Below are 144,179 nucleotides of genomic sequence, written 5' to 3'. Positions count from 1 at the left end.
TGAGTCAAGCCTAGTCTTAGTGCGAGACGTTTCTCGTTTTCCTTTCACGCAGAGCGCGGCCAACTCACCAAAAGCGACCACACGGCCGTAAATACACTCACCAGTATACGGGCGGTCGATGCGGGCGCTGAGAAACGTCTTGCACCAAGACTAAGTCAAGCCTGGGGCCTCTCCCTCTACCAGCACCTTTTTCTGATATGAATTTTGTGCAGGTATCTTTACAGTGGCCTCTGTTACATCATCTGACGTCAACACACTACAATTTCTAGAGTTTATCTTGAAGTTATTAGCAACTGTAGACTTTGATCAAGTACAAGTAGTTAGATGCGGAAAGAGGTTGTCGTGTGTGTGTGGGGGGGGGGGGGGGGGGGTTGACTTTCATATACGTACTCCGCATACTGCCAACGGCTAAATATAGATATTTGTTAAGGCAGCACGAGATAATTTTGTACCATACCTGGGGGGGGGTCACTTCTGTTTTGTAGTTTCTGTTTGAATGTTTAATAATAAAAAAAGAAGTTTATTACTAGTTTGCCTATTATCCTGTCTGCGTGTAAAATATTTAATAATATATTTTGAATTTTGAAATTACTACACATCTCAATTTTTCTAAACTGAGATCATTAGAAAGACAAATGCACGGGTTCAGGTGAGTGCAGGTCGCAGAAATTACACTATTCATCCGGGGTTTTATACGTATCAGATAATAACCAATCAAGCGGCACTTCTGATGAAATGACGTCGACAGGTGCATTATAGATGTTACTACTTTAAGGGGGGGATTTTCTGACTTTAAATAAACGGCAGTCATGAAAAATGAAACAACAATTCCAATAGTAAATCTCTTAAAAATAAATAATAATGTATATAATAAAACATCTTGGAAACGCTTTGGTGGTGACATTTTTGGTTCGCCAAATGAAAAACGAATTTTTCTTAGGAAGTGTTCCCCTCCTTGAACAAAATACTAACACCCCTATAGTGAAAGTGGTAGCGATGGCAGCCATTTGCCTTCCTTCGCGCACAGTCGACCTAAACATTATATGACACAAACGCTGGAACTAAGTAATCAAGGCGAAATTCCCGGGCCTAAAAACATCATTTCAGCCCACATTGTTATCACACATTTACTGACAATGACTGTTTAATTTTGTTTGCCCCGATGTTTCATCAGAGGATAAAATACCTACAGGAACCATGTTCTAGCCGGCGATAAACGAAAGGATTGAATTTTATGCCGGGAAATATGGCTCGTTCCAGTTCTAGTCAGCGAGATCTGGAACAAGTGAATGATCGAGGAGTTAGTTCCAGCGCTGGCAGTAACAACAACATTCAAGTCTCTTCTACACATCCTCAGGTAAACCAGTAACAATCAGTATATTTTAAGGGATGTTTAGTGGATTTTTTTTATAGATTCAGCTATTCACGGACAGACTCGCTCAAAACATGGCGCTGGCATTTTACCCCGGTCGTTACTTGCCAACGTCAAAAAAATGATCATGGACTTGTTTGTGTGTGTAATGTACGGCAGCCGTAATGTACCAATGCTCCTTGAGCTAGCTGTACACAAAACAAACATAACTGGTGACTGATTAGTGACAAATGTGTAACGGCATACAGTTAGCATTTATTGTAATGTTTAGGCCTGTATAAGTGATAGTTTACTGCATACATTACATTTAATAAAAGGAACACGTTTTCTTGGATCTGTCGAGTTGGTCTTTGAAAAGCAACCGTTTGTTAATGTTTTAAAATGCATGGTTAGATTTAGAAAGATGTTGTATTGTAAGTTGTAACTCAAAGTCAAAGTAGAATACAATGATCTTCACAAATTTTCCTCGAAATTGCATGGTTTTCATTTTACTTTGCGAACTAACACGGTCGGCCATTTATTTATGGGAGTAAAAAATTTGAGTTTGACTTCCATAAAATTAATGGGTGACCGTGTTAGTCGACGAGATTTGCCTTAAATTTCTTCCCCAAGTTGAAATCGACCATTTTAATACACCTATCAATTGTAAGACGCACTGTAGGACCCCCGAGGAGGGTTCGTCAATTCTGCATCATGACTCTCAAAAAAATGACGATGGGTACATCAAAATCCAATAATGCTCAGTCAAAAAAATCTTTAAGAGGTGCGTCGAGGTACGTCATGTTCCGTCAATGTCCATTTCAACATGTATTTTGTTTATTTGGTGGAGAATCAAATAATGAAGCCACCTACTCCTCCCCGCCTTCGTATGATGTTGGTATTTGCAGACATTCCAACCTTTCAATGCCACAATCTGTGAGGTCTCTCTTACGACAAAACTCATCTGTTGATATTTGCTTGATTTAATGTGACCACGATCATGATTGCAATCGTTTATTTTGCAGTGAAACACGAATCCGCTGTCGCTCATCTGTTGAAGTGCAATCAACAAATTTGCGCAACAACTTTGTGCGCAATTTATAACTTGCGCTATGCAGAATAGGCAGTTACAATTGTGTATCGGGCACCAGTTTGCGCAATTTGAAGATTGCGCACCATCGTGTACACACGTGCGCGCTGTGCTTTGAATTGTGGGTATTCGGGCCCCTCTGTTTTCTGTGCGTTTTAACAGCTAGTGCGCTTGGAACCGCTCGTCTCGAAAATCAAGCGGTACAACCTCGAAGACCTCAACTCGTGCATGCACTTCGCTCGCCCCCAGCATCTTGCTCTGGACAGACCAGACTGGCCGCTGGGGCTGAGCGAATGCATGTACTTGCAAAACCGGGAAACTCGTAGGTATAAGGTTGAATTATTGTGTATTCACTGCGCCTGCGTCATTTACAAGAGATTTCATGTGCGTCATTATGTCCGTCCGTGGTGCGTCGTTTTTTCGCGATTGGTAATTCAAAAAATCGTTCGGAGGACCGTCCAAATCTGCAACAAGTGTGTCAATTTTTTTGACTCAGGGTGGGTCTTTGGACACGCAAGTCCGACTCACATTATGGACAGTGGCGCACCCTCCCCGGGGGTTCTGTAGTGCGACTTACAATTGATAGATGTATAATGTTGCAAAGGGGCTCATTCCGTGTCAAATCACCCAATGGGTTAAACCCTACCCTCTTCAAATTTACTCAAATTTGGGTTTTAGGGTAATCATGGCTCAACAAGCTCAAATTTCAGCTCCATCCGATAAACAGTTTTCGCGCTATGGCATGCTCTTTCTCGTTGATTTTGGTAAAATGCGCCTGACCTCCAATATTCAAATGACCATGAATCGGTAACCATTGGGTGTAATTGATTGTCTTTGGAAAGTAAATTGCACAGGGGGCCTAAGCTTTCCAAATCTGCCATTACTTTTTTTTGTAGGAACTTGTTTAGGTTTGATAGCTTTTTGACCTGTACTTTGACCTTGAATTTGACCTTGTGGATCATGTGATCTGGCGATGAACCTCAACGAAAATTTGCCCCCATATGTTTTTTCCACAATATCAACAAATAAAAGATACATGTACACTGTACATGTGCATGTATAACACTTTTGGCTTGCTTTCAAACCCAACTCAAAGTTGCCATACTTGCCTATTCCTATGCAAAGTACATTATGTACACTACATACCTGTTCATATGTCACGCAAGGCTATGCAATACAAGCAAAATCACGTCAACGTAATCCACATAATTACTAATTGTTGTAAAGACAACAACTTAGATATTTGAATAGGTTGATTTTAATAAGATACTAAATTGAATATTTTTGGTTTGGCCCAAAATTATTTTCAAAATTTCTTAGTTCCCTTGTTCTAAACCTGTTTATTAAATGTTTCTCTGTTAATAATAAAAATAGTAATCATTTTGGCATCTTATAATAGCGCACATGTCCGTCACTCAGTGACGCTCCTGGCGCTGTAACATACAGTTTCCTGCAAGATGTGGGACTACATGTACATTTGAATTATGAGACCTAATTCTGATAGCACCATGTAATGTTTTACAAGGTGCTGCGTTTGGCGCAATTTGCTGCTGATCGGACCAGGAACACCAGGGCGAACCCCTTCTTTTTTCGATTAGTGCACTGGGACCAACGGCTTAACGTCCCATCGGAAGGACGAAGCAATGGTGAAGTGTCTTCCTTAAGTGTCAGGCTCAGGACTCGAACCCATACTCTAATAATTTATATAATATTGTTATTATAAATTGAATCTTGAGTATTTTGGCGAGTTGGATCCCAGGGTCTATTTTTAGCGCTGTAAATGTTGTAGAAATGAAGGTCTGGGGCTTTTTGTTGTGGGTCAGGTGTTAAAAGAGTGCCCTCGCACTAAGTTATTTTGAAGCCTGTATTTAGTATTTAGTTGGTTAAAAACCACCAACCCACTTATATAGGGGATACACCCAGACGTTGCAGGTAAGGCATTGTTAGGGTTGACCTTCACACTCTAGTGGAGCTACACATGTGGTGAACAACATGTACATGTACAGCCTACTCGAATCCAGGGAATAAAAAACTACAGTACATGTAGGTACTAGGCAACACAGTGTTGGAGGGTTGTGGCAAAGCGACATGTACATTTGTAGGACCACGCCGGCTGTTTTAGCAGGGTCGTGGCTGTGCGATAAAGAACTTAGCCGAAGGTGAGGTTCTTTATTGCATGGCCACGGCCTTGCCCTTTTCAACTGGTCGTTTAAAACAGATTCACTACTCTTTTATTCCCATTCAGATGCCCTTTTTTTTTTTTTTAAGTGTAATAATGGTGGAAAATCTACAATAAAAACTTGTAAATTTCCAAACTCTGTCATGTTATCAGGTGCACATTCTAAAAACTATTAGAATGAGCACCTGATAACATGGGGTGCACATTCTAATAGTTAAAACTATTAGGATGCGCATTCTAATAGTTAAAACTATTAGAATGAGCACCTGATAACATAAACTATTAGAATGCGCACCTGATAACATGAGGTGCGCATTCTAATAGTTAAAACTATTAGAATGAGCACCTGATATCATGAGGTGCGCATTCTAATAGTTAAAACTATTAGAATGAGCACCTGATATCATAAACTATTAGAATGCGCACCTGATAACATGAGGTGCGCATTCTAATAGTTAAAACTATTAGAATGAGCACCTGATATCATAAACTATTAGAATGCGCACCTGATAACATGAGGTGCGCATTCTAATAGTTAAAACTATTAGAATGAGCACCTGATATCATGAGGTGCGCATTCTAATAGTAAAAACTATTAGAATGCGCACCTGATAACATGAGGTGCACATTCCAATAGTTAAAACTATTAGAATGAGCACCTGATAACATGAGGTGCGCACTCTAATAATTAAAATTATTAGAATGCGCACCTGATAACATTAGGTGCGCATTCTAATATTCATAAATACCTCAGACAGTTTCGCTATTCCTATTGGTGGAGAGCGCGTCACGTGGGGGTGTTTAAATCGTTGATAATGACAAGTGTTTAAAACCAATTGTGAGCTGAGACTCCGTGCTAGTCTTGATGCAAGACGTTTCTTGTTATGGGCGATGCAGGCACTGTTGGTGAGTTGGCCGCGCTGTGTGTGACAGGAAAACCAGCGAATATGCACCAAGTTTTTACGCGCATGCGCATGAACAGAACCGGAAAACACACGCTTATGGACGTCGTATGTACATATGTGCATGTAACATGTACATAGTATAGCCTTCTGAACATACCATGGAGGTGGAAACATACAGAACTCAAGCACTCGGAAACAGATAAGTTTTACAGAGTTTCTTCCTTTATAACGCCTTTTTACCTAAAAGGTATTTATGAGTGGGAATCAAAGTGTGTTGAATCGGTTTTCAACTAGTGGTTTAAACCCGCCAAGGCCTAGTTCTTTATAATTTAACTTGACTTCGTCTCGGTAAAATTATCAAGAACCAGGCCTCGTTGGGATTAAACCACCAGTAAACCTCTTCACCACACATTGATTCCCTTAGTTAAAACTATTAGACTGCGCACCTGATAACATGACAGAATTTACATACTTGTACTCAATGTAAAAATGTACCAGTATGAGTACCAGTATGTTTTTACTTCATTAACGCCTTGCGCATTAAAGTTTTGCACCTCATGCTTACATGTTTAAACATGGCATGTGATGCTCTATTGACCAATCAGAGTGGATAACTGTCGCGGGTATCATAAATGCAGATCGGTCAACCTGTATGGGAGTGGGGATTTTAAGACATCAAGGATATTACTTTGTGAACATTGACTCCTAATGACTATCACTACACTTGTAAGCAAACACGCACACTAAATAAACTTGCATACAAGTTTAACAAAAATGTATGAGTTGGCATGTTTATGAATTGGTGTGCGAGAGTGGGGTCCTTTTTCAAGTTGACCAGCGTTCAATTGTGGCTGTTTAAAAGTTTGGTTTATATTTCACTTCATGTCATTGTATCCATCCTGCTGGGTGTTCAAGGCACAGTGGTAAAATACCATGTGTAGCTGGTTAATACATTTTTTACATGCTAAAACTGAGACTAAAATAATTTTTGTGACAATGGTTTACTCATTTCTCAAAAACTACAGCACCTCAGCAAGTAATATTTTAAGGGAAGCTTTCAATTATCATTGTCTTCAAACTGTTTAAGTTTAATGTAAATCTGTGGACATTGTGTAAAAGGTTACGTGTTCCCAACATGTGTAACACCTTGTGCCAGCATTATGTCATGAATTGAGGTACAGTTGTATTTTTATGTAGCAATGAATGGTAATGTTGCTGGTACATTAGAGTGTTTGTCATTTGGTTCCCCTGTAAAGTTCTAATTTAGAAAATTGTCCATGTGGTCGTACTGGCTACATGTAGTTTAGATTGAAACGCTTGGACCATCCATTTCAAATACGGACCAGTGAAAAAGCTGACAGACCAGTGAAATGACAAGCTAATGTACGGTGTACGTGTAGGTTGTCGTGCTGGCCGGTCACTAACAATGTTCAGGGCAAACCCTGCCAACAGTGTCTGTACACATGATGCATGAATGTAACATGCCTTGAATTACACGCATGCCAGGTACAGAGACAATGGCCTCCATTGCCCCTTTTCTTGGTCTTGGTGCCCCTTCAAAAACATTGTCTTTAAGGTTTTCCCAATGGAAGTGCCCTTAGCAAAAGGAAAATGGCATTTCCCTTTCAAAGATGAAACTCCAGGCCTGATGTTACATACATATTGCAGAACATTTTATTTTGAAGGAACATAAAACTGCTCTGCAATATGAGCTGGTACATAACATATAGCAGTTCCATGAAATGGGCCCTGCTTCATTACACTTGGTACCATGGTAAACAAAAATGTTGACAAGTGGAACAGTTTTCTGATTGAATCAATTCAAGTTGTGCGCCCTTGAGCCCTTTTCACATGGCCAAAATGTAGCCAGGGTCCCTTGCTACAAAATTTACAAGCGTGGATTGTTTATTTTTTATCACCGTGTGTGACTGATTTTGTGGGCTTTCCCACTGCAAAGTGTAACAACCCTTGTGTGACATGAGAGTGATATGACGAATTGGTAATCCTGATCACCTTAGTTGGACAAGATAGCACCAACAATAGCACGCGCTGTATGGGCATTTTCACCTAGGCAACGCTCAATAAACAAGGGTTCCTTTCACAGGATTTTGTACATGTAGCCCACGTCCTTGGTCAAAACTTCCACTACCGTAATATTTTGTCGTAGGTCTGGACCTCCGACAAAATGTAGCAATGTTGGACAAGATTTGACAAGGGACCCTGGACACCTTTCACAAGTGGTGCATTTTGTAAAATCTTACAACCATGCTACTATTTAGCAAGGGACCCTTGCTTAATTGTTCACGTGTGAAAGGGGCTTTGGTATACTGTTTAAGGTTACATTGAAAATTACTTTGTTTCTTGCATGATAAACAGATGCAAATTTAAGTTCTAAACTCTAAAAGAAAAGAATTCAAATCGCAGAGAAATGCACTTACCACAATACCATATTTCTGTTGCAAGAATGTCATTGGTCTTAACAGCGTTTACGCAATGGATGAAAGGGCTGAATATGCAAATTCTGACCTTCTACTTTGTCATGACTTGCAAGATGATGAAATACTAAATGTCAACAATCTTTTAGGAGGGGGTAAATATTTCACAACTTAAGGCCAAGAATGTAGGTCAGCTTCTGCAATGATTACTGGCTCTTCATGAACAGCAGTGCAACATCACAATTACATTACAGGTCTTAAGTTTCATTGGGAAATAGTTTATGTAAAAAATATCTTCCATGTAGCATTTAACAATGCTTTGTTCTTATGTTTAGTAAAATTAATGTACAAATTTAGGAAGTACATGTGAAACAAAAACTCTTACAAGTGTGTGTGGAATACTGAATATGATACGAAGGCCAAGGCCAAGTTTTACCTGAGCATGTGTTGGACAACAAATTAACTTGTAAACTAACTGCACAAACCCAACTTTTTAAAAGTTTTTCTATTCTGGTTTGTTTTTGCTCTGAATATGGGAACATTAATCAGCATTTTAAAATGAATTTAAAAAAAAAAAACTTAATCTGCCAAGTAATATCCTTGAAAATGGTATTTCCCCAAGAATTACTAAAACAAAAAACCAGTAACGGCCATGCTGATAAACATTGGTACTGGTAGAACTTGAATTAATGTTGGCATAAAACATATTGATTAACTTGTGAAGATGCAATACACAGAAGACAAAGTGGATTTCAGAGTGGGTTTAGATGTATCTTACGGCTTTTGACGTCACAAATTTCAGCAAATAAAGCACAGGGATCTAGGTCTACATTAAATGCAATGTACCTGTAAGAAGCCAGTGACTGTTACATGGGCAAGCAAATCAGTAATGCCATGAATGAAGGAATACGTACAGTATACATTACGTACATTTAGTCAGTGTTTGATGTGGGAGAAAAAACCATGCAATCAGGTTGGGACTGAAAACCAAATCCTCATAAAAGGCTCTGCTCTAAGATTGGATTCGAACGAGGGTCCGGTTGGGAAGAAACAAAAAAAAAGGCAACCTAAATTCCTAATGAATGGATGTGTACATGGAGGCTTACTTCAAGATCAGTAGGTTCAAACAGTTACTTGATAAACAGTAACTTTAACATGCATGTGGCCATGACTGGTTCCATGGCTTAAGATTTGAACATAGCTCATTCATTCATGGCTGGCTAGTCACTTATTAAATTTGGTACCACATAGTTTACATCAGGTGTAAAGTGTGATAAAGCCATTTGTTCAAATGTACATATACATGTATTGCATTATCCAGAATAATTAGTCTGCCATGCAACCATCACTTACTGGCATACATGAACATTACATGTACTATATGTTAATTTGCTTTTTTTCAACCTGACAAGACTTGTCATTTGTACAAGAACATTGCTTTCAAATAAATCCTGGCATGCCTGGTTGAGATGAGATGCTGGTTGTACCTACATGTAGTTCATTACCCCATGCCTGGAATTTCACCGTCTTGGCCTTGGTGCCCCTTCAAAAGGTTCCCATAGACTTAAAGATTTTTCAATGGAATTGCCCTTTTTCAAAATGAAATTGGCCTTGCCCTTTTCAAATATGAAATTCCGGGCCTGCTTTATACATCGGGTGTACCGTGCGTGTATTGTGAACTAGAAACAAAAGGGCAATACTAATGGAATATAAGAGTAGGTGACGAGGTCTTGAACAGTCATTTGAAATCGGCTGTGAGGTAGCCTATGGTTACAATCTCGGCGATGACCCTGCAAGGTTCTAAAGTGCCTGTTGTAAGACCTAGTCACCACTCTTTTATTTCCATTCTTTAAAAAAAAAAAAAGTTTAGAACAAATCAAGGCATGTGTATACATGTACATAGCCTTGCACATGTTCAAATCACAACCTTTTGGTAATAGAAATAACAACTTTGAAAAATTTGGGACCTTTTTTCAGTGGTGATCAATTCTAAAGTCATGTGTTGAAGGCACAAACATCCCAAAGAAAAATGTAATGATTTACGTTTGCTCTGTAATATGTAAATTTGATTGCCTCCATGCCCCCTGGTCCTTGTGCTCTTGAAACGCTCCAGTAGAAATTTATAATTTCCACATACATGTACATGTAGGGTGCCTTTTGCCAAGGAAAAAATGCCTTGATGCCCGTGCCCTTTCAACAACAGGCCCGTTTGTCTGTTAGTTTGTTCATGTTAGTATTAAATGTACATTTTGATGTAATAAGCATTTTTTGAGACCTCTGATTCCCAGCTGGTACTTGCATTGCTTTTAAGTGTACATTAGTACGGTGTATGCCTTTAAGGATTTGGGTACCTTTTCAAAATGTCCATAGATTTACACTCAACTTACAGGGTTTGAAGATAATGATAGTGGAAAGCTTCCCTTCAAATATTACTTACCGAGGTGCTGTAGTTTTTTTAGAAATGAGTAAAACAACGTCATGAAAATACGTTTGTAAATGATTAAAATAATTTTCGTCTCATGAGACGAAAATTATTTTCATGACATTGTTTTTACTCATTTCCCCAAAACTACAGCACCTCAGAACACAATATTTTCAGGGAAGCTTTCTTCTATCATTATCTTCAAACTGTGTAAGTTTAGTGTAAATCTGTGGACATTGTGTTTTTTGTCCAACAAAAGTTACATAGACCCTTTAAAGGAAGCAGAATCACCACTTTTAAATACATGTAGGGAATGAGGAGCTTACCATGCACATATTGCTTCAATTTTCTTTACAAACATGTACAGTATTTATTGTCATCATCAGTGTCATCTTACAAGTTTATTTTTTCCAATTCTTTGTTTGCGTGTACATGGTTGATAGTCCGAGTACACCCAGTCAAGCCTGAATGCTTCGTTTTTGAAAGGGCAAGGGCACCAAGGCACTTTCTCCTAGGTAAAGGGCACCCTATGAGGAAATTGTAAATTTTTACTGTATAGCATTTCAAGGGCACCAAGGCAATGACCAAGGGGCAATCGCCTTCGTTGCCTCCATGAAGTATCAGGCCTGCCCAGCTGCTAGTCAGCAAAACCCATGCTGAGCCCCTCTGCTTGCTCTCCCATTGCAAAAACAAGTAGGCAATGGTCAAGTGCATGCATGTTAATGTCCCCACCCCTTTGAGCATCGGTTGATTATGTGGTCATGTTTTTTCTGTTAGTCATTGGTCTTGTACAGTGAATTACGCCATCGGTAGCTCGCCATGTCAGTTTACATCACATGAAAACCTGGGAGGCTAGTGAAATATACTACTACTCAACTAGTCGCATCTCAAATAGTTGTGACTTCGACACTAAGTTGCGACTCATTTTTATTTCCTCAAGATGCATTGCGGCATTTTGTTTGCTGCAGTAAAGTTTGTGCTAAAAGGATTGAAGGATTGTGTCACTGATGTCTGATTGTGTTTTGTAAACTTATGTTCGTAAATAGTCGTGAGCGAAACAATTGATTCACCAATCAGAAAGTCACGACTATTTTTGTAGTACTAGTCGTGGTGGCACGTTTAACCGAGAAGTTGAATAACAGTTGTCGGGACTCGACTAAACAATTAATACTGTAGTTACGACATCGACACTAGTCGATCAGGCTTAGTTTTCACTGTTCTAATTTGGGTTTACTATAAGTGGTTAGGGCTGGATTGAAAACTGGAACTAGAAGCTTAAACAGCGGCTACAGAATGCTCAGAAATATAAAGTTGTTACATTTTTGTAATAGATGCAGTGTGAGGAAACAGAATTTTTTTAACGAGTCTCTTACCTCCTGTTAAAACATGGTAACAATTGTTTTTCCCCCGAAACACTCCAAGCCAAAATTCTGAAAAACGTGAGGTCAAACAAACCATCGCGACAAAGGAATCATGGTGTCATTGGCGCTATTTGATGTGGAAAATGGCACCCTCAGTTGGCCAAAGCTGGAGAACCGTGTTCAAACTCAATTGGGGAAAATCGTCACTGACGTCAAGGGATCATTATAATAGATAAGCTGTTTTTGACTCTCGGCTGAAAAAGTCACACGGAGAGGTGCATTTTTACTTGAATTATTTATTACCAAATGCAAATTTTAAGCGTAAAATGGCTATATATCGGTATAGATTTACAATGTCTACTTGGCCAAAAAAAAGGTAATAGTTAAAATATTGAGATTATCCTGTAGCCGCTGTTTAAATCAAACCATGCGAAAAAGTACGTTCAGTAAAACAGAAATTCAAAATTGTCCGCCAGACTTGTTTGCTTCTTGAGTTTTGAAATACGTGTAAGGCCAAATAAAAAAAAATAGTTGATCGTCCCCGCCCGCATCCTTTTTGGGGGCCGCATCCTTTTTTTTTACTATTTACTATTTTTCGATTTTTGTAAAAAACATAATTAAAAAAAAGTTTTTTTTTTTTTGTTTTTTTTTAATAATCCATCTTTTCAAAAGGACTGGCCTAGGTGCTTTTCCCGAATCTAACTTGATGCTCTCGAACACTTGTAACCATCTGTTTCATAAAACAATATTAGTGAATGCCTACCAGCCAATCGTTTTGACCCAGTTAGTGTTAGTGTTAACACAGGTCCTCATGCAACTAATAGGTATAAATAAGTTTGCGGTTGATTCAAACTGAAGAATTGGTGGCGATGAAATTTTCAGGTGAAGTACTTACACAATTGTTGTACCTACATGTAGGCGTTTCTGTTAAACCCAGTCTTGTGTAGTACTTTACGTAGTTCAATTATTTTTGTGCAGTCTCTTGTTAAAGACATGTGTGTGGCAAAGTAATGTGAAATCACAGAGGCAACAGTACAATTACATGTAGTGTACAGCATACACTTTTGATTACAGTAATGCCCATCGCATGTCATACCAGTTGTATTATGTACGTATAATTAGAATTCACTGGAGGCCAGCTATATTTGCAAGGGTTTAATCTTCAATACGTTATAAACTCATCACACATCTTTTCTACATTGCATTGAGTACACGCTGTACAGAAGGCCTACAGTGTACATCAAGTGTAATTTTTAAGCGAAGCAGTTGTCACTCGTGTCGTGTGCATTAATTTCATTCAGAATGTATTTTATTCACAAGCGTATGCCCGCCGGAGAAAATGAATGCTAATATATGTCAGAGATGTGCCAGTCCACACAGTGTACCCGTTGGCGATATGCCTTCTAAGTTGCTTGGCTTGTTTCAGTATAATATGCAATACAGCAGACATACTTCAGATCTTGTTCTTATGTCGTATCTACTTTATGGCGTCTCCTATGTTGGCATGGTAGTCTACTCAATGCCTCAAATTTCACCCAAACTCTGTTAGACTCATTTACTTGGGGCTATTGGCTTCCCATCTCTCTCTTGTTTCACTGACGGTTTAAACTTGGAGGAATTAACAAATTATTGAAATTTTTGGTTGTGAATTATGTATGAGTGGAGTGTGTTGTCAGTGTAGCTTCCGTGCAGGTCTTCATGATTTATTAAAAAGCACATTGTCAGCCGGAGGCAGAATTGAAAAGAAGGGGGAAAAATTCTCAAATAAGCTTACTCATTGTGGAATATTCCACTCATTAAGCTTCTGTACCTTTATCTTGAAAGTGTTGTAAATTCTTTTTAAAAAATATAAAAAAATTCTCCCCTCTAACTTACTTGAAATAGGAAGGGTTACAAGTATAATTTTTTTTAATTGAATTACCAAGGACAGTTTATAAATCCATTCTGATTGGTCAAGAGGAGATCACATGGCCATTTTTAAACTTGTGATAAACATGTATAAACAGTGAGAAGTGTTTACGTTCGCGCTGAACGCAAGCTTACATTTGCCGCTAATTTTTGTGAAACAAACTCAATATACCTGTTCTAAATGATAAATCTATCAACACGTGTGCGTACGCACAACCAATGAGCAATCTATCAACACGCGTGCGTACGCACAACCAATGAGCAATCTATCAACACGCGTGCGTACGCACAACCAATGAGCAATCTATCAACACGCGTGCGTACGCACAACCAATGAGCAATCTATCACACGCGTGCGTACGCACAACCAATGAGCAATCTATCAACACGCGTGCGTACGCACAACCAATGAGCAATCTATTAACACGCGTGCGTACGCACAACCAATGAGCAATCTATCAACACGCGTGCGTACGCACAACCAATGAGCAATCTATCAACACGCGTGCGTACGCACAACCAATGAGCATTGCTCAAAATTTGATCCTTTGTGAATCAGCAGATCAAGATACTTTGTATGAATCGAATGCAGGCCTCGAAATAACCAACACCACCCTAAACATTGCTGTGGTGCCCTGTGTTTTTTCTGTGGTGCCCTCACCAATAATAAAATAATAATAATATTGAAGTCTTATATAGCGCACGTATCTACCGAACAAGGTACTCAAGGCGCTGAGCATATATACAAACTTTCAGAAAGATAGGTAATTGCAGTGATGAATTTTGAGACCCAATTATTTAGCACCTTATATAAGGGTTTACAAGGTGCTACGGCGCATACAGCAGCCACAGCCAGGAACACCGGGGCGAACCCCTTCTCTTTTCGAAATGTGCACTGGGTTCTTTTACATGCATTACACAACACATGGGACCAACGGCTTTACATCCCATCCGAAGGACGATGCAATCCGATTTAGCTCAAATTTTCACAGGTTTGTTGTTTTAAGCATGTTGAGATACACCAAGTGAGTAAACTGGTCTTTGACAATTACCAATCATGCCAATAGTGTCCAATGTCCCAGTTCCCATAATACCTTGTGCCAGCATTACGTCATGAATTGAGGTACAGTTTGTATTTATATAAGTAGCAATGAATGGTAATGTTGCTGGTACATTGTTTTTGTCATGTGGTTCCCCCATTAAGTTCCAATTTAGAAATTGTCCATGTGGTCCAACTGTCTACTATGTACATGTAGTTCAGATTGAAACGCTTGGATCATCCATTTCAAGTACCAACCAATGAAAAAACTGACAGATCAGTGAAATGACAAGCTACACATGTACGGTGTAATGAAGCTTGTCCTGCTGACAATTGCTTTGACAATAGTGTCCAGTGTCTTTAATTTTATTTGTCTTCAAAATCTAAAACAAGAGTTTTTAAGGCTTTCAAAATAAATCTGGCATCATGGTTTTTCAATGTTTTATTTGGTAGTACAAACATACAAGTGTACTCAGTGAGTCCTATCATTTCGGCCATTTTGTGCACACAGTTTGTAGGAAAGTTCGCCTATCATGAATTATGCATGGAATGAGATCTATGTTCGGTATGCGTTTCTTGGTCAGTGCATTGCTGAACACTGATATGCGGTGTGCACACTTGGAGTATTTAGTGGTGTAGAGCCCAATTGCTGAGATGGATTCAAAAATAATTAAAGGCACTGGACGCTATTGGTAATCACTTACATGGTATCGAGCAATGGAGAGCTGGTGATGTATACAATGTACATGTACACAATGTACTGTACAAAACATTGTGAGAAACTGCCCCACTGAAGTAAAATAGTTTTGAAAAAGGGATAGTTTCTCACTCTCAATTAAAGACTTCAGGCCTGAAGCTGTGCAACAAGGGTGTTTTTTCTTCTTTCATTATTCTCTTGCAACTTCGATGACCAATTGAGCCCAAATTTTCATATGTTTTTTATATTTACACATGTGTTCATATTATGTTGGGATACAGTGGGAATACTGCATAAGTCCAGTGCATTTAAGTATTGAAAAAAAACCAAAACACTCTAACAAAGTCCAACTTACAAATCCTCTTCGGCATATTTAGCGTGGACAAATTTTGCTGACATGCTGAGCAGAAAACGTTCATATTGTGCCATCATTTTATGTGATGAAACATGCGCCTACTGATTGGTACCTGGCACATCTGTTTCTTTTCAAATAATTTGTTCCGGGCCTTTTGAAATTGGAACCTCTCCGATGTGAAATGATGCAAAGTACATGTATGAATTAAATTTATTCATATTCCATATGGATTACTTTTATTGTGTAAGCAAATACATGCGTGACAGATTGTTTTATCCTCTTCATTTTGTACCATACTTTTCAGATGTTCAGACACTTACATGTACCATGTACACATGTGTGCCAGTTTCAGATAAGAACCAGTTCCAGACATACATTGTAGGCCTACATGTACATGTAATTTTGCAGTTTATTAAGCCAAGTATTAGTTAGTTCAAATTTTAATGTTGCATGAAGGGACGCAAGGCTACATAATGAAATAATTGTAGTAGATACGTACATCACTGATAAATTTGTCAAAAGAAATTAGTAGATGCCAGTTGTGATAATTTGAAAAGCTGACGTCCACTTTTGTGCTGTACAAAAATGCAATTTTAAGTACGCCGCGGACGTGAAAGGCAATACTCTCGTCTATTCACATGGACATGTATGCACATGTACATATGTACAAACGGCCCATCCAGTTGAACTAGACGTCTACGTGTATACAGATAGTATTACACATTATGAATGAGGCTCACCTTGGGACAGTCCGCATCCACTGTGTGGTACATGTAGATGCAAACTCCGCAACAACTTACATTTGTTCATTGAGAGTCTTTGCTTCATGTGAGCTTGTGATCCTTTTTTGTGGGGAAAAAAACCTACACAAACAATGGAACTTATTGTACATTGTACACGTCTATAAAATTCCTTCGCGTTTTTTGTACCTCCATGATCATACACAACTTCTTGAAAATTTCTTTTGGAAGTTAACACATTTGTGCATGTGTGTGCATATTCACATTACATGATCATGAAACAGCCATCATGGATCGTTTGATTTTAATACAGTAGGCTTACATGTGACTACATTTACATACATGTACCTCATGTGTTGTAACAAGATTTGAAACCTGTCTGATGAAAAAAAAGTGTCATGGTTATCGTGCAAGTAAACTTGTTGATTGACCCAAAATGGTGATGTACAAGAAAAGAAAGATACCATAAAAGTCTTTCTGTCAAAGTTTCAGTGGAACACATTTTCTACTTGGTGAACAAACCTCCTAGTACTACAAGGTGAAAGTGGGTGTAACGGCAAACTTTGGCCGTATTTCCGGCAGCATTCAAACAAACACCACAGAAATAAATTTCCAAAAAGCGCCTGCAGGTGATCTTGGGAAACTCGTATTTGTCTACATTATTAAATTGATTAATCAAGGGGGACATCAAATGAGCTAGGAGGGACCAGAACGGAGGACCATCTCAAGTTTCAGTTCAAATTGCAAATATCAGATGCTATTAATTTTGTTTTTTACCCATACACCGATGTAAAAACCAAAATTTAGATTCATTATCCCTGATGCAAAGTTAACATCAGTAGAAAGGAGTAAACCCCGCCTTTCTTTCAAGTCAAGGGTTCCAAAATATGGACTTGAGGATCTGTCTTCTAGTATGTATCATGGATACAATAGGCCTTTCTGATCACCTCACCTGACTTATATGTAACCTGCATCTTATTTACATGTCACCAGAAATTTTTAGCCTGCCTATTGAGTGTGGTCTACAATTTTTGTAACGGCCTGTTTTAATTTTGACACCCTGTATCTGTCATTTACGCACGTAGGTGAACAGTTGTGACATCCACTTTGTAAGTTTCCAGCAAATTTTGAAGCCTTTTTACCAAATTCTCGTTAAAATCTTGCATAACATACACCGGGTCTGGCTCATGTACAATGTACGTCCATGTATAGGCCCTACATGTACCATATTCCATTTGTGAATTTCCTTTTTCCTTCCATAATATTAGTCTACATGTTGTAGCATCTAACTTGTATGATATATATTTGGTGTACACATTCATTTTGCCCTTCCTCATGAGTATACAACGTTGTTTTCGAATTCATTTTTAATTGCATTTTTCTGCCAAGTGTCAAGTCAGGTTTTTTACACAAGGATACGTTTACACTATTAAAATGTAGACGTGTGCAAAATTGTTCTATGGCTTAAGGAACAAAACGCACGCACTTATTATGAATTGATATGGCATGTACATATTGCATTGTATTGTACATTCCAATAAAAACATGTACATGTAGTACTAGTACATTAGTGCATCATTAATATGAACATAAAATCATAAATTCAGCCAAAAAAAACACCATGCATGAATTATGTTACTTGTATGCACACTGTGTTGACTGTCGCTTACTGTATTTTGGGGAAAAATAAATTGCCCAGAATAAAATCGGATTGCACCTGTACGTATGTAAAAAGCAATAAAAAAAGGATTCAAACATCAAATTATTAACCAGTTTCTCATTTTTAAGATGTCAATTTGCCAATACTGGAAGTAAACTTCTTTGGTAAATTTTTTGAAATTGTTTGACTTCAGACTGGATTTTGATTTTCAAACATGTTTTATTTTCATTCATGTACGGTAATCATGGACAACCCAAATCAGGCATTTTTAGTTTCAAACTTGCTGAGCTTATGTACATACTGAACATGTCATAAAATTTAAAGCCATGAAGAACAATTGTTGGCTTGAGAATCAATTCATACGCCATGGCTGTTATTCCCAAAAATTACGATGGCAAATTACAGAACACATACATGTAATGGGTAATCTCTACAGTTACAATGTGCTGGTGTCAAGAAGAATGCATAAAATGCTGTAAAAATACTGTTGGCATGATGGGAGCAATTTCTTCAAGTAGTACATGTACATGTACATGTATACATCGATGATCATGAACACGATATGCAATACATACGATACCCTTGGAGTTTGAATGTACAGTACACTTGTGTGATTGTACGTGTACATGTACATGTACATGTAATGTGATGTGGGGCTGTGGCTAGACCTTCCAATTCCATGGACCTTGCATTGCAAGAATTTCTTACACAAACAGTCTGTAGTTTGAAGTTAATGTCATTCATGTTCTTGGTTTGATTACCTATGGCAAAGATCGAAGGTGGAATGTTGTATGCAGTTCAGCTACATGGGAGGGCCAATGGGTTATGGTACTCAAATTATAATTCAAAGAAATGATGCACATCCTTGAACAGTTACAGTTTACCAAGGTATTGCTATTGGCATTGCATACCTTAAGCCCCTTTCACACGAGAGCAATTTAGCAAGGGTCCCTTGCTAAATTGTAGCATGGTTGTAAGATTTTACAAAATGCACCTCGTGTGAAAGGACAATAATTTTTGAGTGTCCAGGGTCCCTTGTCAAATCTTGTCCAACATTGCTACATTTTGTCGCAGGTCCAGACCTACGACAAAATCTTACACTAGCGGAAGTTTTGACCAAGGAAGTGGGCTACATCATCGTGTGAAAGTAACCCTTGTTTATTGAACAACTTTCTAGGTGAAAATGCCCATACAGCGCATGCTATTGTGGGTGCTAGATGTTGTCCAACGGAGGTGATCAGAATTACCAATTCGTCATATCACTCTCATGTCGCACAAGGGTTGTTAGTTTTTAAATTTTGCAGTGGGAAAGCTCACAAAATCAGTCACACACGGTGATAACAAATAAACAATCCACGCTCGTAAATTTTGTAGCAAGGGACCATGGCTACATTTTGGCCGTGTGAAAAGGGCTTAATATACTTCAAGGAGGCAACAGATGGTGATTGCCCCATGCCCCTGGTCTTTGCCTTGGTGCCCTTGAAATGTAGGAGAAATGTACTTCCTAGAAAGTTCCTCATAGGGTGCCCTTTACCAAGGAGGAGATGCCTTGGTGCCCTTGTCCTTTTAAAAATGAAACATACAGGTCTGTGGTCATGGCAAACACATTGGTGTTGAATTTGCTTACAGGCACATTGTCAACATTTGATGTGTATGAGAGCATAGAGCAAGATGAGAGCTACATGTATACAGTAGCCGACCAAACTTTTGTGTGGGAAAATAATACCCGGTGTGGGCCTATGTGTTTCTGCATTTCAGTCATTGAGGCAGAACTTGGCCTCCTTGTAAAATAATTCTGTAGAGTTTTATTGAACAAATACTGTTGTAGAGGTACATGTACATTTAATATGGTATGAAGGTGGATTGGTGATATAGGTTTCCAGATGGGGAAGCCAGACAGATGAACATTACACAGACAATTTCTACACGTTTGTTAAAAGGTACCAATAATTACATGAACCCACCGTGTATATAGATTCCTATACAATTGTACTGTAATTTGTTGAAAGATTCTACCTTTTTGTCTTCTAGCATCCATCCCATGGAGGTTTTTCTCCTAAGGACTCGTAGTGTTTCAAGGCTAGGCCTCTTCTGTTCCAAGATAATGTATTCTTCAATGTGATTAGACAAAGGTTTCCCTGCCATGACTGAAAAGAATCTTGTTCATGTACACAATTTATGTGAAGTTAGAATTCCACACACTTTAAAAAAAAAACAATTGGGGATTAGACGGTGCATAAAATTACATCTTCATCAAACCATTTTTTTAAATCCTTTTTTTGTTTCATGCATAGCTTTGTATGCTAAACATGCAAGCTTGTTTTTGAAAAAAAGGAAAAAGGGCTCACATACATCCACATTAGCCTTGTTTATCGGTTATTCCTTTATAAACTATTGTTTGTACAGTTTTCATGAAGTATGGAAATAAATGTAAGTTTGAATTTAATTTAATTGAATTGTTGGTGGAGCTGTTTGTGTTTATTTCAAACATAATTTGCATCTCCTTGCCACAGTGATTGTTTAATACACACAGTCTAAATGGTAAGAAACTGCTTTAGAATTGCAATGGTCATGGGTTTGAATCCCGACCGAGTAATATGCCTGTGATTTTTTTCACAGAGCTTAGTAAAGTACTGAGTATACAGTGCTTACACACATCGGTGTAAGGGGAAAGTACTGAGTATACAGTGCTTACACACATCGGTGTAAGGGGAAAGTACTGAGTATACAGTGCTAACACACATCGGTGTAAGGGGAAAGTACTGAGTATACAGTGCTAACACACATCGGTGTATATACAGAGCTTGAATTTGGGGTAAAATTCCACAGGGGTTGCTGCTCAAAATGTTTACCGGACCAGAATGTAATGCTCAAGACCAGAGTCTTCAGGAGAAAGTACTTTATACACAGTTTAACCTATAAATTTTTGTTTTGAACAAGCGCTTTAAAATAATTTATCTCATTTGTCTACTGTGTTAGTTTTTTTTGTAGTTTCTTTTACTTTTAAAACCAGATTTTAAGTAAAAAAATAGTTTAACTCGACTTGTCCAGTCATGAGTTTACTGGCCTGAAGCTAAAATCACTGGCCTAGCTGGCCTGTGTTCCAATGTCAAATTTGAGCCCTGATAGGTTACAGGGTTAAACCAAAATTCATAAATACCTCAGACAGTTTCGCTATTGCTATTGGTGGAGAGTGCGTCACGTGGGTGTGTATATAAACCTTTGTTTATGACCAGTAAAAAGTGTTGAAACATGGGCGTGACACGCGAACTTGCACCTGTGCTTTTAAGACAGTTTCTTCAATCCTATTGGTCGAGAGCAAAGGCTGAAACAGTTGTGCCACATCACGCGATATGCGCACAGTATTCCCTTAAAAGGAATGGGCCTAATACCATTTCATAGATGGAGGGGTGTTGTGTTGAAAGAAATCATTGAAAAATTAAAAAATTTGCATTTATTTTACTTTTTGACCATAAGTGTTGATGTTTTTTTACCGAAAAAGTATTTATGAATGGGAATCAAAGTGTAGTGAATCGGTTTTCAACTAGTGGTTTAAACCCGCCGAGGCCTGGTTCTTGATAATTTATCTCAATGTCGTCTGGGTAAAATTATCAAGAACCAGGCCTCGTTGGGTTTAAACCACTAGTTGAAAACCTCTTCACCACACATTGATTCCCTTATTAATATTCTTACAATTTACAAACATTACATGCTTGGGGCCTTTAGCTTGGATTATTGTAGGTGTAAATATGGATGTACATATTATTTCCTTGTGTAGATGGAAAAGATGAGTCAACAATCACATGCATTATACATTGCATTTCATTATGCAAAACCACATGTATAGAGGCATTCATTGAACATGCAGAATGTTCAAGCACCTGTTCGGGAAAAAAACTCACATTATGGACTCAAAATTCATTACCAGATGATGACATCATAGTGGGCGCTCAATTTTTTATCCGATTAAAAAAAACCTGAAATGTATATTCATAAATACCTCAGACAGTTTCGCTATTCCTATTGGTGGAGAGCGCGTCACTTGGGTGTGTATAAACCTTTGTTTATGACCAGTAAAAAGTGTTGAAACATAGGCGTGACACCCGAGCTTGCACCTGTGCTTATAAGACAGTTTCTTCATTCCTATTGGTCGAGAGCATATGCTGAAACAGCGATACGCGTGACACGCACAACATTCCCTTATAAAGAGTTGTTTACCCGAGGGCCTTACCATTTCATAGCTGGAGGGGTGTTGTGTTGAAAGAAATCATTGAACAATTATAATTTTTGCATTTATTTTACCTTTTGACCAAAATGTGTTGATGTTTTTTACACTGACAGGTATTATGAATGGGAATCAAAGTGTGTTGAATCGGTTTTCAACTAGTGGTTTAAACCCGCCGAGGCCTGGTTCTTGATATTTACCTCGACTTCGTCTTGGTAAAATTATTAAGAACCAGGCCTCGGCAAGATTAAACCACTAGTTGAAAACCTCTTCACCACACATTGATTCCCTTATTTTAGCCTTCAAGAAAGACTCTGCTAGGGTTAAAACCTCAGACCAATAACTTTTATTTGCATTTATACCATGGGTATTTGAAACAGCTTATTCTACTCAAATGTTTTTAACACAGTGCACTATGTACATATACATTGTTTTGCATCAGATCGACTGTATACAGTATACCGTATATTCGCACACAGTGTACATAAAAAGTAGCTTAAAATGGTACAGATTGTACATCGTATCCCTTTGGACACTGGACACTATTGGTAATTACTCAAAATAATTATTAGCATAAAACCTTACTTGGTAACGAGTAATGAGGAGAGGTTGATGGAATAAAACATTGTGAGTAACGGCTACCTCTGAAGTGAGGTAGTTTACGAAAAAGAAGTAATTTTTCACAGATTTGATTTTGAGACCTCAGATTTTGAGGTCTCAAAATCAAGCGTTTGAAAGCACACAACTTCGTGTGACAAATGTGTTTTTTCTTTCATTATTATCTCGCAACTTTGACTGCCAATTGAGCTCAAATTTTCACAGGTTTGTTATTTTATGCATACGTTGAGATACACCAAGTGAGAAGACTGGTCTTTGGGAATTACCAATAGTGTCTAGTGTCTTTAAAACCTTCCAAATTGTTTGTACAATTCTCTGGTTCATAGTGTTCAAATTTGTCCTGCTTCTTTAAATTTTTAGCTGTGCAGTGTGTACATGTAGTGCAAACCCATGGATACGGCAAAAATACATGGCCCTTAAGTAAAGGCTACAAAGAATTACAAAGTGTCACTAATAGAGGGTGTTGCTGTTCTGATGATGTCAGGCCAAATTCTTTACCCAACGTGCATGTACTTCATTGGGTTTTCGTTGCGTTTGCAAACAATTTGAAGCACCCAGATGTTGGTGCAACACAATGTGCGTCATTGTCCAAATATATTCTAAATGTTAAAGGAACATTAAAAAATTGATAATTTACCAAACCCCACGTCGGGAATCGATGGAATGAGAATGTTGAACAAACCAACGACGGGCAGATATTAGGCAACATAGTGCAAACATTTACATGTTCATCCCCAAAACAGTCTGAAATTGGCCTGGTTTGGTTCTTTACAGGCCTTCTGCCATTTTTATCCAACAAAATAAAATTGACCCGATGGACGTTATTAGAATTAGTGTTAATATAGACTGTTTTCTCAATGATTTTGGGCACTAAAAATTTGTACAAAATTCCCTGTGAAAACATTGCGACATCCTGCAGAAGCCCCGCTCTCCTTTGGGGATCATAGCGGCCACAAGCGGCTTGTACCAAAATGCCCATAGCAGCGCTTGAAGGGGTTTGACCTACATCACACCAAAGAGGTCAAAGTAAAGGTCATGTCTGGTTATGAATATGAACCAATGTTGATGTAGTATGTCAACATAGATTGTGCAGTACCCCTATTTCTAAACACAAAACTAAATTTCTGTTACACATTATTTTGGATGACATTTTTACTGAAAATGTTCTTTATAAAGAAAATGAACATAATTAGCAATGTCTGCTTGTTAGTGAATGATTATATACAGAAATGATTATCTCTAAAAGATTAATAGCATTTCATGTTGTGTTTTAAATACCCCACTCAAAGTTAAACCTCTGCAAATAAACACGCTAAATTAATGTTGGGAGAAAAGGGGGAATTTGTGATGTGAGGTTCTCTTGCTTTAAAACACTGAAGATATCTGTGTTGTAAATGTGTTAAATTTTTCATCTTTTACAGTCTCAAACAGTTGGAAAAGGTGCTAAAAAGAAAGGCAAGTTGAAGCGATCAGATGGCAGTTTCTCGGATACTAGTTCCAACAGCCTCCTGAGACAGGTAAGAAGGGTTTTAGTTTAAACTTTGTCATGAAAGTTACTGGCATATTATAGAAAACATCATCAAAACATCAATCATCGTACATGTAGGCTACTGCCCGTTGACGCAACAACACTTCTCCTGGGTTATAAGTCTTCCCCTAAAGAAAAACAAATCAAAAAGAATATTGCTTTCACATGGAATGAACAAGTTTTAGGGCTTGCCCTCAACTTTTCAGTCACAAAAATGCATCCAGCTGGAACAGTTTGCCTCATCTTGTGATTAGTTGAAGAAGAAAAAAACCAATAATTTAAAAAAAAAAAAAGTATATTACTGTCGCATGGGATGAACATGTTCTAGGGCTTGCCCCAACTGTTCATTCAGTCACTAGAATGCATCCAGCATGGCCCAGTGGCCTCATCTTGTGGTATATTATTTGAAGAAAAAACCCAACCCAAAACCAAAAACGAAAAAGTAGACATTGCTGTCGCACAGAATGAAAAAGGTCTAGGGCTTGCCCCAACTGTTCAGTCACAAGAATGCATCCAGCTGGACCAGTTAGCTTGACCTTTCACAATACCACCATACATATTCATTATAACGTATCCTTCTGGTATGTTCTGTTGTATGGGACTTGAATTTATGAATAGCCTGCAGACCTATACTTAGGAACTGACAAACTTTTGTCTCCAGTTACTACATGTACATGTATACGAGACTAAACCAGAAGCTGGAGCACACCCCATGTTTGTTCGTACAAAATCAATCCTGGAGTCCTACAAAGCGTTTGGCATTTTTAGGCCAGCACACCACTGATAATGGAGAAAGCCGGTAATGTTACATGCTGGCTTGATTGGGTGGCTTCGATACATACAGGTCTACATATAATACAAACTTGGTGTATGTTGATTTGTTCTTCAACCTTCAACCTTTAAGATAATTTGGGCGATGTTCACAATATCATGAATATATGGCACCACCAAGAGTTTGAAGATGGAGATGCCAAATACACAGTGCATTTAAAGTGTTATTATGACATGATTATTTAACATGTATGCACTAACTTGCACATTGTATTTGAACTCGCAAATAGCTTATATACTCAGCTTATTGACCTTGAATCTCTATTTAGATGTTTTAGATACAATCAAGCGATTTATTTCCCTTCATGTACATTTTGTTCTCCTCTGTATTTTTATGTGTTGGTCTTGTCATCTCCTTCCTCTTTCCTCACCTATTTCTCCCCTTCCGTCTACCTATTTCTCCCCTCCAATCTACCCAACCATTGCCCCTCTCATCTGTCCAAGTCCCCTAGCTCTACCCAATCCCCCCCCCCCCCCATGCCTGCCTACTGATAGACCGCGTTCCCACTGGATCCACAATTGTGAGATCGGGACCCGCAACAAGATTAGTTTCAGGCGTGAAATCGCACTCGCGTTCCCACTTGAGTATGATCGCGCATTGATCCCCCTTTTTGGTAACGAAAGTGGGCCTTTGCGTTCCCACTAGACTTTTGATCGCCCATTAATCCACAAGGGCGATCAGATCCTGCGTTCATCCTACTCCCGAGGAGGATCAAAATTGCACGGTCAGATCCTGATCGCCCTCGCGTTCCCCTTGGAGCTTATTTCTCGTTGATCGCCCTTTGATCGCCTTTTCGGGGTCTTGATCGCCCTTTTCTCGAATAGGGAGATCAATGCGGGGTCCAGTGGGAACTGGGTCTAACTCTCCCCCCATTTTCAGGGACCCTTCATGTTACATTGTATGTACTGTTCATATACAGAGCTGCCAACCTCTCTGATGGTGCAGAAAGTTTCCTGAAAATAAACCAATCTGTCCATGTTCTTTATGAACATTTTGACAATCTCCCTGTAATATGTCTTATGTAATCTACCCCATGGCGAGATGCCAATGTTGGCAGCTCTGCATGTACTAGTGATGATAGAGCAGATTAATAAGCTCAAGGAAATTTGTGCTGCTTTCTAGTTAACATCATGTCACAAGAGCAATGGTCACTTGTGGCAAAGCATGGCATGTACAGCAAAGCATGGAGAAAGTTCGATCAGTTGACTATCGTTGAGTTTTTTATGATTTTTGTTGGGTACCCAGGATGTATTTTACGCATACATTTAGGTAACCACGGAACATTGACTAGTTGTTGACAAAAATGGTCGTCAATGGAACTTACCCATGCTGTACTTGCATGTTGTAGGGAACACGTACACATAATATACACGCAGCATTATGCTATTAAATAATAGCATGCATTACAGATTCAGGCAAGTCAAAAGGAGCACTTTATTTGTCATGTTCGTACTTGTATGTGTAGAACCTTCTTTGTGTAAATCTAAGATGTTTACATTCAAGTTACACTGTACATATGTTATACTTCCACATCCAAGCCAAGTCTCCACCCCGACTTCCATTTTTTCATGCAATACATGTCCATGTAGGACTGTATTTTCTTCATTCAGGCTATAATGTGCATACTTGTTTTAAGAACATACACACATTCAAAAGCAGTTCTAGAAAAGTGTAAAATCCAATATGTTGTTTTCTTTCTTTAAAAATGCTGCAATTAAAAAATGACATTTTGTGACCATTAAACTTTCATATTAAAACTGATCAAATTGCGCCCCTCAATTTACCAATTAATTGGGCTACTTTGTCTAAAGAGGTGGCACAGTTTTTTTTAAATCTGGCTGTAAAATTAACTTTCAACTTAGTGGAGTAATATTGCCATAAATGGTAACCTTAATTGGTGACAGCTATATTGCCATAACTGGTAACCTTAATCTAAAACAAGTAACTCCCATGACTCACGAGTATACAAAACATTTCTTGCTACCTGCTGAAGATGCCTTGACAGTTCAAATTGTAACTTAATTACAATGTGGATGCTGCTACATGGATTTAACAAAAACATCTTGAACAAACACAGACCCTTAACGCCTTGACATGAGCATGAATCCAATTGGAATGGGGGAGCGTGTTGGTCACGGTCACTGTAGGTTCAAAGCGAAGCACCATTTTTAATTACACTCCATTCATTTGGATGTCAATGTTAGCTAGAACCAACATCAGGGTTCACATTGTAATTTCCAGCAGGTGATGTACACCTGTCACTGTCACATATTTATGTGGGTTTCACTTTGGGATCTCTATGAAAAATATGATTAATGTACAGTATGTATTCATGGAGTAGCCTGCATACCAGATGATTATTGTTAGTTTTATGATATCCAAGCTTTAGTGATCCACAGTACAATACAGTAAATGTATCTCAATGGCATTACGTGCATCACTGTGTCAGTGTTGTAGTCGAGACCTAGGAGTCCGAGACCGAGACCGAGACCGAGACCTGGAGGGGGGAGACCGAGACCGAGACCGAGACCGAGACCGAGACCGAGACCGAGAGGTCCGAGACCAAGACCGAGACCTGAAGGTCCGAGACCGAGACCGAGACCGAGACCTCAAGACCACATGTGTATTTACTGTAAATTAAATTACATACATGTAATAAAATTGGACACATAATAATTGAAATGAAAATCTTTTATTGATATAAAACAAACTGAATATGTCTTTTGCTGTTAGCCCCCCCTACCAGCTGATAATTACTGTTAAGCCCTTTGTGTACCTGTTTTACAATAATACTGTACTTGATAACCAGTTGATAACTGTTGATAACACAATAATTATTAACAAACAACTATAATAAATGTGTTCTGTCGGATTCAGGAAACTGATTCAGGAATCTGGTTCCAAAACAGTTGTTTTTTTGTCAGTATAGGTACCAGTCCTTTTCACAGAATGTCTTCATTGCACTTGAGAAACATTAGCATTGACAGCATCTCTGCTGACAAACGGGCACGATGTGGGCACATGATGATCCCTCCCCTGCTGAATATTCTCTCCACAGGGGCAGATGATGCTGGCACTGAGAGCACTTTACATGCCAGCTTGTACAGGGTTGGGAGCTTTTTGGCCATGTCCCGCCAAAACTGTAGGGCACTCGGGACAGATGGAGAGTCGCTGGCCAACTCAAGATACCTCACAAGTTGCCGCCTAGTCGTGTCCTCTTGTGGAGGCCCCCCACTTCTGTGTCTGTGTCGGCTATATTTGGCGAGGAGGCGTGGAACCTTCGCAGGAACTTCCTCTTCCTCTTCACTTGATGTTGAAATGCCATGGGTATGGGGGGTTTCATCTTCAGAAAGAGCGTTAGCATCAGCCTCAGTGATGACCAAATCTAATACAAAACATTTAAATTTCAAAGATTCATTGAGGGTAATAGTTCTAATAGTTTTGGTTTCCCATGGTGCAGTTAGACTGACCTCAACATTGCAAACTTGACTTTTCAACAGCCAATACAAAAATCAATTTTAGTTTAACTTTAAATTACCTTGCAACATTTCTTTCAACTCCTCCCTGGTGTGTCTGAGGGAATGTGCATCTGTGTCAATGAGGACATCAATGTCTACCCAGTGGAGGCTAAACTGTGGATCAAGGACTGTGGACAAGGGGTATACCTTGTCCACAAATGGCTCGTCATGGCTGCCTGGAGAGGGTTCAGTCATCTGGCAATTCAGGAATATTCCCTTAAATCTTCTAAGTAGTGATTCCAAAAGTGCATTGACAAGGGGTTTACAATGTCTGGCACCGTCTCTCTTCTTCTTGAGATGCGAGTTGAGGTCTAGGACGGTTGGGACCACAAGGCTGATCGTAACCATCTGATCACCTGCATCATACACAGCATAAATGAGAAATTGTATGAATAATCAATTATAAACTTTACATCAGTTATAACTTTGGCAAACCCTTATTAAATTCATCATACAATGAGCCCACTACCTGAAAATTAAGAAATTATATACATGTTTTACCCTGGGTTAAATCTGTAGCCTCTCCAAAAGGGGTCAATACATCGCACATCTCGTTCAGCTGGCTCCACTCTCGAGCAGTATACGCTGCCTCTGAGAAACCTGTGCCACACACTTCAACCAATGATCTCAGCTCAAGTGCAAGTATGGCCTTCAGTTGACGAAGGGTTGAATACCAGCGGGTTGTATTGGAAGCTGGAATTGTCCTATTTGTCCCAAAAGCTTTTTCAAACCTTTAAATTAAAGAATAAGAAGAGAGGCATAATAAATCACGTACAAAAACAAGGAAATAAAAAATGAAGAAGATTGATTTAACTGTATACAGATTACAGATGTCATCGTCAAAAAAGAAAAAAGAAAAACAAATGGGTGAATGGTAAAGTTTCTATTGTAAGTGCTATTGACACATGAAAGAACTTAGCCGCCTAGGGAGTGCACAAAATCATATAAAAATTGGAGGATTCAATGTTTTTTTCTTCACATAAACAAGCCAAATCAAGCTGTCTGTACTGCCAATTCAGGGATGTTGGGATATTTTTACTTACTTTTCCTTGAAAACAGTACTACGATGAAGTAAAGTTGACAGCCTTGATGCTTTTGCAATGGCAGTAGCCAAACCCCCCGTCTCTTTTAACCCATTGCCAATCACCAACTGCAGACTATGTGCAAAACAGGACAGTCGCTGCTTTGATGAATTCTCCAAGACGGTGAATACCTGCTCTTCATCTTCTTCCTCAAGGTCATGCCAAACTGCTTCATCCTCGATGTTTTCTCCTTCATCTTCTGCTTCCTCAGTCACATCGGGCGTTGGAAATCGGACCTTGAAAGCTGCCTTCATGTTTGATGCGTTGTCCGTGACAACAAAGTCAATCTTGTTCTCGATTCCATTCTCCTCGATGACATCATCAAATGCTGCAGCAATTCGCTCACCTGTATGCGAACCTTTGGACCTTTGGCAACTGAGCAGGGCCGATGTCAACTTCAAAGATCCAGTGGTGCTAGGGATAATGGTGTGTACTGTCACTCCCAAGAAAGATCACATCACTCTGTCACTCCAAATATCTGTGGTGATGGACACGGATGATGCAGCTCCAAGAAAATCTTTGATCTTTTGCTTTCCTGCCTCGTACATCTGAGGCAACCTCACACTTCCAAGTGTGGACCTGGCCATCGGAGTGTATCTAAATTCAAAACAAAAAGTCAACATGGTAAAATAGTTTAATGGTTTAGGCTATTGTTTTTTTTTTTTTTTTGCAAATGGCTTTAAAAGAAAACCTTTCAGTCAAAACAAACATGCTGCATAGTTTTGAAATACCTTGGCTCTATCACTTTCATGAAGTTTCGAAAGTGGAGGTTCTCAACGATGGACAGTGGCATTGAACTTCCAACAATCAAGTCTTTCATGATGGCATTGTTGATCGTTTTCTGACGCGGATGTTTGATATTGTACACCTGTACAGTCTGGGTGTGGGTGGTGCCTGTTGAAGAACCGGCGCCTGGTGTTAAAAATCCTGTGATGCCCTGCTGCCGGCTTGCTTGAGATTCTTTACCCATCCGTATGTACTCTTCATACCTTTCCGAGAAAAAGATTCAACAATTTATGATAATTTGTTATTTTATTTTCTCAGAAATTTTTTTTTAATTCAGTTAATGTTAGAAATACATGTACTTTTAAAATCTAACTGACAATGATGGTAATCAGATGACAAATTACCAAATCAATGACATGGGCCCAAGGCTATGCCATCAAAAAATACACACAAAAACAAAAACTGCAAAATAAATACTGAAATAGATTAAAAACAAATAAACAAACAAACAGGGCAACAAACTAATGGGCAACATTGAATTATTATTAACATAAGTTGACATCATGATTGAAATTTAGTAATTGATTGGGTTTAAATTGTTTTGATGGTGAATGTGGTACTTGCCCTAAGACTATGGTCATGCATTGTCATGGGGGGGGGTATTCTTGATCATTCATAGTGTAAAAACGTTACATTTTTCATGAACATCATCAGTCTGCATCATATACAAAAGTGAAATTAAGATATGGCTTAATCAATGTCATAATTGACAATTTGCAGTTTACTGAGAATCATGAGCAATGAAATCAATTTAAAATATGTTAATTTGTGTTACTTACTTGGCTTTATGGGCCCGACTTAAATGCCTAGTGAATGCTGAACTAGTTCCTGATCTCTCCGTGATTCGTCTTGTCTTAGAGCAGAAAATACAAACTGCCGAATGCTTCTTGTTGCCTGCTTTGGCGTCCAAGATCTCTTTGTGGTCCTTAAAACCAAATTTGATCACAGCAGAATTGCTGGACATCTTGCGATAATCGGTAAAAAACCCAGCGAAAAGTTTTGTCGTGCTAATCTAGCAAACTTGTACTGTAGGATCAGCTGGTGTGTATCACTGACAGTGGTGGTAATGCTCGTGTTTGCACCATGCGCAATGCAACTGTTTACCTTTCACAACGAGTAGTGTGGGATCAGCTGGTGTGTATCACTGACAGTGGTGGTAATGCTCGTGTTTGCACCATGCGCCATGCAACTGTTTACCTTTCACAACGAGTAGTGTAGGATCAGCTGGTGTGTATCACTGACAGTGGTGGTAATGCTCCTGTTTGCACCATGCGCCATGCAACTGTTTACCTTTCACAACGAGTAGTGTAGGATCAGCTGGTGTGTATCACTGACAGTGGTGGTAATGCTCCTGTTTGCACCATGCGCCATGCAACTGTTTACCTTTCACAACGAGTAGTGTAGGATCAGCTGGTGTGTATCACTGACAGTGGTGGTAATGCTCATGTTTGCACCATGCGCCATGCAACTGCTTACCTTTCACAACGAGTAGTGTAGGATCAGCTGGTGTGTATCACTGACAGTGGTGGTAATGCTCATGTTTGCACCATGCGCCATGCAACTGTTTACCTTTCACAACGAGTAGTGTAGGATCAGCTGGTGTGTATCACTGACAGTGGTGGTAATGCTCATGTTTGCACCATGCGCCATGCAACTGTTTACCTTTCACAACGAGTAGTGTAGGATCAGCTGGTGTGTATCACTGACAGTGGTGGTAATGCTCATGTTTGCACCATGCGCCATGCAACTGCTTACCTTTCACAACGAGTAGTGTAGGATCAGCTGGTGTGTATCACTGACAGTGGTGGTAATGCTCATGTTTGCACCATGCGCCATGCAACTGCTTACCTTTCACAACGAGTAGTGTAGGATCAGCTGGTGTGTATCACTGACAGTGGTGGTAATGCTCATGTTTGCACCATGCGCCATGCAACTGCTTACCTTTCACAACGAGTAGTGTAGGATCAGCTGGTGTGTATCACTGACAGTGGTGGTAATGCTCATGTTTGCGCCATGCGCCACCTTTCACAACGAGTAGTGTAGGATCAGCTGGTGTGTATCACTGACAGTGGTGGTAATGCTCATGTTTGCACCATGCGCCATGCAACTGTTTACCTTTCACAACGAGTAGTGTAGGATCAGCTGGTGTGTATCACTGACAGTGGTGGTAATGCTCATGTTTGCACCATGCGCCATGCAACTGTTTACCTTTCACAACGAGTAGTGTAGGATCAGCTGGTGTGTATCACTGACAGTGGTGGTAATGCTCGTGTTTGCACCATGCGCCATGCAACTGTTTACCTTTCACAACGAGTAGTGTAGGATCAGCTGGTGTGTATCACTGACAGTGGTGGTAATGCTCCTGTTTGCACCATGCGCCATGCAACTGTTTACCTTTCACAACGAGTAGTGTAGGATCAGCTGGTGTGTATCACTGACAGTGGTGGTAATGCTCATGTTTGCACCATGCGCCATGCAACTGTTTACCTTTCACAACGAGTAGTGCGTGTTTTGGTATCGCTCCCAATGTTTATTGAACTCATGATGCGTGAAGCCTATGGCACAAGCACACATGGCACTAACCACAAGCGAGGTTGTCTCTACGTACGTACTGCAAGTTTTCTAAAACTATTCGCTATCTGTTTATCGCGCGTGATAAATGATCGCGACCGAATAAATTTGTAGGCCTATTATTGGGAAATATTTTGCTGGTCTCGATCGAGACCAGCAAAATATCGAGACCGCTGTGAACCGAGACCGAGACCAAGACCGAGACCAGAGGGTGGGGAGATCGAGACCAAGACCGAGACCAGCAAAAAGTGGTCTCGAGACCGGTCTCGAGACCTACAACACTGCACTGTGTACAATGTATACCAGCAAAATGTTTTTTATTGCGCCATTTTTTTGTACATGTAAAGCTCCTGTGCTAGAGGCTGTACAATTATAGGTACAATTACAGTGCATGTGTTTTCAAAATTGGTACCTTTGAGGTATAGATACCTACACCATTTGCATCCTTCTGGTGAGACCAAAAGTCGTTAACAGTTCGTCCAGTTTGTTGTGTAAAAATGCACGTAGAAGAACCCAGTGCAGTTATAGAAAAGAGAAGGGTTTGGAATTGGTTTCATACATGTACATGTACTTCAAAAACATACATTAGCTCCAAAGTATCTTGCAGTAAAATACTGATCTGTTGAAGCACCTTGAGCGTCACTGAATGACAGATATGAACGCCATTATTATAAGAAGCCACTAATATTTTTATTTAATTTTATTTCATAACGGACATGTACATACAATTGTTTTGTACAGTATACACGGTACGTAAACAATTTATTATCAAAATGATGTTCTTTTCTTCCATTGTGAAAGGCTACTTTTTGATCACAGTGAGCGGAATAGAGGTTTGACCATTTTTTCATCTTTAAATTAAGTAGAATAGCAGACAAGTTTGTTCCTTGAAATTCTTATTCTGCTTTTCTGATTTAGGAAGACAACTCAAGGATATTTTTGACTCATTTCACACCATATGCTCAAGTTTTTTGGAGAAAAAAGTGGTTTTTTGTTGTTGTTTTTTTGCTTTTTATTTGAATGTCACAATTGCTCTAACTTTACTAAATGTCAGTTTTACCTACATGTCAACATGTTTAGTACATTGTGTAAAAACCATTTGAATCTGAGAAGAGTAAACGTGTGTATTTACATCTGAGTGTCAGATAACGTACCCTCAGATGGTGTAATCTAATTCGGGATTCTTTCTCAACGATACGGTGTACATAAAAAACGCAACCATCTTCGAAATGAGATTTTCACATGTGACAGAAGTTTTAAAGATTTCTTCACCTTTGGTTACATAGAATTAAAACAGTCGCACAGTTAAATAAACTAAGGTTTACTTTGCCTTTAAACTAAATTGACAAAATTGACAAATTCTTTGACACAAATATACGTACATGTACATGTACATGTACACTTAACATGTATGTACATGTACTTAGTGATATAGTGTTTTTTTTTAAGAAACCGGTTTTTAATAGATCGTTATTAAAACTTAAAAAGGGTGTTGTTTCCTTTTTGAAAAGTATACAGCAGTGGTTTGATACTTGATGGATATTCATTTACAAAATAACACACAGTAACATTTGCTCTAGCCATCTGGCTCTCTACTTTCAACGCGACTGTTGTAATTACTTGGAAATGAACATGAAACTATAGCATACTGCACGTCATTGAGCAATTTTTCTTCTTCACACATCAATAGTTTCTTGAAAGTCTTGGGATTTTTTTGGTTTCAAAGTGTGTGCTTTTCTTGATATTATTGCATAAAAGAGTTGCTGACTGCAAAGGTGTCTGTTTCAATGCATACTTCACGTTTCAGCCTGGATTTTACCAACTTGTGGCCGTGGTGATCCACAATGTTTGGTTTTGAAAATAGTTGCGATTAGTGTCAAATTTCCAACTGATTGAAGCGTGAAGAGTCGGGTAGTGAATTTGACTAGTCAGCCAGGCCTATATGTATAGTACCCATGTATGCAAAACATGCACATGAAGATTAAAGGCACTGGACACTAGTGGTAATTACTAGAACATTTGTTAGCATAAAAACTTACTTGGTAACAAGCAATGGAGAGCTGTTGATGGTATAAAACGTTGTGAAAACGGGCTCCCTCTGAAGTAATGTAGTGTTCGTTATTCATTATTCTCTTGCAAATCCCATGACCAATTGAGTCCAAATTTTTACAGATTTGTTATTGTATGCACGTTGAGATACACCAAGTGAGAATACTGGTCTTTGACAAAACCAATTGTGTCCAGTGCCAAGGTACATTATAGTGTAAACTTTGACATGGACGCAGAAATAATGGCAGCCAAGTACATGGAGAGGCGTCCTTGTCTGTCCACCATTTAAAAAAAAAACATTTGTGTGAAATCAAACCATTATCGTTGATAACAGTGGCAGCTGTTTTTTCGTACAATTGTATGGACAGTACAATATGTACTTGGACATGTTTTATTTATTGTGTTTTTCTATTATTATTTTTATTAATAATGAAGAGTCATGAAACATGTGTACACTGGATGCATTAAGGGACATGGCCCAAGACTGCATGACTTTTCCAATCAACATTGTTCCGAGTCTGAATCACAGACGTTTAACTGCATGTACGTGTACATGTAACGACATGTTTTCTAAATTAAAAAACTAAATTAAAACCTATTGGGGTTTGATGAGAATGTGTACACTATTAAATTATGTGGATTCTAATTTACCTCGTCGGTTACTTAATCCAAATCCAGCGACGGTTCTTGTTATTTTAACCTAGTGATTGATGGTTTGTGTGAAGAGAGACGATGTGGAAATTTCATTTTGGTATTATGACGTGTGCGCTTTGTGGAACTTTCATAAAATGGGAGCATTATGTTCCCAGCTACAAACAGGGCCCAATTTCATGGAGCTGCTTAGCGGCCGATTTTGTGCTTACCGCGCGATTTCCATTTTCAACAGCACGCGAAAAGGCGTGCTAACCTCCTGGTGCTACTGCACGAAAATGAACAACGTAAAATTACAAATCAATGGTTAACGTGCAATATGGCTGCCTAGTTTTTCTGCTGACATGTGAAATATGCTTGCACCTTAGCTTTTATTTTGCTACAGATAGCTAAAACTTTTGCTTACAATTAAGCAACGCTATGAAATTGGGCCCAGATGATTTACTCTCAAAACTTATGGCAATAGAAACTTGTGTTAGAAGCCTTACAAGCAGCTTTCGATAGTATAAAGCATTTTGAGAAACAATTCATTTCAAAATATTGTCAGTAACGCTTCTCAGATTGTGTGTATTAAGAGATTATTTTCCTGCATGGGCATAATATTCTCTCCGGATTTTCTGCGATATCTCCAGAACACTCTCACCTTTTGAAATGAAATTTTCACATGTTAGTTTTATTTACACAAATATCTACACATTACAGCTTTAAAACAATCAAATGGTTCCACAAACCATAAATACTTTGCCCATTAAGACATGTACATTAGAAAGTTACTGAAAATGACTGAAGTTACAATGTTGTTTCTAAAATTTATGTACGCAGTGGTAGGGCTTACAATGCGCATGTCGACTACTGTAATGTTCAGAATGTTATGTCGACAGCGAGCTCTACTGTTGTACTCTGGGAGGTTTATTTATACAAGGATTAGAGCAATTTTTGAAGAATATTTAACCGGCAAATTTGTCACACTTCAATTTAGAAACCAACCGTGACAAGTAATCAGGTGGGTGTGGGGAATGACATAAAACTACACGTATCACCGATCTCATTTCAGTTCTTTACTGGCCTACACACTAAGCATGAAAATACGTGCCGCGCTACATGGTACAATGTACAAAAGCCCAGTTCACACTTCCTGAATGTGAATGCCATACATATTTTGTTGTCACAAACTCACAACTCACAATTTGTGCCCACCTCCTGCGAAACCTTCCCTGTGGAAATAGCTATCTGACGTCAAAATTGGCTTCGCATTCGCAGAAAGTATGAACCGGGCTTTACACTATATATCCGGCGCTATAGGGTGATTGCATGCTCAACTCAATGGTCTCGTGCCTGAAATGGTTGAATATCCCAACCCTTATTTGAATGTACAATGTAGCGAGCGCATTGGACATTTAAGGGCACCACACTACAAATTACCATTCTTTCCAACATGGACATATTTTGTGCAAATTTTGCTTTTGATTTTGTGTGCAGTCTGCTATGATGGTGATAATGTCGTAATGGAAAATGCTTGGGCAAATCATAATTCTTTTCGGGGTAGTAATCAATTGTTATTTTATTTTTTTAAAACTATATTATTTGCGACTTATTATAATCCAAAATTACGGTATGCCCTTGAACGAAACATGCTGGTACAGGAGGCAATCTAAATTACGTGATGGATTTTGTTATAATAGGTGGATGGTACATGTACGATATACATTATAGTGCATGTCCATGTAGGAGCCAATGCTGGTTTAGTCTGTGTGATTTCTTGTTGTAAGTTTCACCAAAAATATCATCGTGAACAAAAATATGCTGGTACAAGAATGCAACTACTTGATGGATATGTTGGGAGTGGATGGTACACATACGTAACTAAACACATTCGTTGCTGCAAATCTTGACCTCCATATGTCATCCAATAGGGGTTACGGACAGGTACATGTTTATTTAATTTGTGTTAGAGTACGTGTTTAGGGCCTTTTCTCAACCATAGCACATTTTCATAGTGCTGCTAAGCAGACCTTTTTGGTCAACAAATTTTTGTAGGCGTGATAGTTCACAGAGGCAACAAAGGCGATTACCTGGTCATTGCTGTAAAATGCTGAAGTAGAAATTTACAATTAATCTTAGGGTGCCCTCTACCAAGGAGAAAACTCCTTGGTCAGGTTGGTGCCCTTGCCCTTTTGAAAGTAAAGCATTTACAGTAGGCCTGGGCGAATTTTTCGAATATCCGGTTAATGGCGAATAGGTTTTCCTATCCGTAACCGCGAATGCCTTTTTTTTCTTAACCGGATATCCGCATAGGGCGCGAATAGCTATTTATAAACCGGATAGTTCTGTAATTACAGCCAAGTAACCGGATATTCTTTGATATCCGAATATCCGCGGACGTCGGGCGACAACTGATATGAATGTTTTGTCTGAATCTTTATGAAACTTCTATTTAGACAGCATAAAACAGCATAAATTAAGTATTTAACTATGCTCACCTCCGTGAAGAGTTCAAACAATGACATATCTGACGTAATTTGTTCAAAGATTACAAAAGTTTTCCTTCACGTAGAGTCAATCACGATTAAAAGAAAAAGCAAATCGCCATCTTTAAATTAGATCCGGTCATTTTTATGAATGAACCGAGTGACACTGTCTAAAACTAATATCAATCCGCCCATAAGATCTCATTCACAAACGAACAGCGCCCTCTAGCAGAAAAAAAAAATATATATATATATATATATGGTTCAAATCCCGCTCTAGTCAATTTTTCTTTGTTCAATCCAAAATCATTTAAAAATGTACCCAGTCAGTTTCCCTTGTGGTTTATTATTTGATATCTGATATAAAAAGTCGCATCCCCTTAAGGTGATCCCCTGTCTGCCGCTTCCCAGGTTGTATCGTTACCCGGGTGTGATCCCTGGCTACATGACAGTTTGCGGTTTAATGGCTTCTGACAGGCACCCCCGAACAAAGATATTGACAAAATGTACACCAACATAGGGCTAGATAGCTCAGTTGGTAGAGCGCCGGCACGTTAAACCGGAGGTCGTTGGTTCAAATCCCGCTCTAGTCAATTTTTCTTTGTTCAATCCAAAATCATTTAAAAATGTACCCAGTCAGTTTCCCTTGTGGTTTATTATTTGATATATTATATATATATATATTTTTTAAACAGCGCCCTCTAGCGGCGAAAAAACTATTCAAATATCCGGTTAATTTCGGATAGTTGGCCAGCGGTATCCGAATAACAAAATTTCACTATTCGCCCAGCACTACTTTACAGGCCTGTCTCTGTAAAAGTCTGCAGAGGCCGCATATAACATGGTATTTTTGGCTGGTAACCTTATTCTGGTTAGCATTCTTTTCATGTGCTTATAACTACCTTTTCTGTTCTAGCAGCTGTAGAAATGTATGGTTGGGCCCTCTGTGTTGCTGCGGGCTTGTTACCTCACAAATGAAATTTGAATTTTGTGTTTAAAAATACCGTGACATTTTTGCCTTTTCTCAGAAAGTACATGAACAATGTACACTGGGGTGGATTTCACAAAGGTAGTCCTAACTTAGGACTAGTCCTAGGCAATGCTAAAAGATAGGACCAGTCCTAAGTTAGGATGAGTTACTGGTCCTAACTTAGGACCAGTCCTATCTCTTAGCATTGCCTGGGACTAATCCTAAGTTAGGACTACCTTTGTGAAATCCACCCCTGTACTGTTTTCAGCTGAAATTTTCATGGTGACTTTTGTTTTATCTTTTTTTTTACAAATGTATAAATAAGCAGTACAATGACAACTCAAATGATGACCTTCCCTTTATGAACACATTTTAGTATTAGGTTTTATTCATCTTCCATGGCAAACTAGTTTTAAAATAAAAGATACATTGGTGCGTAGCCCATCGGGTAAAACAAAACAACAATCTTTTTTTTCTTTCTTTTATTTCTTCTTCAGTGTCTGGTTTTTAATACATGTTTGTAGAAACTTTACCATCTCCTTTTCTACTTTAAATGATATTGTAAATCGTGTGTACACGTACTTCATATCACTTGAACACACATTCCTATTTTTGCATCCCTGGGCTGTGGAGACTTCTTTTGTTTTTTCCATTGTCACTGTACTTATTATCATCCCATAGACTTCGCACACAGAATTCCTTATGGAGCATCCCTGTAATAGAATTCCCTTGGGGAGACCTATTGTTCCTATGGACCTTTTGCATTGACGTCATACCAGCCGCCATCTTAGAGTAAAATCGAGGATGGAACAATGGAAAATGCACAGATTTGTACGTGCTGTGTGCACAGGATTTGCCAATGAGCAACCTCACTTTGACCTCTAGGCGAGGGTGCTCTTCTCAAATGACATCATTATGCATAAAGGTCTATATAATTATTGTCTTCGGTCTCTATTCAAATATTAAAACGGTGTTTAGAAACATGTGTACAAAATGTTCTTTGTTGTTGTTTTATGGTTGTTGTTTTTTGTTTGTTTTAAAGTTTGATTGTAACACACTCAGAATTATTATTGAGAGTGCTTAGGAATGACGTAAAAACATACATTGTACATCGTACATGTACTTCGGTAACGTAAATACAACTGTACTATACGCATCATACGTTTTGCATACTATACATGCGTACAACCACGCGTATTGCACTGTGAACAAGAGGTTTGGTTTAATTGCTTCATTCTTTAATAACATGATTCGTTACCAATATATCCTCTGTTTACTTTTACTTTTTACTTATGTACTTACTTTGGTCATGAGTTGTTTTCCAGACATGAAATTTTGATCAGCCATACGATGTGTTTCTTCTTATAAGTTACTTAAAGACAATGGACACTATTGGTAATTGTCAAAGACAAGCCTTCACAGTTGGTGTATCTCAACATATGCATAAAATAACAAACTTGTGAACAATGTAGCTCAATCGGTCATCGAACTTGCGAGATAATAATGAAAGAAAAAAACTATGGCACTTCAGAGGGAGCCGTTTCGCACAATGTTTTATACCATCAACCTCTCCCCATTACTCGTCACCAAAACAGGTTTTATGCTGATAATTTTTTTGAGAACTTATTTGTAGCTTTGTAGCACTGCAAAATCACTATAATTATAGTGATTTTTTTACATTTTTAAAGCATAACCAGATCTATTTGATACCCTCAGGCCATTTTGATTAATCTACTTAATTTTCCTTCTTTGATTCTTTGGGGTATGAAAACTCGAAGAGTACGTACTTTGACATTTTCACCGGTTGCAGTGTTACCCTTTACCAACCTTTATATGTCAGTCAAACCAAGAATTCTTAACTCAAAGCGTCTTGATTCAATTAAATTTCACATTATTGCTTTACCATTATGCGTGGATGTACTTTGTTCTGTTTGCCATGCCAATAATAAAAATCAGGGAGTGTGCTCATTCATAATTGTTTAAAACAAGTACTGTTAATGTATTCTTTGTATTTCAGATGTAATCATAGTTTTTGTGTATGTTTTTTAAGAGCTAATTTGTCTGTTAAATGTAAAAATTCGGCAAATATTTGGTTGGAGCAGTGTAAAGGAATAACAATGTGGTACACATCTGTACACTACAGTTAGTGGATTGGGTTTATTTGCAGCCATTTTTGATGACTTGCATTATAATGTGCATACTTTTTTTGTACTTTTGTTTTCAAATGATGTCCTTTGAACTAACATGACTAAGACGGCTGCAAGAACATGTTTAAGAGCTTAAAAACATGTTAAACAAACAAATGCATTGGCATTGGTTATTTCTTGTCTTTAAAACATGTACATCAAAGTACATCATACATACTTGAATACAGTAGTGTAAAGATAAGTGCTTTTCAAATGTTTTATGGTACTCACAAAATTTTCATACTTGTTTTTTTTTTTTTTTACTACTTTTCAAACACATAAAGATGTTCAGATCTTCAAAGTTTGATAAATGACGAAATTGATAGGAAAGGAACTTGAGATGTCATACACATTTACAACATGTGTTATTTGGCTAGACAAGACAGTGAGTGTCGTACATGTATGTACTTGGGGCATTTTTGTGCTCATGTGATGTTAAGTATGCATCCATGCGTACTCACACTGTACAAATGTGTGACACACACCCGTAGCCTGCGGTAATTGAACATGAAGCGCGACCACAGTGGGGACCAGTCACAGCTTGTCCCGTGAGTATCATCAAGAAGACTCCAAGATGCTGTCATGACTCCACTACACAATGTCACTCAGCCCACAGGCACAGGTGTGGCTGCATAATTTGTATGCAAATTTCTCATGAATTATTTGCGCGGTTTCGACACGGCAGGCCTGGTCCCGTCTCGAGAAAGTCTTCACATTGGGGCTCGCAAGCAACGCCCTCTGAACGTGTTCCACAAAACCACAATCAAACGAGACAATTTTCGCTGCATGTATTATTTATTGATGAAAAGAAACCAATGAGGAGACAACCCTACATGTGCGTGTACATGTACGTTTACATGGTGTTAGCCCCAGTTTGACCACACATGAACACCCATGCGTGTTTAGCCTTGTGGCTATTATGAAAATAGTAATTGGACAACTATAGTGCATAAAGAACAAAATTTACATTTCTGGCCGGACACACTACATTGCCTATACAAATAGAGCACAATTTTAGATACACTACACCTTTACAAAAGTGCTGCAAACATGAAGTGCTTATTATAGGTACCTTTTTTATCTTCACTAAAACGTTGGCTTTTTATTTTTGCGATCCAATTGATGTGCACGCGACCATATGAGTGAATATTAGTGATATTCTTCCGCCATGCATGAAGGTAACTGCTCTTTTTTTATTTCTAGGCAACAAATGTACCACTTCAGTTCATTGCAACATTTATTTTCATTTTTTACAAAATTACTTGAGGATTAAATAAGCAAAATTCTACAGTTTATGGCAGGATGCATAGCCGTGAAGATGCAATGTAATTTTTGAAGGTACGGACATTCTGTTTACTTGGTTATCATGATGACAGTCCTCAACTATACACACACACACAAATGAAATCAATCTGTGAAACTTTCATGGAAGTAGGTGATTACATTGTACATGTATGAGAAGCTAAAAATACTGCAACTTGGCCTTGCTTTGGTGTACATTTGTAGGTCCAATTATTCATAATGACAAGTTTTTTTAAACTTGATTTTACCTATAGGCATGCATACTGTAGATCATCTATTCACTACAACCATATTTTTCACTGTATACACGTATGAGTTACATGTACAACCTGTTAAATTTTTCTACCGAGAGTGGAGCAATTTGATGAAGAGAATACCTAAGTTGTTCTGGTTCGCTGGTCCATATTGTATAAGTCTAGTCTAGGTTTCCAGATGACCAAGCATGCAAATATGTTGAACCATGTACATTAGGATGGAGCCATTGTGGAACTAAGTTCGCAATGGTTACAAAATGCAATAGAAAGGTGGGCCAGAAATTGTTATGCTATTGTATGAATAATTTAAAGGAACATTACAGACTTGGGTTTTGCACACAAAACAGTTGCTAAGAACTTTATGTAATCTGCCATATACATAAACTGACTAACCTGTAGATGTTTGAGATTAACCGGCCATCTGGGTTACGAGAAAATAGTGAAAAACCGATTACACATTTTGCATTGCATCAATGCCAAAATAAAAGTGAATAAAACGCTCAGTGAGCGATAAACTCCAAACGCAAAGTTAGATTATTTATTTTTCTTCAAAAATGACATTTCAGACAGAAATATTTCATGGGATGTTTTCAACTATCATCATCACTAGACCGTGTAAATTTTATATAAATCTGTGATCTTCACGATTTTTGTTTCTTATCGATTCTGTAACATTCCTTTAAAGGTAAACTATATCAGGCTTGGAATTTCATCTTTGAGAGGGCAAGGTCGTTTTCAGTGTGCAAAGGGCTCTTCCATTGGAAAATCTTAAAGTTTATGAGGAAATTGTGAAGGGGAACCAAGGCCAAGCCCAGGGGCAATGGAGGACAAATTGGCCTCTGTGAGTTCTGCATGTAATTCCAGGCCTGCTATGTAGAGAATCACTCTTTTAGTGCCAAGGTCCTAAGTACATGAACTTAAAACCTATGTAGAATATATTTTATGTATTCCAAAAGCACCATTATCAGACCTATGATCTATGGTATGCAACTCAAAAAGTGTCATCAAACGCACAATGTAACGTATACATTTGTACATATACACTTGCGACCCATAGGCAACACAAAACAGTACGATTAATTTTGTTTTGTGCAAAGCAACTTATTTGAAAAAACTCTTTCCAAACTTTATGAAGCTGGGCATCTCATGAAGTGGTCTCTGAAAGAGTTAAACTTAGAATGAATTTTGCATCTCATTGTTCATGTACCTGAATGAATCAATCATAAGCTCAAAAAGAAGATGTGGTATCCACAAAATGGGTCCACAGTGAAACCTTTATTTGGTAAGGCAACACATGTATTGGAAAGATATATTTATTGTGAATTACCAATATTGTCACACATTCAAAACAACAAGGGTGGCTGCTCTAAATTCTGACACCGCTGTGTTCTGACAACCCCATGTTCCGAAAACCTATTTTTCGACAACCCTATAAGTCCCAAAACCCTGTGATTTCTCGCTATGTTCTCGCTATCGATACATGTAGGGCTTAGACCTAATAGGGTTAGAGTTAGAGTAATGATTAGCATAGGAAAAATACACTTAGGTTGTCAGGACATAGGAGTTTGAAAATAGAAATAGAAGATTAGAAGTACATACATGTGTACATTGTAGTATACAATGTTCTTCTGTCTTTTGGTAAACAACATTATACTACAAGTAAATTTAGTATTTAAATTAGTTTCAGATTGGATGTGATGTCGTAGCAGTCGAGACATGTACTATACTGTAATGTCATCATATCACGCAGGGTCAAATTTTTAACAGAACAACGGCCTGAAGATTTGCAAAGTATGATGTTTGGAACTTTGACACAACAGTAACTGCTTTTCAGGGCCTCTTAAGATGGTACACACAGCTGTACCTGTAAGCATATCTTTTTTTAAAGTTGCTTCCTTATGGTCCACACCATGCAAATCTTGTAGAAAACATTCCTTAAAGCCATTGGACACTTTTGGTACAGAAAAAAAATAAAAGTTCACCACAGATTTACAAATAACTTACAGGGTTTACAGAAGGTAATGGTGAAAGACTTCTCTTGAAATATTAATCCATGAAATGCTTTACTTTTTGAGAAAACATTAAAACAATATCAATTCTCGATATCGAGAATTACGGATTTATTTTAAACACATGTCATGACACGGCGAAACGTGCGGAAACAAGGGTGGGTTTTCCCGTTATTTTCTCCCGACTCCGATGATCGAATGAGCCAAACTTTTCACAGGTGGGTTATTTTATATAGAAGTTGTGATACACGAAGTGTGGGCCTTGGACAATACTGTTTACCGAAAGTGTCCAATGGCTTTAAAGGCAGTGGACACTATTGGTAATTACTCAAAATAATTATTAGCATAAAACCTTTCTTGGTAACGAGTAATGGGGAGAGGTTGATGGAATAAAACATTGTGAGAAACGGCTGCCTCTGAGGTAATGTAGTTTTCAAGAAAAAAGTAATATTCCACAAATTTGATTTTGAGACCTCAGATTTAGAATATGAGGTCTCAAAATCAAGCATCTGAAAGCACACAACTTTGTGTGACAAGGGTGTTTTTTCTTTCATTATTATATCGCAACTTCGACGACCAATTGAGCTCAAATGTTCACAGGTTTGTTACTTAATGCATACATGATGAGGTACACCAAGTGAGAAGACTGGTCTTTGACAATTACCAATAGTGGCCAGTGTCTTCAACAAATAATTTTGTATAACTTAGTTTGCACATTGCGGAGAAAATAAGTATTCAAACTGCTCCAATCTACTGCTGGTACCATTCAGATACCTCCATGGTCAGATCGTACATGTGTGCAAGGGAAAAAAATAGAATGACACAATGGAAGGGCGCCCTCTGTTGATGAATAGTTTCCCATTTTCATTGTATAGGCTATTGTACATGTACAATGTACAGTTCAAACCTAGTACTAGTACCATGTGAGCATGGTGTATACATGTAGTTCAGGAAATTTAATTAACAGTAAATGGGGCCCTAGAGTGGGTTTCACATTGTGTACAGGTATCTATCGTCTGCTCTCATAACATGTATGTACATATATTATTTTAGAATTTCAGAGTTTAGAATCTTCAAAAATACGGTTATTTCACATCTGGTAAGATTGATTAAGTTCATCTTTGTCACTTGCAAAAGATATTAAATGATTTTTGAGTGGACAATATAATCTTTTATGAGATTGGTAACTTACTCCTCTTTTTTTGGCACTTGAAAGCTGGTGTTAAACATTAATTGTGCTGAAGTGAATTTCCCATGAGCTAAACTTGAAACTCCAGCTTAAACATTTTGAATGAAGATCTTGATTCGCTGATAAATAATAGGACATTAGCGTCAACTTCTGACCCTGATACCAGAGAGGGTGTAGTTGTTTGCCTCCTGCAGGCCACAGTGAGTTACGTTTGCATTCAGATGAGGAGATGCTTGTAGGAATGTATCAGCAGCCTGGCCTGGAACATGAGTGGACAGTCCTCTGCAGTGTTGTAGCTAGACCAATTTTAGAGGTGGGCTCTCAATCCAATTTTGTCCACCAAGGTCCAACAAAATTATTCAAGTTTTAAGATTATTGCATTATTGCTATTTAGCAATCTCTAAGAAATCTGTGCTGGGCAACACAATTGCTCAGAGTACTGCGTGAACGGGTTAGTTCATGGTTCTGGGCAGGCCTGCCCGGCACTGCCCACCATGGCTACAACACTGGTTGGTCCTCGGGCCATCAGAGTACTGCGTGAACGGGTTAGTTCATGGTTCTGGGCAGGCCTGCCCGGCACTGCCCACCACCATGGCTACAACACTGGTTGGTCCTCGGGCCACGCCTCATGGCTGGATAGGCCAGCAATCATAGTGTTGGGAAGATGAGTCTCCCAACTGTCTTTGGTAACTGATGTTCCGAATCTTGTGATCGCAGGAATGTGCGGAGGGACGACCAGTGCATTTGATGCAAGGACAATGGGGCCTTAAAGGATTGCAAATACCATAAAGCTACATGTATGTCTCTATTTTTCATTACATTAGTTGGTTTTTATAATGCTCCAAATTACTTGGCAGCAGTTAATTATGTTAAACATGATAAATAGGAGAGGTTTCATACTTAAAAAAATATTCACTTACAAGTGATTGGACAATTTGAGTTAACTGTGCGTAACATGTATGTGTTTGTGTTATATGTAAAAAGATATCAGTTTTTATATTACAAGAATTTTAATCCGAGAAGCGAAACTGTCAGAGTTCTATTTAAAAGATTATTTTCCTACGTTGACACATTCACTGCATGTTTTCATGGTATCTCAAAAAATGCTACCACTTTTTGAAATGTAACTTTCACCGGTTAGTTTTTTTTTTTTTTAAATCCACCGGTTCCAAAACCAAAGGTATACTTTGCCTTTAAAAAGTGTCTGGTTGTATCTTTTGACAAGAATGTCTACGAAAATGGTTGATTAAGCTGATCACTTTGTGAGGAGCCCAATTGGCTGATAAAGGATATAAAAAGCTGTGCGACGGTGATCCCACATGCAGTGCCCCTAAACAGCTGTCACATGATTATCCAGCCCTGTGCATTAACTGGTAGATTAGGGCGATTCCATTATGTGGGGGGGGGGGAATAATACACATAATGTACAATGTATTCATTTATAACGCTTGCATTAGCGATGTCTTTTTTTCTTCTTACATTTTTTTAGGTAAACATTAATGATTTGTCTCACTCTCACCAGAAAAAAAAATAACTGTTATCAGATTCTATTTGAACAATCTCTAAGAAAATTCTGATAATTTTTGTCATGGTTTAAAGGCAGTGGACACTATAATTACTCAAAATAATTATTAGCATGAAACCTTACTTGGTTACGAGTAATGGGGAGAGGTTGATAGTATAAAACATTGTGAGAAACGGCTCCCTCTGAAGTAACGTAGAAAGAAGTTAGTTTTCCACGAATTTGATTTTGAGACATCAGATTGAGATTTTGGGGTCTCAAAATCAAGCATCTGAAAGAGCACAGCTTCGTGTGACAAGGGTGTTTTTTTCTTTCATTATTATCTCGCAACTTCGACAGAACAATTGAGCTCAAACTTTCACACCAGTTTGTTATTTTGAGGATATGTTGAGATACATCAAATGAGAAGACTGGTCTTTGACAATTACCAATGGTGTCCAGTCTCGAACACTTTCAAAAGATTTTGAAAGATATTATTAGAGTTACACAATGTTGTACTTTTAGTCAAGTGAAAAACACAAGAACACTGGACTTGTCTGACATGAGTATACTGGCCGGAGGTTAAATCACTGGCCTCGTGCCTGCGGATCAATGTTAATATCAAGGCTTGATCTTTAAATTTAGTCCATAAAATATGTACCAATAACTTGTACAGTCTTAAGTTTACTGGGCCATTTACTGGCTTAAATCACTGTCCTCAGGCCTGTGGTCCAGTGTGAACTTCGAGCCCTAGCCTACTTGAAATCCAACAAAAGAAGCAAAACATGAAGCTTAATTTTGAAAGATGTCGGATATTCAGTCCACTTTATGGGGACTATTTCTTTCATTGGTCCCCACAAGAACTGCGTAACGTTTTTGAATCTTGAATGTCATCAATCTTGAATTGTTTCAGAAATGTCAGGAATGAAATGTCACATGGACAGATGGTTTTGAATTCAATCAGTTAATTCAATTAAACAAGTAACTTCTTGGAATTATTGCAATCAAAGTGTGTTAGTTTACTTGTTTAAATTTGCTTTTTTCTTTGCTGGAGAAAGTACATTCCCATTTCCTATTGTTAAAGTTAATGATCAAATTCCTTTGCAATAAACTACAAAATGAAAACCAGCTCCATATTATGCTAATCAAAATACGCAAACATCCAACAGCCCAATGGGAGACTTTTAGAGGGTCCCTTTTTAAAAGTTCTCGCCAGTAGTGTGCAATGCTCAGACCTATGCGCGCAATACTTAACATTTGCGCGCTCACAGCCGGAAAAAAAAATCTTTTATTGTTTGCTATAGCCAGCTCTCAAAAGCCTTCCTTTATTATTGCCAATAACAGAATGACTAGACATTGTGAAGAAATTTTCAGTTTTAGATGTGGGCGGAAAACCCCAAACATGTCAAAGGGGGAAAACCCACACAATTAGATAGGGACTGAAAACCCAGTCTACATGCAAGGCTCCGGTCCGAGGTGGGAGTCGAACCAGGGTCTACAGGAACCACTGAGCCAACCTGATACCATGCAGACTAATGTGTGAATGTCGCATAAAACAAGTTCATTTCAAAACGTTTGTGCCAATATTTGTTACATGTAGGCTACATTTACTGGGCTCACGTCTCAACCTTTCCCAGCTTGAGTTTTGATCAAAAAGTTGTTTTCACAAAATGGATGAATGAAGTCTTTGGGTACATGTGTGTTTTCAGATGTCTGTATTTAACTCTTACAGTTAGGCCTATAAGTGCATTTTATTTAACTCTTACAGTTAGGCCTATAAGTGCATTTTACGTATGAATAGACTAATAACGATAATATTATTAATAATTATAATAATACAGTACTATTTTTAACTTCAGTGTCAAATTCCCCCTGAAGAGACGTTTAAGCTTGGACGCCAACGACAAAGACATAAAAATACCAAAATAGAGTCAGTCATTTGGTAAATTTATCCTACATTGTAGTTATCTAGTTTTAAGGACTAATAATTAAAAAAAAAAAGGTGGATCAAAAGCAGGCTTGTTTGCAGTTTGGTGTAGTTATAAAAACTTGACATACATTTATGCGTATTAAATGACATATTCTGTATCGCAACATATGTCATAACCTACTTTTGGGGTGTTGATATGTACATAATGTATTCATTACCTGTTTGGTTAAACATACAATACACAAAATTAACATGGGAATATTTCTGAGGTGGATGTTACACAGAAATCATTGAATTTCGTATATCATTAGGGTTTGTTTCCTGTTAGTAATTATTAGAACATAAATGCTGTACACTTGTATGTGTGTCCGAAAATCATCATCATTGACACTATCAGCATCTGAATTGAAAGTTATTAATCATTTCATTTCATTTCATTTCATTTATTAATTTCACAGGCAAAAATTCAAGCACAGACAATAAGAACAGTAAGAAAAAAAAAACCAAGAACATACAATACAATAACAAAAAAAGCAGCACCCCTGAAGGATTTTAAAAAAGTAAACTAAATTACTATCGAGTTAATCTCCTGATGCCACAATTTACGAAGAGACAAAAAGGGACATTACAGATGGACATTATTAAAACATAGCATACACGTCATGTACGTGTTTAAACAAAATATTACATGGGCGGGTTGGGAAGGAGGGAGGCTTTGTCATACATTTCAAGAACCCCGTACCAATTGGATGCATATTTTCTGAAAACAATAAAATAATAATATTATACAACATATATATAGTGCTTCATACACAGTGTTCTAAGCACTTTACAAAAAACAAAAACAAATATTATTAAACAACAATGAAAGAGCAATAAGCTGATTTTACCATCTTTAAACACTCATTGCCTTTGCAAATTGCTGGAAAATACATGTACAATGTGTATAATTTGTTGTGCATAATGTACACGGACTGGTACATTATTCATTTATGATTTAACAATAATAATAATGACGTCTTCTATAGTGCCGGTATGCACAAAAAAAGTGCTCATGGCGCTTGCTCCAATAAAAACGTTCCCCCTTGGTTGTTCTCAAGCAGTGCAAAGATCAAGAAAAATTAAAAATTCCAATTATGATTTTACAAGTACTGTTGTCAAGGTAATTAACACTTCATTAGGATTCAGAATTAAGATTCAAAGATTTTAATATTTTTCAATTAACGTGAGCCTTTCTCTGCGTGTAATGTGAAATACATTTCTTGCTTGTATTAATTTCCATGGTGATCAACTTTTTGACATTCTAGCTGCTTATTAAGAAAGTCTATTAGCCCAAAGGCTTGTAGACTCCGTATCCGAGCGATATATTGTGAGCGAGTTAATTGTTATTGAGAATGTCAGCGGTTTAAGCAGGGGTCTGGGCTGCTGTTTCATACAGCCTGCTGGTATGTCGCTATGCATTGAATATGTAGAAGCCAACCTCCCTGTAAAATGGTATGGCCACTATCTTCACATTATCATAATATAACACTCTGGCATGCTATGTAAGATCAATGGACAGACAGTGGGGATGATTAACAATTACATGGACTGAATATGCAGTTTGCGTGTACATGTATGGCGCACACACAGACAACCGTAGTCATAATTTCACATCTGTAAAACATGTCAGTTGTTGTTTACAGTATACGGCTGTATGCTGATTTGCCTTAACCCCATTCTAATGGTGCGGTCCGTATCCGTATAAATAATCACCTTGGCTAGCCAGTGCATGCAGAATTTCAAAAATAGTCGTGCGTGTGTGCGTGTGTATTGATGTTTCTTGCATTGGATTGCATCTGTAATACTCCAAAGGGCCCCAACTGAATACAACACGCCCCGTTCACAAGCTAGGCAGTGTGGGTGAACTGCTTCACCCTTTACATTAGTCAAGTACGCCCAGCGCCATGATGGCTTGTAGATGTAGCTGACGTGTTAAGGCCGGGTCTGATTCGATGGTGATTTGATGGAGGTCCGCTTCGACTAGTTATCATCATCATTATCATCATCAGAGAGAATGCTGCACGCATGTATGCATGCACGGCGCACATAGGAAATGCATCTTGGATACATGGACAGTGTGTAACGTATAGGCCACCGCCTTGCATCTCAGACCGAGACTTATATTCACTCAACAGTGTGGTTAATGTCTGCTGGTTTATGTGAAGTCTTTAAGAAGCCGGCTACGTACAAGATGGATGCTCTAAGGTAGCTCTTCCTCCTGCCTGTCATCTGTTAGATCACTCACATCCTAGGAGTGCCCGGTTCCTCGGCGTCTCAAGACATTTACCTGATAGAGAACAGAAACCATCCACTGTTCCTTAACCAAGGTAACCATATGAGTACTGTACCAAGGAAAAAAGATGTGGACGATAAATTAACTGGATACCTGAAGGTAATGGAAGGCATATGTACACACTGCACCGGAAGGTTTCAACAAAATTATAGCTCGATTGAACTGGTATAATGTACTTGGAGCCAGGATTTTATATCTCATAAGTAGATCTTGACATCATTCTAAGACTTTTAAGATTTGAGAAGAAATCTTGTGTATTTATCGGACCTCTTCATCCTCCATTTGATACTGTGATGAGAAATACCTACAAGCAGTTGGACGTCTTGTAGTTATTTTGAATCTACAAAGCCCACCATTGTAAGGATTTTACTGCCATGACTTGGACCCGCAAGGATCGCGGATCATATTCTTCAGTGAGCCAGTTTGATCCCGATTATTTCATGTCAACTGACGAGGTAAACATCAATTATTATAACAGTAACAAAATACGTTTGTGATCATAACAGTAACAAAATACGTTTGTGTGGGCTTTAACAGTGGCACATTATGTGTGTATTTATCCTTTAAATTATAAATTTATCTATCAAATAATATATGGCCTAAACCACAAAAAAAAACTGACTACATGTAGGTAAGTTATAAATGATTTGGGGTCGGATACAATTCACATAGTATCTTGTGGAAGGATACAAAGGAATGCCCGAGGGTGACTTTGCATGGGATCAGTCGGTTCATTGTACTGATATTTACTTGCCGGTTTTACTTTTTGTTAAACTACTTGAAAATGAAATGATTTCTCAAAATATATTACAGATACAATTTATGCACAATTGAAATTTACTTATTTCAGATGAAACCTTTATGAGGATTAGTGGTATCATACCAAGCATTATTAAAAAAAACTCAATTTTGTTTTACTGATGCAATTCAACTAAGTACTTTATCGGTTATAAAAAAATAATAACTTGTGAGATTACACTGCAATGTCTTTTTGGTTACTTAGTTGGATCAGTGAAATTGATGATTTGAATCATCGCCCCTTATTGCTACTGTATTGAGAAAGTCAGTCAATGTCATTGATTGACATTTACTTTACCATGGATTCAGGTACCAAAAAGGCTTGATGCATTTGTATTTTTTAGTTCTGAAGTAACCAACTGACTTTAAAATGATCAACTAAGCTCATTGGTTGACAAGTTTGTGAATTTACCAATCATTCTACACGCAATAGCTGCAAAGACGTATTTCTTACATGTCATGTGGACATTTTAAAATTATTATTATTATTATTTTTTTTTTGGGGGGGGGGGTTAAAAGACAATCACGCTTTTATTTTTTTGTTTTAGCGCAAATTGTGAATGCATAAATGTGATTCTTTGTTAACTTGCTAATTTGCATAGTGCAATACAGGCAAGAACTATTGAACTAGTTATGTATTGCCTATAATGCCTATAATGTATTGCGCAATGATGTAACACTATAGTACATGTATGTAGCTTGATAACAAGTCTTCATGTGTGTAATCGGGAGTGTCATGGCCGAGCGGTTAAGAGCACCGAATTCAAACTCTGGTGTTTCTGATCAGCAGAGTGTGGGTTCGATTCCCCAGCCGTGACACTTGTGTCCTTAAGCAAGACACATAACCACTGCTTCGTCCTTCGGATGGGACGTAAAGCTGTTGGTCCCGGTGTTGTGTAAAACGCATGTAAAAGAACACATTGCACTTATCGAAAAGAGAAGGGGTTCGCCCCGGTGTTCCTGGCTGGATTGGCAGCATATTGCGCCACAGCACCTTGTAAACCATTACATGGCGCTTAAGGATTAGGTCTTATATCTCAAAAATTCACCCCACTCCTTGCAGTAATAATACCTGGCGCTTTGTATCCTTTGGCAAAAGGCGCGTTATAAATACGGTTATTATTATTATTATTATGTAATGTTGTTCAAGATTTTCAGCGCAGCAAAGCTCCTTTCTCATCACATTCTCAAATGTATTTTGGTTCCGCTTTTTTTTTTTTCAATTGTCCACTCCACTGAACTGCCATTATTACAATGTGCATATCGTCTTGTGCATGGAAGAAGGATGTAAGGAAAAGTTACTGGAGAAAGTAACTCCCATATGTACATTTGATGTGCATAGTTGTTTTACAAGACAAGTCGGTGTGGAAATTTTATTGGTTTTCTGCCTTTCATTAGTCATCAAAAAAGGTTGACTTCTGCATGGGAACAAGAAAACATCTCTTTGGGATAATTCTAGCAACAACACAGTAATGTCACATTAGTTTTGGCAACAGCCATTTTATTGCTTACAGCCTTTTTTGCTTGAAAAAATATTTGGTGTACCTCAAAGAAGAGTGCAGAGCCTCACTTCCTTTTCTGGGTACAGGACAATGTAATGACAACAAGTTTTAAATAGTTGCATAATAGAATACCATACCATGTACACACGTACATGTTGATACACGTGTCCGCTAGAGGTCAATTCCCAAGACAAACCTCACATGTGTTTTATATTAGAGTACCGTGAGAATGAGTAACCTCAAATGTAACTGCATATGAAACTGAAGAAGATGAAGAAGAGCAAAAAAATGGCGGGGAAAAAAAGTCATTCTCTTCACACATCCAAACCTACATGCACTTGCCCTTTCGGTGACATTTAATGCTAGGCACACGTTCCGGTTCAGTGATAGAGTTTCCAAGGTGATCTGGTTACCATGGATACCAAGTGCCCGGATGCATTAGTTTTTTTGGGAGGGGGGGGGGAGGAACGGATTGAGAAAATGTAGACTTAGGATTAATGTGAAAATGCCACTGTCTGAGTTGAGGACAACTTCATGAATATGTAGATTGATTACATGTGATATTAATAATGTGCTTGTGTACAAAAACCAAAAGCGTAAGGGTACTAAAACTTCACCACTTGAAGTTAATTTATCCAAATCCATGCAACATGTACTCCACAAACAAAAATACCATACACAATAAAGCTTCCTGTAATGATGATACTGTAATAAACAAAAAACTAGCCCATAAAAACTGCTACATGTATGTAAATCCTAGCTGAGTGGTCTTTGTATACTTGTGCTGGTAGAAATTAATCAATAGGACTGCCTAATTAACTTGATTGACACATACAAGGCAGCTAGCATGTGAATATTCAAGTATAATGCGGCATGTCTTGAGGAAATAGCATTAAATTATTCAGAGTGTTGATGTGATACACATGTGGAATTGTGGCAAGACAAAAAGAAACTTAGTATGGGCCTATAGACATGTTTTTTGATCTCGCACAAAAGCAGTGAGAAATCATTCAGAGAGTGAATATTCTTGTTGAGAACACATTGTAAACAATATATATATATTTTTTTCCCCCCATACAATATAAACACAGATTAAATGCATACATTCTTCACATTTGTCAAGTATCAAGATATTGTGGAGCGATAACTACGATCATTACATTACGCTTCAACCATTTGTGGCCTTTTGTATAGGGGAGACACAGGTCTCAATATTAATATTGCACCAAAAGCCCGAGGCCAGCGATTTAAGCATCGGGCCAGTAAACTCACGACCATACAAGCCCGGTGGTCTTTGAGTTTTTTATTTGAATGTTACAAGGCTACCTCATCAATATACATCATATCTCTGTAACAAAAAATTGTTTGACTATGAATCTTGTTCTGATTATTTATTTTCTTAAAGGCAGTGGTCACTATTGTTAATAGCTCAACAAAATGAGCTATTAAAATGAGCTAGTAAGCATAAAATCTTACTTGGTAATGTGGAGCTGTTGATTGTATAAAACATTGTGAGAAACGGCTTCCTCTGAAGTAATGTAGTGTTCGAGAAAGAAGTAATTTTCCACGATTTTGATTTTGAGACCTCATAATTAGAATTTGAGGTCTCGAAATCAAGCATCTGAAAGCACACAACTTCGTGTGACAAGGTTGTTTTTTGTTTCATTATTATCTCCCAACTTCGAAGACCAATTGAGCTCAAATTTTTACAGGTTTGTTGTTTTATGCATATGTTGAGATACACCAAGTGAGAAGACTGGACTTTGACAATTACCAATAGCGTCCAGTGTCTTTAAGTATAAATGTATAACAGACAAATGAGAAAGATCTTTTCCGAGTGCCTGCCGGTTCAACTCATTTTGATTCTGGTCATGTCATGTGGATTTTCCAAATGAAAGCCCTGAAGCAATACTGTAAGCTGTTTGGTTGGCATATGTACCATGTATATACACATAACATGAGGGTGATGTACATGACTGGCCGAGATTCTAAGGTCATGTCCGAAACGGCGACTTCGGCTTTAGCTACATGTACAGCTAGATCAGTGCGTATGTCAGTGTTGAAGAAGAGGCAGACGAGCGTGATCTACATAGTCGTACCTGTGCAGTCGTTGCTTAGGACACGGCCCAAGATTCTAAATTCATCTTCAAATTCAAATATGATGAAAACTGCCAAGACATGAATTGTGCAAGTCCTGTCAACCAGTGTACGTTGTGTATATCTCAGTGAATAAGGTTCCTGAAAGGAACTGGAATTCTTCTATCCTTGAGTAGCCAGGCCTGATACTTCATGGAGGCAACAGAGGTGATTGCCTCCTTGCCCCTGGCCAATGCCTTCGTGCCCTTGAATTCTCCAGTAGAAATGTATAATTTCCACAAAGGTTGCCACTACCAAGGAGAAAATGCCTCAGGTGCCCTTGCCCTTTCAAACACGGAGCATATATGCATGTAGTACCATCACATTTATTGGATCTGAGCTCAGAATTTTAATATATTATGACGTTTGATGAATCTTTTTAATGTAGTGTACCATCCCTTTATTGTACATTGCAATAACACTTTGGGCTGCCTCTGGTCACTATTGATCATTATGCAGCAGTCAAGGTCTGCTTTGGGCTGCCTCTGGTCACTATCCAGTCAAGGTCCGCTTTGGTCTACTACAATGAGAGTGTACAAGCTACGATTGTTTGAGCCCATTCACATTTCTCATGGAAGTGAAAGCAAAGACAATTCTATTAGCAATAGAGTAATTCCACACCCCTCCCCCTACTGCTGAGTTAGCAAAAATCTCATCACTCTTGACATTTTAAGAAAGTGCGTGATGAACCTGTCTTACTCACTCTGTAAATTTGAAGTCTTTTAACAATGTTGTAGTCTGCATTGCCTTTGAGTGGTTATGTGCATATTGTATCATCTATTTTAGCAAAAGGAATGTAACTTCTTAAATTTCAAAAGGTCAAAATAAAAGCAGCATATTGCACTGTGTGAACTGCAGTTGCATTTTCTTAGTGTGGCGCCTTTACATTACTAAAGGTACTAAGGTCAATTTCACAGAGAGTTAGGACGTCCTATTTTAGGACTAGTCCTACAATGTACATGTAACTAGGAGATTAAAAACTTAAGGCTAGTCCTAAGTTAAGACGAGTAACTCGTCCTACATAACTCGTCTTAACTCTTTGTGAAATCCACCCCTGGACACTCTTTTGGTCATAACTCGAAATAATTGATAGCATAAAAACTTACTTGGTAACAAGCAATGGAGAACTGTTGATAGTTATAAACATTGTGAGAAACGGCTCCCTGTGAATTGCGAAGTTACGTAGTTTTTGAGAAAAAGGTAATATCTGACTCAAATATTAGAAGACTTGAAGCCTTTTGTTAGGCATCTGAAAGCACACAAACTCTTGCAACTTTGATGACCCATTGAGTCCCAAGTTTTCAAAGATTGTTATTTTATGCAATGTTGGGAATACACCAAGTGAGAACACTGGTCTTTGACATTTACTAAAAGGTGTACAGGCCCTTTAACAGACACAAATAAGTCTTATCAGATGCCTGTTATCACTCCAATGATGTAACATGTATCTCTAGTCTCATCCACCAGTTATTATAAGGATCCGTTTTCAAGTCATCCCTGAAGACATATGTTGAGGCGTTGTTACAGAGTTTGATAATATAGAGTTACAGTATATCCATTTCAGTTTGGTTAGGATTCTGTGAATTACATTTGTTTTTGTAATTTCTTTTTTGGTATTATGCAGAGTGAGTGTCATGCTTGTTAGGAATTGGCATGACTAATTAGTATACATGTATCTTGTCAAAGGTAAGGGAAAAGAGTGTTCTGTTAGCCTGCAATATGATAAATAAGTTTCGGTAAAACCATTTTTTTTTACCTACATGTAAGAATGCATATTTCCAATGTGCATGAGTGCACAAGCGCACGCTAAATAGGAATTTGCATGACTCATTATTATTGCTACATAGTTCAGGAAAAGAGTGCCTGCTGTATAAAAAGTGTATAGTCATTTTTTTTATTCTAAAAAATAGTGAAAATATTTATATTTGTTACCTATGAATGCATTTCCAATGTGCATGTGTGCACAAGCGCACACACATACCAGTAAAACAGATAAACAAAGCCTATATATATGACGGAGCTCATGTTATGCGTGTCCACTCTGGAATAAAGGGAACTAAGTGGTTTATTTCCATGGACATGCGTGGTCGAAGGTACGTCATAGTCTTTGTTTTGCACAGCGGATGTGCTCACAAATATTCATTTGTACATCATCAAAGTACGTTTTGTACTTCTTTAATGGAATAGAAAATCCCTACTGATTTAGGAATTCAATTTTATTCAGATGGACGTTTTTAAATTTTTTTTTTAACCATAATTATTACAATGATGGTCATTCACAGTTCATAGTTAGTTCTATGAGGAAATTTTAAAATCCAAAATGAATGCTTCAAAAGGCACGAGGCACTGAGCAGAGGCATTAAGGCAGTGGGCTTCTGCTGCCTCAGTGAAGCATCAGGCCTGATAGCATAAACATGCAGTTTCACAACCACACTTTATAGGGTCTATGTAACTTTTGTAGGACAAAAAACACAATGTCCACAGATTTACACTAAACTTACACAGTTTGAAGATAATGATAGTAGAAAGCTTCCCTGGAAATATTACGTACTGAGGTGCTGTAGTTTTGAATACTCTCATGAGATGAAAATTATTTTAATCATTTACAAACAAATTTTCATGACATTGTTTTACTCATTTCTCAAAAACTACAGCACCTCAGTAAGTAATACTTGAAGGGAAGCTTTCCACTATCATTATCTTCAAACCTTGTAAAGTTTAATGTAAATCTATGGACATTTTGAAAAAGTACCCAAATCCTTTAAATGATCAATAGTTCAACAAGCGTGGGTCATTGTTTTCCTCCCACATCTAAAACGGAACATTTCTTCCTATTCATGATCTCGTTATTTGTGCTAATATTTGTTGGATGTTTAATCAACATTTTTGGTTCTTTCTTTTTTTTATTTTTTTTTACAAAATTGTATTTGAAACACAGTGGTATTTTACACCATTATAACCTGAAATTAAAGATTGTTCAACTTTTCCCACATTTTCATAGGACTCTTTCAGAAAAGGATTAGATAGAGTCAGCTGTCGCAAACTGCTTTCCTACCAAAAGTAGTTCATGGCCTGACGTTTTTTTACCCAAGCAGAGCTAGTCTTTCTCGAAGGCTTTTAAGATGACTACACAACACAACACAACACAATACAACACACATAAACGGATATTTGGTGCATAACACTATACGAGAAAGATAAAAGTTTTGCAAAAAGTACCTGTTTTTGTGTCTTGTTGTGTCAGTGAGCCTTCGTAAGAGACTGTAAAAAGCCATATCACTAACAATTGTTTACATTTTTACCATAGGTTCTTTTTGGAGTCAAAAAGTCATGCCATTTAAGATTTTTTTTGCGGAAAAGGATTTGATCACAAACCTAAATAAAACCTTTCAAGTCCCCCTTAAAACGGATCATAACATCATTGTTGCATTTCATATTGTACCCTGTACTTTTAAAATTGTCTCTTAAGTGAAAATATGTAGAACGGAACCAACTTTCAGGATGCTTTGGACCATGACTGCACTTCATTCAAGCATAACGCATTTATTCAAGAGTTTCCATCGATATTATATTTTCGAAAAACCTGTATACATGTATATGCAATGTATATTTCCATCTTGATTATATATAATTGCTTTCATAATCTGTGCATTAGTTTGTACTATTGCCTCCAGCCATCACAGTGGCTGTACCTGTTGGCGCATGCTAAAACGTATAAATATATTTCCGCAACCATTTTACTTCCAGTGTAATTATTCTCAAAATGATTTTTACTATCAAAAGCCTTTGAAGAGTGGTTACCAAATACCGTCCTACCCTTAGGTAAGATATCTGAAATGGAAGTTCATGCCTATTTGTACATATATGTACATAGCATGACTCCATTGGTACTAGTACCCCCCCCCCCCCTAGCAATTTATAAGAAGCAATGCCAGGAAAACCAAGTTGTTTAGTCTTGGAAACTAGGCACTCATTTAGTATAGTTAACTATATGCAATTTCCTTATGTATTAATAGTGTCAGGTCCCAGCATTAGAATGTGCTTGTAAAGCGCTGTTTTTTTCCCCTCTCTCTCGCCATTTCCGTCTCTCACTTCAGGTCTCGTAGAATAAAAATCCATAATTCCAGGCGGTTTAATGAAGCAACTAAGGCCTTGGTTCTCATGTAATTCCATCGGATGAATAGTGTGTATGACGTTGGTACACAGGGACGGCCCTATAATAGGCACCGGATGATCCAAGGCCACGCCAAACGATTGCTTTTATTTTAACCAAACAAATATTCTTTTGTTCGTCTTTCTTTGAACAACAAACAATGTCATGGGAAGTGATTGGGATTTGGGACTCAATCGAAGGGAATTATCACTGCATCCATCAACTAGAAAAAGAAAAAAAAGACAACCTCTGACAGTGACATAGAAAATTGGACGTTGGAAGTAATCTACATTACATTGTTGTTACAGCAATGCAAATATAAAGACACATTTTCTATTTGTTCTGTGCAGCGCATGATTTCACTCCTATAGCTCAGCAAACTGCTACTCAAAATTTCAAAAAAATAATCACCATTTGCCAACTCTTCAGCATTCAGTGTGAGAAAGAAAAAAAAAGATCAGTCCAAATATTTTGCGGAGCAAAGGTGCTGGATGAGATTGTTCCCTGCTGTGGTTTTTAATGTAATAACCCAAACATCTAAGATTAAACCAGGTATGATATTCTTCCTTGTTAGCCTTGTCTGATTTCCGATTTGTTTGCCCTTGGAAATATAAGAAAAAACATGCTTTATTAGCCTGAAAATTCTATTAAAGCCTACACCAACATGTGTCCTTGTAGTTGATAAAATATTCCTACTTTGTTTTCCAAGGGTCAACTGTGGTACATGTACCTGGGTTAAACTTAATGACAATCATACCTAGTGTGAAAAGATAATTTTCTGTAGCCATTTTAAGGAAAGTTAGTTCTAAATGTCTTCAAAGCCTTCCTGATGCTTTTAAAACACCTTGCAGAATATCCCCCTAAATTTGTAAAACACATCATTTGCTGGACAATTTCACCAGCATCATTTTTCTACAGTCAGATAATTTCTGGTTGATTTTGCAGCCACACAGAAAGCAGAAAGTGCTCTACACAAAGAGCAATACAAGATAAACTCACATCAGATTGCCTTGGTGTTTGATCCAACAATGTCAGATATATAATTTATTTTAAATTTAGGAGTCGAGTCATAAAACCTACATGACCTTGATTTTGATAAAAAAAGCATCCCCTTTGGAAGGATTTTTATAAAATAGAGTTTCAGAGCAGGGAGAGCAAATCTGATTTGTAAAGAGTTTAGCTTGCCTTTGCATGAATCTTGATGATGCAATGATATGTAATTAAAGGCACTGGACACTATTGGTAATTGTCAAATTGTTCTTACATGGTGTATCCCAACATACATGTATGCATTATAAAATAACAAATCGGTGAAGATTTTGACTCAATTGGTCAAGAGATAATGAAAGAAAAATTACCCTTGTTTCACAAATGTGTGTGCTTTCAGATGCCTAAAAATATATATATAATAAAGACTTCAGGCCTGAAGCCTTTTAATATTTGAGTATGAAATAACCTCTTTCTCCAAAACTATGTTACTTCAGAGGGAGCCGTATCGCATAATGTTTTATACTATCGTCATTAGTTCCCCTTTGCTCGTACTTTAGCCGAGTAAGTTTTTATCCCCATTACTCGTTACCAAGAAAGGTTTTATGCTAATAATTATTTTGAGTAATTATCAATAATGTCCAGTGCCTTTAAGTCTCATCCTACTCTAACCTTCATTCAGGAGAGAGGTCCTTGTCTTCTGCCAGATGATCTCTCGTTAATTTACCATGTTTTTGGACGCACAACAAATCCAGTGCGGCTGACGTCAGCAATGCGTGCATGGGGAATCAATTTACTGATCAAGAAAAAAACAAAATCGGTTGAATTTCAGCAGTGGCTGTGCCAGGTTGGGCTTCAAGATGGGCTGTAGGTGGAGAAAAGACTGTTGAGCACGAGCATGTCTTATCTGATATTGATAGAGAACCAATTAAATAAATGACTAAGTAGTACTTCAGATGGGTTATCCATATTTCTCTTTTGGAACTGAGATCTTGATGTGAAATAAATGTATTTGCTGAGAACGCTCTCTTCTTAGGAATATGTATTTGAATGTGTAGATTTGATGTACAATGTAATCTATTGTTTTTGTTATCAGTAGTCTGTCGTTCATGAGGTACATTTATAGGCAGTTTTGTTGTCCGCTTCTTTTCCTCTTGTGATCTGGCAGTACAGCAGTCTTTATGGTCCAAACGAATTCAACCAGGGGTGGATTTCACAAAGAGTTAGGACTAGTCTTATCCCGAGTTAGGATGAGTTACTTGCCTAACTTAGGACTAGCCATGCGTTTTTTTTTATATATCTGCTACGGCTAGTCCTAATTCTTTGTGAAATCGACCCCTGATCTCTGATTTTTCTTAATGTCACCAATAAAACAAGTAGGACCTAGTTGGATTGTTTTAACTATAAATTTCCAAGTGCGAAGAGGTGACAGTTAAAAACAAAATGTGTAATACATGTGAACATGTTCTTTTTCTTATGATGAGTGTATTTTATAAGCCTAAGCCTTGTAAACAGACTAACACTTGACAGTCGTTAAGAGAGGAAGAGAAATTGAGGCTATTGTACACATTATGCAGTAATTTTCTCTAGAGCTTCCAATTTTGAAGGGTGTAATTAAAAAGCGAAGAGAAGGTTAAAGAGCATGTAGTATTTCCACTCTGAAACAGTTTCAGTTTTCACTATTTGACACTTTTTCCCCCACACTCGACTGCTTCTGTTACCCTTACTTGCTTTTCGTGTGTTTTGCTGTCATTTCGACTCTGCCAGGTTGAAATATGTGGCCATTAACAATGACTGCATTTATGCCATAAAGATCAGAATAAAACGATTTTGTCCAGCATACATATTTGCATAGCAATTCTTTTTTCGACTGAACATATTTTGTACACACTGATAAATGCAAATATTGAGTAGCAAATGGTGATTTTTGAGTAGAAACTGAAACATTTGTTGAGTAGAACTGAAGCATTAATGTAAAGGGCATTGATACGGTTATTGTGAAATGCGCTATATAAGAGTTATTATTATTATTTGTTTATTTATTTTGTGTAACATTTTGCTCTGCTATACGAGGGAAATCGTTCGCTGCAGTTTGTTTCAAAAAAGTTATTATCATTGAACATTTTAACATCAAATTACACTAATATTTTAGAACATCTCAAGTGGTTTGTCCGTCTCGAGTCCAAAAATAATTGGTCATTGATTGAGTATGTGTTGCCAACTTAAGGGTTTTGTTTGAAGCCCTTTGTTTACGATAGTAGTACATGTACACTGTACCTACATTAATGGTCAGGGTAAACATGTCGTTGAGTGGCACTGGAAAGGAGTAAGTTGACGTCATATTGACTCTGAATCTCACCTTGGCTTGTTATCACATTCCACTACAAGGACAAATTCAGAAGACGTGTTAAGAGAGATGCTTCATCAGTGTTTGGAAAAAAAGGAAAATATCCACACAGAGAGTCAAAATTCTGTTTTTTTTGTTGTTGTTTTTTTTTTTTTTTTTTTTTTTTTTGGGGGGGGGGGAAGTATTAGGCTATATTGTAAACATGATCCAACATGTTATTGAATGAGGGACCACTTTATTTAGGAAAACAACCGAATGATTCCATTTTTATCTTTTGTTGCCGATGTGTTAATTTTCCTGTGTGCATCAGAGGCTTACAAAATATCTGGAACTGGGTCATTGTTTTTATTGAGCGTTGGAAAAATTCCTGCTGCATGAAAATATGTCTCAAAGATAATGAGAAGAGCTGTGTTTAATGTGTGCAAAGAGAACAGTATTTATTAATGTATCAGGTACATAATTGAAACCGGGATTTGACCAATATGTGGTTATAGTGGCTCATTATAATCCTAGGTTTTTGGAATGAGTCGGTCACGTTTAACTCTGACGTAATGATTAATTGAATATTCATGATACGTGGATCCACCTGTAAATATATTATGGTTGAAAAGACTCGATAGAGTCTGGATATTGATTTTTCCAGTTATTGGTTGGAAAATATGTGAATGGCCATGACCAGTGTGTGGTATGCCATAGTTGAATGTCGTCTGGCTTGTGTACAATACCAGTAGTAAATTCATTGCTGTCCAACATGTTTGATCATGTACACGTACCCTTTCCAAAGAATAGATGCATGTGAGGTATGTAGATTTTAATAGATGTGAAATTTGCATCGGGGATAAAGAATATTAATTTTGTTTTTTACCCATACACCGATGTGTGTTAGCACTGTATACTCAGTACTTTCCCCTAATCCTGTGAAGATCTATGTAGATTTTCATTGCAAGGGGCTTGTCTCTTTCTGGTATCTGATAATTAAAATGAGATTATTATTTCTCATTGTTTCCAGTCTGAACAGTGGTTTTGTCTAGTTGATGTTTTTGTATATAAACATGTATACAGGCCTTGACCTTCACTCTAAAAGAGCCGCAGCAATTTGTCTCTGGTTAGTGGCACTTCTATGTACATGTAAAAATTTGTGTTGGAACGTTGCAAAGCACAGGGCACTACGGAAATTGCCATTGGTGCCAAGGGTTGTTTGGAGGCCTGTATAATGTATGCCTGGCTTAGGTTTGATGTATTATTTGAAAACATACACAATTCTGTTGGTAAGTCATTGCCTCACATGTCTGCGTATTTGTTGCATGGCTTAAGTTTTCGCCGCTTCCGTCTCCAAAGCATATGGTTGTTTGTAGTGTTACAAAAACGTGATAGATCTTTATCTGAGAAAGCCGAATCATTGAGGAATGTATGTGAAACGGGCATAATTTTCCTCCTACTTTTAAAAGTTCGTTTTCAATTTATTTGACGCAGGAAAAATCTGCAAAAAATGTGACTGAATAGCCTGAAATGTCAATTAGAGTCAACACCATGTGTCCATGTACATGTACATGTACTAAAAAAATAAAATCTTACTTTCTAAATTCTTGATATCATGCCTGGTGAAAGCCAAGTTTCTCTTCTTGCATAAAACATCATCGCAAAACTAGTCGAATACATGCTTCAGGTAATCAGTGGAGCCAGTTGAAGTTGGCATTGCAAAATACAGTGGCGAGGGAACACAGGTCATTTACAATTTTTCATCTTGATTATTGCTTCATCTTTCTTCTTCTTTGTTTTTTCCTTGTTGCTGCAGGGTTCAGAAGACTCAAACTATGGCCGGCCGTCAGATTCTGACCTCTCACTGGATGAGGAGCGAGAGGCAATCAGACGGGAGACGGAGAGGCAAGCCCTCGCTCAGCTTGAGAAAGCCAGGGTAAGTCAGAATAGTCTTCCATAGGGAATATCACCTAGAATAAATCAGCCCTTTATTAAAAAGTAACATACCTTTACTCAGTGCATGCAAGTTCAGCGAAAATCAAGCCGTGTCCCAAAACGGCCTTCTTTGGTTTCAAGGGCTTGTCTTCTTTATTTCAAGAACAGACTCAATGCTTTCCCTTCCATTTAGCAGATGAAGTTGGCTACATCATTTACTGTATGTTGCGGTTTGGGTGCCCACTCTTTGCACATTTTTGCCCAGAGCAACCTTGCAAAAGGGGTGGTAGGTAAAAATCAAACTTAATTCAACACAATGAGTGTTTATCGTGTAAAAATTAAACTTTCCCCAGGATGAGATGTTATTTGTCAGCTCCTAACATGAACCAAACTTCCAACTTCTATGGGAGGAATCTTCTTATCTTACAACTTTTGCTGAAGTTTGACTTCAAGCATAACCTCAATCCTGTATATACACATCAAAATCTTGTTCTAAACACCCTCTTTAAAACTCAATATTTGGTATTTATAATTTACCTACGGCTACATGGGGGATGGGGGGTCTACCCATTTAAACCAAGGGCTCTTAAAAAAAGGATCCAGGTTTTGGAAACGGTGAGGACATACTTACATCACTTTTGTACAAAACAAGTTTCTATGTACAAAACCAATGGGGATTACCTGGTCATTAAACATATATAATGTGTGCACATGACCTGCAGGTGTTTTTGCACAATTTATATAGGCTACTTGCTAACCTTTTATTGATAAGAGCAAATGAGATGACATTTTTGGTATAAATCAGAAGCTTTTTATAGCCATCTCTTCTCTTGGGGTTCCGGTTTGCTCACTGGTTTCTTTCCCCCACCTTTCACCTTTGTGAACCGTGGTTGACCTCAGACCGGAGCCTTGCATGTAGCCTGGGTTTTAATTCCTACCTGATTTGGGGTTTCCTCCCACATCTAAAACTTGTTTTCTTGTTTCCTATTCAACCTCTCATTGACACTAATTGTGCTGAGTGTGATCAAATAAATAAATAAAAGTGTGAGGTGTAGACCCTACTTCTAAGAAATATTTAGCGTCTTTTACAATCTTACAAACCTCAAATTGATAAATTGCTGTACTTAAAATCTGCATTACATGTTTACAGTAATCAGCAGACAGCGAAATATCTTAGATTGATTAATTACTTTGAGCATGGAGCGAACAGGTGCGGCATCGTCACATTGCAATCTGAACTGTCACTATGTCATCCTCTTCCGCCATGTTAAATTCCTCAATATCCTTGGCCTGTCCCATGAGCCACATGTACTCTATTACCGTAACCTTGTAGGAGAAAAACCACCATCAAGAAGAAAAATTAAAACGAACGTCAAGTAAGACTAATATGCGCGCACCGATGCGACAACGTGTGCCGGGTGAATTAAGAACGGCACATGTAATTTGACCTGTAATCAAATAAGCATCGGGCTTGAGCCCTTCACGATCTCGTTTTTGTTGGGAGCATCGATGGAGATAATTTTTTTATGAATGAGTGCTCACAGTTTTTGAGGTACACATTTTTTTCAGGTAAACTTGTACATGAGGAAATAGCATTATGAAATTATTGAAATTGAATGGAGTTGCATTTGAGGACTTATTGCATTGAAGTGGAATTGTCATTATGATGTCGTGAATATTAGAATAAACCACAGAGATCTCCATTATGTGTGTGTATTGTAGTCCTACATGGATTGAATGAATAGTAATGCCTGATCTGGTTCACATCATGAGTGCGTTTTGGCGACCCCAACCAAAAACTGTTTCGGTTGTTGGTCGTTGGTTCTGCTGTTCAGACTGAACGATAACTTAGTTGTGAGCTCGGTTACCGTATTGGTTATGACGTCAGAAACAGTTTTTGGTTGGGGTCGCCAAAACGCACTCATGATGTGAACCATGATGTAAAGAAAAAAAAACCTAAGTTGTTCACATTCCAGAAAATATGCTTAGCCTTTTCAGAACTGAATAGATACAATATTTTTTAATATTTCATATACGCCCAGTAGATTCAGTGTCTACGACAATCTACTTACATGTACTGTATGTACTCGGCACACACTTATGTATGTGTACACCATGTACTGTTGAATAAATATTCATAAATACCTAAGACAGTTTATCCATTCTGATTGGTCGTTTGGGCATCAAGTGGGGGTGTTTACGTATGGATGATATTTTACCAGTAAAAAGTGTTTAAACATGGGCATGACTAGCGAGCTAGCACCTGTGCTTATAAGACAGTTTATTCATTCCTATTGGTCAAGAGCAACGGCTGGAACACCAGGGCCACATCACTTGATACTCGCGACGCGCACGCCAATCTCCTTATAAGGAGTTTTTACCAGGGCCTTACCATTTCATAGCTGGAGGGGTGTTTTGTAAAAAAAAACACCATTGAACAATTATTATAATTGTTGCGTTTTTATTTTACATTTGGACCAAAAAGTTTTGACGAAAAGGTATTTATGAATTGGAATAAAAATGTGCTTGGCCGGTGTTAAACACTCTGTTTAATACCGGTTACAGTCTGGATGCTGACATACCCTCACCTCCGGCTCGGGTAATTATCACATCCAGACTGCTACCGGTATTAAACAGAGTGTTTAAAACCGGCCAAGCACATATTTATTCCCTTACTATAACGACTTTCTGAATCACAGTAACCAGTTCAAGTTTTTACTTACTTGATTAGTGTAGACAAACTTGTGCAAAATAATATCCATTAAGGCGGTTGAACAATCTTCATGGCTTAATTTGCAGGTTGCAAGCCGTAGCATACATGGTTTGAGAGTATTGTTTTTACAAAAACATGGCCTGGGTTTAGGCTTTGGTTTAGGCTTTGACTTGGGCTCCAATGGTACATTTGAAAGTGTACACTTTGAGTACAGGACTATGAATCAGTGGACTGTACCTGAGCCCAAGGACAAGGCCAAACCGTGGTTTGGAAAAGGGACTCTATGTTATGCTTGTAGATTATCACACAGTAGGACCGGAAGAAGTTGACCCAATAGTGATTGGATGCTTCATTTATCACACCTTTAAAGGCAGTGGACACTATTGGTAATTACTCAAAATAATTATAGCATAAAACCTTTCGTGGTGACGAGTAACAGGGAGAGGTTGATGGTATAAAACATTGTGAGAAACGGCTCCCGCTGAAGTGCCATAGTTTTCGAGAAAGAAGTAATTTTCCACGAATTTGATTTCGAGACCTCAGATTTAGAACTTGAGGTCTCGAAATCAACCATCTAAACGCACACAACTTCGTGTGACAAGGGTGTTTTTTTCTTTCGTTATTATCTCGCAACTTCGACGACCGATTGAGTTCAAATTTTCACAGGTTTGTTATTTTATGCATATGTTGAGATACACCACTGTGAAGGCTAGTCTTTGACAGTTACCAAAAGTGTCCATTGCCTTTAACTACATTTGCCATTGCCAATCAGCTACATTTGTAGGTTTTGAAGGGTGGTGTAGCTTTTCATAGAATGAGCCATGTACTGCTGCTATTGGTAAGGCAACTGGTCAAAACCAGAGAGTGACTTAAAAAAAAAAATCGGAGGTTGTCGTTTACTTTTGAAAGTAACCCAAGACTCAACATTCAGAACCAAACCTTAAAGGCAGTGGACACTATTGGTAATTGCTCAAAATAATTATTACCATAAAACCTTTCTTGGTAACAAGTAATGGGGAGAGGTTGCTAGTATAAAACATTGTGAGAAACAGCTCCCTCTGAAGTGAAGTAGTTTTCGAGAAAGAAGTAATTTTCCACGAATTTGATTTCGAGACCTCAGATTTAGAATTTGAGGTCTCGAAATCAAGCATCCAGAAGCACACAACTTCGTGTGACCATGGTGCGACAAGGGTGTTTTTTTTTCATATTAATATCTCGCAAGTTCGACGACCGATTGAGCTAAAGTTTTCACAGGTTTGTTATTTTATGTATATGTTGAGATACACCAACTGTGAAGACTAGTCTTTGATAATTACCAATAGGGTCCAGTGTCTTTAACTTTTAACTTGATTTTTGGGGTTGAACAAAGATTTGACTAGAGTGGGATTCGAACCAACGACCCTCGGATTAACGTGCCGGCGCTCTACCAACTGAGCTATCTAGCCCTATATTGGCGGTGACCCTTTTTTGTCAATATCTTTGTTCGGGGGTAACTTTTAACTTGTCAGGTTTTGAGTGGTTGAGCAAATGCATGCAGAGTTACCTTGTAGTGTTTCAAAATGTATCATTGTGCGTACGATGGTACGGTTCCCTCATACAAAACTGAACGATCAGCCATAAAAAGGGAATAGTCCTAAAAGTACTCAAAATAAAATGCCTGACTGTGTACTGCCTTTTATTGCGTGACCATGTACCATACATTCGTTGTAAATGTCTGATTATAAACGTTGCGATATTCTTTTCAGTAAAACAAGAATTAATTAACTGTATCTTTTTACCCGTCCTCGGCCTTCGCTCCATTGAATATGCTCTTCATCTAAAGTATGGCTCAAATATTCCATCAGAAAATGCGGCACTCGCAAGGCTGTGCTGAACCACTCTAAAATCTGTTGCTTGTTTTGCTTACTGGGAAGAAACTACTGCGGTCACTTGAGCAAAATTCTTCTGTAAGAGATCTATGTTTGATTAAGATCAAATACTCATACTTGAAAGTTCAAATAAAATATAGGATTGGAACTGCCTCTAGCTACTGGGCATTCTCAGTGGTCTAGTTGGTAAGACACTGCTCTAGAATTGCAAACGTTGTGGGTTTCAATCCCATCCGAGTAGTTCAAAGCTCGGGAAAGTACTGAGTATACACATACAGTGTTAAAGGCAGTGGACACTATTGGTAATTGTCAAAGACTATCCTTCACAGTTGGTGCATCTCAACATATGCATAAAATAACTAACCTGTGAAAACTTGAGCTCAATCGGTCATCGAAGTTGCGAGATAATAATGAAAGAAAAAAAAACACCCTTGTCACACAAAGTTGTGTGCGTTTAGATGGTTGATTTCGAGACCTCAAGTTCTAAATCTGACGTCTCAAAATCAAATTCATGAAAAATTACCTCTTTCTCAAAAACTATGGCACTTCGGAGGGAGCCGTTTCTCACAATATTTTATACTATCAACCTCTCCCCATTACTCATCACCAAGAAAGGTTTTAGGCTAGCAATTATTTTGAGTATAATTACCAATAGTGTCTACTGCCTTTAACACACATCGGTGTAAATGGGTAAAACCAAAATTAATATTCTTTATCCCCGATGCAAAATTTCAAAGTTGTTGGATATTCGTCGTCTCATGGTACAGATGGATTGGTTTAGAATATATTCCAATGGATCATGACAGTATTTTGAAACTGAGCGTTCAGAATTGTAAGCATCCATCCATGCTTAGTGGAAAGCTCAAACGATTGGCTTTGATACATTGCTGCACAGGTCGTGAACTTCCCTCTTGAAGGCGCACACAAATTGTCTTATTGACCCCTTGCCACGCGTAACACGCGGCGACTGATGCCACGCTCACCATGTTGGATGGCAGTTAGGTTTATGTGTATTAACGTCGCGTCGCCTAAAATGCACACTTCACTGCATAACGCACAGCATAGAGTTATTTATAAAAATGCACAGTGAAATTGCCCACCAGTATGGCGCATTCAAGATTTTTCTGATGATGACGTCAGGTGAAATGGGTCAATAGTAAAAAAGAGGCTTTTCAATGAGGAAAAGTTGAATTTGTATTGAACTTTGCAAAGGGCACCACAGCAAAAGCACAGGGCACCACAATTCCTTTTGTCATCGTTGTTTGTTTCAAGGCCTGGCACCCTTGAAATGAAAAAAGAATCTTAACTGATTCCAGAAGAATCTTGCCATAAAGAATCAATATGCCATAAAGTTGGAAGATAAATCCACCGCTATTGAGAAAAGATGAAGGATTTACAATCATAGAATAAATATTGATATTACCATATATTGATACCTCACCCTGTAATGCTTCAAATCCCACATACATGCATATGTACATGTAGACTATCTGTTAGATCAAAGTACCTCTGTACAGTGTATCCAAATGTGGGATAGCTTGTGTGCGTTGGTTGATAGCCCTTCAAATCAAGCCACAGCAAGCAGTAATTAAGAAAACAGCCAGCGAGCCCCTTGAGTGCGTGTTCATAATTCCCATGCTAATACCTGCTCATCCATAATCTTGTATCCATCGATTGAATATACATAAAGCTTACAATATTATCATCTTTATATTATAGTAAAGAGGATCTTGGCATTATCCCACTAGCCCTGATCAACCAGGGCCCAATGAGCTGCTAAGCACAAAAATGTGCCTAGCGTGAAATTTGTGCCTTGATAAAAACAGAATTACCAGTTCTGCTTTTTACTTTTTAAAAACAGTAACTTTGAAAACCCACTGTGCGTTTTATCAATAGTGACTGGTTTGCTGCACGATTTGACCCAGCAACTGAATTTGTTAAATAATTTGGGTTCAGCCGAAGATCACTGTGAAATTGGCCCTAGTTTTCTTGTGGGTCAATCCGAGTAGATTGCTTGAAGTCCATCAGGCCAGTCAGATTGGATCAAGTGTATGCCATGGTTATTGGCCTTGTCCACACATCATCACCTCAGCACTGACCTACATATGATATTATCCCCTGTAGGGATCACACATTGGGCCGTTGAAGCAAATGAAACCTCTTAATGCATTTACCGCATGCCAACGCAAATTAAAAATGGCGGGAGTTGAACTCATGACCTGTCCTTGTAGTGTATGCTCTTTATTCCTGTCAACTCAGCCGTTTTCACTGAAGCCCCGTTCATACTTCATGCGAATGTGAATGCAAATGTGAATGTGAATCCGAGTGTTAATGCCAATGTGATACAAATTTTGATGTCACGAATTCGCAAAAAATATTTAGCATCAGTTGAAATGTGATAAACTTGCGCAACAACAGAGCTGTGATTTAAAAAAAAATCCCTTTGCATTTGCATTCGCAGAAAGGATGAGCCGGGCTTTAACCTCCTTGTAAATATACAAATATCTCTTTTTCGGGTGTGGGGATCACAGCGACCGACACTTAGACAATTTTAATGTATGTGGTGTCACTATATGAAACCTTTCTAGTGTGGGTGATAATTGCCCATGACTATGTTTTCTGTCTGATACAGTATTACCAGTGCAAGATACATCGTGTGTATATATTATTATTAAATCATGCTTTTAGATATAGTTCAAGCCCACATAGCCTGAGGATGTGGTTTTTCTTTGCAAGGTTTAAGGTCTTTAATAAAATCATTTTGCTAATAACTAAAACCAATTTAGCAAAGTGCTTGGAATGTTTCCTCTGGGGTAGACTGTTTAGGCTGTAATACTCTGTGTGATTTTTAATTTCACTCATCCAAAACAAAGAATGTTCTTCTCTGAGGTTCATCTTAGAGCTTATGTTAGTCTGGCCACTTAAAGGAACACGTTGCCTTGGATCAGTTGAGTTGGTCTTTTGAAAAGGGTATGTAACCGTTTGTTACAGAATGCATATGATTAGAAGGATATATTAAAAGTAGAATATAATGATCCACACAAGTGTCACTCGAAATTGCGTGGTTTTCCTTTTACTTTGTCGACAAACACGGTCGGCCATTTATGGGAGTCAAATGTTTGATGTCCATAAATGGCCGACAGCTTAGTTCGCAAAGTAAAAGGAAAACCATGCCATTTCGAGGCAAATGTGTGTGGATTATTGTGTTCTACTTTTCAAACATCTTTCTAACCATGCATTATATAACAAACGGTTACAAACGCTTTTCAAAGACCAACTCGACCGATCCAAGGCAACATGTTCCTTTAACAAAGGCAATGCAAATCCTGGGTGGACCTAGTTAGTGTTGTCAATTGGAGGAATCCTTAGTTAGAATTGGGGTGGGTTTTTTTCATAAAGGAAAGCGACCCAGTTTCATAGATTCTGTAAGCTAATAAGTTTAGCCTAATAAATTTAGTCTACATTTTTTTTAATTGTGTTTTTCACTTCGACGAGTACCAGGGCCCAATTTTATAAAGCTGTATAGCAGAAAATACTGCTTCTTTGCTAAGCAAAAATGAGTGGGGCACCAGTCACAACAATGTAAACTTGATGTAATTTTGGCTGGTTACCTGTTTATGTTAAAAGCAATACTTTTTTGTGCTTAGCAAGTTTGTGTGCTTACATGTACAGGCTTTTTTTGGCCCTGGGGTGGATTTCACAAAGGTAGTCCTAACTTAGGACTAGTCCTAGGCAATGCTAAGAGATAGGACCAGTCCTAAGTTAGAATGAGTTACTGGGGTGGATTTCACAAAGGTAGTCCTAACTTAGGACTAGTCCTAGGCAATGCTAAGAGATAGGACCAGTCCTAAGTTAAGATGAGTTACTGGTCCTAACTTAGGACCAGTACTATCTCTTAGCATTGCTTAGGAACTAGTCCTAAGTTAGGACTACCTTTGTGAAATCGACCCCTGGTCACAAACTGTGTCAATTACTCAAGATGTTGTGTAATTTAAAATTCTGTTCAGTTTTAAGAATGAAGTTAACTTCAACATATTGTATGATTGAGGATAGATTTGATAAATTGCAATATGGGAAATTTGTTTTTCTTCTAAACATTATGCAGTACATAACTTGAATTGACCTGTTTCTGTTAGTTAGATATTGTCACAAACACATGTCCTACATCTCTAAATTAGAATCAGCATATGATTCCCGAACAGTTATCCACCAGCAGTACCATATACTTGTTTGTTTACAAGCGCGTATTCCCCCGGATCGGCCAATTATGCAAATGAGGCTACAAACGTCAAACGATACTGCCATTTCCAATCTCCGTCTCGGGCCTTGTTGGATTTTCATCTTGAGCGCTGGGTTTACCACCACGTCTGCCTCATAACAGCATTAGCCCCATCATTCACACAGGCGCAGCGGACTCTCGGATGCACGCCTAGGGCATTAAGCCATCACAACATGTATCATGTAGACGGGTATTAGAAAACCCCTGAAAGATTATTGTACACCAAGGGTTGATGCTCAGGTTTGGTAGTCCTCGATGTTAGGCTAATAAGATTTAGGATGAGAGTTATTAGTAGCAACCTGTTTACTCGTATTGTGCGAGGTATGAAATGCGCGCAGTGTTTGAGCAGTTGCAATTGGATTAATCGGGAAAGTCTTTGATATATCACTCGAGGGCGGTATACTACATGATGGTAATGGTGGCGCTTAAAGCCTTTATGATCTGGGAATCAAAACTACTATTGCCATATTCATCAATTGGAGTTTCTCATTTTGATAAAGGCATGTTGGTAATAATTTTTGAATTTTACTTTGGCCTGTGAGTTTTGTGCATAAATAATACACATTGTAAAACACATGAAGTGAAAAGTATGGTCTTAATCTTATGGTAAGATTGCATGACAGTACATGTACTAAGTGTTTACCAAAGTTATTATGTGCTTTCAAAAAAAAATGGTGTTACCGCAAACCAAATACATGTATATATTGATACCAGACCTCACTGTACAATGCCTCTTCTCATGGAAATAAACAACATTTTCTTTGACATATTCACGTGTACATGTAAATCAGATCTGGAAATGGTGTCTCAAATAAGTAATTATGTGATGAAAAACTGACCCTTTACTCTGAAAGTTAGGCTCTCAAGTCTGGGTACCATACTGACCACATTAGCATTACATTGTACATCAAAACATACGTATAATGTATGGTCAGGTAGCCATTGCATAAAGCTCTGTCTCCTCAGGTAATTATGCATAGTGTATGACCATGGTATGACCCAAGGGAGATACAGTGTGCGTAAGGTACATGCACAATGGGAGACTTTCTGGGACGATAGAGGGCAGCAGACTTACCGGGTAAATCCATTGTTCTCAGAATTATGCGCATGTTCAGAACTACGTAAACAATGGAAATTTACCCGGTATGTCTGCTGCCACCTAGCGTTGGAAAGTCTCCTATTGTAATGTACAGTACCATACATAGCTGAATTTGTTGCCATGGAAGAGAGAAGATTTGGGTTCAAGTTCAACATCACAATATCAATGGATATCTGTTGTTGTTGTTGTTGTTGTTGTTATTTGTTTGTTTTTTTAATTTTCTTTCATAATACATGATGTCATCTAAATAAAATTGAAGTGGTGTTTTCTTGGAATGTTTTTGATCTATTCATTAATTGTATTCTAAACTTTTTCCCTTTTTATAGACGAAACCAGTGGCATTTGCTGTTAGGACGAACGTAGCGTACGACGGCTCGATAGATGACGATTCACCAGTGCAAGGCTATGCCATCTCATTTAAAACTAAGGACTTCCTTCATATCAAAGAGGTATGTTTGATATTATGATATTAAGAAAATTAAATCACGATCAAATTAAGGGCTTTAAATATAATAACTTTTTCGATGATCGTTTATAAACAGAATTTGACAGCATGATAAAAAGCAATGTCCGTGACAGCACAAAGTACACTGTAGCTTGTAAGACCCTCCCAACAGGTTTTACTCGAGTTTGATAGTGTACATTACAGTATTGTATAGTCAAACCAATTATACTCCCAGGCAAACAGGACCCATTTTCTCGGCTCTGCTAACCAAATTTTGCGTTTGTGATCAAAATTTGTTCTCGTACAGAGCAAGCACCGAATTACTGCTCTAGCTTTGTAAGCGAAAGATGCCCTACTTCTATAAGCATTGATAATTTGCTAAGGGTAAGCATAGCCATGAAACTGGGCTCTTATCTAATATCCAATTGGGTGTTGAGTCACAATTTTACTAGAGCACTTGAGTAGATTTGATACGTAGTACCTCTGGCTGTAGGGTTTAACATGCTTGAGGATAAGTATTTAATCTTGTTTTTTTGGCAAATGGGCGATCTGGTTGGAAGACAAAATTAGGATCTCCCGAAGCAATGACATCAGCTCACCAGGGGTTGCACTTAACTTTTTTAGTGACTGGCAAGCAGGTCTATTTAATCAATTCACTGGTCTGTCAGCTTTTTCACTGGTCCATATTGTGGGTTCGAATCCCCTTAAGTAAGACACTTAACCATTGCTTCCTCCTTCGTTCTTCCACCTCTAAAACTGAAACTTCCTTTGTTGTCTTCTCTCCATGGGGTTCTTTAGCTAGTGCAGTTTACTTTTCTGAGAGTCCTTGGCTTCGAAACCAGAATAAACTAAATGAAAGAAAGAACGCTGCTCATAATTACCATTGTTTTTTATCCACTCGTTCCAGAAATATAACAATGACTGGTGGATCGGCAAACTGGTACGAGAAGGGGTAGATGTTGGCTTTATTCCAAGCCCTGCGAAGCTTGAGAATATGAGGATACAGACATCAACGAGTAGGACCAAACTCATGAACAAGTGAGTGCTAGTGTTTCCATACAGTCAAAATGGCCGTCCCCGCCAGTGTGTGGCTTTTCTTTTTCACTTTGGTTTTTCCTATTCAGTGTTTTTTGTTTTGTCTTGGTAATGATTTATTGCTGTGCTCGATTGTTGCAGAGCAGGTTGCAAACCCAGAGTAAGACATGGCTGAAACGGCGACTTCGACTACAGCCACAGCTACAATGTAGATCGCGCCTGCCTGTGTTGAAAGAATAGGCAGATGCGCGCGATCTAGCTGTAGCCGAAATCGCCGTTTCGGACACGGCCTTGGCCTTGTTTTTTTTTACCCCCTTGTAGATGTGTTATTGACTTGCGTTTCATGAGGTGAAACCACCCAAAAGATACACTTAATATGCATAAATATGCAAAGATGATGCATAAATATGCAATGATGCTTGAATATGCAAAGGAGATGCATGAATATGAAGGAGAAGCATGAATATGCAAAGAAGATGCATAAGTATGCAAAGATGATGCATGAACAGCAATTTCAACCTGAAAAAGTATTAGATTGTTTGATGACATTACTGCAAGGGGGTTTATTTGGAAAATCTTTGAAGATTGTTCAATTTATTTTGCAGCAATTATATGTGTCGCTCTCTTTTTCTATATCTTCATTGTCTGTTATTGTCAAGTTTTTGACAATTTCTTTGTTACGTTTTTTTTTGTGACTGTTCATGAGTAATAAAAAAAAATGTGATAACAAATAAACTTTAGGGGTGAAACTGGACAAATTGTAATGTCACACAAAACATACACAAGTCAATGGCCTGAGGTTTCAACCCAAGGAGAGTCTTCTCAAAGGCTAAATCGAGAAAGACTTTGATAAAGAATCTGCGAGGGTCAAAACGTCAGGCCATTTACTATGCTTTGCATACATGCCATAACATGAAGGTCATTTTGGTTGGTAAGCAGTTTGCAATGTTCAGCTAATTCTATTGTCTCAAAACATGCACACGTAGCAATCAAATCCATTTAAAACTTACTGGACAATGGTACATAAGAGTAGGAGGTTTATACTTGGGTTTTTTTTTGCGCTGAAATTTTAGTTACTTCATTATGATCAAGCAAATTAACCTCAGCAGCTCATTTGGCTTACTAAACTGTACTATGAAACACAAATTCGGTTGTGCTGAAACTGCAATCCTTGTCATGTCATCACAAACAAATGCAGGTGAACCACAGTGCACTTGAATTCATATGGTTTATAAGCCAATGAATTTTACAAAAAAATACAGGAATGTCAAGTATTGGTATCATAAAAAAAAAAAACCCATAAAAACAGACTTTATACACAATCAGTCAATAAATAACACAACTACAATTTTTACATGAACAATTTCTGAGGTAGGGTTTTTTCGCTGCTAAATATGTAGCTGTACAAAAATTCCAACAATTTGGGCGCTCTGTTTGTGTGGATGTCTTCTTCAAATACACCCCCTTTAAATTTCGCTCCTTTCTTTAAAAATTTTATGAACAAACAGATGATTTTACAAGCAGAAAAGGTCGGTTATTAATATACAAAATATACATTTAACAATTGAAATTTATAAGGCACTATTCCATCAAGATGCACAGTGCACTTGTAGTGAAGTATTATTAATTCAACTGAAAAAACAAAAGATCACCAGGCTTGTCCGATCATGAGTTTATTGACCCAAGTTCTACTGGAGAATTTACTGGTATGGTAAAGATGGTATATGACCTTTATCATAACTTTATTATTTTGGTCATCTTAAACAATGATTCTCATATTCATAAATACCCCCAGAGAGTTCTATTCCTATTGGTGGAGAGCACGTCACGTGGGGGTGTTTAAACGGTTGATAAAGACACAGCTGAAGCTGTTTAAGACCGGCTGGCTTCGCGTGTTGGGCGTGCAACCTAATGTACGCCAATTTAAATTACGTGGAACGCAATTCGTAGCTATTAGTAACAGCACGTAATATGTGTGTACATGCGTGTATAGGCTACACACCGACCGACGCGCACAAAACATTTTTACAAAGTTTGTAAAAATTGTTGGCTTTGAGTCTTATGAATCGGGCCTGTATGCTTTGTTTTTTAAAGGGCAAGGGCACTAAGGCATTTTCCCCTTAGTAAAGGGCACCCTATGAGGAGCATTTCAAGGGCACCAAGGCAATGACCAGGGGGCATGGAGGCAATCGCCTTTGTTGCCTCCGTGAAGTACATGGAGGACTGGATGAATAATATCAATTCTGTACCCATAAGACAAATCTTCTCTCAAGTTCTTGTTCAAATCATTTTGATTCTGTACTTGTAAAACAAAGTCCAGTACTGTAAAATTTTGAGCTTCAAAGCTTTTGGATTTAATGTTCCAAAATTGAGGGTTTTCAAATGATACCGCCTGCATGTACAAATTGATTTAGGCCTACAGAGAAATTGATACCTTTTTCCCTCAAAGAGTACTATTTATTCACGTCATCTGTTTTCCAAATATAAACATCAATATAGTTGTTTAATACATGTCATAGAAAGATGACAGCTTTTTAGGGAGCTCATTATTTATTTTAAAATAACTTCTGATAATGAAAATATCCTCGACACCTAACTGTGCACTATATATGTACATACATTGACATTTTCAAACTGAATTTAATTAGAACAAAAGTTAATGATGAACTGGGTATTTCAAGTGAAGTGAGGTATATAATGGAGTACATGTAATTGCAACTCAGCTCTCAGCTCAGTTGTCTAGATTCAGGCAGGTCAATCGGAGGAAGTAGAAAGGCGCAGTTTGATCAAGATGCTGATGCCATGAAAGAAGAACCGGGTAAGAACACTGCACGGGAGAAACGGACATTAATTTAGCTGGGGCCGGCCATCAGCGTCTGCACATATGAATTGGTACCAGCATGTCTGATGTGTGTGAAATGACGCCACGTCACTGACGATACGTAATGGGGGCCCGTGAAGAGGGAGTGATGTAAAACAGTTCATTAGCGGGAATCTTATGCTGCGCTGTAATTGCAAGTGTTTTATTTGTAATCTTTTTATTTGCAGCAGAATTTCTTTTTTTGGAATGAAAAATTTAATTGGAGCTCATAAAGGGGTGGATCTTATCAATTACTTGCTGTGATTTTTATATCTATTATGTGATTTTTATACAAAAGTATTTTAATTCAGAAGTCTTGCTAAAATGTATTAAATAATTTAGCAGAACTATCTTTATCATAGTGAGAATCTTGTACTGCGCTGTAATTGCAAATGTTAATTTTTTAATCTTCTTTTGTTTGCATCGAGGGTATGCAGCAGGATTTCTTCTTTTGATTGACAGTTTTAATCGGAGCTTATGAAGGGTTTGATCATATCAAGTACTTCCTGTGATTTTTAGAAATAATATTTTAATTCAGAAGTCTTGCTAAAATATATAAAGAAAGTTGCCAGAATATTCTTATAGTTATTACTTTTTGTTATCATTAAACCATTGCAATTGAACAAGAAAACTGTTGACAAAACTGCAAAATAAAACAATAGAAGAAACAAAACAAGACAAAAATCTTGAAAAGGCTCTCAAAAACCAATACGAAGACAAGCAAACAATTAACACATACATGTACATGTATATGAAATTACACCTCATAAAGTCATAGCAGAGACGAAGATAAAGGCGGCTGTTTAAAATTATGACTTCTGACTGTCCCTCTTCACATCTGAAAATGTAGTACATTTGAAGGTCCAAATCAATTCAATTAATTCTTTGTATAGAAGTTCCAAAAACAGGCAATGTTATGTACAATTTTGTGGTTTGTTACTACCAAAGACATACAATCTAAACAAGATGAGGGCAGGCAAAGGAGACGAGAAAAAGAATAATACAAATACCACCTTGTACACTGATATAAAAAATATTTGCTTAGTTGTTTCAATTAGATTGTAGACACTGAATACTTGTGCAGTGAGACTTGTGCAAGTACAACAGCACCCATAAGTGACTGCAGTCAATCACCACAGATGAAAAGAAAAAAAAGCAATGAGTTGAAACAAGAAAACACTAAACTAAAAAGCCTTGCACTGCACATTACTTCTTAACATGACAAATTACAGTGTAATTTGCCCCTACTCCTCATCACTCTTCAATTTCACTTCATCTTCTGAGCACTTGGTAAACCCGCTGACTGCACGTGAACCAAGGATAGGAACTTAAAGGCACTAGACACATTTGGAAAATGTCAAACACCAGTATCCTCACTGGGAACATTTGGGATCAATTGGTCATCGAAGATGCAAGAGAATGTTGCACAAATTTATACCTCTTTCTCAAAATCTATGTTACTTCAGAAGGAGTCGTTTTTCTCAATGTTTTATACTATCAACAGCTCTCCATTGCTTGTTACCAAGTGAGTTTTTATGCTAACAATTATTGTGAGTAATTAATTACCAATAGTGTCCACTGCCTTTAAATAAGCAGGGACATGCTAAAGGCATGTTTATCCAGACGCACTGATGAGATGTGGGCTCTTGGGTGATTCTACCTCCATGGGGCTCAGCATCTAAGCCATTCTCCATTGCTCCTGGATTCAGTCTCAGCTTGGGAAGGGGGGGGGGCAAGAATGTATGAACGATCAGATTCTTATTTGAGAACTGGTTAAGATTAGGAGTACTGCCGAATGTCAATACAACAAAACGGAAACAAAACATCCAGGAAACCTTTTACCTGGCGATATGCTAAATGTTTCAGAGAAATATCACCTCTTCAATGGGATGGCGTGAAAAAGGTGTAATTTGATACATTTTCGTAAAATATACTCAACTGGAGCGCCAGTAACAAGTAATAATGATAACATTAAAAATAAACAATTGTTTAAATAAATAAACAAAATAAAATAACAATTGAAAAACAAATTAAATAAAAAATAAGAAAGACAAACAAAATATATAAAAAATTAAAAATATCTCCCTGACTACAAGATGCAAACAGCTCTAGTACGTATACGTGTTTCGTCAGCGGTTTCACGAAGTAGCACTCACTGCTATACCAGCATAAAACAACAATCAAAGAAAACGGCCTCTGAAGTTGAACACTTTTTAGAAACCCGCCTCCCTTCAAAATTTCAAAGTATTTCCGTTTAAATTTTTCAATGTAGATACTTGATGACTTGAACTTATCAATTAATCTTATTTTAACTCATTTGCATAATTAATTATGAAACTAGACACAAGAGAAGATGCGTGCTACTTCGTGAAATCCAAAAAGTGCAAAATATGTCTTTTTGCGTTTTCACGAAGTAGCACTCGCCTATGCTACAACACAGCATTTTGTATTGATTTTTGAAACTAGGTCAGCGCGCGCGCGCTCACACAACTTGCGTGCTACTTCGTGAAAACATTTTTACCACACTTTGACTCGAGTGCGTGCCATGCATACAACGGTAAACAGAGGTTCGGGTGCTACTTCGTGAAAACAAAAAATGCCACGTTTGTGCCAAAATTGAAAACACTAATTAGCTTAATTAAAAAAGTAAAGTTGTCTGAGCTTCGAAATATTATGGAATTGTAGGTCTTCGTGCATTATCAACAGAAATGTAAAAAAAATAAAAATGTGTAAAAAAATCCTTAAGCACGTAGAGTGCTACTTCGTGAAAACGCTGACGGTTTATAAATGTTGAGTTGTATACAGGGGTCAATTTCATGGTTCTGCTTACCACATAAATTCTGCATTTATGTGCTTTGAGGGCTCTTTAAGGGTTCTTACGGACAGGATCCCATGATAAGCAGAATAATGATATTGGATTCTGATGGATTCTTGGTGGCTTCGTCCCAGACATCCTACCCCTTTGAAAATACTTCTTACATGTACACTGTGCTCTGGTTCTGTAGTTAACAAAGTGTCTTGGCACCTTGGTCTGACTTTATGTTTTGTTGATCTCTCTCAAGTTCTTGCAAATCTCTCTTTTTATTTACCCATTTCATATTTTTGTATTTAATCAAGATCTATCATAATCAGCCTCGTGATAAACACATGAACAAATAGTAAATCAATATTGCTGTTTGAAAAACTTGTTGATGCTAAATGCAAAAGAACCCTATAATGTTCACCTGAATTCTTTTATGGCTGATAAAACAACTTTGTTTTGTTTTCTTTGCTTCTTTATACTGATACAGTTGTTTTTGAATTTATTATTAATTATTAAAAATGATTCAGTCTGGCCAATCACTAACAGCTATTTTTTATCTTTTACTGTTTTTCCCTCTTTTCTCTTTTATCCTGACCCAACCTGGTTTCTTGCTAATTCTGCCATTTTTAACATAACTGCTTACTACTAACTTCTGTACATGGTTCTTTCCTTGGGGACTTTACTGTTTCCCGTTTTCTATTTGCAAATTTTTCTACATTTGCATAACCTGCTGTTTTGTTTCATCTAACTGTTGTCTTTTCAATCAAACTTGTTTACCTGTGTTGTTCTGCATGATATATGTGCCTTCTAAAAACCTATTCCTTGTGTCCTAATCGGGTTTAAATTTGTTGATTTACTACTGTTTACGTTGACCGTATTGCTTTATTAATAATTGTATTGATCCCGATACATGGTGTGTGGCTTTGTTTTGGGGTTATTTCCGGTTGATCGCTCTAACTGGTTTATCTTAACTCATTTCTAAACTGGTTGCTACTTCTAAACCTGGTTCTGGGGGTTATGGTTGTAATGCATGCATCATATTTAACCATCTGCTCAACAATTGGCAATCTATCAATGATTATTATGTTGGTATCAACTTGGAATTCTTTTGGGCAAATCTTAATCAATCTGGTGGGCAAACCTGCATGGTTTTATCTTTAATCAACTCACAACTCAATCATGGTGTTTCTTGCTAATTTGGATGGCACATATCACCACTATTCATTGCCCATCAAATAAAAATATAAAACGCACGAACAAAAATGAATCAAACACAGCCGGATGCCCCAGTCCCCATCTGGGCGGACAAATTACCTTCAGAACAAAGCCTCAACCCTACCCCTTAACAGCAAAAGTAGTTACCCAACTTCCCCACGTCATAGCAGATCCACCAGCGGCCTGAGCTCCACCTCTAACCTGGGTGACATCATGGGACTGGCAAACACAAAGAACGCCAACTCGAGGGGGTCTACGCCACCAACGCCTGGTAAGTCAACAGATTTACGTATCTTGGGGAACAAACCAGTGTCACCCATTAAACAGAACCCGGAGAACGCAGAGCTCGACCGCCTGTGGACACCGCTTATCGCACCACGTGACACCCGTGTATGGCAAAATTATCATCACATAACACCTGTAGCCAATGCTTAGATGTCTACTGTATGGCAAAATAGTATCACTGTTTGGCAAAAAAAATGTTGCTTGCCAAACCCGCATTAAAAGAAATGGCGTACACGCATCTATAAAAATCGCATGCACAATGGGGAACTCAGCGTTCTCCGGGTTCTATTTATATGGTGTCACCGTACTCTGTAGCCCCTTTCACACTACTCTGGGGTTGTTCCTGGAGAATAAATGTCCGCTTTTCGCACTATGACCGCTTCACCCCTGGTCTGCCCCTAGTCTGCCCTGGCAAATTCGAATACCCGGGAATAACCACCCCTGGAGTATGGGTAAGCAGTAGAACCCTAGGGTAATCTTGAATCGTGCAACCAGAACCCCCTGGAATAGGGACACAGTGTGAAGGTAAACCAAGGTAACTGAGGGGTAAACAAAATTCCCAGGTTCTCCCCAGGGCTGTATTCCGCTGAGATAAAGGATGCGGTGTGAAAAGGGCTGTTGTCTCATTACCAACTTTATACACATTTGGTGATGAACCCCAAGACTGCAGGAGAGATGGTCTTATGTGTGTCATAGGGTAAATGCTTGATTTTGAACTACTTGGGCTGAAGACGGTTTGTAGGTCACGTAGATTACTCTTAGCACAGATCCTCAACTGATCCCAAGTACTTGTTTGTCTTAGACCTATGTGGAAAAGCCAAGGAGTGCTCTGAACTCAAGAAAACAAGATGCTTCAGTTGAATGAAAGATTACAAACAAAAGTTTTACATTACAGTTGTACGTAAAACTGACGTTCTACAGCAGTTTTGCGTAAATGTTTTGCTAGAAGAAAATGTTTGACTGAATTCAATGGATAATGTTGTTTTACTGTGTTAGCGATATCATGAGATAGACTTAATACGAAGTGGAGATAGCAGTCCATCCTTTACAAACATTGATGTATTGACAATACAGGTCAATTTTGCACCCGCAGCGGATTGAAAATTAGTTTCTGCAAAACTGCTATTCAGTTTACATTCAACGGCTTTTCTGTTGTATGCACCATCTTGTTCAAGGTTCAGGTTTGTTTATTTGGAACACATGTTGCCATCCTGCTAAATACACAAGCTAGCTAAAAGAAAGTATATAATTGGTTTTATCCTTTATACACTGATGTGTATTAAGCACAGTATACTCTGTCCTTTCCAGAGTTCTGTGAGCAAAATCTGTGAGCAAATCACTTGGGTGGGATTTGAACCGATGGCCTTTACATTGCTGGAGCAGATGTTGTACCACTAGACTATGGAGCTAGCCCGGTGGCTAGAGGCAGTTCGAATCCTGTGTTAGAAGCGTCTACCGCAACGATTTAGCGCAAAAATAACATCTTTTAGAAGAAAGTAGTAACAAGCAAAAATAGAATGTGTTGTTTTACTCTTTTGGAAAAATGTCTCCCTTGTTGATGAATTTTGGTCCCATAGTTACCAATGCCACACTTGAATGTAATTCACATTGTACAGAAATTACCATGATACAATTACTGCCTCTAGAATCAGCTGAACCACAACTTGATGAGTTAGCTTCCAGGTGGTTTATTTGCGGTTAATAACCAGTCCACCGCCGCGCCGTCTTGGCCATTACGCTTTCACAGAAAAGCTTTCAGACGTGTTCTAGTGTTCAATTGCACGTCTTAATCAATCTAATTGACAGTATTAGAATGGTGGTGCTGATCTGCATATAAATAGCTCGCTGGTCACAGAATCTCAAGGCAGAGGTATTGCTTAGCTCTCAGACTTCTTTGATACCTGTATTTTTGGAGGAATGATTGTCTAAATTAATGTGACTCGATACATTTTGGAGGTTATTTAGTCAGTGTTTGTAATGTAGGTATCTGAAGGCGTCTGGTGCAACATTACTTTTAAGAAGTGAATCTGAACACTGTAAATTTTTATTTGTATGTTCACGGGCGGTTACTGGGGAGGGACAAGGAGGGCGGGTATCGTTAAAAGACAGTGTAACCCTCACCTTGAAGTGGCTGTATTTGATGTAGGCGATATCTCATATTTAAAAAAGTTTGGCTTCTATGGTCTTGTAACTTTGGCTGAATGTTTTGCTATGGTTCTTGTTCATTACCTGTAGGTTCCCCTAAAAATGCTATTCAATCTAGTAAGTGTTAAAATATAGAATTCAAAACTACCTCTAAAGAAATCTCATTAGTCTAGTGGTAGGACATCTGCTCTAGAATGGCAAAGGTTGCGGGTTTGATTTCCAAAGTTCAGTAATGCCTCTGGATTTTCTTTACTTGAGTGTGGAAAGTACTGAGTATACAGTGTTTTACACCCATCAGCATAATGTGTAAACCAATTAATACTGTTATTTAGTCATTTTTATACTGAGTTAGTTGTTTTTTGCTGAGGAATTTTATTAAATCATCTTGATCCTAAGTCAGGATTTTTTTGTCGGCTGAAGACTGGTTCCCTGCTGTGTTTCTGGTTAAAGCAACACCAAGTTGAGCCTTATGAATGTGGTTACCAATGAGAGAGGATAATGAGCTCCAGTAGATATTGGTAACATTTCTGTGTGAAAGTGATGGATCATCTGGCACCTTCACTAGCTATAGTGTAGTTGACGTCACTACCGTATAATCTTAGCTTATCAATAACAGCCCATCACTAAGGTGATCTTCAAACAACGACAGTAGTAGCCAGGGAACTTCCAGTGTACTTTTTTTGAGTACCCTGTGGTCCACAAAACATATGATTTAATTAATTTAATTCAGTATTGGCACCTTGGCCTGTTCGGTGGCTCGGTCTGTCAACGCCATTTGATCTAAAGGGCCTCGGCTCGACTTACCTTCAGCGTTTCCACAGCTGCAGCTGTAGGGGGTGTTTATGTCGCCCCGTAGAGGGACGGAGGGAGGGAGGGATCCACTAAGATTCAGAGGTTGAGTCAACTGCGGAATGGTTTTGAAAGATACTGCCTCTATTATTATCAGCATTTGGAATGTAAAGTTCAAACGTCTGTTGAGTTGTTATTTACATTGGGACTGCTTCTTACTATAAGTCAAAATGATGTGGGGAGGGGCAGGGCAGGCCTGAAAGTCAATGGGAAACTTTTGAAGGGGCATTAAGGCCATGGCATGGGGCAACAGAGGCCGTGGCCTGCGTGTAAATCCTGTGCCTGGTAGGGAGGCCTGAGGATGTTGGCTCAGTGAGTTTATTGTCAAATCTTCTTGATAGCTTATGAAATACACATGCTTGCACACTTTTTTTTATGGCAATTGATCCAATTCACCTGACGTCATCGCCAATTTTAGAAATCTTGATTGTGCCATTTTGTGGGTTAGATTCCATGTGTTTTACTGTGTAGTCTGCATGTTAACTGACACCCATGTGGAAGAGACAGGCATCATATCTTTATATGCAATTTGACTCCTAGAGTGACAGACTTTTGGCAGACAGTAGCCGCTAGTGACGTACCTCTAATGGTTCACAAGTATGTACTGGATTGAGTTAGTGAAATGTTGTATATGATAAAAACAAGTTAACACCATATCAACAATTCATTATCGACCCATATTTTTTTACAAAATTCACAATTTTGTACTATTTTCAGCCTCCAATGACACGAGTGTGTAGGAGTGAAGTTGTACTCAAACTCCTTCAATATAGTTGTTTGTTGCTCGGGCAACTGATCCCGTTTGACTTTTGCAACCTTTTTCTAAATTTATTTCAAAGCAACGTTCCTCAAACAAGTTTATTCTGCGTCTGTCGTTGGAATTCCAATGTATTTATTCATAGGCACACACCTGTGGACATGGATGCATGTTTGACCTTATTCTTTTGTTTATATTTCGGGAATTGTAACAAATCCAGGGGTGTTTGGGGTTTTGGATATCCAGGCTTTTCTTTCTGAGACAAATTTGCTTTCTTGTAAGACCTTTGATTGTCTTTTTCAAATCAAAGACAGTTAAAGGGAAGCTAAACGTTTGGTAACCACTCTTAAAATAAACTGAAATGAACACTTATTGGTCAGACGGACAGCTAGCTGCAGCTTTCAATGGTATAAAGCCAAATTCATACCTCCTGCGAATGCGAATTGACATGAGATTGGCGTCATAACTCCGTCTTCGCTGCAATATTCGCAGGAGAGTTGAGCACATCTCAACTGCTCCGAATTATGTATTTTGCTAATCATTCAGGTCTAGAATTACCTGGAGGCCACTGGATGAGGCCATGTCCTTTGTTGCCCTTCGTTTTTGGCCTTGGATCCGCCTTTAAAGCAATGGACACTATTGGTAATTGTTAAAGACTAGTCTTCACATTTGGTGTATCTCAAACTATGCATAAAATAACAAACCTGTGAAAATTTGAGCTCAATCGGTCATCGAAGTTGCGAGATAACAATGAAAGAAAAAACAGCCTTGTCACACGAAGTTGTGTGCTTTCAGATGGTTGGTTTCGAGACCTCAAATTCTAAATATGAGGTCTCAAAATCAAATTCGTGGAAAATTACTCCTTTTTCGAAAACTACGTCACTTCAGAGGGAGCCGTTTCTCACAATGTTTTACACTTTCGACCTCTCCCCAATACTCACTACCAAGTCAGGTTTTATGCTAACAATTATTTTGAGTTATTACCAATTTTGTCCACTGCCTTTAAATGTTTCTCATAGCTTTCATATTTTTCCAAGTGCCCCTGTCCAAAATGGAAATGGCGTTGGAAGATGAAATTCTTGCCTCAAATTAGTTTCACTTCGAAGTAATGTGGTAATGGAAAAAGGTATTTATCCCCCTAATTTGAGTTTGAGAAAGTACTCTCAAAAATATTTCTCAGATTGTTTATTCCAGTTACAAATTATTGTACATTATTGTACGGTTTAAAAGGGCTTCTCAGGGTAAGGGTCGGAAGCTTGTTTGTGTGAAGTGGGCGTGGCTTACAGTGGAACTTTAATGCGGAACTAAAACCTAAAAGTGGAACTAAAGCTTCAAACGAGATCAATTTAGCAAGGGTCCCTTGCTTAATTGTAGCATGGTTGCTTAGAAGCACATGTCAATATTTACTGATAACTCCATCTAACCTGATTTTACTCTTGACTAAATGTCATGCAAACAGAGATTGATGCAGATCCAAAAACTTCTAAAGATTAACTTCAAAAATGATTTCAGTAAAACCATTCTGACTATCACAGTCGTGACTATCTTTTACTGAGGTGACAATCAATGCTAGTAAGCTGATCTCCTCCTTCAACATTCTGGGGAAAAACAGCAAGATAAGCGGTATTATGTATTTATCTATTATTGAGTGCACGCATCCTTAATATAGAGCCATGTCAAATAAGATGACTTTTTAAAGGTGGTTAAAATAATATTGTAAAAGTCAAGTGACATTTGATATGTCCTGACACAGACATCAAAGAGTAAACTTGATCTATACGTTGAAAGGTGAAGGACATCATAGCATTATGGTTAAAAGGCAAACAGTGCATCACAAAGTATAAATAGAAGGGAGCAATTCTGTAATGATTTAAGTAAATAACAATTCAAATAAAAGAAAAGGACAAACTGTTATTGACTGAACTGTAAGTAAAAGATGCTTTTGAAGGGAAATAAATAAATAAACAAACTGAGACTATGAAGGCAGCTGATATTCATGTACATTTTATATTATGAAATGAGTAGGGTAGATGGCCTAAGCTCCAAACCTGACCTTCTTCAGAGGCATAAACATAAATTATTACATATCCATTTATAGAAAAAAGAGGAGCAAAGGATTCAGGGAAGGATCCAGGAAAAAGTGGGAAAATTTATAGCCAATCAAAGTTTCTATTTCAGAAACAATATTGGTGGCTATGAACCTATGGGAGTAAAGTGGTGAGGACTCAGGATGGTCAGTATGAAAGGGTGGACCCATTAAAAAGGGTGGCATTTAGATACATAAAACAACCAAATTGTGATTGATAATCGTAATGACTGTCAATTTCTGTTTGTTTGGTGGGTGAGTAGCCATACAATGGTTTATGTAACTGAATGCAGAATAATTTGTCTCTGTTCTATTTGATGGTCCCACCCCTAGTTGAGGGTGGTTTGTGTACACACACACACGAATAAGGAAGGAATATTTTTCAAGTTGAGTCCTGATTATGGCATTTGTATCCTCGCGCAAGATACTTTTCCATACTTACTTTGTCCTTCAGATGGCACATTTAGCGGTTAGGCCTTTGTACTAGGGTTGGTACTATAATAATCAAAGCCTTGTTACAGTGCTGGTATCCGCCAATGCAGGCTCTCATGGTGTGGCTCAAAAAAACTTCACTCTAGTCAGGTGAGCTCCAGGGGCACTGCTCAGGATATCTAAAAAAAAAGTTATAGTAATTCTACGTACAAAACAAACCCAGAACACTTATTGTAAAAGAGTAGGGGTTGAACCCTGGTGTTTTTGAATCACTAGCAAGCACCCTTGTTTACAGGTTTCATCAGGCTTGCGAGTGAAGTTTACTTTATGAAGAATCCTTTGGTTTCATTACCAGCAGTGCAAAGTAACAACAATAACAAAGCATGACCAAACACACCAACAAAATGAAGATAAATGCCCAATATAACTTCTGTATCTCTTGTAGACAAGTATTATTACAAGAAACAAGTTGTTTTTCCCCATGGCCATTGCTTACATAAGCAATACACTCAAGAGTAATATTGATTTTCATGTTGCACATACACGTAGCATTATCTTCACTGTGCTGATTGTCTCGCTGTGTTAAGAAAATACTGCTCAATGAAATTAGTATTGATGCTTATCTGTAGCGTCTAATGCGATTGATCCAAATATCCAAGTCTTCCTCACACTGTTCGTTTGTTGTGTGAGAAATTACTACAATTTGTAAAATGTTTATTCTGTGAACTCTGCATTGGGATTAAAGAATCTGATTTGATTCTTCCCCCTACACCGTTTTGTATTATAAGTTATCACACAAGCGCGAGTGGAATATGGAAAAATATAGCACTTCTGCATTTCATATCCAACGAGACTGAACCTATTTATCTTCAAGCAAACATGATGCGCAGTTAGAACACACAAGACGCAGGGTGTGTGATGAGTGGTGCAATACATATAGGTTTATACCACACTCCTTGTTGCTATGGATCGACCAATCAGAATCGAGGATTCAACCCTATTTGAAGGCAATAAGCATTGTATACCCAGTACTTTTCAGAGATCCAGGAAAAAAATTCATCGAACGTGTCAAAGTGATTGCCTGTGGATTTTATTCATGTAACTCGGGAGAGTACTGGACCCAATTTATTTCATGATGCTTATTGTAAGCAGGGAATTCTGTGCTTATGTCAAGCGTATTTCACTGGTTAGCAGGTTTTTTGGCATCTGCAGTTGCGTACTCCAAGTTACTAGGCAGTGTACACATTCTACGCTAACACAGCAGCGCAGAAATTGTTCCCTGATTATATAGTGCAATAATAATAATAATATTAATAATATTAATTTTGTTTTGTAACGTCCTTTACACACCTGAAGAGCGACTCAAAAAGCCTTGACTTTTAAAAAAAAAACTCGTGAGGAAAAAATATATAAGAAGAACCTGATGGATTCTACACATTATGTAGATCAGTGGCTGTTGATCCTTTTGCAAGTCCACATTCATTTCATCTCCTTTCTAAGATGTCAGGCGGAATAATGTCCATTACCCTCTTTCCACTATGCAGGCTTTTAGACGGTAAGTTAGCAAATTGATTCGGGGGGTAATTAATACCGATGGTATACTCAATGATAAAACACTTATTGATGATTTTGAATGAAACCAGATGGGTATAAATCCTTCTCCCCCAGCCTGCCAACATTTTATTGGACCACTTTCCCCCCTCGACAAAACTAAAAACTCTGCAAAAAAAAGCGATGAAAACTTGCTCTTGACTGATGCCTGAGTAGTGGCAAGGAGAGAGGCCTAGCATCATGACCATATTAGAGGCAGCGCAATCGATGTACCTCCACAGCTGGTATAGGAAGCTTATCTGATTATCAAGTTGAGATGGAACCTTAAATCTAATGATGTGTACGGCCTGCCATTGATTGAAGCTAACAACATGACTAGATGATTATAAACGCGCATGAAAATTTCATGATGGCGGTGATGAAGTTTGTTTAATAATAAGGCCACATGAAATCAATCATTTTAAACAAAATCCTTACAGACATTTTTTCATAAAATCTCATTTTTTTTGTAAGGCCAAATCACTCTGAAATTATTTACTTGTTTTTGAGCTGCTGTTATTACCCCCCCCCCCCATACGAATATATGAATGAGTGTAGAAATCATGTAATTTGGTTTTTACCTTTACACCAATATGTATTAAAATGCTTCATTCAGTATACTTTTCTCAAATTCTGTTTAAAAAAATCCACAAGCACTAACTGCTCAGATGGGATTTAAACCCACGACGTTTGCAGTACTAGAGCAGGCGTCTTACCAAGTAAGTGGGATGGAGCACCTAGCTAGCCCAATGGCGAGAGGCAGTTAAAGTCCTAAGTTTTAGCATGTTTTTATTTTATTGAGCCATTCGTGGGTGCCTTTTTCCTTATGGGGGGAGGGGGGGGGGGTGCTGCCCCTTCTGGTTGTGCCAGTGATTTATTGGTTTTATGCTGTATTTGCTCCAAGCAAGTATTTGTGTTGATTCAGGGCAGTTGTTTAAGAAGACCCTTTAATCACCTAACGATGACTAGAGCAAGCTAGTCGAAACGTTGAGACCAATTCAAGAACTGACTCCGCGGTAGTACAGTTAATCCTGATCCTACATGTACAATGTATAAGCTAAAGTAGTAGTCCCAGCCTATTTTCTATACCATCCGCCCTGGTAATAGTTAAAACACAGGACAGTTCTTTTCAGAACTGAGAAGTCTCCTGAACCTCCGATTATCTACTCCGCGGCAGTAGAATAAAGCAAAACAGTTCTCTAACTCTACCTGGCAAGTAGATACACACATGGTATTACCGCAAACCAAATATACAAGACCCTTTAAGTTATGTTGTTAATCTGAATCCTTGGATAGTCGACCACTCCCTTCTCATCCTCCATGTAGCAACAGATTGAAGTCCGAACATGACTTGCCGAGATCTTATCTCTAAGAGATACTCCCTGATTGGCACCAGACAGACACAGAAAAAAAGACAACTCCTTCTGAAGAGTCTGAATACCTGCGGGCAAATCTAAGAAGTTGCTGAACATGATCTTAATCATAAATAATTATTGCCACATCCAGCTGTTTGGAGATTGTCCTGTGGCTAGAAGAGATTACATTGCATAGTGGAAACAGATGGACGGGAGATGCATCAAAAATTGTATTAAAGTTATATGAATAAAAGATTGCGGGAGAAATTGCAGATTTTGCTATGTGTGTAGAGGTAGTTGACTCAACTATGTAAACATGTAACTATAAGTCTATAAGTCTCATACTTGTTTTTAACCCTTTAGTGCATTACTTATTTTAGTGATCACTTGATCAGGTGGACACATTAATTGTTCATTAGTTTTTTAACATATGGCGACCCCCCCCCCCCCCCAAAAAAAAACCCAAAAAAACACTTGAGTACACGAACCAAGAATTTGACTCAGAATCAGTAGGAGATATGTACAAGGTGTACTTGCCTACATGTACATGTATGTATACTGTGTTTTTTCCTTCCGTATCATGGGTTGTAGAGTATGGTCACTTGATGGGGAACTAACACCCATTCCCGACAGTCGCTCCGTATCATGGGTTGTAGAGTATGGTCACTTGATGGGGAACTAACACCCATTCCCGACAGTTGCTCCAGAGTCGCGCCAAATCAAAATCTAAATTGAGTACATGAAATATCTGACATCTGAAACAGTTAGGAGCGACTGTACGCGCAAGAAGTCAAAAGATCGACTGTTGCAGTCGTTCGGAACGACTCTGGAGCACTTTGGTTTCAAACGTTGATCTTGTCATCAGCCGAATGTAAATGTTATGTCAAGTTTGCCTGTCTGAAACCAAGTTTTTGGGGGGTTTGACCTAGAGTCGCTCCAAATCTATTTGGTTTGGCGTGACTCTTGCGCGCTTGTCTGATATGGGTGTTACATTTACCGTGATTTGCAAACAAGGTCTTGGTCATTGTTTTGTCTGTATTGTAGCTGACAGTGTCTCTAACTAGGTCAGCGTATCAAGGTTTACATCATCGTCTAGTATCCAATCACCATACTGCATGTACTAGGTAATAAGCTCATTACAGCCTTAATAACTGTCTGGAGTTGAAGACTTCTCCACATGCCGGTTGACATTTTGCTTTAATAGATGTTTATTTGCATCGAGGACAAAGAGTATCAATTTTGGTTTTATCCTTACACCCATGTGTGCTAGCAGTGTATACTGTATCCTCAGTACTTTCTGTGAAAAATCACAGGCATTCTCGGGTGGGATTCGAACCCATGACCTTTGCAATTCTAGAGCAGTGTCATACCAACTATACCATCGTGGTCGCCCGGTAGCTAGAGGCAGTTCATTTTTGTTACCTGACTAAATGTCACAACAAAATTGTTAACATAGATGGCTATTTTTCCTTCACCATAAATAGAAAACAGTCTTGCTTGTGTTTAGAGGCTGTTACTCTATCTTAACGTAAAATTTCAAGTCATTGAACTATACATGAAGGTATAGCGTTTGACAGGATAAACATCTGTATACCAAGGGAGGAGCACCCTTGCAGTCTTAGATTCACTACGCCGTCTTGTAAAGGTCAATAATATTACCTGGATGTGACTCACCCATGAAGGCCTTACTTTAAAGGGTTGTCAACATTTACATTTGGATTCAGTCAATGTAATCCAATTCTTTGAGGTAAAACTTGTTTAAAAAGTTGATGTTCTTAAAACACATGTAAGCTTAGAATTTTATTATGAGATTGTTTGCAAAGTTAGAAGAAGATTGTCAAATCAATGTTACTTTTAACATTTAATAACTTGTATAAAAACAATGGAGTTGTTTTAATCTCATTTGTTGTTGTATTTGTCTTTTTTGCATAACCAGGTGTAGACTTGGATCAAAACGGCACGGCAGATGTAGATGACAATGAGTCGCTGAGTAGGTCAAAGAGTAGCACCATCTCACCACAACCCAAAGAGAAGAGGAAACCATTCTTCAAAAAGGTATGTGGACGATATGACCTATTGTTACAGATCACCTGGGCCCAATTTCATAGAGCTGCTAAGCACAAAAATTTGCTAAGCATGAAATTTCTTCCTTGATAAAAATAGGATTACCAACCAAACTTCCAAGTGATTTTCAGGATAACCAAACAATAGCTGAATACCGGTATCAAGCAATGTGCAACAAATGGAAATTTTGTTGGTAATCCTGTTTTTATCAAGCAAGAAATTTCATGCTGAGCAAATTTTTGTGCTTAGCAGCTACATAGCGCTGCTCAACGCCCGTAGGTGTAAACAGATTTGACAGGTTAGCAAGAAAATTAGGTGGCAATTTTGCACGTTCACCATGGATTTGTACTGCGAGGTCATTAATTTTCATGCAGTAAGCACCGGATGGTTAGCATGCCTTTTTGTGTGGTTATGGTAAGAAGCGCTCTGAAATGGAAATCGTACCAAAAGCACAAAATTTGCCATTAAGTAGCGCTATGAAATTGGGCCCTATAATTTTATAATAAGTCGAGGTTTCGCAGTAGCACCATGTGTAAATCTCTTTTGAGTAGTGGCGGTTCTGAGAAGAATCTGTGGTTGACACCTCAACGTTTCAGAGCATACTGATTAAAGCGTTGAGAATTATAAAACACAGATTCTTCTCATAATCAACACTTCTCAAAAAGACTTTTAATTTTTATAAAAATAGGCACAATGTGGCAACTTTACATCAATAAAAAAAGTTTGATTCTTAACTATTTCCTTCCAAACTTTGTGTCTTTTTCAGACAGAGAATATACCTCCATATGATGTAGTCCCTTCGATGCGCCCGGTGGTCTTAGTTGGTCCATCGCTGAAAGGCTATGAAGTGACCGATATGATGCAGAAGGCTTTATTTGACTACCTCAAGCGCAAATTTGAGGGAAGGTAAATGAAAAAGAACTTTTGGGCTCCGCAAATCGGCATAACAACAGATTCCTTTTATTATGAAAGGAACACGTTGCCTTGGATCGGTCGAGTTGGTCTTTGAAAGCGTTTGTAACCATTTGTTATGAAATGCATATGGTTAGAAAGATGTTTAAAAAATAGAATACAATGATCCACACACATTTGCCTCGACTTGTGTGGATCATTATATTCTACTTTTAAAATATCTTTCTAATCATATGCATTCTATAACAAACGGTTACATACGCTTTTCAAAGACCAACTCGACCAATCCAAGGCAACGTGTTCCTTTAAACTCTATGAAACATGGGATCATTGAAAAATACTCTTGGGTTTGAGGAAATGGGTAGAGAAGAAGAGTAAAGAACACATATGAGATGAAAAGTCACAAGGGGTAGCATTAGTTTAGGGGCCATTCAGAATTGTCAGTGTTAAAAAATTGAAAATAATTTCACAATTAAAAAAAAAAATTGAGAATATAGAATTAGCTGTTGCAAACAAGCCACCAACCAAAGGGACCGATGGTATAAATGCAATAAATAGTTAATGACCTGACTCTGCTAGGTTATTAACTATTTTTTATGTTTAAAAATTTTTTTTTTTATTTTTTCTCCCTCGAAATTTTAGAAGGGTTGGGGAAAAGATATAAGTGAAAATCAAAATTCAGTTTTAAGATGTGGAAGGAAAACTCGAACTTGTGAAAACCAGCAAAAAAAAAATAAAAGAAGACAAATACCCAGCTGGACGAGATCAACAATTTTCATTAAACTGCAAAGTTGTTTGCTTAAGCCAGAGGGAGCAATTGAAAACTATTGATGTTGGAGACATTTGATCTAAAGTAAATGGTTTAGTCGGGGCATTACTTTGTTCTTTAGTGTATAGATTACGTTATGAAGCAATTTAATATTTGAAAATCAAGATTTGGGGTGGGTGGGTGGGTGGGTGTGTGAGTCAAAACAATTTCAAAAACCAAACCGATCTAGTTAAACATTGACTATTCTAAATGGCTCCTTAATCAAGTAGGTACTAGCTAAGCCTGTGTGACTAGTGCGTCTAGTGTCAAAGTCACGACTATTGATTGCTTAGTTAAGTCCCGGCTATCAGTTTTTAACTACTCGGTTAATCATGCAGCAACGACAACAATAATCCAGACTTCCTGCTTGGTGAACCAATTGTGTCGCTCACTATCTTCAGGACAGCATAATTTACAAACATCAGTGACACAATCCTTCAATCCTTTCAGGGTGAATTTTACTCTATTCTCTTGCAGCAAACATTATCAAACAATACATCTTGGGAATTTAAAATTATTTGCGACTGGTGCCAAAGTTGTGACTATTTGAGGTGTGACTAGTCAAGTAGTAAATTTCACTTGTCACCCAGGCATAGTACTGGTCTTCTAACCTCATATCAACCTGTTGTCTAGTCTGCTAACAAGTGTAGGTCATCAAGCATGATAGACACTTGCGTCTCAGGTTTGTCAGATTGGTTGGTATCCATCATGGCCGGTGTCTCCTTGAAGAAGACATCGTGTCCATGGAACAGATGCTGATTTTACCCGCAAGACACAAGATCTCAGTTTGAATATTTCTTGTCTGAGCTGCAGACAATGTTTAACCCTCGTAGCAGCCGAGGGGCGCGGGCGGAAGGACCAGCTTCTACTTTTTTTTATATATTTTTTTTTATATATAGTATTTTATATTATATAAATATAAATAACCACAAAATGTGGGGATTATCTCCACTGATACTGTGGTGATTTCTTGGTGGGTAATCTATGTGATTAGGCTGTCTTGTCAGACGATGGGCATGCCTACATGCTCGACGTTCCTCCTGGCTTTGTGCCATGCATACAATCTGCCTTCTGATTGCCCTAAGTGGGTCCAGCATGTAAGGTCTTTTCCTTTGGCTGTTTAGAGGGTTTTAAGAGATGTTCATGCACCCAAAACTATGATATTAATTTGCATAAAACACCCACATTTTTTTGAAAAAATATGAACTTGATGCTTAACATAGTCTGTGATTATCGTTGTGAAAGGGTAAAATATTTACCACTGACGGGTTGCAACACCCTAGGGGTTGGTTTTCTAGGAAGTTATTAATTTTAACGCTTAAGGGCAGGGATAACATCAGCTAAGTGCATTCGGAGAATATATAATGTGCACTGGTTGTTGATTATGTGGGATTATGTGAGTAGAGTATGTGAATTTGTCACCAGTGGGAGTTGGGTTGACGTAGGCCGGCAATTTGCTTCCGAGAGAGGCAATTAGATCCTTTGATTTTGGTCAACTGCCTTTTGAGTGGAACTTTGGTTTTGTGTTTTTCCTATCAGGAATTTGTAACCAATTTGTCGTGGATGTTGCAACACTGTTTTTCAATTAGGTTCATTTAGCGTGGGTTCTAGGTTTATCTTAACTGGTTCTCTTCTTATCTGAACAACAGAACCCAGCATGTTCTCACCAACAATGTTAAATCAGATCGCCATCATCTCTGGTGTGGTGTTCCACAAGGTTCTGTAGCTGGGCCACTTGAATTTATATTGTTCAGTGCACCCTTGCAAGACCTCATTGCTGCCCATGGTATTTCTAGTGTTGCTTACGCTGACGACACCCAGCTTTACATTACATTTGATCCAGCTGATCGCGCTTCTGCCATTGCAAAAGTTGAAGTGTGCATTCAAGATGTCAAATCTTGGGCGTTGTCAAATAAACTTGCTTTGAATGACTTAAAAACTGAGATTTTATTTTTGAGATCTCGTTTCGCAAAAAAGATTTCGCCGCCAACAATACAAATTGCCCAGTCTGTCATTGAACCATCTGAATTTGCCCGTAACCTCGGTGTTATTATGAATTCATCATTGTGCATGAGTAGACATTGTGATAATGTTTGCAAAGGAGCTCTCATGGCTATAAGGAAAATATCACAAATTCGCCGCTACCTGGATGAAGCAACTACTCTTCGTCTTGTTCATGACTTCGTCACTACTAGACTTGATTCCTGCAATTCACTTCTGTATGGACTCCCCGATAAAGATATTGCTAAAATTCAACGTGTACAGAACACTGCTGCTCGCCTCGTTTCTTGTCTGCCTCGTTCTCACCATATTACACCTATACTAATGCAATTGCATTGGCTCCCAGTTAAGTTTCGAACAGCTTACAAAATTCTTCTGTTAACTTTCAAGGCTCAAACATGTCAATCTCCTGCTTATTTATCTGAACTTAATCATCATTATTCCCCTACTCGGACTTTACGATCATCTCAACAGTCTACTAGAGCTTCTTCCATTTTTTATGCCCACAGATCTTTTTCTTACGCCGCACCGTTTCTTTGGAATAGTCTTCCTGTGCATATTCGCCAAGCTAATACTTTACAATGTTTTAAGTCCTTGTTGAAAACTCATTTGTTTAAAGCTTCTTCTTTGTAATTTGCCTATTTGTATCTTGTATCTTTCTCTAATTGTTTATTTTATTGTTTCTTTAATGCGCTTAGAGGCTTTTGCATTAGGCGCTTTACAAATGTCTTATTATTATTATTATTATTATTATTATATCTAGAAAGCAAAACAGCTAAAGTCTGTAGCATAATGTAAATTGGTTTTGCAGAAGAACAAATTCGTAACATGTTTTCGTAACAATGACTTGTTTCTTTAAAATGAAGACAAGCTTGGCAGGATTGTTGAACTGTTATTCTTAGAGCTTTTGTCACTTTTAAACAAGCCCTAAATCTCCTGAAACCAAAATTTAATTGACAAATGTGCTATAAACAAATTGCTCGCTAGTGACTAGAAATAGCACTGTGGTGTATTCCTGATATAAAAACAAAGTGTATTTTTCTGCGGATGACATTTTGAAGCATTGAAATTAGTGTACTTACTGCATTTCATTAGAATCGTTCTGTTCTGGGGATTCATACACTACAGGGAGTTGCGTCAACCTGGATGTATTTTTGTCGCTACTGCTAGACTTTGCAGGGCTTTAGCTCGTTGGGCCGGTGGCGAGTTGTTAACAAGAGAGGTTACTTTGCGACAATACTTCCTTGCTGATATCTCCGCTGGGTATTCTTAAACCATGGTCTGAACCCACGTCAATGCCCTGGGCCTTCCCTAGACTCTTACTACCGCATTGGTCATATAAAGGTCATATGTTGCTACAGTGTAGGCAAGCCACCACACCTGAAAATAAACTTGATATTGAAGCTGGATATCCGTGCATGAAGGACCACAATAGATAGATCATTCGGATAGATGTTTGTCATGAAACTGGCCCTCGCTTGTTGCTTTTGTATCCACCGGTTAATCACGGATGTTCCACTTTGTCATTTCTGTTTTTTAAAGGAATTTTACAGAATCGTTTTTTTTTGCTAACAAAATAGTTGTCAGCAGTGTAAGCACTTTAAGTAATCCATCATATACATAAATGGACAGACCTGTAGAAGTTTGAGATCGATCAGCCATCTAGGTCACAAGAAAAAAGAGAAAAACCAATTACTACACATTTTGCATGACATCAATGCAAAAAAAATTGTGAGTAAATTGTTCACTGAGCGATAAACACCAAACGGGAAATTAGTTTTATTTATTTCTCATCAGATATGACATTTCAAACAGAAATATTTCAAGGGATGTTTTCTGCTATCGTTATCATTAGACCGTGTAGGTTTTGTTTAAATCTGTGATCTTTTTGTCGTGCCAAATCTGTAGTGTCCCTTTAAGTACACAGATCTGTGCAAAAACAACCGCAAAAAATAGAATGTTTTCTGAAAGATGTCAGATGAAAGACCATAAAGCAAAACATTTTAGATGATGAAAGCCTGTTTGATAGTTGTTTGTGTGGTTTTCGGGGGGAATTTATAAACTAATAGCGTTCGAACTGCACCTTGGGCAAGATGAGATATAAAGGTATGCCCTCTTTCATATTGAGTGTAATTCAAGACCTGTTGTTTGGCAACGACGGTGGGGTTTGAGCCTCAGGTTGGATTAATATTAAGAATGTCTCATCAAATACTCTGTTTTTACAGAATTTATACATCTGACATTATCAAGCACATGCAATCATTTTGCTAATCACCTACGCATGTCGGTTAGTGTAAAAATAGCAAAAACTACATGGGGAGCAACATAACCACATTGTATTAGTGACAGAATATCTGGTTAAAGCCATTATACTCTTTCGGAACAGAAACAAAATAAAAGTTCACAGATTTACAAATAACTTACAGGGTTTACAGAAGGTAATGGTGAAAGACTTCTCTTGAAATATTGTTCCATGAAATGCTTAAATTTTTGAGAAAACATTACAACAATTATCAATTCTCGATAGCGAGAATATACGGATTTGTTTAAAACACGTGTCATGACACGGCGAAACGTGCGGAAATAAGGGTGGGTTTTCCCGTTTATTTTCTCCCGACTCCGATGACCGATTGAGCCTAAATTTTCACAGGTTTGTTATTTTATATATAAGTTGTGATACACGAAGTGTGGGCCTTTGGACAATACTGTTTACCGAAAGTGTCCAATGGCTTTAAATCACAAAAAAAAAAAAAATGAAATCAAGACTTGGGATGATTCCCTATACATTACATTTATTGTACAAATTACATGAACTACATAGAGAGCAATACGAGACATGGCATGGTACCAATACCTGAATCTGTTTTCATTCAGTATTCAGTAGTCAAAACTTGCGGTTGGTTGATGGGTCTCTTATCACTTGTAGCTCTTGCATTTCTGCAGGTTTTTATCCGATTTTTGTCCGATATGTTCTTCTTGTTAGGTGCAGTGCAGTGTATCAATATTTTTACAAAAGTACATTTCTAATTTCAAACTTTTAAATTTAGCTTAGGTTAAGGGAAAAAAAACTGCATGGAGCAAATTTCAACATGAGTAAATTTTTGAAACAAAATTTACTTCCTATGCAATTGCTCATACTTAGAGGTCTACATTATGTGATTTCAAATTGATTGCATTATATTTTTTCCTATATTGTCCTAACTGAGGATTCCTTTTCTTTGTCTCTCTCTTTTGTAGAATATCAATTACAAGAGTAACTGCAGATATAGCACTAGCCAAACGTTCCGTAATGAACAACCCCAATAAGCGTGCAATAATGGAGCGTTCAAACAGCCGCTCCAACAGTATAGGTAAGTGAACTTATGACCACCCTAGCATGACATCATCTGTCAGGGTTCACCAATCAACCCTCCCCCTCCACCCTTACCCCAGAGCTGCCAACTCTCCTTGATTCTGCAAAAGTTTCCCTCAACAAGTTTAAAGGAACACGTTCCTTGGATCGGACGAGTTGGTCTATAAAAAAGCGTTTGAATTCGTTTGTTATGAAATGTATATGGTTGGAAAGATGTCTTAAAGGTAGAATATAATGATCCACACAAGTATCACTCAAAATTGCACGGTTTTCATTTTACGTCGCGAATTAACACGGTCGGCCATTTATGGGAGTCAACTTTTTGACTCCCATAAATGGCCGATCGTGTTAGTCGACGAGGTAAAACGATAACTGCGCAATTTTGGGGCATATTTGTGTAGATCATTGTATTCTACTTTTACAACATCTTTCTAACCATATCAATTTTATAACAAACGGTTACAAACGCTTTTCAAAGACCAACTCGACCGATCCAAGGCAACGTGTTCCTTTAAAAATCTCCTCGATTATGGAAACTGTTCCCTTGCTATGTTTAATGTAATTCTAAATATATCCTTAATTGTTGTACAAAATTTCCCTGATTGCAGGAACAAAGTGTTGGTAGCCCTGTTAACCTAACCACTTCTGCGTGGACGCTGTAGGTGTATTTATAAGTAAAATCCACCCCCAGTTTGGTGCAGACATCTGGGTTAATTCCATTCAACTCATTGCATTAAAATAGAGATGGTTAGGTGAATTGGGCCCGTCCACATGCAAACAAAACCCAACTCGAAAAATGACATTTTGAGAAAAGGAAGTACGGAGATGGAAACATTTTGAAGGGTTTAATGAGGCTGAGATAGGAAATGTTAAATTCACATCCATTAACACTTTGAAACTGAAAAAAAAAAAAATAAATAAAAAAAATAAAAAATAAATAAATAAAAAAAAAACAATTTACCCTAAATTGATCTTATATAGGAAATCAAAGTTTTCAAGAGAAATAATACCATGCCTTTGTATGTGCGCATTCTCTCATTTTGCTCCACACACCTGGAATATACTCTCCACCTCAATCAGGGAATCTGACTCTCTTCGAACATTCAAGAAGTGTGTCAAACATTATCTGTATCCTATCTAATGCCCTGCGTTCTTGACGTAGTGGCGCTATACAAATGCCCTATATGTATGTATGTATGTATGTATGAACATGTATGTACGTGGCAGAGAGAGCCCCCCCCCTCCACATCTTGTGAAGCTTGTGAAAATAGACTGTTTCCTGGAATCACAGAGGGAGTCAAAGATTTAACCATAGCAGGATTAAAAGCAGTCAATATTTGTTTTATAAAACCCATGCATATTTCTTGCCTAGACATTATTGTACCAAGAAGCTACTCTTGATATGCGTTTAGTACATTAGGTTGCAATGGGAAAGTATACCGGTCACGGGTGTAGTACCTTGTTTGCTGCGTGTATAGTGCGTCGGGCTTACGCCATCTTCGAGTCAAAGCAAAATTACATATTATTTGGTGCGCTCTTAACCAATCGAAAAGCAGAACCTTTGTATGGGGTATTCATATTTTTGTTAGTGAAGTTAGTGGAGACAGAACATGGGTGACAAGCTTCAGAAGATGTCCGTCATCTCTCTAAGAAATCCATTTAATGGGGAGGACACAACCCTTAAATTCTCAATTTTACTTCTACTTGGTTTAAAGAAAAATACAAAAAAAAAAATCATAATGTCCTCATATTAATTTTGTTTTTACCCATATACACCAATGTATACACCAATGTTAGCACTGTACACTCAGTAAATCAAAGGCTGTTACTCGGTCGGGATTCAAACCCAGGTCCTTTGCAATTTCAGGGCAGTGTCGTACCGACATTCTTTATCCCTGATATAAATTTACATCTATTTAATGTCCTCAAAGGAATCTTAATATCATACTCATGAATATTTAAATGAAACAAACGCTGGCAGCATAAATTATTATCAGGCCAAAACAAGTAGGGCAGACAAGGCCGGAACCCAATCAATGTCTTCTTCTTTTGTTACATTGCTTGAAGAGTGTGATTAATTTCATCAAGGTATATAATCACCCTCCCACATTCACCCCACCCCCACACTACGATGGAGTAGTCAACAGCAGCTGCCATTAAAGTAAAGGAGGCTTACTTGTACTTCGTAATGTTCAGAATGTACCATTATACAATTGTTGCACGCTGTGACGGGTTCCATGGCGTTTGTACACTCGAGGGTGCCATTTCCCCTCGAGAGTGTACAAAACCCATGGACCCCAGTCACAGCGTGCAACAATTGTTTTGATATGCCTCTTCTCAAAGTTTTGTCATCTTCAAACACTATTACGACGATCCATTGTTTAATAAGCAGACGAACAAGAAACAATTCCCTCGAACCCGCGGTTGTTTCGTACACAGCGCTGGAAATCGACCACCGCCGGGAACAATCAAGGTGATGTACACCGGTGTATATCTTTTTTCATGTTACCCGGCCCATTTTGTTGCGCGTCACATGATTGGTTCTCGACCAATCAAACTCCACAGTTTGTTACCGAGGTATAACAATTTCAAATGGATAAAAAGTGTAATATTTATCACACTCAAAGTCAAAATGTTTGAACATAATTGTTTTGTAAGTTTTAAGAAAATTACACAGAGAGGTTTCACTAATCAATTGAAAAACCACCGTCGGACAGTCAGACTTGTCCAGTCCTGATTTTACTGGCCCTAAGACAAAATCACTGGCCTTGGGGCGGGGGGGGGGGGGGGGTCCAGTGTCAAATTTAACCCTGTTAACGCTGAACGTTTAAAAGATTTGTTTAAGGGTCTATGTAACTTTTGTAGGACAAAAAACACAATGTCCACAGATTTACACTAAACTTACACAGTTTGAAGATAATGATAGTAGAAAGCTTCCCTGAAAATTTTACGTGCTGAGGTGCTGTAGTTTTTGGGAAATGAGTAAAACAATGTCATGACAAAAATTGTTGTCTCATGAGACGAAAATTATTTTAATCATTTACAAACGTGTTTCCACTTTCATTATCTTCAAACCCTGTAAGTTTAATGTAAATCTATGGACATTTTGGAAAAGTACCCAAATCCTTTAAATCAACAAGTTGAAATGACAACAGTTTTAGGTTATCGTTTTCCTGGAAGAATACAACAGGGCCTTAATCCACTCTCAATAAAGTGATCATTTGTAGGCCAAACACAAAAAGCTTAATACCGGTATACCCCTCCTTGAGAATATAAGACACACCCTTACCCACTACCCCCTACACTGCATGATGTTAAGTGACCTAGCAGGTTTCTTTGCATAGCACTCATCCAAGCCCATTTTCACATGACAGCATTCAAGGTGGTAAAAGCAGATGTGAGCCTTACACCCCCCCCCCCTTCATCGTCCCTCATGCCCTTGCGCTGAGTGTCATAATGTGCTTGGTGGTCAGCCAAGCGTAACGCTTCATCATATTCAATATCCCACAACGAGTCCTACGCTTAGAGATGGAGGCGCAGGGCTGGGATGGAAACGCGCTTTGCCACAGTTAACTGCGATGTATGATGATTATTAAACCAAAATGATATATTTATATGAAGATTGTCGCATATACAATGTAAGGGTCATTTGGGATCTTTTCATATCTTGGTGAGGGGGTAGTTTATTTTTTAACAGATTGTTGTCGTTTTCCCCCCACATTAGGGAGGAAAGTGAGTTTCAGTGGATAAAACATATCATGATTGAGATATTTTATCACTTTTCCTGAAAATAAATTGTACATGAACAATGACGAGAGATTTATTTAACCCCCCAAAAACGTTTTGTTGTGGCAAGCATTGAATAGTTGAGTACAAGTGAAAGATTTGAATTGTGGAGGAATGTACATCAATTTGGGATTATTATCAAAATGGTGGTTGAGATGAAGCCTGAAACATTGATACTTCTGTAAAAAGTGCGTTAAATATTAATTGTTTATAATAGACTTGGGGTTGACTAAAGAAAAAATTACTAGAGCGGGATTTGAACCAACGACCTTTGGATTAACACGCCAGAGCTATGTTGCATGTACAAAGCTCAGTTGGTAGAGCATCGGTATGTCAATCTGAAAGTAGTTGGTTTAAATCCCGCTATAGTCAATTTTTGTCAACTCATTATAGTCAACTCATTTCAAATTTACCCAGTCAGTTTCACTTGTGGGTTTTTTATTTGATATTTATAAATAGATGTTACCTTGATTTTTTATGTTATCACTATAAGTCAAACAAATCCTTCTTTTTCTTTCCACAGCGGAAGTCCAAGCTGAGATTGAGAGAATATTTGAGCTGGCCCGCTCTCTTCAGTTGGTCGTGTTAGACTGCGACACCATCAACCATCCCGCTCAGCTATCAAAGACTTCCCTTGCCCCGATTCTCGTCTACGTCAAGATCACCTCTCCGAAGGTTTTACAAAGGCTGATCAAGTCACGATCAAAGTCGCAGAGTCGCAACTTAAATGTGCAGCTGGTGGCAGCAGATAAACTTCAACAGTGCCCGCATGTAAGCTACTTGTAGTCACTCTAATCATATTGTGTAGCACCAGTTTCATTGAACTTCTTAGCCACTATGATAACCAGCCTACATGGTCTATATTAGTAAACAAACAGACGAACAACAACAAACAAACAACAACGAGAATTGAGAGCAGTGCAGGGAGCTCTGGCTGGAGTGTACCATAAGTAAACTGAAATACGAAATGAAAAAGGGCTTTGCCGCACTCTCTGCACAGATGTTTTATACCACTTGACACAATCTAAAACTGGGTACCATTGGATACAAAGCAATCAACAACAAAAACACTACAACGGGGAAGTATGTCAAATGTGTAGGATATTTGCAAATTAACCATGGTAATGTAAAACTTATATAAGTCCTTGCACGTTAGAGTATCAAGACAAAACTTCAGTCATTAATATTTTCCTTTAGGTTATATCAATCTGAGTTAATTGTGGTGTTCATAATCTTAAATACTTGCTGTATCTTCTTCAGGAGCTGTTTGATGTCATACTAGATGAGAACCAACTTGAAGATGCATGTGAACATCTGGCTGAGTATCTTGAGGCATATTGGAAAGCAGCGCATGGTCCAGAGCCAACAACACCACCGAAACCAACACCAGCTCACAACTCTGTCTCGCGGACATCCTCACCACTTCACAGTCTACTGTCTCGTGTTGGATCCCATAGACATGACAAGCATAAAAGGAAAGGAAAAGACGACCACGACGGCCATAACAATGACCGTTACGACAGCCATCAAGACCAATATGATGAGAGTGGATACCGAAGCAGCGACTGTAGGCCAGACTACTCGGATCGTCGTGATGATCGCGACCACGATGACGACAGAGCGTTATCACCTGATGAGCGCCCTCGACGGTCAAATGATTTATATAATAATGAGCGGAATGCCCCTTCATCACGAGATCAACATGATTATGATCATGAGTATGACCACAGGCGTCACCCGCGAGACAGGACTCGTGATCGCGATGTTGAGCGGGGTCGCGATCGTGACCGTGGGTACGACCATCGCAGCGGTGGTGCTGACCCTAGGGAAAGCTCCAGAGGATCCAGGGACAGGCTTAATGTTGAACGCGATGCAGTAAGGTACGAGAGCGATTATCAAGAGCGTGGCTCACAACGAGAACACTATGACCCACGAGGGCGCCATGACTCATCGGATAGGTCTCGAGGAGGCAATGCGGACAGGGACAGGTACCCAGAACGAGGAAGTGGTACTAGCAGTGGACGTTCCAGAACACGGGATAGAGATATTGAGATGGAGGACATGTATGAGCGTGCTTCTCGCTCTGGCCCGTACCCAGACCAGTATTCCCACTACTCAGAGGGTCCTCGGGAACGTATACCTCGTGACCCTTCACCCTCTCCCAGGTCACGTGGAGGCCGACCTTAACTTGCCGGGAATCTTTTCGGACACCTAAGAATTGACCTTGGGCATCTGATATTTCCGTTGGCGATTTAGCTCTCATTATCTGAGAGCATCCATTGTGGTGTTGACTACCATCTTATGCTGGCCTTGTCATCAGGAACGTCATTTGAACTTGTGACCTTACAGTCTGAGTGACCTCTATGCAGGTCGTGCACAAGTTCACTGGTAACCAAGGTTTTGTAGGCTTAACTATTGCTGAAGAGCTATGTCAGTTTAGGCAATGGATGGGAACAATTTGAGGTCTGAAGGGTCGGAGGACTAAGTTTGGTGAATGTTTTTATTTTGTAAGAGTTCACTTAGTATCACTATGTCAACTTCAGAGCTTTCTCACATGTATTATTGTTTTACTTCAAGAGGTGCTGTTGGAAATTCTCACAAGCGTGTGTAGATATGGTACCCTGTAATTCTGCGCATTGTTACAAAAAACCAAAGGTATGTTTTGAGATACATGTAAATGCCAAAAAAAAAAAAAAACTAAGAAATTGTGTCACTGTTGATGGGTCATCTATAGTGACCTAGCTGATCGAAAAAGCTGGTTAACGGCAAACCTAAAACTTGGAAATCACCAAATTTGGTTCTAGTCTGGCTCTAAGGACCTCGTGGACTGGGCTAAATCCAACAGTGCTTTTAGAAAGATAGGGCAACTTCACAAACCACAGCCGTTTGTGAGCTCTTGGGTATTTTATGTCACACTGTTGGTTGTTAAGGCTGTCTAGCGCCCAAACTCCTGTGCGGATCTCGGATTCAAAATGCCAGGGAGAGTAAACCTCATTCACTTTGGACCTGATTCTCTGAGGTGTTAGGAATATTTAACAACGTTATGTCTACAGTGGAATATGAGCTTTCCTGTGGTGTTGTATACAGAGATCCATTGCCTCAGTACTAACTTGATAATAGTCCAGTACGTCAACGGACACCTACATTTATAGCATCTGGCGTCGGGGTGTTCATGGATTGTTTGTCAATCTATTTCATGGACCAGCCATTTGGGGGTTTGTTTTGTACAAACTACAAGAGTCAAAGGGAGTGCTTAAATAGGCTGGTGCCTGTACTAAGCAAGTGGCTCTTCATAGATATAGTAGTTTGTGCTTTAGGGTACTCAACTTTTGGGCAGCTGTGAATAAACTTTTGGGACGATCTGAATTTTGCTGGTTTAGAAATGGAGATGGTTTGTCATTCTGGTGGCTCCGAGACTTGTCTACACACTTGAATTCTGGTCGGGTATGTGAAGTTCAAGTTGTTTTATGGAACAACAGATTCTGCTTTTAATACTGACATCAAAACATTTTAAGGCTGGAGTATTCATCTTTGAAAACTCAAAATCAAAACTTGTAAGCTATTGACACCCATCGGTTTGTTACCCTCCTCACGGTCTACTGTCTGCAGCGAACAAACTATTGAGTAAATAATCAAGTAGATGATATATTTCTTTTGATTTCTCACGCCTTACGCCACGTTTCAACGCTCATCTTAATCCTCATGGCAAGGTTGTATTGGAAAGGAGTGTTGTTTCAGTAATGTAAAATGTGTAAAGTAAATATCAATTGGTCAATCTTGGGATCGATTTTGGTTGTTATTTATTTTTATGTGTTTTTTTCAGTTTTAATTTCCCAAATTTTCTTTATTGTGATGTTGAAAATCAATTCAACTTTCAGTTGAACACAATCAGATCCTTTAAAAACAAAACGAAATATGTATCCTGTTTAGATTTTTGAAAGGAACCAACAAAGAAAATATATTGAACTTTTATCGCAAACTTTTTTGCAAAATGTTATTGCGCCCGAAAAGAATTACTTTGGTGTCCATGAAAACAGATCGTTCTCAGATACAGACAAACTGCATGTAATGGGCTAAATAATAAATAAAATTGTAATGGTGATATTGGTGGTCTGTGCTCATAATCATAACTGTAATATAGTTCTAGTAAGTGGAGTTGTACTATTTTTTAAATATGCAAACCAAATCTTTCCATATAGGTCAAAAATGTTGTATGAGTAGATGGCTAGGGAAGTGTATTGTATTTAGGCTGTATATATACACCATTGGTAACATGCTCAGTGTAAACGCAGTGGTGGTACACAATGTAATGTTTTTCATTATACATGTACATGTAACCATCTAAAAAAAAAATAGCAATCTGAAGTGCTTCCGTTTTTTGAGTAAACAAAAATTTTCATCAATGGCGGAGAGATCACCAAGTAGTTGATCTTTGCTCCCTAAATGATCAGTAATTAAATTTGGGTCAGGAATTAAATTAAGCAGTTTATCTGAAAAAAAGGGAGAGAGCATTCATGGAGCTTAAATTTTACATGTAAGTCATGCTCATATGGGCGTTTCACCCATTTGGGATAATTTGATACGCTGGTTGACCCCTTCTCCTCCAATGGAGGTATTGCTGTTCCCCAATCGGGTGCTGTTCCCCAATCGGATGTTGTTACCCAATCGGGTGCTGTTCTAACACCTTGTGATTTAGTCTTTAAAGAGTATAAATTTTACTCTGCTGAACAACCGACAGACATTTTGCCAATGGTGTAGTTTCTCTGTGCATGAACTGTAGAGGGAGCCCATTCCTGTGCTCATCGGTTTAAGGGCAGAGCCATTTTGCTGATAGGGTGGACAATTTCATCATTGAATGGGACAGGGGCGGAGGAGGTTACGGTGATCACAACACTAGCTATTCTGACTTACTGGACATGGGACCATCATTGTGTTTCAAAAATCCTTTTCTAGCCAGCCATATTTTGTCAGCCTAGGTTGGTCTCCATTGTTGGAATTATTAGCCTCAAAAGCACGCTGTTGACTTTTAAGTTTTTTTCATGTACCATCAATAGCAAGAGACCTTTTTTATACATTTGCAAGATGACCACCAGTGAAGTGTATTCAGTCAAGTTCTTCACTGGTTGGTGTATAATCTCTGATGCTTCCAAACGGGCTGTAAATGCAACCTACATCTATTGAATACAAAGAAAATGTTGTTCAAGTTACAACAAGTCATGTCTGGCATTGCAGTCGGGTTCCTTCCTCCTCCCTCTTGTCCATCTCAGTGCCCCGTTCCCTCCCACTGAGAAGCTCAAGTTCTGCACGGAGAATATACGGTTCTTTCTCAAGATTTTCAAAATAACTTGGTGACCATAAACAGTTTTATAATGGTATGGACCTGTTTAATGTGGAAGTAGGCTGTCCGACGTATATATCTCCATAAAAGTTTAAAGAATGAAATTATAAAACCCACACTTTTTATCTATGCATTTTAGCTGGTTAAAGTGTCCAAGCTGGCAGTTTTGTGGAATCTCTCAAAATAAGCACACATTATATAAATATATAAATATGAAAAGTGAATTGTACATGTTTGAGATGATCGACGGTTATTTAAGCATCTTAGACGTATTGCTGTATTTAAAAAACAAAACATTTTAGCACTGTTTTGGCAAAACCTCAAGGAAATGAATTTGCATTGAATTGAGAGATTTGTATGAATAAATCAGAACAAATAACCAAGAACTACTGACATTATGAGCACAATATGAAGGCAGCAGTCATAGCTACTTGCTATTAGAAACATTGTTTGAACCAATCAGTCATTGAACTTTGAATGGAAGAGGCAGGGCAGTTTAGTTTGTAATAAGAGTCTCAAATTGGTGTATTGAAACATTCAAAATGCACCAAAGCATTTGTCAAAGGTAGTTATGTCAATGAAGTTGAATCCATGTATTTCCGAGGAACTTAAGAACAAGATAATAGACATGGAGAAAAATTGTTTCTTCTCCTTGGATGCAACCAAGAACCGAATGCATCTGCTGTTCAGTTTATTTTCAGAGCTGTAATGTCTAAGGCAACATGTTACCAAGGAGGGGTACACTGACAAACTGCCTGGGTTTTTTTCCCCAGAGAGTTCAAGCCTTCAGAAGAGCAAAACAAGTTCTCGCTGTCGTACTTTTCACAAAAGATGTACTAAAATTAAACGAGATAAACTAGGAAACAAGTTAGTATTACCTTCAACTTTTTAACCAAAAACATCCCCTTTTTCTCTTTTTCTTGTTCATCAAATTGTCAGGGTCGTTATATTATTTGTGCAATAACTGTAGATTAAGGCATTTGGAATGCTGTTTTTTCAATTCAGTCTATATAACCATGTGTATAGTCTAACCGTAAGTGTAAAGAGGGCATCGGTCTCAAACTGCCCTAAAGCTGTGTATCAAACAAACACAATTACTTATTCATGTATCAAAAAAAGACAGTTACTTATTCATATACCAAGAAAAACACAGTTACTTATTCACACAGCCAACTCCCTCGACTGTTTCCACTGAAAAAGACTGAAAGGCAGAAATGTGATGATATGTAGCTATTTTAACTTGTATGGTGCAATACTTGCTGGGCAAAACGTGTACTGAAACAAAAGACAATCTGTAAAAAAAAAAAAATAGGCATCATATTTAATCCAAACTGTGAGCAAGGTAAGCTGTGCTTGACGCTGTGCGATTTAAAATCACATTTTAACTACAAGTGATATTGACTTAAACTAATCATATGTATTTACATGTATACATTACACATTTCAGATAGCCTTATACATATATACGTATATATGTATCTGTTGATATTAATGTAAACATTTATGATTGTGTATACAGATATGTGGTGTTTATAAACAATCAATTGGGTCTCCCCTTTTCAGTTGATTTTTGTTTTAACCTGTTGTCAACCCCCTGTTCTGGTTTCAGGTAGGTGATCAAACTTTGGAATGTTTTAAGTGACTTGTATTGTGAGAACAAGGTTGAAATGGTTTCCGAATTGGAAATTCAACAAAAAACTTCAAAGGAGATTTGAAAAGAGATAGATTTCTTTACTCTCAGACAGAAAAGCTGGCTTGATCCAAAAACTAAGAGTGTGACTAAAATGGCTGTTAATGCTTTATTTGCCAACCGTTAAACACTGTCGCTTGAGCCATGATGTAAAAGCCGCTTGTTCATGAAGACCGTATGCACATGCACCTTACTCTGCCTCTTCCGCAAATGAAGGACACAATGTAGAAGTCCAAATTGCAGAAACATTTCAGACTTTTGTTGGACTTAATGGGTGAGACTTCATGGATTGGTCTGTTGATGTTCAAAGGACACGTATTAAGATCAAATTAGGAAAACTTGTTCTCACTGCATGATGTTCTTCACAAGTATTTTCTGATTGCCTATTCATGAATGTTTGGGACAGGCATTGGTAATGAGTCGCTCACTCTCATTGAATCAATATAAAGTACACACTAGACCCTTTCACAATGCTAGCGCACATACACCCGCGTCTCTTGTCAACCATTTGGTGTGTCAAAACAGGCACAAAAGGATGGTACACGTGTTTACGCACCTCCGAACAATGCGCATCTACCATTTCTGCCTTTTTGGGGAGTCTGTTCCCTGTTTGCATGTTTTGACAAACAAAATGGCAGATATGATACTGCCATCCAATCAGAGCACTGCAAATTTCAGATTGTCAAATGATTTGTTGAATGAGAGGTAATGACTGCCTAATGCCTGGTAACTTTGCAACTTTTCATGAAAAATCTTAACTTAAAAACTTGCATATCACTTACATGACAAATATTGTATCGTAAATGTAATGGTGTATTACGCCATTGCAACACACAACTTTATATCTTTGAATCAAGCACACTGATGGGGAATGCCAACCTAGAAGCTCAAGTGTTTTGTGAATTGTTTAACCTTTGAACTGTGTATTCTTTCTTTTTGGACTTCCAAGTCATTGCATTTTATGATGTTTATAGTTTTGATTATCAAAACAACATTCTTTGGGTTAACATTGTGTAGCCTCACAAAAAAGACCCCCCGAAATTGTATTTATATAAAGATGTTTTTTTTCTCCATATAAACTGAAACAGCTATTTGTTGATAATTACTTGGTTCAAATGTTTCCTATATATTGTGCCTTTTATTATTGTTATTATTATTATTATATACATACAAATTGTATTATAAATGCATATAGTGGGTTCATAATTGAGATTTTTCATACTTTTTAATTTCTGTTGGCCCAACTCCTGTTTTCAACCAGCACTTGTTTTTTATTGTGAGTTTCTTGTTTTAACTTTTAATGTTCGGCAAAGTGTTTTCTCTACCCCTTGTGGGAGTACAGTATTTTTTATGTAAAAATGAAACGGTAAAGATGTATTTATTGAAAGAAGGCTATCGAGAGTGGCATATCGGATTCATGTAGTAGCGAGGAACTAGCAGGGGCTATTGATGTGAAGTTATCTGTTTGTTGATGTACTATGGTCATTCTTAGAGACAAAGTAGAACATGGGTACATGGGAGGCATGCATTCATTTCGATCTGCTGGTGTCAACAATGGGTTCCAGAATGAATAATTCATCTTCAGGTGTGCTTCATACAACTCTGGAGTTTGTTTGAATTTACTTGGGGACTATTCAGAATTGTCAATGTTTAAACATTTTTTTTTACTTTTTTTTTTGGGGGGGGGGGGTGATTTAAAAAAATAACTGATAATAAAAATTCAGTTTTTATTTTAAATAGTTATATACATTATATACATAAGATACACTATTCAACAACTGAAGAAAAAAAATATATCAAGGTGGCAAAAACATCACTTTCATTCCTGATTAAACTGCAAAGTAAAGTTTGTTTGTTTAAGCCAGGAAAAGCAGTCGGTAACTACTGCTTTTGACACTTTTGATCTGACTTTTTGGTTTATTTAAGGCATTACTTTATTCGTCAGTGTATAGAATATATTACGAAGCCATCAATATTAATAAGTCGATATTTGGTCGGTTGGGTGGTTTAAAACAAATTTAAAACTAAAAGTTAACATTGACTATTCTAAATGGTCCCCTTTAATGGAAAAAGTTGTTCTATCAAAAGATGATAGTGTTTGACAATCAAAATGTTTCTCAGGTTAAAGATTCAAAGTATTTTGTTTTGGAATTTCAATACTTTATTTATTAAGTTTTGACCTTTTGACCTGTTGTATAATTCTAAAGGTCTGTATTCCCATGTTTTCAGTATCCTGTGGTTGGCCAGCCACAGGTGCCTCTTGGTAGGAATGGAACCCATTGACCTTGTTTAGAGCAGATGATTGAAGCCGTGCCATTGCCAATGTTGTACTTATCCTTTAAATAGCCACACATCTAGTTCATGTTAGAACGTGTTCACATGGAGCAAGTTCCAGTGCTGGTTGACCATTGGTTGACTACTGTGGTTGACCATTTGGAACCAGCCTCGGGACCTGTGGTTCAGAAGGGAACCAGTGACACTATAGCGAAAAGGTTTGAAGGCAATGGAAGTGTTTAATAACGTGGTACCGATGGTTGACTAGATTTTCAAACGAGGCGTTCAAGTGAGTGCGTTACTGCGCATGGAAGTTGCTGGTCAGTGGTCCATTATGGGTCGACTAAAATAACGTGAGCACTTGAACTTGCTCATTGCTGTTAACTTTGATGACAATACTGCAAATATAGACACTTTGCTCCAGATGTCGTTGCTGTGGGACACAACCCTCAGGTAGAGGATATGGCCCATCCTAAGCAAACACGCAGACATCTTAGCTGTGCGTTTTCCATTGTTCACCATTGTTTTACTTCTAAGATGGCGGCAGGGTTACATCAATGTATAAGGTTATTGCCTCAGCAACAATTGTCACTATGGTATAGACATACTCTCTTACCTCCATACTTTGGCTTACACATAAGGTGTAGCATAACTGTTGGATGCTCGAGGTCATTGGTCTTAAACACAACGGTGGCGTTTTATAACAGAACAACTTCCTTATCTACATGTCAAATTATTGTATTTATTCAGTTGTGTATATTTGAGATTTTAAAAAAAATAGAGAGTTTTTTGACTACACAAATATTCTATATTAAGGTGTGTGATACTTACTTTTTTTTCAGATTCCAAAGTTATTGAAATATTTGCCAAGAACTTTGACAGTTTTTTGCACCTGGAATGTTTGAAAATTCTTAAGAGTTTTGATTTATTTGGGGGCTAGTGTGATCGGATTTGTGCCTGAGAGAGGATTGGTTCTTGCCTTTGTGTTTCCACAAATAATTTTGAAGTGATCACTGTTTTCAGATTGACATTGCATGATGCTGAGTGGTCTGAAACCATGCTTTAGTTCTGACAAGGACTTTAGGATGTTAGTCTGATAACTGTTCACACTTATCAGCTGTGCTGATTCGTCTAGAATGATTTGATATGCTACTGGCTACCAATCAAAAATGTTGTTTCATTGGGATCCAATGTTTTTTTTGTCAACAAAGGAAATTTGTTCTGTTGTTTGATATCCATCAATTTATTGAGTCAGAAAAACACTGAAGATAAGGAAATCTTAACATTTCTTTCAAAGCAGGTATATACCTACTCAAAACAATTTTAGCTCGCATATTTCACTTTGACATTAAAAATAACATTGCAAATGACTGCATAGTTTTGCAGCCCCTTGGATTTTCATCTACCAAAGTTTAAATGTATCATTTGTGAATTTCACTAGGCAAGAAAAATCCTCTTTTTGTGAGCTTGCTGCAAGTCAGCAGCCATGTTTTGCTATTGGCTGTCTATTTACATACATCTTTGCGTTTGTGGTACATCGCTTGGTCTATTAATAGAAATATCCACAAATAGTGTAATACTTTTTTGTGGCAGGTATTGTTTTTGTGGAATGTGTGTCATGTGACTATGTCATGTGACTATGTCATGTGACTTGTCATGGGACACAAACCAACCCTGCTGGTTCAGGGTAACCTGTTGGTTGTACAGATTTTAAAAAGCTTTAAAACACAGCTGTTGAAAATTGAAAGAGAAACCAAATAATGCTATCTGGTATAGTAACACGTGATTATTCATATGCAGGGGCCATTGTAGGCCACCGACATGAATAACTTCTATTTGATCTATAGGAAAAGCGCTGTGAAAAGGAGGTACAATTTGGGTGGCAGGAAAAGGAAATTTGAAGGACTGTGAAAGTAGAAATCCTTTGAGTGTTGTGCAAGTTTATGCCAGTAAAGTGTTTAAAACAAGGGTTGTTTAGTACTGAGTGTATGTATTCATATTCCAGGCTTAAGCTCCTTAAAACTTTCCAAGAAAGTTTGTTTGCTTTTTTTGTATCTTAGAACACAAGTATGCACTAAAGGGATAATTCATCATGAGTATGTCTTGCATTTTAAACTTTTTTTATTAACTTAAAACATGTTTAGTAAAATGGGGGGAAAGTTAGTCGTTATTTATTAAACTGAAACGGAATGTTATGGGCGCTGATCACATCATGCTGATAAACATTTTTTTATCAAGGCCCATTTTTTAAAATTATTGATATCCCAAATATTTGATCGAGGGATTGTTGATCCTGTCAATTGGTTTGTTTCCTCTTCTTATATAACTTCTTGAACCATGTCTGTTTGAAGCTTCTTACACTTTGAAAATAACAAGTAAAAACTGAAACAAAAAGGTACAGCTGAAAATCTGTTTGTGTAACAAATTGACTTGGGTTTTTAACCCCAGGTCTTGTGACTGAGACGCGAGCCACAACTATTTTTTGCACATTTCTTATTATTTCATTTTGATGGATAACTTAACTTTTTTATCAAAACTGCTTTTTGAATTTATAGATTTGGAAGGCATTTTATTCTTGCACCAGTTTATGACTTTATTTCAGTATTACCCAATCAGCACTTCAAAAAATTTTCCCTGAGTACTCATCAAAGATCTATAGTACAAGTTTTTCTGAATTGTTATAATAAAATTTACAAAAAAATTCATTGTACGGAATGAAGTTTCTGTAATGAAATGGAATAATACTCGGTTTTTCAATAAAGTACTGTCTGCTTCATTCCAATGCATGAAACGCCTAATGTTCAGGGCTCATTCATTGGATAATGCAGTTTTATCAACATTTTTTATGACCAATAACTTAGATTTAGATTGTAAAGTAAATTGGAAACATTTCCATGGAATGGCTCTATTTGATAGATAGATTTCAATCAATCATCCTCGTCTTGTTAAAAAAATAAAGTTCTATTAATAATCTTAGGACATTTAGCTTAATGGGGGATCAGAAAACACATTTTAACCAAAATGAAACTACGTTTTTATTTCACAATAAGCGTTATCCTTAGCCTTAAATGAATATTGTAACATAACAACTTTGAAGATCTTCCAAATTCAATTGTATATGTATTAGACTATTGTATAACAAAGTGTGAAAATGATACTATTGTTATTTGTGGCTATTAGTGGTCTTTTTCTACAACAGTCATATCTGCATTTGGGTAGGTTAGAACAGCCAGATATTACAACATTGGTTTTATCTTTGTGTGCAAACACTTTACTAAACTGTGGTAAACAACAAATTTCTCTCTATAACTCTTTCAGATTTTGAAAAAAAAGAAAAGATATCAGGTAAATACTAAACATATTATTATGGTGTGATTCAACCAGTTTTGTATCTAGTTGATCAGCACAATTGTACTCATAAATTTATTAATCAAATTTCTTCTGAATATTTGATTCATACTTAAAAACGAAACACCCCCCCCCCCAAAAAAAACAAAAAACAAGATGTGGTCCAAATTATGTTACCTTATAACAATGAAGTCCTAAATTGGAGAATAAACTTAAGTCCTAGGCTCAGGGCGTATCTAGGCTAGGGGGGTACCAAGGCTTAGGGCATACCTAGGCTAGGGGGTACCAAGGCTCAGGGCGTACCTAGGCTAGGGTACCCCCCTTTTCACCTATTTGGAAAGGTCATTTAGATGAAAATCCACATAATTTAGTATTAAAAGTACTTCCAATTCACTTCCAATGCCTCACAAACGCAATCACTTTTACTCTGCGATCCCTTCAACCCGATGACTAGCAAATTATTAAGAAGAAAAAAAAACTACATTATTCTATAGCCATTGATCCCAAGATAAGGGACTGGAAAATGCAAATTATCCACATTGTTAAACAAAAATGATATAATGTTTACCTGCTGTAGTATTACAGTAAGTAACTCTTACAGGTACTTCATGTGTAAAAACAAAACGTTTAGCCTATGGTATCTCTGTTGTGACCCACCAGGGCCCATTGTCATGGCTCTGCTTACCGCTGAATTCTGCGCTTGCGATTACCATTCTCTGCTTACAGGGCAAGCGCTGACTTGTATGCACTAGCTGTGTAAGCGTAGAATACCTAGTAACATGGAGTATGCACAGGCAAAATTTCTCTACTATGAAATATGCTTGACGTAAGCTTGGAATTCCCTGCATCTGTAACACAGTAAGCAGTGATTATTGCTTATGCTAAGCAGATATTATTGCTTACAGTAAGCAGAGCCTTGACATTGGGCCAAGGTGTATTGTGGAAAACTGAAAGTACGTACTTGGCTGATCATATCAGCTCACAGCTGTGCATTAACAGTAGACTTTTTTTGCAATATGTATAAACTTGTTGTAGTCTCAGGCTTTAGATCATTGCCGGAATTCTTGAAGGTATTTCTCACATTAAGAAACGAAGGACTGTATAACTTCCACTATGTTTTGCAATACAAACGATTGTTCTTAATGTGCATCCTTGCTAAAATGTTTTACAATTTTATTTTTTAAACTTCTCATAATTCAAAAATATACTTCATATATTGGGAAAGTGTAGCCTAAAGTAGTTGTACCTACAAATCATCCATATATCAATTATTACATGGTATCAATTATTACACAATATCGATTATTACGGTATTGATTATTACATGATATTGACTATTATGGTATTGATTATTTCATGGTATCCATTATTACACAAACACATCATCTGCACTAGCTTCTCATGTTTGGCCAACATCCATTGTGTGAATGGCGTGGAAAAACTATATATAAACAAAGAGTTACTTTTTGAATTATAAATATAATCATTATGATAAAAAAAAAGATCAATTTAAAGTAATATTCAATTGTAGTGGTGAGCTTGTGTGAGGGAAGGGGGTTGGTGGCACTGTGTTATGCTAATGTCAAACTATTCAAAGCAGTACATGTATGTCTGGCGGTATATGGTTCAGCCAAGTTCCGATTTGTAAATAAATTTTTAATTGCTTCTATCAGCTAAGATGCAGTGTTGTGTGTTTCTTTATATTCATTTAGTTGTGTTTATTTTATGTCAGGTTGGTGTTGTGGCGTCTTGCCTCGCCTTCGACCTCTGGGACCCTGGTTCGCATCCTACACAGGGCACTGAGTGGATTTGGTTTTCAGGCCCTATTTGTCTGTGTGGAATTCCCTGGAATAATTCTCTCGGGTTATCTTCCCACATCTAAAACTGAAATTTCTTCACCATCTTGTCTTCTCGTTTGGCTCTAATTAGAGCGTTGAGAAAATTTATCCGGATTCAGAATTGAAGAAGTGCCAATATGATGTGTAAGTCTTGTGTCACAGTGGTCCAGTGGTTAGACTGCAGGACTTACAATCACAAGGTTGTAGGTTCGATTCCCCCATTCTAACTGTTGATTTCACACTGACTATAGAAGAGGTTTTTCCATGTTTTCATGAACAGAATAATTCATATCATAACAAATATTTGTTTTAAATAATACTACTAAACTACTATTGAAGATCCTGGTCATTGATTGGTTGAACACACAGGCTATATACACCCAAGGGCATCTCAAAGCGCTTCCAACATTAATGCCCCTGGTCACTGGGCCATTTTGGATAATATTGCTTTACTCTCACCTGTTCCCCGTGCCCTGAAGGGCTGACTTACCATGGCAATAATCTCAGGTGAGAGCTAAGAACTATGATAGCTCATTATTCTATGTCCACTCACGGTGCACATAGTTGGTTACACTATCAATAACCGGTAACCATCTGCCAAACTATTTTGGTTTCATCGGTGTGTGTGTGAGCACTGTATACTCGGTGCTTATCGATCGATCGATCAAAAATGAACATTAAAGCAGGGTCTAATATCATCAAGCTGTGACGCCCAAGTTTGGCTGCATAGAAGGGGGGGGGGGGGGAATTAAAGACAAGATTGTGGCAGCATGAGACATTTTATGTACAGTGTAAATCTGTTTCGTTTGGTAGTTGATTGCAGATTTGACCTGCAGTACCAGCATGACAAGAAGAAAAAAAAGAGACTTTTAACCAGAAATTGGACTTTGAATCTAAATCTATCACAGGTTATTCATGCTCCTCCAATTCCATTTTCTAACACCTATCATCCAAAATTGATTACCCAAACTCTCCAAGTACGCTTTTCAATCCAACATATCCAGATTCTCCTGATCAAAGAATATTATGTACTAGAGGGGACATTGTATTCCAAGCTTTTTACTCGACCCCAACCCCTAGGTGGCAGCAGACGGCAGGTAGCTTTTGTGTACCAATTATGTGCAACCATGGTTGCTTTAAGTGTACTGCCACCAAGCATTCCATAATCTCCTATTGAGATAAAATGTTTAATTATGTGCAACCATGGTTGCTTTAAGTGTACTGCCACCAAGCATTCCATAATCTCCTATTGAGATAAAATGTTAAATTTTTAGGCATTGAGAATATTCAGGGAGCCCAGAAGTGGAGACAAAGAATGTGGCTGATTATATCAAAGAAAAAGAGGAAATATTGATAGTGTAGTACATTTTTCCCCTAAGCCTAATTCTTTTTACCCCTCCGTAGTCCAGCCAGTCCAGCCCAGGTATTGTTCATTTCTTTTGTTCACTAGAAGTGGAGGCCTATTCAAAAACCCATGTGCAGTCAGTCTGGCATGCTGTGTGCTGTGTGCTTGAGTGAGGTATTGGTGTACATTGTGGAGGGCTGTGTAGGTTTTGCCAGGTTGCAGTCAGAGAGAGCCCCATTGCTATTGCCAAGTACTGGTAAGTTACAAACTTTGATTTCTGAAAACCCAATGGGTGTAAAACAGACTTATGGAGTAATCTACCATAATCTGTTTCATACCTTTTGACCATCACCGAGCCCCCATTGTTAACAAACTATGTTCTTATATTGTGCTTAATATCACACCCTTAGGAGGCGTATCAAGGTATGTGGAGCTAAGTTTCATACCTTGATTTACCTATGAGACCTATTCCTTTCTAGCACCAGGTAATGCTTTACAAGGTGTCTGTTTTTGTTGTTGTGCAGTATGCTGCCGATCAGACAAGGACCGTCGGGGTGAACCCCTTCTCTTCACTATAGTGCACTGGGTTCTAGCATTACACAACAAACGGGACCCATGCTTTCGTCCAATCCAAACGACGCAGCAATAAATGTCTTGCTTAAGGACACAGAGTCACGACTGGGACTCGAACCCACTCTCTTGAGTTTGGTATTCTTATCAGCTCAGCCACAACACGCCATAAATGCTAACATGGCTTATTTATAGTTGTTATTTTTAGCCACATTCTGTAAAGCATTTTAAGACACTGGACACTAATGGTAATATTGTCAAAGACCAGTCTTCTCACTTTGTGTAACTCAACATATGCATAAAATAACAAACTTGTAAATTTGAGCTCAATTGGTCTTCGGAGTTGCGAGATAACTATGAAACAATAAAAAACAGACTTGTCACACGAAGTTGTGTGCTTTCAGATGCTTGATTTCGAGACCTCAAATTCTAAACCTGAGGTCTCGAATTCAAATTCGTTGAAAATTACTTCTTACTGGAAAACTACGTCACTTCAGAGGGAGCCGTTTCTCACAATGTTTTATACTATCAACCTCTCCCAATTACTCATTACGAAGAAAGGTTTTATGCCAATAATTATTTGGAGTGATTACAAATAGTGTCCACTGCCTTTTAAATGCAGCCCTAACGTGGTTTATAAACTGTAGAGTAACATTGGGGATTGATCCAAACAACTAATTTGTAGTCACGTTAAGTACCTGACACTCAGCAGTGGCAAATATATTAAGTAGAAGAATGAGTATTCTAACTCCAGCTCGTCACCTGTACTTGTTCCAATCAGTCTCGCTGTGACCAAATCTAAGCTGCAGGAGTCAATGTGATAAACAATGATTGAAATGAACAACAAGAGAAGTTTTTGTTATCAGAATTAGTTTAATTCAACAAATATGACATATACATTCAACGTTTACGACACAATCATGATTATAAGGGATTTTGTTTCACTGTCAACTGCAAAAACAATTCTTATATTTGTAATGATTTCTGTAGTTACGGACCGAGCTAACGTAACCTTTTTCACAAACAATCCGCAAATTCCGTACTGAAACGCTGTTCTGCGATTCCTGCGAAGTAATGTTAGGCCAAGTTATAAAAAATACCAGACCGGCCGTTTCCAAAAAAGGAGGATGAGGGCCCATTTTTTATTTGATTTAAAGGTGGCTGCCAAGCATTTTAATTCAAACTGGCCACCAATACTTCAGTTTAAAGTCACCACTTACTTTATGTAACCTTACAAATTCTTAAAAGATTAGTAAGTTGAATGAGAATTACACAGAATTTGCTTGTCCTTTCGAAGAAACAAACTAAAATAAAAAATAAACTGGTATTTTTTATTATTTTTTTGGCCTAAATCAAGATATGTAGAAATAATAGGCTCTTTATTTCTGTAATCAGGTCATGTCAAAACTGAATTCAAATTGACCCACATTAAATAGCTTTAAAGTTCAATGAAAACAACAAACATACAAAATATATGGGGGGAGGAAGGGAGGGAGGAAGGGAGGGAGAAGGGGGGTAGAAGGGGGGGAGAAGGGGGTAATAATTCAATATGAGATATTGGTACAGTTGTTAAATCTCTGTACATTGTCCTGTTTTTTGTTTTTCTTTTAATTAAGTTAACGTACATGTATAGGTCATATTGTTTAACTGCAATTCATCATGGATAATGTCATCCATGCCAATAATATTCTTCCTCCTTGTGTTTGAATACCCTCAGAAATTCAGTACGATAGAGACCATTCCTTTCTGTGTAATCATAGCCATACCCCCAGACAAAGCTAGTTTTGTTGAGTTTTTGCATTGTTATTTTTAGGGAAATGTCAAGAAAATTAACGCGAAACAGAGTCTGCGGTTTTGTTTTGAAACTAGATTCTTGTGAACAGGGAAACACTGGTAAATGTCAATTCGGTCCAACACCTTTTCTTTGACGTTATTGTTTAAGCAGAAACAGTTCAAATATTGCGGCCGTTTGTGCCCACTATTTGGCATTTGTGTGCAACGCTCTTGTGGTCTCCACAGGGTTAATCAGCCCATGCAATATACTCTCCAAGTCTATACCATTTGCAGGAAAGCCTTGATAATACACATTTGTACCCAATTACATTTGCAATTTCTTTTTTTAAAGGTCAAACAACTTCCCTGATTGCATTCTTATAATGACTTACGTCAAGTTGTATTTGTTTCCAGAACATACATTGTAAATTATGCATTAAGTTTGTGACTAACTGTAAATAACTTCATCCAGTCATGACATGACGTCAAAGGAAATGCCCTCCCCCCCCCCCCGCCCCTCTCATCACCACCACGCCTGAAGTGACTTATAAATACATACATCACGATTCTGCTTAGTACATAAATGTTAAAATATTTCAATACCTCTCCAACACTTTGCACCAAAAGTATGTAAAAACAATATTTACAAAAAGCAAGCTTTTTCAAATCAGTTAGGCTTATAATAATTTTATGGTATGATCCCCAAATCTTCTAATCCCCCTTAAAAACAAAGAAGAAGAGCAAACATTTTTGTTCCATGTTTCTTAGGGTCAGGTACAGCTTGTAAGATTGCTACCTGTAAACTAAAATATCTTTGGCAAAAACCCACATCATTGGCAAATTTGCCCAAACTACTGTTATTGTTTTATAAGCATTTCTTAATATTTATGCTTGACGTTTTAATCAATAGTGACGCTACAGGTGCAGCACCAAATGTTGATCACAGATTTATAGTCATGGGAAATGAGGCTGGGCTTACTGGATCGGTGTGATAATGGCACTAGGCTGGTATCCTCGATTCACATTACAATGACCATTGCTTCGTCCTTTGGATGGGACGTAAAGCTGTTGTTACAGTGCAAGGAGCGTCACTGAGTGACGGACATGTGCGCTATATAAGAAGCCACAATTATAATTGTTATGTCTGATCAACCTATTTTTGTCATGTTTGTGTGGTTGTGACAAATCATTAGGGAGACAAGGCAATAACAATTTAACATGCTCTACAATCTTTGGAGGCTTGCTCTACATTTATCCGTCTCTTTCCTACGCATGGTAGTTTTGCTCAAGGGAAACTACATGATTGTTTGGGTTTATGGAAGAGTAGATTCATTTTTTGACTTCTAGTTTTCAATAAACACAACATTCAACCAACCATCCTGTGAAAACTTCATTCATTGCAGTGGTCGCCTTTCAGTGAAAATAATGAAAAACAGTTTGTGTTTTCGGAGTGAAATCAAAGTTTAAATATTTCTCAGCATGATTCAAACTGGTATTAATGTCATTAATAATCACTATCAGATAGAAACAGATCTCATTAATGTCATTAATAATCACTATCAGATAGAAACAGATCTCATTTTTGTTCTTCTTCAAATAACCAATGCTAGTGCACTTTGTTGTTTTCTCTCATTGAAAGAAACTAACCTACTGTAGTTTAACAAATTTGTGTGCTACAGTGCAATCACCAATCAGGTTGTGAAAATGTTTCTTTTAAACATCACACAAAAAAATCATAAAAAACATCACACAACAAGCCTTAATGTGACCTGGGCCCAGTTTCATGGCTCTGCTTACCGTAAGCACAGGATCAGCGCTTACGGAAGCAGTGAGTTCTGTGCTTACGGCAAGTGTATTTCACAGATTAGCGACGAATTTTGGCTTGTGCCCGTGCGTACTCCACGTTACTAGGCATTCTGTGCTTACAAGGCTAGCGCAGAAATTTGGCGCTAGCATGTCAAGTTGAGAACCGTAATCGTAAGCGCAGACTTCGGCGGAAGCAAAGCCATGAAATTGGGCCCTGCTCTTTGGAAATAACACTTGTTTGCTTGTTTATTTGGATGATCTTCCCACCAAGGGAACTCTGCAAACTCCCACAAGGGGATATAAACACCAAGCTGGCAATAACATCGGTTTATCGTCTATGATTATGAGTTGCACAAACCAACAAATTGTGATTCAGTACCTAGACGACAATACTTATATTCTAGTCAGGTAAAATCAGCGGTCAGCTTGGTACGAATCAAACCAATAATATCTTGTGATTGTCATACAGAAGTTAGAACTGAGACTAAAGTGAGCATTTTTATAAAACTTGAGCACTCACATCAGCAGCAAACATTTCAGGCAATCACACAGCTACATGTACCATCATTGCAATTCAACCATTTTATCAATGTTTTTACTCATTTTATGCATAAATTACCAAGGGGGAAATTAAAATTAGATGACCTTGTTTCAGTTGGGTACATTTTTCATAAATTCTGGTAAAATCATGAAAAATGACAGGCAGTTGGAAGGACATGCAGTAGGCATTTTAGCAGACAGCCTGGATACAATGTTCAACACCGACACTGTACAATGTATGTCACAACTTGCCTCAAATCCAAACAAGCAAAATAAGATTATTCCTAAACAATACTTTATCATCTTACATTTGACTTTTTTATGTGGAATGAACACCTCCATTTTGTTGCTTGGTTGCTGTCAATGCTGTCGGACACACAGCCAATGATGCTTTGATGATATCATAAATGTGCTGTCTGCTGTTCAAGATCGGTTCCACGTTTTGATCGAGACAGTCAACTCTTGTAAACATGAACACTACATTCATGTCCCGCTCCTTGAGTATTGTCCAGCCAACAGTGACTCAGCAACAACATTCACTTATGTATAAACCCCAGTGCTATACATAAGTTGGGTTATTGCGTTCAGAATCCATAAAATCAAGCAACACCCGGGGATGCATTTTGGAGGCTTTGAGATAAATGGAAAAAAAAAAAACAATATCTGAGATCTGAAGCTCTGGTAACATCTCCTTTGAAGATTTCTTATGTAGTTAGTTCAACAGCTATGCTTAACAAACAAGCCACTTTGTTCCTTTGCCCTGCCCCACCCCCCCCCCTACCGATATCATCTTTTGGCGTAGCGTTCTACGTAATGATGCACCTTTGCTTCAAAGTCACTTTTACTACGTTGATGATGCTCGGACGCTTCTATGTTTAGTGGGTCGTCAAAGTTGAGTAAATCCTGTAACGAAAAGAAGACTTGGTTACAAATTTTAGAATTCACAGACATGTTAAACTTTTTCTTTTTTCCTTTTTTGCGAACTGAACATTTCATATTTAGCAAAAAAACTCTACTTGATGGATTAATGATAGTTCCCGCTACTCATTTTGGACAAGGTGTAGAAGTTTGTCTATCTCGGTTGGTCTAGTTGGTAAGACACTGCTCTAGAATTGCAATGGTCGTTGGTTCAAATCGCAACCGAATAATATGCCTGTGATTTTTTTTTCACAGAGCATGGGAAAGTCCTGAGTATACAGTGCTTACTCACATCAGTGGTCAAAATGCATGGGTAAAACCAAAATTAATCTGTTCATCTCAATTTGTCCAAAGTGCCTTCTTTGTTCATTGTAATTTTTCTGTTTCTGTAAAGTTGATTGAGAATTTGAGATTTCTTCCAGGTTTATTCTGCGCTATATAAAACCAAGTTATTATCATGTGGTACTCTAAGTCTTTTTTTCTTTTTGAATGAGAGATCACCTAACATCACAAGGCCAGATGGCCACTTCAAGGAGAGGGCTACACTTAACTGATTTGGACTATCAACCCAAATCAACTGCCACCGGGGCACTTTACCACCTACTTCTGGGGCTGAAACAGGATTACAGCCTTCACACTCCATAAGGATGTAGGCATGGGTATCATCCACTAGGAGCCTGGCTGGTAGAGCAGAAAGCACTACCTTCCCAACTTTTTTCGAAGCAATTATGGCCCTTCTCAAGGGCACAAGTGTCAAAAACTGGGATCTAACCCACACTATGCTCCTGACAACACCAGAGCTTGGGTCTGGTGAACTAGACCGCTCAGCCACAACTACACCAGTTAGTATCCTAGTTGTCTATTTCTCAAAATCCGTCTTTATTGTTGAGGATTCCTCTGGTTTTCTTTGACACTAACAAAATTATGAAATATGTTGATATAATGATGATGATATTAACTTACTGTGAAGAGGAAACTAAGGCCCCATATTACGTCCTTCATTCTCCTGGTAGGTGCCCAGCCTGTTCCATCTACTGAATGTTCCCGGAGTATACTACACAACAATAACAACAAGGTAAACCGATAAGCTTTATATATAGGTTTATGTCCTGCCTTTCACCTCAGTGGACTCTGGTTTGAATCCCACTTTGGGTTTTCAGTTCCTACCCTCCTGGTAGGTGCCCAGCCTGTACCATCCACTGAATGTTCACTTAGTAAACTACACAACAACAACAACAACAAGATATACAAGATATTCTTTATCCCGATGCAAATTTAACATCTCTTATATCATTGCGATACCCGCTGCCAAAACATAGGATTCGAACTGCCTCTAGCTACCGGGCAACCTCGGTAGTCTAGTTGGTAAGACACTGCTCTAGAATTGCAACGGTCGTGGGTTCGGATCCCACCTGAGTAAATTAATGCCTGTGATATTTTTTTACAGAACTCGGGAAAGTACTGAGTATACAGTGCTAACACACATCAGTGTTTGGGTAAAAAACAAAAACAAAAAATTAAAAAGATATACAGAATATCGCTACACTTTACAGTGGTTACATCCTTGCCTTTCACCTCAGTGGACCCTGGTTTGAATCCCACTTTGGGTTTTTAGTCCCTCCTTGATCCATTCCTTCTCCTAATAGGAGCCTAACCTGTATAATCCACTGAATGTTCTCTGAGTATACTACCCAACTTATCTCGAATTAGGACCAGTTACTCGTCCTAACTTAGGACTATCCATGCAATTTGTATATCTCCTAACTCTTTGTGAAATCGACCCCAGAATTATCGGTAAGCTGTATACTTGTTTACTCCATGCCATTCACCTCAGCTCAGGTGAACCCGGTTTCAATCCTGTTTTTGGTTTTCAGTCCATCCTTGTGTGCGAAGTGTTCCCTAGGTAGGGTTTTCCTCCCACAACTACAACTGACATTTCTTCAACATCTCTTCAAAGGGTCTTCAGAGTTGGAGGTTAGACTGCAAGTTGCTTTGAAAGGACTCCTTGATTTCATTAAAAGAAAGGATATAATCGGGAGACTGCCAACCTAGGGTTGGTAGGGCGACGATTTGTCAATCCGGGTTAATCGGTAATTGGTTCAAGTCCGGCTCCGACCCTTTTTTTCTTTGTTCAAACCAAAAACTAAGACAATATATAAAAATAATAATGTATTGTGCCTTTAAACCAAGCTGTGTGTTACATTCAATAAGTAGATCAGCACCCCCTCTCTCTCTCATTCTAGGTATGAACATTAAAAGACTTACCTTAGACATATTTTACCATCTTCTGATATGTTTGGATGCCATATTCTTGTGTGACATTTGACTGTTGGTGGCTGAAGAGGAGAAACGAACAACAAAACACATTATTCCAAAGTAAAGTGTTTCTCAAAGGCTTTGTTTTATCAAAAGCAGCTGTACCGCTAACCAAGTAAGTTTTTATTGCCATTACTTTTAAAAGTGATTACCAAACTTAAACCTTCCCTATAGATAAATCTTAGTGCTTTGTGAAATCGAGCTCTAGGCACTTTGAAGTTCTTTCTTCCCACCTTTACTTCTCTCATAACCACCACACTCATGGCCCAGGAGGGTTCAAACAACATTGCATTGGTTTACTCTCTCTCAATCCCTAAACCTTCACTCAGTAAGGACCCCTTGTACAACGCACCCGATTTCTGAGTCTAAATGGACACAAAGGAATTGACTCCCAAAAGGCGGAAATGGTAGATGCGTATTGTTTGGAGATGCGTTCCTCGTTGTGCAAGGTGTGTATAGAAATCAAAAGACCAGTAGTATTTGTACGCGAAACGCTGCCAGATATGCAGGGGTCAAACGCACATCTGCCTCCTTTTGGCAACAGGAATGGCACTTTTTGGAGGTGCGTTTCGTGTTGTGCAAAGGGACTACATAAATCAATAGAACCCTTTGCATAATGTGAAACACTAGAGGTACGCTGAGGTCTCACATGTGTTTAAATGCAGCTTTTGTCCATTTATCTGTCTTCTTTTGGAAGTAAGGATGGCTTTTTTGAGAGAGTGACGAAAGACACTTACCACAATATTGTACTCCTCTGGGACGTAGATACTGAAGATGAATCTACCGCCTCGCCAGTAACCTTCTTCTGGCTCCACTGTGAGTTGTAAAGAATGCAGCTTATCAACATCTTCATATTGCACTGTACAGCACGCTGTTAAAGATTCATAAGAAGATAAATTAACAACTTGGAATTAGAATTAGAATTAGCTGTCACCAAATAAAGGGAACTATGGTATAACTGACAACATAGTATTAGCCTGTTATTTTGACCCTAGCAGAGTCTTTCTCAAAGGCTTAATGACAACAACAACAAGAAACTTTTCCAAGAAGGAATTTACTATATTAACCTTTTGTCTATGCCCTCTCCTTTTCCCATTGACATCCTTTTTTAAAGTTTCTCCCACTCACTAATTAATCAAATGTTGTCCCTCTTTGATTTTATCCTTTTTATTTCCATCTTCTTGTGATCAAACCAGCCCCTTTCCCCCAATACCTTTGTCTCCTTATTCATTGTTTACCCCTTGCTTTTAAGTACACTTTCTGCCCCTCTCTCTCTCTCTATTCTTGTAATTCCACTAAACTGCTTCTGTTACATCTGTTCATGTTTGTTTTGTTGCCATTTAGCCTTCAAAAAGACTCTGCTAGGGTCAAAACATCAGGCCATTAACTACAATGTGTTTCTTAAACTTATAAAACGTTCTTTGATGTTCCTTGATGTTAATAAAAAGGTGCAAGTCCACTCAAGATGAATTCAACAGTTGAATGCTCTGAATGAAAGTAGGAATTGACAGACTGTAGAGATTCTTCCACTATGGGAATTCCAGAAAGTTTAAGAAGATATTATTGTAAGAACCCAGGCCTCGAAATAATAACAGCACCCACAGCAATTGCTGTGGTGCCCGGGGCTGTTGCTGTATACCCTGTGCAAGGTTCCTAAACAAATTAACGCTGTGAAATAAGCGGTTAAAGGATTTCGGTACCTTTTCGAAATGTCCATAGATTTACATTAAACTTACAGGGTTTGAAGATAATGATAGTGGAAAGCTTCCCTTCAAATATTACTTACTGAGGTGCTGTAGTTTTTGAGAAATGAGTAAAACAATGTCATGAAAAAGGAGTTAATCTAACGGTTCTTTTCAGAACCACCCCAACTCATTTAGAGATTCATTACATGGTGTTACCGCAAACTCTTCTATACGTTTGTAAATGCTTAAAATAATTTTCATGACATTGTTTTACTCATTTCCCAAATACTACAGCACCTCAGCACGTAATATTTTCAGAGAAGCTTTCTACTATCATTATCTTCAAACCATGTAAGTTTAATGTTAATCTATGGACTTTGTGTTTTTTGTCCTACAAAAGTTACACCCTTTAAATTGGGGTATTCGAACCCATAACCTTGTAAAAAATGTTGCAAGTCGTGAGTTAGGACAAGAGTAACTGATCTTAACTTAGGACTAGCCTTATTTCCTAGCCCTAGGGATAGTCATAAGTTCTTTGTAAAATTGCCCCCTGCAGTTTAAACCACTTGACTACGGTGAGTTTAGTAGATTGTTTTACCGGGTAGATTTGCATCCATCTCTGGCACCTCTTTCCTCAGCAGCATATCTCGGACTGAAACTCTCTTGGAGTTATCGCCAGCCTTTGGGGAGGAGTGTGAGTTATTTGCTTGCCGAGCTGCATTCTCCTTCCTCTTCTTGGATAAGGTGATCATCCCTGGACAAGAAATCATAAACTCATGAAGTAGACCTTACATGACGTCATTTAAGTTGGGTGCCCTCGCTTTGAGCTCATACAGAGATTGTTTATTAGCCAATTCTGTGCCCACAAATCTGTGCAATGCCATTGTTTCAGCATTATGAAAAGTGGCAGTCAGATGCAGCCTAGACTCCTAGTACTACAACTATGAGGATTATTACGCAATTGAATGATAGCGGAACAAACTTGATAGTTCTAGGTAGGAGGAGTTGCACAGATTTATCTATTACAAAAACAAAAACAAAAAATATTATAACTGAGAATCTGACCAAATGTTTTGTTTACCTTTTGGACTTTCAATCTCCAACCTAGACTATACCCTTTCAGAATAGCATCTCGCACTATTTGCTAAAAGTAGAAGCCAAGTACACATATCTCAGACTTCCAATGTCAAATTTCATTAGCGCGCATAGGGCCTATGCCCAAATTGTTACATGTTTACTTGCACTAACTAGATGCAGTTTGGCAAATCGATGATGCAGTGATTGCGTATGTGGTGTGGCATATTTGTCTGACAGTCGGATAATTTAACAAAAGTGACGTCATTAATGCAAGGTGCTATAGTAATAATAGTATTACAGATTACAACCGCTATTTTACTTTATATTGGCAGTTCGGTGGAAATGTATTTTATTTATGCTTAGCAAAAACATTGGCAGGAAACCAATTTAAGAAAAGAGTGTACATATTGTGATAACATTTTGGCTCTTAACTTTATTTTGGTAAGCATAATTTTGTTGTGACTTGCTCTTTTAGTGTTTTTGTCTTCGTAATTTCAGGCGATTTGACCCTCGCCACACAACCCATGATGATCATCATGGAGAAACAAATAGAATGTAAAAAAATGTAACTTGACTGTGATTAGATTTATGTTTGTGAGCAAACAATCATTAAAATTTGTTTACTAAGGTGAAAAGTATGGTACATACAAACACAAAATTCCACTAATAACATATAACATAGTAAACAAATTATAGCCTTTACTTTACCTACTCTTTTGACGAACTCTCAACGATGTACGTGAAATTTCTAGCATTCCCAGCCTGAATAAGTGAGTTAACTGGAGGCCCTCTAGCGGCAGCGACGTACCAGTCAGGTAACCATTTCAATTCAGCAGAATGCTGTACAATATTGGTGGTGTGGTCGTCTGGATACCATGCGCATATAGTAAACGTCAACGGTGTGTTGTTCAGAATGGCGAATTTCCAGTGGCCGTGGCAGTACGAATTTCCACCGTTTTTTACGTAAGAAGAATTTTATTTACAATATTAAAGTATATCGTTAGATTGAGCATCTTTTCCGATTTTAGAAATTATCATTTGATTGTTGTAAAATTCTTAATCTCTTCCCAATTTTAGAAAATATCAGGACTGACACATTTCGTGTGTACACAAAATCCTACCCATCTCCATAATCCCCCGCATATTTACCACACTCACTTCATGGAGGTAGAATTCCCCCATGCTGATGCTCACACACTGTCCCCTCCTCTCCCACATCCCTCCCCCCCCCAAAAAAAAAAAAATAAATAAATAAATAAATAAATAAAAGTAAAACCATGGTAACACTAACAAACCATTCACATGTTAACTAGTTCCTTAATAAATAAGAATCACCGTTTCGTATTTTCTCTCCATCCATGGCAAAAAAATAAAAAATACCAGTTGATCGTCCCCGCTAGCATCCTTTTTTGGGGGTGTGGGTAAAATCTGGAACTGCCTGATCATGCTGATCTGCCTGATTTGCCGGAACTCCAAAACTAATACACTGTTTTTCTAAAATATGTAATGTAAGCCGCCGGAGTTAAATATAGATAGTGATAATCCTTTTTTTTACTATTTAGTTACTATTTTTCGATTTTTGTAAAAAAAAAATTTTTTTAAATCTAACTTGATGCTCTCGAACACTTGTATTATGTAACCGTCTGTTTCATAAAACAATTAGTGAATGCCTACCAGCAAATCTTTTTAGTATTATCCAACCCTTATAGTGTTAGTGTTAACACAGGTCCTCATGCAACTAATATAGGTATAAATAAGTTTGCGATTGATTCAAACTGAAGAATTGGTGGCCTGTTTGAGCAAAGCAAATCCAAAATTGTCTTACTTTTGTTGAGTGCAACCTTCAAAATCCAATGATTGAAGATAAATGCACTGCCATACAAAGTTGCGATGATCGAACCCTCCATCCTCCCAACGGTCGGTCGCAGACCATCAGGAGGATGGAAGGTTACGATCATTGCAACTATGCCAGACATACATGTACCAGGGCAAACCCTACTCCTAGAACTATGTTGTTAGTTCAGCTATCATCTCCACGAGATGATAGCGATCACCACGAGATGATAGCAGAACGGACATCAAAGTTCTAGGAGTAAGCGAAATTACTTAGCAACCAATGTGTACTAGGGTTGTTTACGTGCTTTGATAGTTTTATACTGTAACAACACACAGGGCCCCTTATTTAGTACATGTAGTCCAAACCAAAGGACAAAGCAATAGGCCTAATGGTTTAATGTGTGGTATATTAATACTTTTCTTATTCAGTCACTATCACAATAGCAGGCTGATGCATGTAGTATTGCAAGGTCTTACTCGGGCATGAGTGGGATTTTGAGTCGCAACTAATGTTGTGTGGTGATTTTTGTAAAATGTAATTCATTCACAATTTTTTTTAAATATTTCATTCATTTTCAGCTTACAACCCAACTTGGAAACGAGGAAGAAACAGCTCGCTGCCTGGTGTGACTTGGTCCTGGCATATCACAAGCATCACAAACTCTTCAGTCTAGATCTAAAAGAAGCTCAGTCATCACCGCTATTCAACAACTCAAAGATCAATAGTATCCTTTTCATAGAGCAACAGTGTGATAAACACAAATTGGTTTAATAGATGGACATTTTAATCTGGATTTTTCCCAGATGCAACTTTCCATCTGTTAAATCGTTGCAGTACACCCTGCTAAAATATAGGATTCGAACAGCCTCCAGCTGCCTGGCAATCTCGGTGGTCTAGTTGGTAAGACACTGCTCTAGAAATTGAAAGGTTGTAAGGTTGTGGGTTCAAATCCCACCGAGTAGTATGCCAATAATTGTTTTCACAGAGCACAGGACAGTACTGAGTATACATTGCTAACACACAGGTGTATATGGGTAAGACCATAGCTAACAGTTTGGTTTGTTGAAATTCTTTTGCAGGGCTTGATTTTTTGGGGAAAATCCACAAGACGGGTCAGAAATATCAGAACCTTTACTGGACCAGGATTTTACTTACAGAATTAAAATGAAAAAAAGACAAGAATCAAAATGAGAACACAGTTTTATCATCTAAACTGTTTTTTTTTTTTTTTTTTTTTTTTTTTTTTTTTTTTTTTTGAGCAAACACTCACTAAGATGTTTAAAAGTTTAATTCAGTACAATCTATCACTTAGAATTGTTTTTGTGTAAGGGGAAACTGCGCTACAGGTATTTATTCATAGTTTATGTTTTTCAAAAAAATGTTAGGCCTAATGGCCCAGCATTTAGTCTTTGAGAAAAACTCTTTCTAGGTTTGAAACATGAGGGATACAGTGGCCTCTTGTCACAGTGCATTCTTGATGGTCAAGTGGTTAAGACATCTGCTCTAGAATGCCAGGGTCATGCGAGGTTTGAATCCCACCCTGTTGATGTTTTTCCATTTTTTTAATATTTTTTTGTATGCACGTCGCCAGACACACAAGGCCTGATGGCCACTTCAAGGTGTGGTCTACAATTATTTTTTTCCAGAGGCCGTTGCCACCTACTCGTAGGGCTGAAACAGGGTTGCCCCTTTTACAGTCCATACGGATGTAGGCTTTGGTATCATCAGTCCGAAGCCTGGCCGGTAGAGCAGAAAGCACTACCACCCCAATTTTACGTAGCAAGTGTCACGACCAAGATTCGAACCCACACTCTGCTGGTTAAACACCAGAGCTTGAATCTGGGGTCGATTTCACTAACGCGTTTTGGTCATCGCAAACGCCGAAATCGATCGCTAAATCTAAAATCCATCGCAACTTAGCGATGGATTTTTAGCCGACGATTTCACTAAAACTTAACGATGAATATACTCGTCGCAAAGTTTTATTTAGCGATGACAATCTTGCGATGACATGTTAGTGGTCGCAAAGTAAAAGTTCATCGCAAACTTATGATACATCGCGCCATTATGTGCTTATAGTTTTAGCGGTGTACGTTTTGACGTATAAATTGCCCGTGATTTAGAGTAAAATGAGTGGCGCTACATTATTTTAGTCTTGCGGTCTTTTACCTGGTAGACTCAGATTGCCGATGACAACTATCAGCGACGCAACTGCAGCAAAGAGCCCCTTAATATCGGTAAAAAGGAGATACTATATGGGTTCGATTATTTTAACCATCATTTAAAAAAAAAATGTGTAATGTATTGGCAAACTGACAGTGTGAAGCTATATTATTAGACAGATATGTCAGAATTTTCATCAACCCCACCGTAACAACAGATTTACGAAAACTGTTTATTAAAATCTAAAATTATAATAGAGGCCATAGGCCTATAAATGCTTTAACCCTTTGTAAATGAATGCCTAAACATCGTCCACAATAGTTCGTAGGCACCAACATGACAACGACTTACATATAAACTGCACAATGCCATTTCATTTCGAGCGACGACCGACGATTTTGTTGCGGGATGTCAAAGGTCACTACTATTAGCCTCGTACAAAAACTTTATTTCCCTTTTAACGTCATCGCAATTGCGATGACTTTAGTGAAACGCAGAATTAGCGACATCGCAATTGCGATGGATTTGAGGTTTGCGATCTCATCGCAATTGTGTTAGCGATGATCGCAAACATAGACGTTAGTGAAATTGGCCCCTGGTGCTCTTAACCGCTCGGCCACGACACACCGGAAAGTACTGAGTATATGCCAGTATAAGGGTAAAGCCAAAATAATATTCCTAGGTCCGATGCAACTATTTTATCTACTAAATCAATGATTAGAACAGTTATTCCCGTCTGAATAAAAATCAGAAATAATTAATTTCCTTCACTCTCTCAGGAAAATTATCCACAGATTCAATTTGTACAATTTTAGAAGAACTCGGCAATAAAGGTAAGTGCTATTTTCGGTTGCTTGTTTAAAGTCAAATTTCAGCATTAGTGATGATAGAAAAGTTGCTGCTGTTGGTTTGATTACTCTTTATGAATCAAGGTAAGGTACAGCATTGCCAATCCGTTGAGCATCGGTATGCTAGCTGTCTTTGAATAAAGATAAGGTATAGCCAGTGGCCTAGGGTGCGTTTTGGCGGCTGTAACCAATAACTGTTTCTGACGTCGTAACCGAACTCGGTTATCGTTCAGTCTGAACAGCAGAACCAACGACCAACAACCGAAACAGTTGTTGGTTACCACCACCAAAACGCACCCCTAATTAAAGGAGCTTGGCACCATTTGAACCCCCCCCCCCCCCCCATTTTAAATCTTGATATTTGGGATTTGATATTTGGGATTTGAAATGGCATAACGAGAGCATTGGAACTGGGTTGTTTAAAAAAAAGGCAAATGGAAACTTTGTCAGAAGGGCACACCTAGAAAATAATGGTGCACCCCCTTGTGCCGCCCTAAAATTGTTACGATGCTGGGTAAATTATGGGCAATGCTTTAGAAAGTAGGTTTTATCGAGAATTGTTAATATTATTTGAAAAACTGCTGTATCTGCTTTTTTCGAAAACTGCTGTATCTGTTTTTCGAAAGATGCTGCTGTAGTTTTTGAAAACTGCTGTAGCAATGCTTTAGAAAGTAGGTTTTATCCAGAATTGTTAATATTATTTGAAAAACTGCTGTATCTGCTTTTTTCGAAAACTGCTGTATCTGTTTTTCGAAAGATGCTGCTGTAGTTTTTGAAAACTGCTGTAGCTGTTTTTCATCGCAAACCGCTGTAGCTGGTTTTCAAAAACTGCTGTAGTTTGTTATGATAAGATTTCTGGTAGGCAGGTATGATAAGATTTCTTGTCACAACTTGTAGTTTTCCTGTTTGTCATATTAACATATCGCTGTATTTAATTTAAATTGCCATTTTATTGTCACAGGAAATATAGAATGGACAGATAAGACAAAGACAAGGTGTTTAGTCATGTGGAGAACGCCTGAAGAATGGGGTGACTTGATTTACAGATGGGTAAGAAAACACAACGTGATCATTCTTTCTTGCAATTACTCTTGCTTTAACTATTATCAAGTGCATTTTTAAAAGACCAATGCACTTTACAGTATATAAAAATACATGCAAACAATGTAAAATGCAAAAGCACAAAAGCAAGAAAAATGTTTTAATGTACACACACATCCCACAATAAATTCAAAAATACAGTACTGTTCAGAAGGCAGCTGTAGTGAAAACTGCAGGATCCATGAATTTTGTTTGGTATAGCGGTCGTACTGAACAACAATTTAGGGCTCCTTAAATTGAATATGAATTCCAAGATTGGGTCCGTTAGGCACATATATATTAAGTTCATCTTCTCATTAGCTTCGTCACCACTATGGGAGTAGTAGTCGGATGTCCAAACATACAGGATTAAAATATAACTCGTGTTCATGTGAAACAAACAATGGCTTTTAATACTACCACAAGAGGGCGCTAGACTGAATTATAACACACCTCTTGCTTGTTCTGTGTTCTGGTTGGCTGAAACACGGTCACGTGGGATGAACTAATATAGGCTAGTGATCGCGCGTGTGTGTTTTGTGGAAATAGTACCAGAGCGGGCAATAGTCTTTGAATATAGTTCCCACAGTAACAGCGCCCTCTCTTGACTTGAACCGTGAACAACAACTACAAAATTCCTTTGTCTGTTCTTCTTTGACATTTAAGACCCAGCTCACAGTGGTTTAAAACCCTATGTGACCCCGACATCGACAAGTTTCTGTACAATAATCGGTCAAAATACCTTCATAATCGGTCAAAAATACCTTTATAATATCTCAAGCATGTCTCAATGTCATCTTTAGGTAGATAAAACGTGGTTGTCCATTAAAATAATCCACAATTTATCGATCCGTGTCGTGATTCACGAATTATTGTGACAATTTTTATGATGTGGTTTTGAAGTCAACAGAGGGCGCTATATCTTCCGTGTGTAATGTTAATGTACACGATGTTTTTGGTTAAAAACAGCGTTCTGAAAACTTAGTTTTTGGGAGTGAAGGCGATCTTGCGGGATTTCGGCGCTATTTTATTTTCAAAGCTAAGTAGTCACTCTATCATTTTATGGAAACAAATACAAAAAATATGTTGGCCGTTGGTGCCCGATTGGGAAAATATCCAACGATTTGATTTTTGTTTATTTTCCTTAATTTTGCGATGTAAACAATTGCTTTTTTGAAAATTCTCATTTTCAGGAATAAAAACTCATTTTCGCTAATTTACCGTGAATTTCTAGCCACAACGAATGGTTACTTTACTAATCTATTACATATTTTTAGCATTTCGTCCAGGCCCTTAATGGCTTATTTTAAAGATGTGTGGCGGTATTTTTTTTTTATAAGTAGCATTTTTTGACATTTTAGTCGAAGATTTCAAAGCATTTTTGCCGTATCATCAAAACTTCGGTCCCTATTTAATTTTCTACAGTGCGAAAGGTCACTTATACAGGTAATTTAAAAACAATATTTGTTTTCTCAAACAATTTGTATATGCCTACCCTGGTATTTTTTTTAACATAAGGGTTTGTGATTTTTGCTGAATATAAGTGTATGTCACAATATACGAACTACAAATCCTTAAAAAACCAGGGTCATAAATTTCAAAAAAATAAAAATTCTTCAACAAATTAGTTCTTCTTGTTCAAGTCACCAAAGATATGTAGGTATCTCAGAAAAAAAAATCGGACCTGATGTCTGGGTCTTAAACCACTGTGCAGCTGTGTTATAAAACACATATTGACTGGCATAATTCGGTAACTTGTGTATGTCTATTCCCCCTCGGGCCTGTGAGTGGTCGCTCTTCTGGTCACTCAAAGTCCCTCTGGGGAATAGATGTACACTAGTTACCTCATTGCCATTCAATATGTGTATACTGGTGCATACTATTTTTGGTAGTGTTCCATTGCAACTTAAACTCTTGCTTTATTCTTTCCACTTTTTTAAAAAGGCTTCTAGCAATGCTATGACCAACACAGTGTGCACTCTGTACGAGCTGGCTCATGGAGATAACACAAAACAAGAAGGTATGTGATGAACATCTTAAAGAGCTTTTTAACTTGAGAGTTAACTTTGATTCTAGATCTACCCGTATGTGCCTCCATGTTTGATGTACCGGTATATGAATGAGGAAAGATTTTTATTTCAGAAAATGTTTTTACATTTTTCATCTAGACCATGGTTAGACAATTGTTTTAAATGTGTACAGACATAATACAGTGTGTGTGAAATTTATATTGCTGTGGCTACCCCATGATGTTTGAAGTATGGGTAGACAAGGTGATCTAGCCATATCTAGCCATAGTCAAGGCCTTTGTGTCAGAGTGAAAAGGGGCTTGTTTATGGCTGCGGCTGTTTCCGCCATGTTGTAAACAGGTGTGTTGGTTGACACAGTGATCTATTTATAATTAATCACATATGACTTTGTTGCATACTAGCCCCTCTAATTTAACCTTGTTGTTATTTGTACTGTTCATGCATTACAAACCTCCCTTAAAACCTATAAGCTTTTATGACAAAAACATTGTCACTCTATTTTGTATCAAGTGGTAAATATTACAGCTGATACATAACAAATCTTATTCAAAATCATCCATATTTATCTGTTTGTCATACAGTTAAATTGTTATGTTATTATTCATGTTTTGTTCAATAAAAATGTTTCAAAGGGACCAAAGTTCAAAACAATGGTTATTGAAAGTAAAAAGAATATGATTCAATGGAGCACTCATTATAAATAGCGCCCTCTTGTGGTGTACTGGTTCTTCTCATGTCTCTTATAATGCCTACATTTATTTCCATACTGAGCGGTAAATAGCATAATCCAAACAGACAATATAGTGGAGGCACGATCCTTATAAGCCACGGCTTGAACTGGAGTGCCTTTAGAAGAGAAAAACAAAACACTTAATTATCTAAATAATAAATAAATTAACTAGTTAAAGGCAGTGGACACTATTGGTAATTACTCAAAATAATTATTATCATAAAACCTTTCTTGTATATGAGTAATGGAGAGAGGTTGATAGTGTAAAACATTGTGAGAAACAGCTCCCTCTGAAGTGGCGTAGTTAATAGTGTCTAGTGTCTTAATTATGACAAATGATCTGCTGGGCACAAATGTCCTGACAATGAACTTGAAATAAGAGGCAACCAAAAACTGTGAATTAGCAAGTCAGGAGAATAAACCAAACAGAAGGACTATGCTTAATATCCGGGCCCAATTTCAAAGATCTGCTTAAGAACAAAAAGTAGCTGATCTCAGAAAAATTTGCCTAAGCAGAATTATATTAGATTAGATTAGATTAGATTAGATTTATTTATTTGTCCACGTTAAAAACATAGAAACTTGACATCCACTGGCCAAATACAAGTATACACAATCAATATAAAAACTATATAAATTACCTAAATTACAAAATAAGTTAAGTTAGAAATACAAAGCAACAAAAGACGCGCACACTAACAAAAATGCACCAGCCAAAACAACGCCAACCGGCCAATAAGGTTACCAGCCAAACTAACATGTCTTAAGTACAATTTGTGACTGGTTGACTGCTCAGTTCTGCTTAGCAGACAATTGTTAAGCAATATTTTCTGCTTAAGCTCTATGAAATTGGGCCCAGAAGATAAGATACTAGTTGAAAGATTTTCTTTAAGTGCTTGAAGAGACTTTGGACTTAGAATTAGATCTAGTAGTATTTGAAATAGATCTAAATGTGTGTTGTTGTTTTTTTTCTAGTGTATATCGTATATTTACAGGATGAACTGATAAAAAATAAGTGATGAAATTTTCTTGTGTTTTATGATATGCTTGCAACTTATGGTAATTTTATATTTTAACTTGTTTAATTTCAGAATTTGTTGGCCTCGAAGACTGGCTACTTAAGAGAGCTTTGAGGGCGCTAGAAAAACAAAGGAAAGCAGAGTTAATGTCATTTGGTAATGGTGAAGGGGTTAAATTCTTTTGATATGTACTCTGTCTAGCTATTTGTTGTTTTTAATCAAAGATACATGTAAATGTTTATAGCAAATTTATTTCCTAAGAATGTAACCGTTGTTGCTTACGTCTTAGTAGTAGTACATGTAGCAGCAATTATGGCTGAAATAAGAAGGTGAAATGATATAAGGTATTTGAACATAAACAAAATATGATGTTCATCAAAGTTTCAGTGTGTTTGAGTGATATGCCATCCATATCACTAAAAACACATTCATTTCTACTGAATTTGAAAACTTAGACTGGAAAATAACAAGTTTGCTTTTATTTTGTGAAAGCAGGACATGACCCATAATACTGCATACTTGTTGTGCACAATTTTGTGAGAATATCCCTAACCAAAACATATTCCAGTCCAAACCTTTCTTAAAAACAATTTCTAATGCTTACAAATAGATTTCTTGGAAACTAACAGATTTTTTGAGAGATGTCAGCTTTCATTTGGCAAATATTACCAATAGTATGATTGTGGTGATCATGTATATCCAGATTTCAAAAGCAGGTCGTGGCTGAGCGGTCTAGTTTACCGCACCTAAGCTCTGGTGTTGTTGGCAGCAGAGTGCAGGTACGATTCCTGGTCATGAAACTTTTGCCCTTGAACCCAACTTGTTTTATAAAATGAGGTTAGCTCTTCAGGTATGCTTCTACAAACAGTCTTAGACCAGGGGGGCTTCAAAAAATTGGTGTGCCCTTTAAGGCACTGGACACTATTGGTAATTACTCAAAATTGATAGCAAACAACTTACTTGGTAACGAGCTATGGAGAGTTGTTGATAGTATGAAACTTTGTGAAAAACGGCTCCCTCTGAAGTAGCGAAGTTTTTTAGAAAGGGGTAGTTTCTCACTCAAATTTTTGAATACTTCAGGCCTGAAGCCTTTTTTTTACGCATCTAAAAGCACAAACATGTGTGCAACAAGGGCGTTTTTTCCTTTCAATAGTCTCTTGCAACTTCGATGACCATTTGAGTCAAAATTTTCACAGATTTGTTATTTTATGTATAGTATGTTGGGATACACT

General features: G+C 37.9%; 4 protein-coding genes across 7 annotated transcripts; 2 read left to right on the top strand and 2 right to left on the bottom strand.

Moving 5' to 3' along the window:
* Positions 1 to 28,287: 28,287 nt before the first annotated feature.
* On the bottom strand, positions 28,288 to 31,695 carry LOC117291366. Its single transcript, XM_033773015.1, has 7 exons — positions 31,511 to 31,695; positions 30,677 to 30,934; positions 30,402 to 30,542; positions 29,907 to 30,320; positions 29,365 to 29,594; positions 28,884 to 29,219; positions 28,288 to 28,730 (listed from the first exon to the last, which is right to left on the bottom strand). The coding sequence occupies exons 1-7, from the start codon at positions 31,693 to 31,695 to the stop codon at positions 28,288 to 28,290; spliced, it is 2,007 nt and encodes a 668-aa protein (XP_033628906.1).
* A 19,853-nt stretch (positions 31,696 to 51,548) lies between these two features.
* LOC117291518 (voltage-dependent L-type calcium channel subunit beta-3-like) lies at positions 51,549 to 121,049 on the top strand. Of its 3 annotated transcripts, none has more exons than XM_033773288.1 (10): positions 51,549 to 52,601; positions 65,865 to 65,984; positions 76,269 to 76,391; positions 77,295 to 77,425; positions 84,468 to 84,571; positions 95,736 to 95,854; positions 96,630 to 96,769; positions 102,822 to 102,934; positions 107,246 to 107,493; positions 107,983 to 121,049. In XM_033773288.1, the coding sequence occupies exons 1-10, from the start codon at positions 52,521 to 52,523 to the stop codon at positions 108,907 to 108,909; spliced, it is 2,106 nt and encodes a 701-aa protein (XP_033629179.1). In that variant the 5' UTR covers positions 51,549 to 52,520; the 3' UTR covers positions 108,910 to 121,049. The 3 variants fall into 3 exon arrangements, with proteins under 3 accessions (XP_033629179.1, XP_033629178.1, XP_033629180.1); XM_033773287.1 differs by having other exon boundaries at positions 84,363 to 84,571; XM_033773289.1 differs by having other exon boundaries at positions 51,550 to 52,601; positions 84,471 to 84,571.
* Positions 121,050 to 127,025: 5,976 nt separating this feature from the next.
* LOC117291433 (NEDD8-conjugating enzyme UBE2F-like) lies at positions 127,026 to 134,100 on the bottom strand. Of its 2 annotated transcripts, none has more exons than XM_033773110.1 (6): positions 133,953 to 134,100; positions 132,762 to 132,917; positions 131,216 to 131,349; positions 130,428 to 130,498; positions 129,126 to 129,216; positions 127,026 to 128,147 (listed from the first exon to the last, which is right to left on the bottom strand). In XM_033773110.1, exons 1-6 carry the CDS (start codon positions 133,993 to 133,995, stop codon positions 128,031 to 128,033), a joined length of 612 nt encoding a protein of 203 aa, XP_033629001.1. In that variant the 5' UTR covers positions 133,996 to 134,100; the 3' UTR covers positions 127,026 to 128,030. The 2 variants fall into 2 exon arrangements, with proteins under 2 accessions (XP_033629001.1, XP_033629002.1); XM_033773111.1 differs by having other exon boundaries at positions 133,949 to 134,097.
* A 32-nt stretch (positions 134,101 to 134,132) lies between these two features.
* On the top strand, positions 134,133 to 143,923 carry LOC117291435 (vacuolar protein-sorting-associated protein 25-like). Its single transcript, XM_033773112.1, has 6 exons — positions 134,133 to 134,203; positions 135,656 to 135,801; positions 138,020 to 138,073; positions 139,050 to 139,138; positions 141,113 to 141,188; positions 143,020 to 143,923. Exons 1-6 carry the CDS (start codon positions 134,154 to 134,156, stop codon positions 143,130 to 143,132), a joined length of 528 nt encoding a protein of 175 aa, XP_033629003.1. The 5' UTR covers positions 134,133 to 134,153; the 3' UTR covers positions 143,133 to 143,923.
* Positions 143,924 to 144,179: the final 256 nt, after the last annotated feature.

This window comes from Asterias rubens, chromosome 6 (genome assembly GCF_902459465.1).
Source record: "Asterias rubens chromosome 6, eAstRub1.3, whole genome shotgun sequence".
NCBI lineage: Eukaryota > Metazoa > Echinodermata > Asteroidea > Forcipulatida > Asteriidae > Asterias > Asterias rubens.
This window is presented reverse-complemented; position numbering and strand designations above follow the sequence as displayed.

What these genes read in the sequence shown, in the direction of transcription:
- LOC117291366 (XM_033773015.1), bottom strand. Translation starts at nt 31,695, where the DNA reads ATGTCCAGCAATTCTGCTGTGATCAAATTTGGTTTTAAGGACCACAAA. An exon ending in ATGAAAGTGATAGAGCCAAG is followed by an intron (nt 30,543 to 30,676) that starts GTATTTCAAAAC and finishes TTTTGAATTTAG; the next exon opens with ATACACTCCGATGGCCAGGT. An exon ending in GGCTACAGATTTAACCCAGG is followed by an intron (nt 29,220 to 29,364) that starts GTAAAACATGTA and finishes TGTATGATGCAG; the next exon opens with GTGATCAGATGGTTACGATC.
- LOC117291518 (XM_033773287.1), top strand. Translation starts at nt 52,521, where the DNA reads ATGACTTGGACCCGCAAGGATCGCGGATCATATTCTTCAGTGAGCCAG. An exon ending in ACTTCCTTCATATCAAAGAG is followed by an intron (nt 76,392 to 77,294) that starts GTATGTTTGATA and finishes CACTCGTTCCAG; the next exon opens with AAATATAACAATGACTGGTG. An exon ending in GTCTACGCCACCAACGCCTG is followed by an intron (nt 84,572 to 95,735) that starts GTAAGTCAACAG and finishes TTGCATAACCAG; the next exon opens with GTGTAGACTTGGATCAAAAC.
- LOC117291433 (XM_033773110.1), bottom strand. Translation starts at nt 133,995, where the DNA reads ATGCTAGAAATTTCACGTACATCGTTGAGAGTTCGTCAAAAGA. An exon ending in CAGAGGAGTACAATATTGTG is followed by an intron (nt 130,499 to 131,215) that starts GTAAGTGTCTTT and finishes TCTCCTCTTCAG; the next exon opens with CCACCAACAGTCAAATGTCA. An exon ending in GCCTTAGTTTCCTCTTCACA is followed by an intron (nt 128,148 to 129,125) that starts GTAAGTTAATAT and finishes TTTTCGTTACAG; the next exon opens with GATTTACTCAACTTTGACGA.
- LOC117291435 (XM_033773112.1), top strand. Translation starts at nt 134,154, where the DNA reads ATGGCGAATTTCCAGTGGCCGTGGCAGTACGAATTTCCACCGTTTTTT. An exon ending in AGAAGAACTCGGCAATAAAG is followed by an intron (nt 138,074 to 139,049) that starts GTAAGTGCTATT and finishes TTATTGTCACAG; the next exon opens with GAAATATAGAATGGACAGAT. An exon ending in GTGACTTGATTTACAGATGG is followed by an intron (nt 139,139 to 141,112) that starts GTAAGAAAACAC and finishes TTTTTTAAAAAG; the next exon opens with GCTTCTAGCAATGCTATGAC.